This window comes from Mytilus galloprovincialis, chromosome 7 (genome assembly GCF_965363235.1).
Source record: "Mytilus galloprovincialis chromosome 7, xbMytGall1.hap1.1, whole genome shotgun sequence".
Classification (NCBI taxonomy): Eukaryota; Metazoa; Mollusca; class Bivalvia; order Mytilida; family Mytilidae; genus Mytilus; species Mytilus galloprovincialis.
The window spans coordinates 41,086,017-41,230,195 of NC_134844.1; the positions used below are offsets into that span (position 1 = coordinate 41,086,017).

Consider the following 144,179-nt stretch of genomic DNA (forward strand, 5'->3'; position numbering starts at 1 on the left):
GATCGAACCTTGCCAGACAGACATGTACACCTTACAATCATTACCTACTTTAAATATAGTTGACCTATTGCATATAGTATCTAAGAAACAAACATAAGCAGGACAACGTAAGACTGACAAATGAACCTTGAACATTAGGTCATGGTCAGATGATAATTACATGACAGACATATACACCTAACCGGGCTTACAATCATTCCATATATATATAGTTGACCTATTGCATTTAGTATCTAAGAAACAAAAATAACCAGGACAACGTAAGACTGGCAAATGAACCTTGAAAATTAGGTCATGGTCAGATGATAATTACCTGACAGACATATACACCTTACAATCATTCCACACACCAAATATATATTAGTTGACCTATTACTGTTGAAGTATTAGAAAAACAGACCTAAAACAGAAACTTAACATTGAGCTGTAAAAATGAGATCAATGTCAAATAGAACATGCCAGCTTGACATATACATCGTAAAATCTTTTAATACACAAAAGATAAATTTGGCATTGCATACAGTATTAGAAAAAAACAGACCAAAACATAAAACTTCATCTAAACCACTGAACATTGAAATTGAGGTCAAGGTCAGATACTGTATCCGAGATTTATGGACTTCACCACGAAAACTTAAAATAATCTTGTTCACTAATCCACGAAATTGTGTTTAGGTCAAGTGAAACCTTGCAAGGAACGCACCTACCAAATAAAGTTATCCTGTTAATCATAATAAGATTGAAATTAAGAATACCAAAAATCTTAACTTTTTTTCAAGTAGTCACTGAACCATGAACATGAGGTCAAGGACAATGGACATATGGCAGACGGAAACTTCATAACATAAGGCATCTAATGACAAAGAATGAAGCATCCAGTTCTCCCTTCTGCAGTATTAAGCGTTTAATAAGTATGTTAACGCCTTCGCTGCCCAGTCACTATCTCTATGTCGAGATTTCTGCGACAGACGACGCAGGTTCAACAAAAATGATATATCAGAAGCAGGAAGAAGTTGTTTTATTCTCAATTATCTAAGTCTAAGGGTTACAACGTATAAATATCAACATATTTTTAAGCTAGAAGTAGTTGGAGCTCACAACCCCAGAAACAGTTCTGATCAAAAAGTAAAAGAGGAAAGTCCACAATGCCATTATGTTTTGAAGAATCTGTGAAAGTTGATGTCCATTCACTGGTTGTAGATGAGGCGCGGGATTTTCACACATTTGATATAAAATGATAAACATAAACTAGTATGTAGATATTTTTAGCTAGACATAAATACTTACTACCTTATATCTTAAAATACTATTTCCATTCTGGGAGCTTTCTAAAAAAAAACTTTGTAAAAGTCTACGGTTTGAATTAAAATATATCATATTTTACACAACAATATACTAGGAAAGGCCAAACAAAAAAACCAACGAGATACAATTTTAACTGACAAAGCAAAACAAACAAGAAAATTTATGAAAATCAGTATTCCAATGAAGACATGATTGCCTGCCCCGCATTCAATATAATTATCTATGGTGCAAATGTTTGCACCTGTCCTAAGTCAGGAATCTGACGGTACAGTAGTTGTCGTTTGTTTATGTAATTTATACGTGTTTCTCGTTTCTCGTTTTTTATATAGATTAGACCGTTGGTTTTCCCGTTTGAATGGTTTTAAACTAGTAATTTTGGGGCCCTTTATAGCTTTTTGTTCGGTACGAGTCAAGGCTCCGTGTTGAAGGCCGTACATTGACCTATAATGGTTTACTTTTATAAATTGTTATTTGGATGGAGAGTTGTCTCATTGGCATTCACACCACATCTTCCTATATCCGTCTATGAATATTTCCCTGTGGAAATAAGATAGCTCTTTACTTCATGGCAATTCCACGTCGAACATGTTTGCTGAAAGAGCCGACATATTCCTTTTAGTTATCTAGATTCCAAAAATCGGTTATTTTCCCCCAATTGATTTAAAAAAAAACCTCTGCAATTGTATACAAAAAGGATCTTTGCCACCATCATCGAAACCAATGGTTACCAGTCAACAAACCGTGTATACTCAGCGTATTAAGTTTAAATCATTTAAAAAAACGTTCGTGTGTAACACAGGTGAATATGGAACATATTTCAATCCATATTTAGAGTCAATATTTGGAGTTGAACTTCCGTGTTTTTTCTTTGTTTGTTATATTATAGGTTCGACCCTCTAGATTTTTTTATGCCTGATTTGAGAACAAATCTGTAAGCATGTATACAGGTTCGAACTGTGTAAGCTAAAAGACATAGCCAGGTAAGGCCATTCACGTACTATTTATATTATTTATCCAATGTTTTGTGTGGCTAAATAATTTATGCAAGTATTTTATACAGATTCCGATATTTTAACGTATCATGTTTTATATTCAGTGGGTTCGGAGAAGCAATAATAGGCTCCGTCATGGTCGGTTTCGAGTGATATTAACTTCATTATCTGCTTATACAACAACGTAAAAGATCGATCATTTAAATCATTGTCGATGAGGAAAACGTTCGACTCAGGTACCTACAAAGAGATTCACAAGACAAGGAACTGGATCAACTAAATAGCGTTTAACTACACAAGCCCATGCACAACTTCACTGATGCTTGAAATTGCTTGAAACATCAAACGTATTTTTGTTGTTACAAATAGTCATTAAACTAAGCATAACCCACTGTAACATAATGCATTTCAAAATCTTTTCAGAAAACAAAAGCAGTCTGTCTGAAATGGCAACAAGCACCACTGCATGCGAGGAAGTTCTTACATCAATCAGCACAGCATGCGAGGAAGTACTAAGCAGTGATTTAAAAACAATTTCTATCGACCAAAAGGAAATACATCCAAAAAGTTCTGATATAAAAGAAACCTGTGATTGTTCCAATCATATGTGCAAGTATAAATCATTCTGTTTAAATCACGACTGTCCACTTTGCAAACAATGTATAAAGAAACATGCTGAGTGCTGTGATATCATCCCTTTAGAAGATGCTATTTCAAACGTGAAAGGATCCGATGGATTGCAGGTCATTATACAATCACTGCAAGAGTTGGAAGAAAACTTAAAGGCGATAAAGAGTGAAAAAGAAAAGAACATTCTAGAAATTGCAGAACAGAGAAGAAATTTTGCAGAAGATATTATTGCTATACGAAGAAAGATTTTTGATCATCTAGATGTTATAGAAAAACAGATGCTTGATGAACTAAAAGAAGCTGAAAGTAATGAAAGTAAAAGAATCAAACAACTTGTACAAAAAATTGGTCAAAATGTGGCAGACGTAAATGACATGTATACTACTCTTGTTTATATGAAAAAGAATGCCTCAGAATTGCAGACTTTCTTGAAAATGAAAAATGCACAAACTCAACTTGCTCAACATGAAGAATTTCTTCAGTCTTTTATTAATATCAACTTAAAGAAAACGTATATTGAATGTATTATTCAGCCAGAGTTTCTAAATATAAAAAGTTTAGGCTCGGTAACGGTGTTTTCGAAGTCAAGTAATGTGAAAATCGGTAGAAAGCAACAAAAACAAGCACAAGTGATGATGTCACCGTCTTTATTATCAATAAGAAATATACAACCAGAGTATGTTACCGCTTTAAATATGACCGGCATGCTATCGAGTATTTCTGGGGTGTGTGTAACTGTGCAAGATGAATACATCATCACTTGCCAGGAGACAAGTGAAATTATGTTACTTCTAAGTGATGGGTCAAAGAAATTTCTAATTTCACTGAAATCGTTCGGTGCGTTCGATGTAGTGCTTCTCAGTGATACAACTGTCGCTATAACGTCAGGGGGTAAAAAGAAACATGGTATTAGCATCGTAGATATCAGTTTAGGAAAATCTATCAAGTTTATTAAACTTCCAGGCCAATCATACGGAATAACATCAAATGAAGAATTCTTATTTGTTGCCGTCAAAGGAAAAGGTATTCAGATGTTGAATAAAGAAACACTTAAGACATTAGAAATCATCCGTTGTGAAATTACTGAGGGGGCATTTATAGATGAATACAAAGGTAACATTTACATCACAAACTCCTCGGAAAATAAAGTTGAATGGTGTTGTTAAATGGGTATTCAAAAATGAAGATATTTTGAAAGAACCGAACGGGATCGGAGTTGATGGAAGGGGAAATGTGTATGTTGCAGGTGGTCGTACCTTAAACGTGGTTGTTTTATCACCAGATGGCGCACAACATAGACAAATAATTACAGAAAAAAGACTTCAGATGACATTACCTAGAGCACTTTCGTTCGACAGAACAAGAAAACGACTTAATTTTGCAAACGAAAAAAGTTTATTGTATATTTATAAAATGGAATATTAAAATTCTGATAATTTTTCTGTTCAGTAGTCGGTGTCATCGGTGTTCAGTCTTTTTTATCCATCCATTCATGACTAAATTGAGTACAGAATTGTCAATCGAAATGTTTTCTAAATTGATTACAGATCTCAATTTATCCATTTAGAAAAAAGAGTTGAGTTTAATTAATCTTGTCGTGACTTTGAAGAAACCATTTTTACCAGAATATAAAGTTAAATTAAAATTTAACTGGTGCTTTTCTGACATCAGCTGTCAAATAATATACCTTGCGTTTTTAACTGTTTGTGTAGATTGTTATTTTTTTTTTAAATGATGACAGTATACTTTTTTTGGGGTGGGGGTTCCTTTGATTGTAGTACAAGATGTTTTTTAGGCTTTACAAGTCGTTAGTTTAAAAACACTGAAATTGTGCAATGTTATCATTAATTTTGTGGCAACATTGTGCTAATCAGTAAATAGTAAACATTTATCTTCCAGAGTTAATACTACTATCATCATCTGTGAGGGAAAAGCACCAGCAAAAGAATTCAGACCTGCTCAACAGCAACATATATACTGTAACTGCCGTATCTTCCGGTTCATGAGATCCAAATACCAAGTTCAATGAAGCTCCTGCCAGATTTCCCCTACCTTTGAAACAACACATTTGCTATAGTAAAATCTAAATCCAGTTGAATACAATCCGTCCCACATGAAATAGCATCTGCTATGGCATTCCTTTTTTTTACATTAGAATATAAACGACTTGCATGTGATTGTCCTCAGTCAGGAACCCATTGTTCAGTGGTTGTCGTTTGTACATGTGGTTCATAAATGTTTCACGTTTTTTTATAGATAAAAGCATTGGTTTTCCACAAAGTCATTTTTTGAGGCCCTCAATAGTTTGATGTTCAGTGTGAGCCTAGGGTCTGTGTTGAAGACCTTACTTTGACCTACAATGATTTACTTATACAACCAGGTGCTCTGCATTGCGCAGCTTTATACGACCCGTGGTTGAACCCTGAACAGTTGGGCAAATTTGGTCACAATATTCAAGCTTGATTCTGTCTGAATTTGGATTGTGATAAAATTTTTGACATAATATAGTTTTTTGTCACAAAATTAATGTGGTCAAAGATCTAACAAATCTATTGCACAATACTTTGCAATTGAAGATTTCTTCTTGGAAACTTTTCAAAATTCGAAATTTGAAAAATTTTGAAAAAAAAGAACCCCTTCAAAAAATGGTAAACAAAAAATCCCCCCCCCACTTTTTGAAACCCCTTTGAGCAATAACCCTTAAACTCAATCCCATGCAGTATTGAACCTTGTAGTACAATTTCAGAGAGATCCATACACTTAAACACAAGTTATTGTCATGATTGTTTGAAAACTAGAAACATGCTTCTTATTGGCCCTTAATAATTCCTACATATTTTGGGCAATTAACCCAAAACTTAATCCCAGCCTCCCCTTTGTTATATGGTACATTGTGGTACAATTGCAGAGAGATCCATACAATTACACATAAGTTATTGTCTTGAAACTAGAAAAATGCTTGTTTTGACCCCCTTTAGGCCCTCAATTCCTAAACTTTGGCCCCATAACCCCTAAAATGAATCCAAACCTTCTACTTGTGGTTTTAAACATTGCGGAATGATTTCAGAGCAATTGAAATACTTCTACACAAGTTATTACCCTGAAACTAGAAAAATGCTTGTTTTGGGCCCCTAATTCCTAATCGGTTGGGACCATCATCCCCAAAATCAATCCCAACCTTCCTTTTGTGGTCTTAAACCTTCTGAAAGAAGATCTATTTACTTAAACTGAATTTATTATCCGGAAACCAATGTGTCTTCAGACGACGACGACGCAGACGACAACATCATACCATTATACGATCCCCAAAAAATTTTGGGGTCGTATAACTAGAGGCTCTAAAGAGCCTGTGTCGCTCACCTTGGTCTATGTGAATATTAAACAAAGGAAGCAGATGGATTCATGACAAAATTGTGTTTTGGTGATGGTGATGTGTTTGTAAATCTTACTTTACTGAACATTCTTGCTGCTTACAATTATCTCTATCTATAATGAACTTAATTGGCCCAGTAGTTTCAGTGGAAAATGTTAGTAAAAATTTACAAATTTTATGAAAATTGTTAAAAATTGACTATAGAGGACAATAAATCCTTAGGGGGTCAATTGACCATTTCAGTCATGTTGACTTATTTGTAAATCTTACTTTGCTGAACATTATTGCTGTTAACAGTTTATCTCTATCTATAATAATATTCAAGATAATAACCAAAAACAGCAAAATTTCCTTAAAATTACCAATTCAGGGGCAGCAACCCAACAACAGATTGTCCGATTCATCTGAAAATTTCAGGGCAGATAGATTTTGACCTGATAAACAATTTTACCACATGTCAGATTTGCTCTAAATGCTTTGGTTTTTGAGTTATAAGCCAAAAACTGCATTTTACCCCTATGTTCTATTTTTAGCCATGGAGGCCATCTTGGTTGGATGGCCGGGTCACCGGACACATTTTTAAAACTTGATACCCCAAAGACGATTGTGGCCAAGTTTGGATTAATTTGGCCCAGTAGTTTCAGAGGAGAAGATTTTTGTAAAAGATTACTAAGATTTACGAAAAACGGTTAAAAATTGACTATTAAGGGCAATAACTCCTTAAGGGGTCAACTGACCATTTCAGTCATGTTGACTTATTTGTAAATCTTACTTTGCTGAACATTATTGCAGTTTACAGTTTATCTCTATCTATAATAATATTCAAGATAACCAAAAACAGCAAAATTTCCTTAAAATTACCAATTCAGGGGCAGCAAACCAACAATGGGTTGTCCGATTCATCTGAAAATTTCAGGGCAGATAGATCTTGACCTGATAAACAATTTTACCACATGTCAGATTTGCTCTAAATGCTTTGGTTTTTGAGTTATAGGCCAAAAACTGCATTTTACCCCTATGTTTTATTTTTAGCCATGGAGGCCATCTTGGTTGGATGGCCGGGTCACCGGACACATTTTTAAAACTAGATACCCCAAAGATGATTGTGGCTAAGTTTGGATTAATTTGGCCCAGTAGTTTCAGAGGAGAAGATTTTTGTAAAAGATTACTAAAATTTACGAAAAACGGTTAAAAATTGACTATTAAGGGCAATAACTCCTAAAGGGGTCAACTGACCATTTCAGTCATGTTGACTTATTTGTAAATCTTACTTTGCTGAACATTATTGCAGTTTACAGTTTATCTCTATCTATAATAATATTCAAGATAATAACCAAAAACAGCAAAATTTCCTTAAAATTATCAATTCAGGGGCAGCAACCCAACAATGGGTTGTCCGATTTATCTGAAAATTTCAGGGCAGATAGATCTTGACCTGATAAACAATTTTACCACATGTCAGATTTGCTCTAAATGCTTTGGTTTTTGAGTTATCAGCCAAAAACTGCATTTTACCCCTATGTTCTATTTTTAGCCATGGCGGCCATCTTGGTTAAATGGCCGGGTCACCGGACACATTTTTTAAACTAAATATCCCAAAGATGATTGTGGCCAAGTTTGGATTAATTTGGCCCAGTAGTTTCAAGGGAGAAGATTTTTCTACAAGATTACTAAGATTTACGAAAAATGGTTAACAATTGACTATAAAGGGCAATAACTCCTAAAGGGGTCAACTGACCATTTCAGTCATGTTGACTTATTTATAAATCTTACTTTGCTGAACATTATTGCTGTTTACAGTTTATCTCTATCTATAATAATATTCAAGATAATAACCAAAAACAGCAAAATTTCCTTAAAATTACCAATTCAGGGGCAGCAACCCAACAACAGGTTGTCCGATTCATCTGAAAACCTGATAAACAATTTTACCCCATGTCAGATTTGATCTAAATGCATTGGTTTTTGAGTTATCAGCCAAAAACTGCATTTTACCCCTATGTTCTATTTTTAGCCATGGCGGCCATCTTGGTTGGTTGGCCGGGTCACCATTTTTTAAACTAGTTTCCCAATGATGATTGTGGCCAAGTTTGGTTTAATTTGGCCCAGTAGTTTCAGAGGAGAAGATTTTTGTAAAAGTTAACGACGGACGACGGACGCCAAGTGATGGGAAAAGCTCACTTGGCCCTTCGGGCCAGGTGAGCTAAAAAGTGACTTGGATGGAGAGTTCTCATACCACATCTTTTTGTATCTATTATAAATGGGTGAATGTTAATCACAAGAACTATGCAATATGGGTTTTGCTCATTGTGGAGCGCTGTACAGTGACCAATAGCTGTAAACATCTACGTCATTGGGTAGATAAAGTATCTCATTTGCAATCATAGCACATCTCTCATTTATATAACATGTTTACTTCTCTTAGGGAAAACCAAGGCCTTAGATGGTTGAGCACTGCTCCTTAATGCTCTTCTGTTTGAGCTGCTGTTGAAATCCGACTATTCATGTTTAGGGGAAATGAAGTCATGCATAGAGCCGATTTCTTGTCCGGGATTAGTTTTACATTTGCATTAGGTTTTGGACTTGAAATTATTTTAGTCTCCAGCAGCACTGAAGCGTCTTGAATAGTTGAATTTAGAAATATGCATCAGGTGCAATAAAACTACATGTAGTACTGTTGAAGTTATTGCATGCCCAGTAAACCACAAAATCTAGGTCATAACCATTGTTTGGCACTTATCTTAAAAAGTTTATAACCTACGGGTAATGAATATCTGGACCAAATTGGTTTGACAACAGCATGGTAAAGTACCTTAAATCAAAACTTAACTTTATAGGGGCAGACTTAAAATGAAAAGATCAACATTTAGTGCTGCTGGAGACCAAAATACTTTTCCCATGTCAAAAACCTAATGCAAATATAAAACCATTCTGGGACAAGGAATCAGCTCTATGCATGACTTTATTTCCGCATAACAGGAAAACACATCATAAGCAGTAGGCATTGGGCAAGTGTAGAAAACTTTTTGGACATGGAGCTTTAGCTATCTTCATTTTGGGACTAATATTGTGGATTCATTATTATTCGTTGGATACCATTTTCATGGGTTTTGTGTAAACTGGTGAATTATGAATTCAAATGTTCATTGATTAACAAATTATCAATAGACTTTGAATGCAGAGATCGGCAAAACCATGAAATCAAAATGTACATGTAAAATGCTAGTATTCCTCAATCCAAGAAAATAAATAAATACTAGTAAACCCCCCAAAAAATGTTTGGTTTTAATGTTTCTCCACTCTGTAAATTATGTTGATGTTATGTCAGGCCTAAATTAAAATATTGTTTGTTTGCCCTTTTCCGACCCTATGTTTTGAAACAGGGTAGGTAGGTAGGTAAAATATTTTATTTTTTTCCCCAAAAAAATAACTTGGCTCGGTATATTATTCGTCATGGGTAGGCAGGTAGGTAAAATATTTTATTTTATAGATACAAAATCTGCATAATGTCATTTTTTTGTCCGATTTGTTTTTGCAAATAAGTTTTCCGCTGGGACTATTAGTTTTGAAAAAAAAAAATATAAGAGATAACTTTGCACTGGTAAGATAATGTCCTGGCAGACATATATTACTAGTAGAAAAAGTCCCTAGAGTGTTACAAATTTCGTGTGTGCCTTTTTTTTCAATAAAAATGCTATAAGACTTAAAACTCAATTGTCACGTATTTTGCATCACATTTATAAATGATCTGTATGGAAAACTTGGCGATTTTACTGCCAGATATTCTCCACTTTACAGGGTTTTGTCACTTTTGGTTCATGTCAGATATAAATAATTTAGCGGCATCGTTAACATAATCATTCTGATATGCGGATCACAAAAGGCCATCCCTACATAGAATACAACGTCTGTTTACAAATTAGTTTGTACACACGTTAATACTTTTGTATCAAACGAACTTTTTTGTAAATGAACCCTGCTCTTTAAGTTTAAAGGTACAGAGTAACGTACTTCATATCATGATTTCAGAAAGCGTTCAACATCGATTTCAAACAAATGCTTTGAAACTTCAAATGCAAGTGTTCATGTCAAACGCTCAGGTGATACCAAACGGACTGGACCATATACGTAAAGATAAGACCCGAGGATTCCGGTAAACAAGTTTTGAGCGGGAAATACAAATATAAGATTTTTGGTAGGAACGAAAAAAATAAAATAAAATAAAATCTTGCTGGTAAATACAAATAAAAGATTTTCAGGCGGAACGAATTGATAGGGTCGGTCGGTAAAGGGCAAACAAACAATATTTTAATTTAAGCCTCAATACAAATTTTATCACAATGTTATTGCAGAATCATGTAGTTTTGTGGAACATTCCAGAGTATTTTTCTTTAATTTTCACTTTCTCAAGTGAGATGGCAGTTTACATTAAAGACAATAATATAAATACATGTCCATTTTTTTATTTAGAATTTTCTGAATCCTTTTTTGGATGAACCTGTCTTCTTGATACCAATAACATTGAATCGTACAGTTTTACTCAGAGGTCTGCATTCTCCTACTGTGACAACATCTCCAACAATCAGATCTCTGCAAAATAAAAATAAATATTTATTTTTTTAACCAGTCATCATAGATTCATATTACTAGTTCAAAATAGTGTATAAAATGTTGCACCTCAATAGCCGATGTTTTTTTAATAAGCCTGTAAATTAACATCAAAGACATTTGAAATTCATTTATACCCAACTTGAAAACAAAAGAAAGGGGAGAACATTGAATGTTATAGCCAGTTGGTAGATGTTCATAATGAGGAAAATTTTAGAATTAAAATCTCTCCTTTTTCAGCTAAAATATGCCTCAGACTGACGTGCGTTTTCTTCACAGTTCTGAACAGAATTTTCCTCATTGGCACAGAAATTATATTTTATTCTTTAATCATTGATGGACAAAACCTTCTGTATAAATTAGGAAGGCATGGTTTATAACTTATATATATATAATTTTTTTTTAAATTCTGGACTTTTAATGACTGTCTTTACAGTTGGTTATAAATGTTTAGAATTAGTATATAATACAAGTGAACTAAAATATCTGCTTTTACAACTAAAATATGCCTCAGACTGACGTGCGTTTTCTTCACAGTTCTGAAAAGAATCTTCCTCATTGGCACACAAATATATTTATCTCTTTAAACATAGATGGATTTAGTCTACAGTTTGAATTACGAAGGCATGATTATATATGGATCTTTATTATAAATTCTGGACCTTAATGACTGTTTTCCTGTTACGCAAAAAGCCTGACAGCTCAGGCTTGTTAAATGTCTCTTGGGCCAGTATGAAATAGAAACTAGACAAATTTTCCAAAAAAAACGAAGAACTTTCAAACAATAAATATAAATCACTCTTAATTTCCTTTTACATGAAACAATTGTCTTTTTCATTGACCTATAAACACACTGACATAACCTGACCTGATACATCATCTCATGGGATACTTCAGCAGCATTGATTTGCAAAAGTAAATGTTAATATAACCATTTTTTTGGCATGATGTTCTCAGTGAGAAAAATAATAGAACTAGTAGTAGTATCATATACATGTATAATCCATTTGTATTTTAATGTCTACTTTTACAACTAAAATATGCCTCAGACTGACGTGCGTTTTCTTCACAGATCAGAAAAGAATTTTCCTCATTGGCACACAAGTTATAGTCAACTCTTTAATCAGAGATGGACAAAACCTACTGTTAAGTGTTTATGGTTATTTACATGTATGCATCTTTATTCTATATTTTGGACTTTTTAAAGACTGTCTTTACGCTTGGGCATAAGCCCAGGCAACTAAATAGCTAATGGTAGTAGCCTAAATAGGCCAGTATGACTTTTCAACTACATTCCGATAGAATCTAGACAAATTTCAAAAAATGAGCATCAGACAACAAACCATAGAAAATCATTGTCAAGACTGTTATGGTGCTCAACAATACTTATTCATAAAATGTGAATTAAGATAGAAAGGGAGGAAGGAAAAAGGGGTGAAAATTGAATGTTATAACCAGTTTTCTTTATGATGTTCATAGTGACAAATATAAAAGAACTAGTATCATAATACATTTGCATTTTAATGTCTACATTTACAACTAAAATATGCCTCAGACTGACATGCGTTTTCTTCATAGATCAGAAAAGAATTTTCCTCATTGGCACACAAGTTATAGTCAACTCTTTATACATGTATGGACAAAATACAATGTTTGAATTAATAAAGAATGTGTATACATGCATCTTAAATTCCAGAATTTTACAGTACCTAACCAAAAAGTCTTGACTTTATATTTGCAGGCATGGCCATGGGCCCCAAAACACAAGCTTGATAACTTTCCAATGCAGGCCAAATTTTCTAAAAATGAGGGTCAGACCTCTATCTGCAAAAGCTTATTGTCTGCTTTAATAACAATATTGGTCGATAAAATTTGTTGAATAAGCATGAAAATTTAAGATGCATATAAGAAGGGAGGAAAGAAAAAGAACTTAACTTTTAGCCTTATACACTTTTAAGTATTGTTTTTAAGAAAATATCCCACATGGTTTTTCACTTTAATATTAGCCAAGCCTGCAAATAAACATTAAAAACATTTGTAATTTATTCTATCATGCTTGTAAATTGAAATGTTATAACCAGTTTGGGTGATGTGCATAGTGAGAGAAATCATAGAACTGGTATCATGATACAATTAATTATTTACTGTATTTCAATGTCTACTTTTACAACAAATATATGCCTCAGACTGACGTGCGTTTTCTTCACAGTTCTGAACAGAATTTTCCTCATTGGCACACAAGTTAATAGTCATTGTATTAATCAAGATGACACAATAACTTCTGAATTAGGAAAAAAGGCAATATTTGTCACACGGTTAAAGTCTGTATAAAGGATGTATGTACATTGTATATCAAGTGTATTGACTGTATAGATAATGTTTACTGTAAGGGATAACTGCCTGCTCTCAAGGTCAGTCAAGGAAAAAGTGTACATAACAAAAAGATCCTGCAAGAAAAGCTCAGTATACCTGAAAGCTGGACTGCAATGGACAGACATGTTCTTGTGTCTCTTTTCGAATCTGTTGTACTTCTTGACGTAATGAAGATAATCTCTTCTGATAACGATGGTCCTCATCATCTTCATTTTTAGGACAACACCAGACAGGATTCTTCCTCTAATGTGAACATTACCAGTGAATGGACACTTCTTGTCAACGTAGGTTCCATTAATAGCCTGAAGTGAAGGTTTATACATTATAGGATTAAAAGGTTTTATTAATTTAATATTTTTAATATGACTGGTAAGCAATCAATTTAATAGCTGGATCAGAAAAAAGCCATAAGGCATCTCATCAATGATATCAGTAGACCATCGTGATAAAACATCATTTACAGCTAGACTAAATACACTGTAGACATATGAAATGACAGTCATTCTTTTAAAATTTGATTTCTTTTATTCACTCCTAAAAAACAGAAATGGGATATGTGATCCCACCCCCTTATTCTAAGTTCTAATTTCATAGGCTGCAACAATCAAATTTACCAGTGTACATTTAAAGTTCTAATTAAAATAGGAATGATTTTGTTGCTGTATCAGATAAAAGCCATAAGGCATCTCATCAATGATATCAGTAGACCATCGTGATAAAACATCATTTACAGCTAGACTAAATGCAATGTGGGCATTTAAAAATAAAAAAGTTATTTTTATTTTTATTTCTTTTATTCAGACTTCTTAACTATGACACGTAACGAGAAATGGGAAATCTGAACCAAACCCCTTTTTCCAAGTTCTAATTTTAAAGGCAGCAAGTTAAATTTACCAGTGCACAATTAGAGTTCTAATTAAAATCTGAATGATTTTGTTGCTGCATCAGAAAAAAGCCATAAGGCATCTCATCAGTGATATCAGTAGACCATCGTGATAAAACATCATTTACAGCTACACAAATCTCTTTGGTTAAGACTTCTCGTAATTGTCCGAAATGAAAAATAGGAAATCTTAAAATTAAAGAAGGGATAAAATATTGTAAATGGACGAGATGTATATTCATTGTGGCTAGGTCAGCTTAAAATGAATAAAACATTATAAGAATACTGTTTATTCATCAACGTATACATTTTGTACATTGAAAATCTAAATAGTTACATGTATCAAAGGTACCAGGATTATATGCCAGTTGCACATTTAGTCTACTTGTAAGACTCATCAGAAACATTGAGCACTCAGATAAAAAAGTGCAGTGAACATTGTGAATTTAATCAGAATGATTTAATAGCTGGATCAGAAAAAAGCCATAAGGCATCTCATCAATGATATCAGTAGACCATCGTGATAAAACATCATTTACAGCTAGACTTAATACACTGTAGACATATGAAACGACGGTAATTTTTTTAAATGCTTTTAATCAGACTTCTTGAATTGGACTGAAGTGAGAAATAGAAAATCTAAAAATTATTAAAAGGTTAAAATATTGAGAAGTATGTTTTTTTGAGCCAGGTGAGCTAAAGATTAAAAAAAAATAATGAAATATCGTTACAACATAAAATTTTGAGACTACATTCAGACAAGTTTCCAAGATGACACTAATTTTTTGGTTCGTTGAAGGTTAAAATATCAAACTTTTATACAGATATATTTGATAGGAAAATGAAAGATCATCGGAACACATGTACAAGTCCTTATTGGAAGTTCTCGGATTTTAAAGACTTCAATAAATCAATCTAACAATGCAAAGGAAAAGTTCTGATTATATTTAGAATAATTTAATAGCTGCATCAGAAAAAAGCCATAAGGCATCTCATCAATGATATCAGTAGACCATCGTGATAAAACATCATTTACAGCTAGACTTAATACACTGTAGACATATCTATGAAATGACGGTAATTTTTTATTGCTTTTACTAATTTATTCAAATTTATTGGATTGGTGAGAAACAGAAAATCTAAAAAATCAATGAAGGGGTAAAATATTGGAAAGTATGTGTTTATTTATGTGCATGTCATAACTATTTTACAGATAATATTTTGGAAAACAAGAAGAACATCACAAGAAATAAAAATACCACACAGTATAGCATAACCAAATGAATTTTACTGCCAAATCATATGAAGAATTTGTTATCACAGAAGTTGGCTTGTCAATATTAATTCTTTGATGTTTTGCTTGTTCATCACTGCAAATCAATATACTTGTCCCATGAAAACTTCAAATTTTGAATCCAAATAATCACAATTAAAGTACAATGTGTTACAGAAAAAACAAAGTCACTCAGTACAATATATACTTTTGGGGCCCTTTATAGCTTGCTCAATGTGAGCCATTTGCCAAGGCTCTGGGTTGAAGACTGTAATTTGACCTATAATGGTTTACTTTTACAAATTGTGACTTGGATGGATATTTCTACTTCTACTTCTACCGGTTAGTGACCACCGTCATCATGTTGACTATTCAGTCACTATTGGGTGTGCGCAAAAATAATTTTGATTAAAATATCAAACAAAAACAAAAAGGTGCTATACAAATATTTAACAGTGGGGATTAAAAATAAGGGCTTTTGATTGATTTGTTTGTCAGGAGCCTCTTGAACGATTCAAGGCTGCTGACAGATGTAACTGGGGAGGGTAAGTTATTCCAATCCCTGATGGTCCTCGGGTAGAATGACTCTTTCCTTGTTGTCATGTTAAATTGTGAAATCTGGAAAGAGTTTGTGCCCATATTTCTTGAGATCCTGTCTGGTGGAATGAGTTTGTGGCTTGCTGCAACATTGACCTTATACAGCATTGATAGTCGTGCGCTTCTACTTCTATCTTCAAGTGGTGTCCACTTTAGTTGTTCCAACATATCAGTAACAGATTTTTCTTATTGGCACTCATACCTCATCCTCTTATATCTATTATTAGCCCTTTGTTTTGAATAATGATGAAAAATAAACTGTTAAGTACATGTATATATGCATGGATGTCTAGCAATCTTTTGAATGAAGCTGTATCAGAAAAAAAGCCATAAGGCATCTCATCAATGATATCAGTAGACCATCGTGATAAAACATCATTTACAGCTTTATTCAAACTTTTCCATAGACATGATAAGTTGAAGACAGTTATTCTTTATTTCTTTTATTCCAACATTATAACCTTGAAGCCTTGTACTAGTGTATAGTACAAACAAAAACAATTGTGTTTGGAGTTCAGGTAGTCCCAATTGGTCAAGTTATTAACTTTAATAAAACACATTTACATTGGTCGAAGGACTAGGCTCGTGAGTACTTGTGATGACTGAATATATTTTTTGTAGTCCCAACAAGCTGGAACAATGTATATTTTCGGTTGCAATAAATGTACATGTAAACGTTCTTACCTCTCTGGGTGTTTTGAATCCCAGACCAACACTGAAATGATGTCTAAGAGCCTTCTTTTTTCCAGCACCTTGCTTCTTGTTCAGAAACACTGTGGGCTGCTTTTGAAACGACCTTTCTGTCTGTTAAATAGAAATTTGAATTACATTTAAATCAGTCCACTGTTATTCAGGGTTCGAAATAAGCGCTATCCCGCTTGCCCGAGGCAAGTAAAATCTGCAGCGGGCAAGTGAATCTCATCACATAGTTGTCCGCCGGGCAAGTTGAAATTTTGTGTTTGTGTTTCATTCTATCATGTCAATTAATATAATAATATATGCAATAGGTCTTAACCATTTATTGTTAAGGAATTTGTGCCAATAAAATATTTGTATAACTATGTCAGACGTAATTTTGTACGATGTACAACTGTGTATTATTGTATTACTATTTTCGCCGTCTTTATTTATTTCATATGCGCATGCCAGGAAAATCGTAAACATCGTAGTTTGTCCCGAATAATTCTATTGGTCAATTCCTATGCGTAAGCCAATGAGCGCCGTCGTTTTAGAATGTTCAGTCGCACCTGCTCGGGGATTTCCGCTACTAATCGTGAAAGGAAGTTCAAACAAAGTGGATGTAAGCACATTTTTTACAGGAAATTTGACAATTGGGTCAGTTTCTACATGTACATCTGAAATTTTTTTGTCACTTTTTTTTGTAAAAGTAAAAGTTTTTGTTTAAAAAAGGGTGTATAGAAACTTGAAATCATCTGCCAGGAGAGGTCTAGAATGCAGGATTTGGCACCATTTACCCCAGAGCTTCTGGGGGCCTTAAGCGGCCCCCAGACCCCTCGCCATAAGTGCGACGAGCTATGCTCGTTGGCGCGGACGGCTTCACCGTCCGCATTAGTCGGGCAAGTTAACAGATACAAGGGCAAGTTAATCTAGATATTGACTTGTCCAAAGGGCAAGTCAATGGTCTTTTCTTATTTCTACCCCTGTTATTTGTGTATGAATTGTTGTTAAAATATTAGGTACATGTTAGAATGCAGGGATTTCCCAACCCTCATATTTGGGTCTGAAAATTTAGGCACCTGTCTCAAGGGGCAATACGCTCTCTTTTCCCCCAATTTTCAGCGCTTAAATTCCCAATTGTAAATAGACGTCGTTTCGAGATTTTGTTGTTTTGATCAATTCAGCTGCATATTTTGAAAAAACAAGTTAGATGTTTGATAACTAAAATAAATAAAGTTTTGAAGGTCTCAAATTCTTAATTCTCACATTCATGATAACAGACCTTTTCTGGGGCCTTACTGCTGTTTATTGGGTTTTTCATTTTTCAATCTTTTTATAGATAATATACTACTGTGAGCCAATTTTAACTAGAACCATATGCATTAAATCAGAAATGGGATATTAAATAAGTTTTCAAGATGTTTCAGCAAAACATTTGTCCTTGGTTGTTTTTTTACGCCTTTTTATTTAAAAATGTGTCTTTCACTGTTTTGAATTCAAAAACAAGAGGCCTACATGTAGGGTAAGTAATAATTTCTTTATATAAGATTAAACTAAGAAAATGTCACAGTTGGCAGAGCTATGTAAAGATTACAAATTTCTTATGTCAAATGATTGATAGATCTATAAAAATTTGATTAAAAAAATGAAAATTAATGTATTGTTTGCTTGAAAAATATATATTATTTTAACAATTATATTATATAAAAGATTCCACTACAGATACCTACAGGTATGTATATCTAATTAGATAATTGGATTAGCCAAATGATAAAGTTAAGTGTCTAATTGATTGACAATAAACCAATCAACTTATTTAATGTAATCATTTGAAAACAAGACGGTCACCTTATTGTTTGCATTTTGGGAAGATTGGGGCCATTTATTATGGGGAGGCATGTAGGCAGTTGCCTCATATTGCAGACTGACCAAAGAAAAAGAAACAAAATAACATAATTAGTTAATGTTTCAAACTTGTTCTTATATCATTGATCATGAACATCTAATGTACTGTATATGTGATCTCTTAAAAGCATCAAATCTAAAATCTATTCATGAATTTATAGAGGTCCTATTCACGCTATTAATCAAAGGTACATGTACCAGGATTATTATTTATTACGCATAGACAACATGTAGCAAATAATTACATGTAAATACAAGTTTTATATAAAAGCAATAATATTTGCATTTTTCTTTGTATTATGTGCCAGATTATTTTAAAATCGTGTTTACGGCATAATTTCCTAGTAGGCTACAGGGGTGTACTCAACTAGTATAAAAGTTTGTAAAATGTAAGAGGAAGACTTATTGTTCTGTGAAATTTCAAGTTTCGGGAATACGATAAATTAGTTTCAGAAAATTAAGTTCTTAATAGTCTATTCCTTTTGATTGAAGAAAATGTCAACGCTATGCAGATTTATTGGACAAACTTGTGTACAGACCCGAATTTGTGCCCCAACAGCCCCCCCTTTTTTGTTTCCCTCATATTTTCATGCGTTACTTCTGTTATAGAATGTTTAAATTCATGTTTTATTAATTCATACTTTTTAATTGTAATTAAACTGTAAATAAAACACGAATAATATATAGAAAACGTGCAAATAGACACATTTGTTCGACGGCCATGTGGACTGTACCTGTTCTGCCATCTTGGCTTGATGAAAAAGGCCGGAAGAGGGCGCTTTTATTTATACTTCTGGTTCGTATTACCTCCCAATTAGGAGCACCATCGTCCAATAAGCTGCATTTATAATACTGACTTAGTTGAAGGGGGCTCGCGGGTATAAATCTCTTTTTTTAAATAAAGGATTTAGCTATATTTTTCTATAAATACTTTATCATATACTTAATAGAAAAATATAATAAAAATGTGGGATCATCGTTCATTTAAACTCACAATCTGCCTTCGAATGAAGCATACATTTTTGTAAAGGTACTTTTTTTCTGTTGAACTATTAAAGGGACGATATAAAAAAAAATCAATGAAGGAAAGACTTCATTCAAATAGTTTGGGGTGGACGTCAAAATTGCTGCAAGTTTTGTTTAATTGACATCAATTTTATATATATATCCTAATGGGTCAATCATTTCCCCCCAAATTAAGTTAAGAGAGGCCTGAGGGTGGGGTATAGCACGGGGGGGGGGGGGGGGGGACAGTGAAGAAACTTCATATGTATATAGTTTTTTTTTTGTATCCTACATTGAACTTTCATGCTAATAGGAGAAATAGATGTAATATTGAAATAAAATAAAGGTAATATCGAAATAAAAAAAAATAAAAAAATAAAACTAAATTGCAGAAATCGTCCAAATCAGTTTACAATAGTTTAGTTTGAGTACAGCTTATTTGAAAAAATAAATAAAAAGAATATAGGTCACCGATGAGTTAAAAAAAAAATTTCAATATTAATGCAACCCAAAATGGCATTTTTGTACCAAAGGGAGATAATTTGGAGCTTTTATAATGATATATACATTTTAAAAGTCATCTGGGGCCAAAACGAATAGTTTTTATGAATGATTTTTGTACCATATCATAAAGTAACAACTAGAAGGAAAAAGTAAAATTTGTAATGAAAAAAAAATGTTTAAATTTTTTTCTGAAATTTTAGTACCGGGAACAATATATATGATCCTTCCTCGAGCCTCCTTAAATGGTTATTTATTTGTTTTTTGTCGAGCTCTCGACTTTAGTCGAAAAAGAGAGACAAAGTGATCCTACATTCTGTCGTCGTCGTCGCCGGCGAAGGCATCCACAAATATCCACTCTGTGGTAAAAGTTTCAGTTTGAAATTTTGATAATTTTTTAAACTACCCTGGATTTATACCAAACTTAAACAGAAGATCAAACGCTAGTATCTTTAAAGAAGTTATTCAAATTTCACATCTCAAGTGAATGTTGTTTCCTGGCAGAAAAACAAAGTCCATTTATAAGTAAAATACGGAAAAAATGAATTAAATTGTTTTTTTTTTGAACAAATTTACTTCTGAATTCTACCTTATGATCATAAACAAGCTTCTGTCCAAGTTTGGTACAAATCCAGGATAGTTTATGAAAGTTATTAAAATTTTTAAAACTTTAACCACAGAGTGAATGTTATCTTTCTTTGCAGAAAAAGTAAGTCCATTTATAAGTAAAGTACTGAATAAATGGATTTTTTTTTTACAAAATTTCCTACTGGATACTATCTTATGATCATAAACAAGCTTCTGTCCAAGTTTGGTACAAATCCAGGACAGTTTAAGAAATTTATTAAAATTTCAAAAACTTTAACCACCTAGTGAATGTTATGTTTCCTTGCAGAAACACTAAGACCATTTATAAGTAAAAATACGGAAAAAATGGATTTTATTTTTACTTAATTTTCTTCTTGATATCATGATATTTTATGATCATAAACAAAGCTTCTGCCTAAGTTTGGTACACATCCAGGATAGTTTAAGAAAGGTATTAAAATTTTAAAAACTTTAACCACAGAGTGAACGTTATGTTTCTTTGCAGAAAAAGTAAGTCCATTTATAAGTAAAATACTGAATAAATGGATCTTTTTTACAAAATTTCCTTCTGGATACTATCTTATGATCATAAACAAGATTCTGTCCAAGTTTGGTACAAATCCAGGATAGTTTATGAAAGTTATTAAAATTGTAAAAACTTTAACCACCTAGTGAATGTTAGGTTTCTTTGCAGAAACACTAAGACCATTTATAAGTAAAATACTGAATAAATGGATTTTTTTTACAAAATTTCCTTCTGGATACTATCTAATGATCATAAACAAGATTCTGTCCAAGTTTGGTAAAAATCCAGGATAGTTTATGAAAGTTATTAAAATTGTAAAAACTTTAACCACCTAATGAATGTTATGTTTCCTTGCAGAAACTCTAAGACCATTTATAAGTAAAATACGGAAAAAATGGATTTTATTTTTACATTATTTTCTTCTGGATATCATGATATATCTTATGATCATAAACAAGCTTCTGCATAGGTTTGGTACACATCCAGGATAGTTTACGAAAGTTATTAAAATTTCAAAAACTTTAACCAGAGAGTGAATATTTGTGGACGCCGACAGGATTTAGGATCGCCATGTCTCGCTTATTTTCGACAAAATCGAATGCTCGACAAAAACGGTCAGCCTCTCTTTGGGCTCTCCGCCCAATGATGTCTATGCCTTGTATGTAAGGAGGGGGGGGGGGCAATAGGGCCGGGGTCCGTTAACATGTTAACAACACCTTCATTTTGGCAAAAACAGTTAACAACAAATTTTAACACCAACTTTAATCTACCCTTTTCTCCAAAATCAAACCAAAAGCTACGAAAAGAGGAAAATGCACACCTTCAATGTGTTCAGAACCCCTGTAGCAAGTCGCCGAAATGGCAAGCTCTAAGGAAAGGCTTGGATAAAGCTGATCAAGTTTCAGATTACAGCAAACTTGGGTAATCGTGCGATGTAGGAAAGTGTGACAAACAGATGGACAGAGTCTTTATAACCAATTTTAAAGCTTAAACATCTTTTAAATCCTGAATCTGAGCTTTTGACAGAAGTTGCTGACTTTACATGTATTAGCAATCTTTGGAATTTCGAAACTGAGGGTCATGTCCATCAAATGTTACATTTCCATCAGATGTTACATTTCCATTATAACTATGATTTTATGTTTATATTTGTAGTTCTTCCTTTCTGTATTATATATGTTTATATTTGTGTTTGCTTGCATGACCCATATGGTTGTATTTGCAAATAAAATTATCATTAACTATAGGGACAATATGGCATGGTGTAGTGATTAGTGCATCGGACTACTAGCACAAAGGTTCCTGGTTCGATTTCCGTTCCGGGATGAAAATTTCAGGGACCTAATTTTTCGGCTCTTCCTTGACACCATTTGCGAGCATGGTCTTGAGGAAATGATGATAGTCTGTCGGAAGGGGACGATAAATGGCTGACCTGTGTTAAGAGAGCTAGAGCTATATTTCTTGCACGTTAAAGACACCCTTGTATATTTCGAAAAAGAGCAGGCTGATGCCGCTACATGTCAGCACTCATTTAGCTTCTCTCTCTATATCTGTCATAGTCTTGTATTTTTAAAAAAAAAAAAATCTTGGATATTAATTTTGGTTCATTTATGTTTCAGAGTTTATTGTGACGTTCATTTTATAGGAACTAGTACACTTTTTTGTTCAGAAAAGACCATTGAACTTGGTCACTTTGGAGTCAGCTTCAACACACTTCCTGGTGCAGGATTTCTCGCTGTGACGGAGACTCATTTTATTTTGCCTTGTGCTGTTTTCTACTCTTTGGTCGGGTTGTTATTTCTTTAACACATGAATCCCTACTTCCATTCTCAATTTTCATCAAGGATGTACTATAGTCAAAGATCTCCAAAGACAACTACATATATGTTGTTTGTGTCACTCCTTTAAGGAAGCACCGTAAAGAAAGAGATGGACAGAAAATTAATGTGATATTAACGTGTGAATATTTAAAATTCTTGTAAATGACAGTTAAGATCAGTTCACAGAGACAAATTATGTCAAAAACAGGGAACACTTTGAGTGTCAAGTAACAGATACAGATAACAGGGATCCTATTTTCAAAAGAACAGTTTTATTAAAACAACATTGCAAATTTTAACTAAACAGATAACAGACAGTGGGTTGAAAACAGTTAAGTTATAACAGTAAAGGCACTGGCTACGGTTACATGGAAATGTAACAATAATAAAAATATTATTGTTACATTGGAGACTAATTACCGAAATGCAAAGTTGGGTGAGGAACCGATTAATTACGAATGTAACAATAATTACTGAGGTTACGGTTACATTACGTTATTGTTACATGAAAAACAGCAATGTACGCTAGATTTATTAAATTTAAATCTTCTATAGTTGTGTTGCTTAATTCTTTCATATGTACTAAACAATACTTGTAATACTGATAAATATTAAATATTATTATTCAACAATCAAATGGTGTTTAACTTGAATAGTTTTACGTATTAATGTTTTTGATGTTCTTAAAGATACTACTTAAGATTAGGAGTGTCAAAGGCGAAACATATAGTTCAATGGTTTTTCTTTTTTAAAGTATTTAACTGCACACCTACTCTTATTACTGTCATTATACTTTGAACCAATTTTGTTTAGGGTGAAAAACTTTGGGATGCGTTTTAAACCGGCGAAACTTAAACAAAATCAAGACATAAATTTCATACAGCTATACAACTTGACCCAAATTGATACATCAAAAGCAAAGTTTGCTAATTGTAACTTAAATACTAAGAACTTCTGTATGTACACGTAACCGTGGAGGACGCAATTTCGTTCATAAAAAATGTGTCGGACTTTAAAAACCACTTACTTGATTTGTAGAAATTGTCATTGTAAATAAAAAAATTACAGTAAATAAATTGTATGTAAATTGTATGTAATAAATGTATGTATTGCAAATATAAAATAAATGTCTTCATTTTTTATTATCTAGTACATATTACTAGTCCCATCGTACATTGCTGTTTTTCATGTAACAATAACGCTATGTAACCGTAGCCTTAATAATTATTGTTACATTCGTAATTAAACAGATCCTTACCCAACCATGCATTCCGGCATTTAGTCTCCAATGTAACAATAATATTTTTATTATTGTTACATTTCCATGTAACCGTAGCCAGTGTCAACAGTAAAATCTTATCTCAAATAACAGTTAACATGGCTGTGTAGGATATGATCCTTTTTGATTTGATTTCTTTTCTTGCTGATGGTCATAACATTGCATTTGATTTCACATATGGGCTCTAGAGAAAAGTAAAATAACAAAAATAGAGAACTGCAAGGAAAATTCAAATTGAATGTTTCTTGTCAAATGGCAGAATCAAAAGCTCATGAAAACACATCAAATTGATGGAAAACAATTACTCTCGATAATTACGACTTGGTTATTAAGTAGAAAATGGTTGATTTTAATGAAATATTAATGAATATGCGTAAACTATTCGTATCTGCACCTTTATTGTTTCTAAATTTATTTAATCCCTTTTGTAACTTCTTTGGATTTACCATAGTACACAGGTACCTACCCGACTTACCGAAAGTCATGGCTTCTTCTGCTTTAACAAGAAAATTGGCAAGCTATTCCTGTGTTTTACGAGTAGGTTTAAAAGATATTGATACATTATAGCATTCCATTTTATCTAGAGATTAACTAACACTGCGTTTTCTTCTTTTCCTGTTTGATAAACAGATAGATACATCATTTGACCTTTCCCATGGCCATGCATGTGTGGAATATGATATAAAGAGTCAACCTTGAATGTTTTTGTACCATAGGCGGATCCAGGGGGGGGCCCTGGGTAGTCTGTTTCCCGGCCGTTATTGAAATTCTTGACAAGATAATTTATATATGGCCGTTTACGGAACATATTGTGGTATACAGTTGCCTGTCTGTCCGTCCGTCAACATGTTGGACATTAACTTTAAAACCCATTTACCAATTTGCATAAAACTTTGTTTATTTCTATTGACGTGAGCTCCATTTTGTTTTATTTGATAAAGATTTTACGTTTCCGAGTTGAGTTTTTTTTTCATTAAAAAGAATGCTTTCACCAACATGCGAAATTTTGGTGAATTGTTTATATCTATTGACAAGAGCTCCCTTTTGATTTTTATAAATTTTAGATTTCACGTTTCTGAGTTACAGAGTCATATATTTGTCAGAAAAAGGAATTTCTCTAGAATTTGAGAAAAACAAAAAAATGCTTTCAGCCGTTCTCGTGAATCTTTGTAGTCCGAGATTACTCTGCAAGACGTGATCCCACAACCCAAGCTTGTCTGGCAAAACACGGTGGGATTTTCCAGTTTTCGGACAATAACTGAACAATGCGTCAGCAAATATTATGAAATTTTGGTGAATTGTTTATATCTATTAATGTACTCTCCTGTTTGATTTTCATAAATTTTAAATATGAGATTGAGAAGTAATTTATTCTGTGAAAATGTGACGGGCGTATCATGCGCTCGTGTCATTACTGTAAGTGTTTGTTGATTTATATTTATAGCATACAAAAAAATAAAGCACTTTAAAAAAAGTTCGGAAGTTGAAAGAATTGCATGTACTTAATAATTGTCCAGGTGGGATTCTTCAAAACAAGAATAAGCTTCATAATTAAAAAAATTTTGGAAAAAAAAAACTTCAATACACCAGAAGGAGGACATAGATTTTTTACTTATCTTATTACTAGGAACAGACATGGATCTATTTTGACATTTCACTTCTGTAAAAATATGAATAAAAAAAATAATCCCTAAAAGGCCATGGTCAGGGCATAATTATAACAATAAAATTGAGAATGGAAATGGGGAATGTGCCAAAGAGACAACAACCCGACCATAGAAAAAAACAACAGCAGAAGGTCACCAACAGGTAAGCTGTTTTTATGTTTACCGGACAGGGATAGATAAAAGTGGGGATGTGGGATTAAAAAAAAATGGAAATGGAAAGGGGGGGGGGCTTGGAATGTGTCGTTGCTTAAAGGGAGAGAGTTTTAAAATAACAGCGATTTAGCCCCCCACTCGTGTATACATATCAAACAACAGCCTGATGGTGTACCACCAATAAAGTTTTTATTCATCATTTATGAGATTTATGAGGAAGGGATAGGAGGCCTTATCGATCGTATTTTTTAAGCTCAGGATTTCGGGATACCCGGGGATTTCTTTCACCGAATTTCGGGATGTCGGGATTTTAATTTATTTAAATTCGGGACCTCCGGATTTCGTGTTTTTAAGCCCGGGTTTCGGGATCAGGACCCTTCTAAGTTATTTGTTGACCCCCCTCATTTGTTGACCTATAAATTATATCGTCGCTCTATCGGCTATCTATGATAAGCTCGTACATTTCACGAGAATTATTGAATGAGGAAAGCAGTCGACATGCAATCTATATTTCTTTGTTGTAAAATAAAAGGCAGTTATATATTGCCGGCACTGTGTGAAATATCTTAATTCAAACTGGCAAAATAGCCTATTTCTATAGAAAAATAGAATATAAGTTAGCAGATGGACATTTTATGTATACATGATAATAATAAAATTAATTAAAAATAATAGAGACAAGTCCCGTTAGAAAAGCAAGTCCCTGGTAAGCGGAAGCCAAGTTGAAACCTATTTTATTTAAAGATATGGTATGCAATTCAAATAACTAGCTATTATTTCAAAAGCAATCAAGTTTTTTTAGCTATGCGGTCGTCTATGTCATATTGTGTATATATCTTTTTTTATCAAATTTATAATGATGTAATTTAGATTTCTATAGAAATAGCTGAATTATATTAATCAGAGCTGATCAAATATCATATTTGCTATTTTGCCGATGCCCGATTAAAAGCCTTTGCTTTTATGATCTTTAATATAATTATGTTTCCCCCTATTATAAAATCAAGAATTAATGAGTTTGGGATGTTTCCACGAAATGATCAAGAAATTACTTCAGTCTGACGTTTAACGCCATTTCAACTGGTACCGTATGTGGACGTCGTCAAACCGGGAACCGAAACGTTCAAGTTCAAGGCCATCATTAGCTCATACCGACCGTTAATATTTGTATATTCCGAAGGCATACTGAATGTTTTACGGAGGGGACCAACCTAGGCCCTGGGGGGCCCGGGCCCCCCTTTCGTTGGAAAAATTTGGTTGATTATATAGGGAATCCTTGAAGCATGACTGGAGAGGGCCCCCCTTAGGTCAGTCAGCGGGCCCCCCCTTAGGAAAAGTTCTGGATCCGCCACTGTGTACACAGTACAGTATGTCGTTTGTATTTATCATTGATTGCTCTGGAGTCATATGGAATATCTCACATATGCATTAGTTTTTACTTGGATTGACAGGGATGCCAGACACGCTCAATTCTTCTCAAAACTTTAGTTTGCCTCAACCAAATGTTATGAAACTTATACACAATGCTTACTACCACAAAATACAGATCGGTTTTGAATAAATACTACATAATACAGATCAAAATCGAAATATGGCTCTTCACGGTTACAGGGCTGCCAAGTCTCACTCATTTAGCGTGAGACTCACACATTTTCATGTTTTTTTGCATCATTTTCCTTTCATCTATTATTTTTTCTCTTTGATCTTTTCAATTTTGGTCAAATCTTATGCATTTGCTTCACGAAATGTTTGCAGAACTGCAGTTAGTTCAGCCATATTAGATAGGGACAGATTTTCATAATAGAGGTAAAAATGGTGTGAAAAATACGGGAAAACATCATTAAAACAGAGCAGTTGCTTGGAAACATGCATAGGATTTCCCATACTTTCATACTATTTCCACCTCTTTCAAAAAATCTGCCCCCTATCCAATATGGCCGAACTAACCATGAAGAGCCCTATTGTGTGGCGTCACTTTTACCATTCTTGAGTTTTGCCCCTTTATAAACATGAGAATTGAACTAATTGAGCATTTCTGAGCAAGGACAAAAACTCCTAGGCTCAGTTAAATACTGTTTTTTGGTATGGTAATGATTTTATCAGTCTTTTTTCCATGCCTTTAACGCACTAGTACTGCTTACAGTCTTTGTGGTCAGTTCAAATTTCACATACATTAAATGATTATATTATAAATAAACAGTACGACAGAATCATAAAATCATATAAAAATTTACAAATTTTGCCAAGGTTGAACAACTTAAGACATTTTATTAGTTATGATAAGGGAAACAAAATGTTTCATCAAAATTTTTAAATTAAGTTTTTGGTAACTTGTCTTTTATAGTACAATGCAATAGATTTAAAAAAAACATTTAGAGAAAATGCATTTTTTTCATCAACAGACAAACATACATGTAACTTAAGACAAATAATGACTTAAACATTTTGATACCCTGTTCTATAGGGACTCTTACTTCTTTTCACCTTGTACTGAAGAAACTACTAAAAGTGGTTGAACATATTAATTCATCAAATAATAAATTGATACAATATTCTTGACCTAATATATGGCAAGAATGTGTAAGGATGAATGAATAAACATGTCTAAAAATGTTTCTAAAACAATATACCATTAGATGCAGAATAAGATGTTGACAACAAAAATATTTCATTTACCATGTTTACTGAATTCTTCCCCATCTTTTGACATGTTTTACATGAACCAAATAATTAGTGAAAATGGGACCAGCCTTTTTTTTTCCCACAGTTTGACTTCTGATGAAACTGTTTCAATATATAATCAAATCCATTTTAATTGGTAAATAGCAGTAAGACAGCAAGCTAACATCCTAAACTTTAAAAAAAATAGTTGTCTATGTCATGATCTAATAGCATGTTATTTACATACATTACAGGGATATTTACCACGGCTGTACAGTACAGGTGAAGATAAAGGTCCAGCAAAAGAAAAGAAACCTGCCAAGAAGGAAACTGTTGCCAAAGCTGAAGAACCTAAGACTGGTATTATTAAATTTTACCATATGAAAATTATAGTGCATACTTAAAATACAATACCCTGTGAATTTGTTCCTTTATAAATAGAAGTTGAAGTGTTTAAACAGACACAACAGAGTACAAACATAAATAATAGCTCACTAAAACTAAGCCTAATCATCAGTCAAATCAGTAAAATAAAAAAAATAAAGAAATCTTTTCTTCTAATGATGTTTTTTGTTAATGAAGCTTCTGAACCTTCAATGAAGGTAGACAGTTATGTATTGTCTACAGACTATATACAAATAACAGTTGCTATATACTACAATTTCCACAAAAATTTAATCATGGAAAAATTGCATTGAAGGGAAATAACTTCAACAAGGAGTCTACTGATGATTTCAGCTATGTTGTGATATTTGTAGATCTTATGATCTTATTTTGGTGACGATTTTTCTATCTAATTCAGTTTCTATCAATTTTCAATATTTTCCACAAAAATATCACAAAATTGAAAAATACAAAAAAATAGTTTTTCAAGGACAATAACTCCTTAAAGGAGTAGTCTGACAATTTATCAAGAACATAGTACATGTATTATATAGATCTTCACATTTCGAACAATTCTGGCACATTCACATTTTTTCACGAAATATATATTTTCATGGGATTTTAAATATATATATTATAGCATTTTATATCATATTTTTTCAGAGCCATTTGACAACTCCCAGTATAAATCAATAGAGTACTACCAGTATAATGATCTGTCTTATTATGATATAGAGAATGATATGTCTGAGTTTAGGCTACCACAACAGTCTAAATTTGTTCCAGCTTAAAAACAAGAATGTGTTGAGTGTTATAGAAGTGCTTATGGTCAATGAGACCTAATGCAACATGAACTGAAAGAGCTGATTTATTTGTTATGTTGATATTTATAGATTAAAGTATAAAATTTATTGTTTTTCTACTATTTATACTGTCATGTCAATGTCAGAAAGCTGTATACAATATTAAAGGAGATGTGGTATAATTGCAAATGCGACAACTATCAACCTGAGACCAAAATGGTGTAGATGTTAATAACTATAGTTCACTGTATTGACTTCAACAATGAGTAAGTCCCATATATATCAGGGGCGGATCCAGCCATTTTAAAAAGGGGGGTTCCTAACCCAGGACAAAGGCGGGGGGTTCCAACTACATGTCCACATTCAACTCCATTGATCGTCCCAAAAAAAGTATATACAGTCAAACCTGATTAAACCGGACCCTGAATAAACCGGCTTCCTGTCCATTCCGGCCGAAAATGAAAGTCCCATATTTTTCCATTCAAAGTCTTTGTTAAAATACCCTTTGTAAACCGGACCCTGTGTATTACGAATTCCGGTCTAATTATGAAGTCCCAATACTCTTAATTACATTAATTATTACCTGTCAAAACCGGTTTGTCTAATTAGTTTCAATGATCGATATGCAATCAAAAAATATTTTTTTTATACAATATGGCTTTTCGTGATAATCAATTAGGTGTCAAACTGTGAACCTACAATCGTACAGCAGTGAGCTGTATTATTTATTAAAACATTATAAACGTGTCAATTAAACGAAAAGACACACCGAATATATCTCGGATTGAACATACGTTTTAACTTGGATAAACAAATTTAAATCCCAGAGTAAGAAATTCGCATCGTGATTTCGAAATCCTGGGTTCCCTGTTATGAACCCCTAAACAAATGACCTTGATAATGAAAAACACCCGGATGACAACAATCAATGGATATTGTACACTGAACGACAACGTTTCGAAAGGGATGAAATTACGTTTGATAATACTCTGGCTTTTTAATCGGCCATTCCAACGTTTCAAATTATTGACCATGGGAGTACAATCCAAACAACGCGAGCATTATGATGCAAATGCAAACAATGAAAAACGAAGTGAAAGTATTTTAATTTATCAGATATAATTTACAATCAGAGAGAACTTTTACATGCAAAATGTCGGACGTCACAAGTCATTAACTTCCGGTCAAAACGGAAACCTGAATAAACCGGCTCACTGTCCAAACCGGCCCTTTTTCGTAGTCCCGAAGCCGGCCGGTTTATACAGGTTTTACTGTAGATGTCGTACTCATCAAATATTTAATACTTGATGATTTTCATGATTAACCTTTGAAACCAAATTAAAATCAGTGAAGCATTACTTAGGGTTAATGATCTACTTTGGTAGGAAAACTGACAGACTCTCAAATATGTTTGTCCATAAAGTACTTGACTGTTACACTGTATTAAAAAGACTGAACCTGAAACTTTTAATTTGCGAATTGAACATATAAAAACTTTTGTAGTGAGTCTCAGCTAGCAGATTATTCTTAATGCATTTCTTTGCTACTTTAATTTAATCTTGATTTAAGTCAGTTAATGAAGTATATAGAACAGGATGCCATACTTTCAGACTCTTTTAAGGAAGCTGGCTTGTCATGTTTTGGATTTTTTTGTCAGATTTTCAGAATCCTCTGGTTTTATCCATTTGAATGCGTTGAAAAAAAATGCCCGGTGACCCCCATTTTTCTTTTTGTAAATCTTTTACATGTATAATGATAAGACATCTGTAAAAGTCTTATAAAATTTTAATTACTTTTTAACAGTTTTTGAGAACTTCAACTTGTCAATGATAAAGCTATGAAAAGTCAAGAGAGAATATTTTCCCGCCAAAATTTCAATGGCTAATATCTCGAAAACAAGTACGGTGACCTATATATTTTTTTTGCTCTTTGGATTCCTTTATTAATCCCCTATCAATATAAACTAGTGTTTTGAAAAGTTAATTACTTTGAAACTGAGAAGCCAACTCCCTTAAGAAGCATTTCAACACTTATATACATAACTGGGTTACACAGCAACTAAGAATTGGTCTAGGAAACTGTTTTTATGTAACACAAGGTGTGTAAAGATGGAACAATCAATGGCTGCTTAATGTCAAATTGCAAATATTACATTGACCATTTATTTTGCCAGCTGACTTGGTATTAGATCATCTCTAAAAATACATGACATTATTCTGTTCAGATTTTGCTTACACTCTTAAATGTTATGCTTGGTGTAGAAGCAGCAAATGTATAATTTAAAGTCTTCTATATGTGTGATTATGTTTTTTGACAAGAATAAAATAAAACAGAGAGAATATTGGTCTTTAGGACAACAGACAATTAATCAAATAACATTAAAAACAAACCCAAATTATTGACACATTATTCAGATCCTGATACTCTGATGTACCACTCATACCATATTCTTAAATAATACCAAAGATGAAATTATTACTAGAAAATAATTTTGTTATGTGTATATAAAAAGAATTTATTTGTTTTGATAAATGGTAAATGAATATGTATATGAAATAAATTTAGCAAAAAGTATGTATGATGGTCAGTCCAAATTCAAATCAAATTGTTTGAAGTCCTCTTTAAACTTTGCCGCTAGCCGTGCTTCTTTATCTTTTGATATTTTACAGTTCCTCCAATCAACTCTCTCTGGCATGTTCAGAACTTGTACACTAGAAAGAACATCTCTGAAACAGAAAAGTTTTCATTTTATATATATCACCAATAATATGAAAATGGAATAGATATAAAATACGCGACAATTTTTCAAATATGTTGAGAGAGAATATACACAAAATTGATCTTAAGTGGATCAAAATGGTTACAATGGGAACTGTTTACCACCAAAACTGCAAAACAATCAAGGTAAAATAAGGAATGTTAGTAGAAGGTTGACTAATAATCCATCCTGTTAAGCTTGGTCCAGTAATTTTAGGAGAAAAATTTGGTAAAGTTAACTAACAACGAAGACGAACAACAGACATCAAGTGATGAGAAAAGCTTAACTTGGCCCACTGGAAATGAAAGTTTCTAAAATATTAAAACTATAATATCCTAAGAGAAGTTTGTCTTTGATTTACCTTCCAAACTGAATAGGAAACTGTTTCTTGATTCTGTGAAGTAACTTTTCTCCAGAAGGAATTTCAGCATAAAAATATGGTGTTCCTGATGGAACAATCTGGAAATACAAAAAGGAATATGTCATTCAATTAAATGATGTATAGTTAATATTTTAAGTCAGTTTTTCACTTATTAATCTGAAATATACAATTTGAACATTTTTCATTATAAATTTTTAAAGAAACATAGAATATTAAATAACAGATTATATTTTTCTTAAACATGCATGTTACTAGGATATGATTGAAAGCAGTCGTTAAATTATTACTACACTTTGAACCCATCAAAACAGTGGCAAAGAGTGCCTGTTTCAAGGAGATGGTTTAGAAAAAATTAGATAGCTTAAACCTCAATTTTTTCTGAACCAAGAATTCAGAAATTTAGCCCTGCCAGGTTAAAGTCATAAGAAACCTCAAATTAAAAACAAATATGTATTTTATAACTAAATGGATAGTTTTCATTATACAGCTTATGTACATATACTTTTTTCTGAGGAAAATTCTTTAATTTGTCCACATTTAGAAGAAGTTTAGTTATTTTTAATTGCTTGCTTCCAGGAAGCAATTCGCCGACATATTTTCCGTATGCATAGTGACCTGAGCGTGACCCTCCTCGTAAAAATCCAGTGATCGCAATACGCATGGATCTGTCATTAAAATAAACAATTATCTAATTATACATGTTAAACACGTGCTGAATACCCATGCTCTTTGTTATTTGTTTACTATAAGGTGTCAATCGGTAAACTTCGGCTTCAAAACACAGCATTTAATGAGTAACCATATTTGTTAACTCGTAACAGACAGAGAGGGAAAAAAATTACGATTAAACGATATATATTTGCGTAAACAATGATAATCAAAGCACCAAAGGGTGCTATAGGCAGTTAATCAAAAACCCAAAGTCAAACTTGGCCACGTTCAGATGAATAGTGTAAAGAATTAGTCAAAATATTTATCTCAGGCATTGTTCTCAGCTATTTCTAAAGTATCAAATAATGCTTGAACAGTAATGTTTATGTTATGCAATCCTACCACTTTCAAAAGTTATTTCCAATTTATATTTATAAAGATTCAATGTCTGAGATTATACACATACACTGTCCTATGTTAGGGGAGAGTTTTGTGCCAGTTAAGATGTTTAAGCCACCACATTCTGTATGCACCTGTCCATAGTGAGGACCCACTAATGCGGTGATTGTTGCTGTATATCATATTTATTTTTCATAATTGTTTTGTACATTTTTTAAAATTTTATTAATTTTTTTGTGTATATTTCTGATTTTAGTATGATGTCCAAGTTATTGTAAATGCTCTTTTGTTCCGACGTTGGAAAGTTCCAGGCGGAAAGGACTAACTAGCCGAAAAGTTCTCCAGAACTTATTAACTACATTGTAGTTACTTTGTTCTTCCTCTGGTCTAAAAGTTCCACCTGAACAAGTAGTTGAAATAGTTTACATTTTTGTTATCATGGTTATTGTGTTAAGGGGCCAGCAAAAGCAATCCTTTGGGTGTAGGAGTTTCTTCCTGCATTAAAGATCCATTGGTAACCTTCGACTGTTGTCTGCTCTAAGATCTGGTTATTGTCTCTATGACACATTCCCCATTTTCACTCTCAATTTTTTTTTACGTCTCAAATTATAACTGAATTAAAATATGTTGATTACGGTTTAACTGTCTTCCATTACTAATATCATAATAAAAAACATTTATTTAAACTTTCAATAACTGTAATAGTAAGACTTGTTGAACATATTAAACGTTTCTCGAGTCTCGTCAGTCGACTCGTTACCTTTTTATTGTATCATGCGATAACTTTTCATATTATTTTCATGGGGAAATTGTTTACCAGCATAAAGTTGCTGAAGGAACCGCACAGAATTGATTCAATAACACTTAACCAGTGTTTAAATGTGAAAAATTATGAAAAGAAACATATAAAAAAGTCGTATTTTTCTGTACCGGAAATCGAAAAGTCCTTGTAAATCAAAAACAATTACGGTGTGATACGCGTCACAGATTCGGACTTAATATTTTACAAAATATGCGACTTTGAAGTTAAATAATGCCGTCCTTTAGAAAACAGTTGTTAAAGTTTACATCACAGTATTTATTGAACCACATCGAGCTTAATCAAAGCACGTGTAGCATTATGTTACATTGTACACAATTGTGACAAAAGCGAAACAATCTTAAAATGACCTTGACATCGACCAATCAGAAAACTACAATAACAACAACTTAATTTGACAAGCATGAAGGTGATTTGCTAGAAATCGGAATAATATTAACAAGAAAACAAATGAGCATACATTAAAGATTACTGAATAAAGATGATTTAAATAATCTCAATCAGACAAAAAAACGAATAAAATGATTAATAATAAAGTACCTATGTATCATCAGAATTCTCCCAATTTAAAAGGTACGTAAATTTCGTCTTCTATGTAATTTGAAATTGCCGCCAACTTATATCAGCTTATTAATAGACTACTGATGTATGTAATACGTATCGATGACAAACAATATTCCTACGACTTTTGCCATCTGGTAAATGTAAACGACTCATCTTTATAGATTTTCAGCGATCAAATATTTCATACAATTGTTCTTTGACATCTTAGCCCACAGCACAGGGGGTAATAAACTATAAAAGGATTTCTATCGAGCACTACTTCCTATGTGCAACTTCAAAACTTTTGGGAAAATCGACGACCATTTAACGTTTTTATGGTAATATTTTTTATATTCCAAAATAAAAAGTATGAAAAAAGTGCCCAATTAGTTATAAATAACATGATGGCCAGCCAGATAATAAAAGTGGCACATATTTCAGCATTTATTGGGTAGAAAATAAATCTAGGGTGCTCGCATAAAGCAACTTAACTGCTTAAAAATCGTGCAGAGAGGACTAAGTTTATGGTATATACATGCATTGGTTCAAGAATTGGATAAACATTATTTTTCACCAATCACTCGTTTCATATGACTTTAACTGATATTCTAGATGGTCAAATTCAAAATAATAATTCACTCAAGCCTGGATAAGACTGTGATGGAAGCTGTGCTAGAGTTTATAATACCTGTTTTAAGTCAGAATGTTTTGGTATTTCATTGAGTTCAACATTTTCCTCCTCTGAACACTGCATAAAGGCATCTTTTAACTCCTGAACACAATCTATAGGCACAGGAACTACCTGTTAAATATACAATAGTTGTTATTACCCACATGACCAAAAACATTTATAGTCTATGAAAGTAGATTTGGAAAGCAAATTTTTTTAATTTGAAATTAAGAATAGTTGCTATATTGTAGGTTTTACCATCTTTAAAATCATGGTAACATTTTTTGAATAATATGAAGTCTTATGAAAATGGTTTGGTAAGTCACCATTAACCACTCTCATATTATAATGCCCAACCTTAAAATGTTGAAAGCAGTTTGTGATCATATCAATGTTTTTGATTGCAGTTGCTGTTGATCTTGCAATTTGCACAGTACATACCTGTCAACCTGTGACGATGAAAATGCAGGTCATGACCTGCATTGAAAAATCAAATCTCAGGTCATAACGCGTACGAACTTTTTCGAGCTGAATTTCAGTATTTATGGTACATTTTCTTGTAAAGTATATCAAAGATACCACAACATCAATGCATGTTCACTTGGTTAAGTCATTTTAAATCCTATTAATTATTACTTCATTGCACTTTTAAAGATTTTAATAATTCTGTGTAACAGTCTTATGTTCTTTACTATTTTTATTCATCCAAATAAAGATTTAATTGTTCAAAAGTCATTTTTAAATGTTTGAGATTGCTGGCTATTTGGCCTTAGAACATACCATGTTTGATTATGGAAGGAAATTAGACTGTGATAAAATATAGTAATATAGTTAAAGAAGGTATAAATGTAAAAAATAATTTTCAACTTTCCAAGGCCGTAACTAGGCATCTTATTTTAGTGAGGCAAAATAAGTGAGCCGAGCGAAGCGAGTCGATTTTTTTTTTGGAGGGTATGAAATGAATGGTACAAAATCCTGCATTCTAGGCATTTTTAGAGAGTTTGATAATGTTTTGAATTTGGACACTTTTTTTTATATATTTTTCATATTTTAAGACTTTTACTAACACCAAATTTTGAACAACTTTATTTAAATTTATAAGTAAGATAATAATCCAAATATCACTGATTTGAGTCTGCTGCCAGTACATAGAACAAACACCGATTCAGTAGAGTTTGCCAAATTTTTCTATTGCCGGTTCAGTCAAATCGTTTCAGAATCATAATTTGGTCTGCTGATATCCTTATCGCGATGAACATGGAGCATTGCAATGTATAATCTCTCGCCACTCATGCATGCTCTTTTCCAAGTTTTCAGTTGTTTCAGAGCAGTCTGTGTTTCTAAATGTAGCACATTATCATCAACACAATGATCAATGTCTTCTTCCAATTCATTCTCCATCAGCAATTCGGTAGCAGCATCGGTAGTAACAGTTTTGTTTGCAAAAGGGAATTTAGCTTTCCTGTAAGCCCCATATCGCATCATACAGTCGCAGTTTCAAAATATTAAACTCGCTTTTATGCTGACAAAGAGTAGACAAACTCGGGATAGAATGAGATAAGATACAGGTATATTATTCTATTTATAGAGTAAGTATATCTGGTATGGGTACAGGGGAAATTGGACTGGAGTTTTTGACGTTTACATGTAGGTCCGTAATTTCCAATTATTTCTGGAAATAGTTGGTGGTATTTTAGTTCCAGAATCTATAAATTTAGGGGTGAGGGGTTGGGGGTGTCCGATTCCGAAACCCCGAATATAAAGAAATGAAATTCCGTAGTCCCGAATAAGTAAAGACACAATCCTGTGTTAAAGGTTCTACCATTCGATCCTCGATAATATCAAATTGGAATATGGGATATTCTTTCATTTTTTAAGGTTAAAGAAACATGGATAAAAACTAATCCATGGATGTTTCATATTAAAGTTTATATTTTATTTATCTGTAAAGAGAAAGATTAAAGTTCGTGAAATGAATACGCAGACAGGACTGCCCCCTTGCGATGACCAGTACTTGATTTGTCAAAATTTGGCGAAACGGAGAAATGAATACGCAGACAGGACTGCCCCCTTACGAAAACCAGTACTTCATTTGTCAGTCTACTTATCGTTTCTGGATTGTACTAATGAAGTTATATGCATCACTCAGACTCTGTTCACAAAAAAACTAGTTTACTAGAATTATTCCTTATTTACCTTCAGTGTCGCTTTTCCTTTTTCTGCAAGAGCCTGTTTTTAACTAGAGATCCATTATGATTATCGTTACTAGGTTAATGTAATCGAGAAACATCACCCGTTGAGATGCTGAGTTATATCCAGGAAGAATAGTTTAAAAGGAATGATGACAAGTTATAGAAATCAAGGTTGAGACAGAACAACGAATGACTATTATATTTATATATATGTATAAAAAAAATCAGTGTCGAAATTTTAGTGAGGCAATTGCCTCACTTGCCTCAAGGGTAGTTACGGCCTTGCTTTCTTTTTTTTAAATTGTATAAAGGTATATAAATAATAAAAATTTAGTTTTTAATATGTATTTGAATTTTATATTTATTAATGATTTAATCTTTTTCACCCATAAAACGTAAATATAAGGAATAATTTTGAATGGTGACAAATAAGGGGAAGTAACTCTAGACGTCTATTTGAAATATGTTTACAATTTATTTACGACCTAAAGCTAAGGTAATTGGTGTTAATTAACAGTTTGTTTGACACCAAAGCTGTCAAGTGAAGCCATACACTTAATGGGTCACTTAATTTGACAGTTTGTATAGCTAAATGAACTTCCTGTTCATGGAAGAATTACGAATTTGCCGGTATTTCAAAGGAATATTACTTATGAAATCAATCTCAAAGCTAAAAAAAACGGGTGAAATCGGGTCATTTTCGGAATTCCCGGGTTATTTGAATGACCCGGCGGGTGTCCCGGGTGATCCCTCATAATTGTGAAAATCTCGGGTCACACCCGCAGAATACGGGTCAGTTGACAGGTATGACAGTAATGTCAAATAACAAGTATTACACAGAACAATGCAACGTCAACACAAATAAGCAATGGAATTCTAGGTGATATTTTGTTACTGCAACTTTACCTATACTTTCTATGTTGTGATGTTACACTATTGTTTCAGATGGGGTGAAGGTTGGTACCTTTTAAAATGTTTAATCCTGCTGCATTTGTTTGCACTGGTCCCAAGTCAGGAATCTGATGTTCAGTAGCTGTTGTTTGTTGATGTGGTTCATAAGTGTAATTCGTTTCTCATTTTTTATATAGATTAGACTGTTGGTTTTCCCATTTGAATGGATTTACACGAGTCATTGTTGGAGCCCTTTATAGCTTGCTGTTTTGTGTGAGCCAAGGCTCTGTGTTAAAGACAGTACTTTGACATATAATGGTTTAGTCTTACAAATTGTGACTTGGATGAGTTGTCTCATTGGCACTCATTACACATCTTCTTACATAAAAGCTATTTATACACACACATTAACATACCTGAATTTGTAAATGCTGAGTTTTATAATTCCTTTCAAAAAATACAACTGATTTCCCTATTTGTTTAAAGAATTTCTTCAAGGCGGTTTTATACCTGTTGTGTATAAAAATAAACAATTAGGAAAAACTGCATACACATTAAACAGTGGAATTTGATTTCAAGTTTCTACTTATTAAACATCATCATGTTTTACTATGCAAAACAGTTTTTCAGATAGAACATCATAAAATTGAGACTAGAAATAGAAATGTGTCAAAGAGTCAACAACCTGATCATGTCTGATTTGCATTTAAACAAATTCAACTTGGTATGTTTTATTTTGAAACTTTTTCCATTTTCCTACCCAAATGAATTGCTTGTATACTGCAGATTTCACAATTTTTATAACTACCAATTTTTGAGGAACAAGAACTGTATATTTGTGGCTACTTAATTGATTCTGGATACTTTGTCAGTTTGTTGTGTGGCGTTTGACATATTCTGCCTAGTAGACTTAAGGACATTTGCGTTTTTTCTGAACATTCAAGTTCATGGTTCATTTTTACTAATAACAAATTCCAGGTAACTAAATGAATAATAATGAATTTAAAATAAATGTTAAACAATAAAATAAGGTAAAAATAATTAATTACGAAAAATCAAAGCGCTGTAAGCGCTGAAGGCAGTTAACCAAAAACCAAGGCAACCGTAATTATGAAAACTGTGGCAATGTTGCCTCAACATTAAACATTCATATATAGTACATTCATGTTTATCTAATGATTTATTTATAAAGGCAAATAATTTATATGTCATCAAGGTTTCAAAAGCAATGCATATATCAATGTATATTTTTATATGGTGAGTCTGCAGTGGGACAAGTTCCCAATGATTGCAGTTGTTCTACTTGGTAGTTAACCTTGGTTTTATTTGACTGCTAGAAGTTCAATTTGACTTAGTATGAACATGTAATAGTATGAATGGACTGGTTTCCCTGGAAAGAAAACTGAGTTTGTGTTCTATAGTACAAAAGTTATGAGACACGAATCAGACAAATGTTCACTACAACAGGGATCAAAGGTGAGGTCTGACTGTCCCATACATATGAATATATATAATTTAAGGGTGGGGATCTCAACGGTTTTCAAGTTCTCAAACAGGTAGGGGTAGGCAGAGGATTTAGGGGGGCAGGGGGCCCAGCCCCCCCCCCCTTTTGGGAAAAAAATTGGTTGCTTATATAGGGAATCACTGAAGCGTGACTGGAGCGGGCCCCTCTTAGGTCAGTCAGTGGGCCCCACTTATGAAAATTTCTGAATCCGCCACTAGGGGTAGGGTGACCCTAGGGACTTCCCCTACATTTCATTTTATTTGTTATATTGTCCCATACATGAATATATATGGTTTAGGGGTGGGGATCTCATTGGTTTCCAAGTTCTCAAACAGGAGGGGTCGGGTGACCCCAGGGACTCCCCTATATTTCATTTAATTAGTTATATTGACCCATACATGAATATATATTGTTTTGGTGTGGGGATCTCGACCGTTTCCAAGTTCTCAAACAGGAGGGTTGGGATGACCACAGGGACTTCCCCTATATTTCATTTGATTTGTTATATTGTCCCATACATGAGTATATATGGTTTAGGGGTAAGGATCTTGACCATTTCCAAGTTCTCAAACAGGAGGGCGAACAGTGACCTCAGGGACTCCCCCTATCTTTCATTTGAATTGTTATATTGTCCCGTACATGAATATATATGGTTAAGGGGTGGCGATCTCAATGGGTTTCAAATTCTCAAACAGGAGGGGGTGGGGTGACCCAAGGGACTCCCCCTATATTTCATCTGATTTGTTATATTGTCCCATACATGAATATATATGGTTTAGGGGTGGGGAACTCGACCATTTTAAAATTCTAAAACAGGAAGGGTGGGCTGACCCCCAGCGACTCTTCCTATATTTCATTTGATTTTTCATATTGTCACAAACATGAATATATATGGTTAAGGGGTGTGGATCTCGACCGTTTCCAAGTTCTCAAACAGGAGGGGGTGGGGTAACTCCATGGACTCCCCCTATATTTCATTTTTTATTTATTATATTGTCCTAAACTTGAATATATGCAGGGGCAGATTCAGACGGGGGAGGGTTACGGGCTTGCACCCCCCTTAAATTTGCAAAGCATGGGTTGTTCTCAGCTTAATAAAGAATATTCCGATAATTTTACCTCAATTTTTTTTAGCCTCGCTCTGCTCGGCGAAAATTTAAGTTTGCGCCCCTCCTAACCTAAAATCCTGGATCTGCCCCTCATATGGTTTAGGGGTGGGGAGCTCGACCGTTTCCAAGTTATCAAACAGGAGGGGGTAGAGCAGGGCTTCCAAAAAACATTTGAGCCAGCCGGACATTTTATATCTGATCCCGATTTTAATCCCTTAAGACTAAGTCACAATTATGGTAATCAGATGGCCATTCCAATGATAATGACATTAGATTAAAAAACGATTTTAAACTTTACTTTGTTTTGGATGTTTGGATGTAAACTGTTAAATTGGCAGTGCATCATTCAAAGTGTGCACTTCAGCGTGCTCATATCTGCCATAGACTCTTTATTTGTGCAAAATGACATGTCAAAAACTTCATTTTCGAAAATCACGTTTTTCTAAAACCGGATGTTGACTTGACAATGGTAAAACATGGACTGTAAACGGATACGTAAAATCCGTGTACGTTTGCAAAGCATGACTGAGTGAAGAAGCTCTTCCCACGTTATTTCTTCAACAAAATGCTTGAAATGAACGTTAAGATACAGGTATCAATGATAATTTTAGCATTTTGAAGAAATAAAGGATGCATAATTAAATTTCCCACCTTTGCACATGCGCACACGTGTTCTAGTTCATTCGACGTAGTTCTGACGATTTTTCATTTAAACCTTTTAAAAAATTTTATCAAATCATGTAGATAAACTAATTTCTTATAGTTTTAATCTTTTGGACTAAATTAATGAGCTACAAACCGCTGAAATGTAAGAAAATAATTGTGAATAGACCGATCAATTTATACGATGTCCGGTACTGAACATAGTTTACCTGTCAACTGAACAGGTAGATATCACCTGTCCAACAACTAATTAGCCTTGATTAAAATTAGAAAGTATTGAAGTAGGGGTTGTTTTGATAGTAATTAATCATCATGTCACTTTTATGACCGGAAATGTGTAGATGTTAAAGGCAAAAGGTTGGGTCAAAAAGATCGTGACTTATGTTAAAATGACCGAAAAAGCCTTGAAAACTAAAATGTATATGATCGTTTCATGCTTTGCCCAGCCGGACTTTTACCGGACATTAATCAAATGTCCGGAATATATGACCGTTTTGGAAGCCCTGGGGTAGAGTGGCCCAAAGAATGCCACCTATATATCATATGATTTACTTACATTAAGGTATATATAATATAGTTGCATTATTTGTGAAAATAAAGAAAGAAACTTTCAGCTACTTTAATTGACCCTTCAAAATTGAGAAAAACAAATAACCCCTCGAAATTGCAGTAATATGTTTACACTTTAAAAGCATCTCACATGCATTATCATTATTTATCATTTATAAAGAAACTTTAGACTGTGACCATGAACATGTATATAATAATTGTTAGATATACTGTTCCCAGCTGTCACGTTGTATTGGATTTTTAAATTAAAATTTGTCAAAAAGTAATTTTGAGTTTCTGAATAAAATATTTTTCTGCTTTTTCTTTCTTTTACATATATCTTTTGGTTTAAAATACTAGTGTTTATATTCATTTACCATGCATAGATGTATTTTTTCACCTGCTTGGATTTATTTTGTAAATGATCGCCAAACCCGGAATTATCCTTATCCGCTTCCGGAATCGGATCCGATTTAGAATTCACGGCCGCCATTGTTATGTGTTTACAATGTTGTTTTTGTCAATCAGATACGATTTTACTCGAATTTATACAATATTTGTCGGCGATTTTCTGTATAAAGCTAGCGGTTGAACAAAATGAACATCGCCAACATGGATAATAATGATAAAAATAAGTTTTTAACTCGTTTAATTGGAGACTTTGGTGAACATGGTGAAAAGGTTTGCAAAGTAATTTCTTATTAAATTCTTTCAAGTGGAAGGTGACTACGTCGGGCGTAGCTAGAAACCAACTATCCTAGTCGAAATTCCGCTTTCAAAAGTGGAAGGTCGCGGACCTCGGACCACCGCTAATTTGCACACCTGCCTCCAAATTGAAAAGCTACGAAAATTTCTTTTTCTAATTTGAAATTGCCGCCAACAGCATGAACAGTTAAACTTATTATATAATAGACTACTGACGTAGTTGTACTACGTATTGATGACAAAAATATTCCTACCACTTTTGTCATTTGGGAAATCTAAACTGCTTGTCTTAAGAGATTTTCGGCGATTAAATATTTCATACAATTGTTCTTTGACATCTTAGCTAAAAGCACAAGTCATAATGAACAACACAAGGATTCTTAATAAGCACTACTTCCTATGTGTAACTTTAAAACTTTTGGATAAATCGACGATCATTTAAGGTTTTTCTGGTCATATTTTTTGTAATCCAGAATAAAAAGTATTAAAAAAGTGTTCAATTAGTTATATATAACATAGTAGCAAGCTAGATAATAACAATGGCAAGTATTTCAAGATTTATTGGGTAGAACACAAATCTAGGGTGCTCGCATAATGCAGCTTAACTGCATAAAAAATACAAAGATTACGTAGTCAATATACTGTAAATTCAGAAATTATTGAGGTTTTTATTATTGCGAAAAATGCGACAGAATTGTAAATACAATAATTAAAACTTGATTTTGAAATATTTTATATAAATTAAACAGGATTTTTCATTAAAATCCTAAAAATTAAAATCGCATTTACGTCTAAAATGACTAAATTGCAATAATAAATGCACGCAATAATTTCTGAATTTACAGAAAAAGATGAAAATACTTGTGTATACTGCAAAATTTACTAAAATCATGTATAGAGTATGATACACACCTGTTTATTTCATCAATAACTTCTGATGGCGCTGATGTTGTTGACTGGTGATGACCTATAGGTAATATGAGTATATGATCATCTACAAGACCTCCTTTTGCTAATGCTAAGTATGTCTAAAAATAAAATACAAGACACTTATCTCATAGTAATTTGCAACAGAAAAACCCACAATAAATTACCAGCAAAACATATTATGCTTTCCCCTTAGGGAAAATTTGTTCCTTCTGCTTTTAACAGATTATTTTATCAGCATCAATTCTTTTATCTCTTTCAATTTTGTTTTTTTAAGTTTTTAATGCTTTTGTTGCCAGTTTGATTTTCATCATTATGACTTTGATTGTCAGATTTTTTTATTTTACATTTTTCAGTCTTAATTTTATATAAATAAAATTGAGAAAGGAAATGGTGAATATGTCAAAGCGACAACCACCCGACCATAGAGCAAACAACAGCCGAAGGCAACCAATGGGTCTTCAATGCAGCGAGAATTCCCGCACCCGTAGGTGTCCTTCAGCTGGCCCCTAAAATATGCATAATAGTACAGTGATAATGGACGTCATACTAAACTCCGAATTATACACAAGAAACTAAAATTTTAAAATCATACAAGACTAACAAAGGCCAGAGGCTCCTGACTTGGGACAGGCGCAAAATTGCGGCGGGGTTAAACATGTTTATGAGATCTCAACCCTCCCCCTATACCTCTAGCCAATGTAGAAAAGTAAAAGAATAACAATACGCACATTAAAATTCAGTTCAAGAGAAGTCCGAGTCTGATGTCAAAAGATGTAACAAAAGAAAATAAATAAAATGACAATAATACATAAATAACAACAGACTACTAGCAGTTAACTGACATGCCAGTTCCAGACCTCAATTAAACTGATTGAAAGATTATGTCTTCATCATATGAATATCAGGTACAATCCCTCCCGTTAGGGGTTTAGTATCATACTATCATAAAATATATGAGAAGAACATAACCCGTGTCATGCCAACAACTGTTTTTTTTAGAAATAAATGTGTTTAGTTCCGATGCAAGTTTATTGTCTCGTTATTATTTGTAATTTATAATAAAACTTGACAAGTTATGTGTAGAGAAGGATACCATAGTCCAGGCAAAGGGTCTAAAATTAAAAAGGAACTAGAACAAATACAAAAACAAAACGAAGAACTGAAATTAACTGTGATAGATCTGCAATACGAATCCCTGAAACAAAACTTGGTGATCTACGGAGTCGTTGATCAACCGGGTGGAAACACCGACAGTATACCATGTTTGTAAAATACATGTGATATAAACGTTTAACCCATGTGATACACACATGTGAAAAACGTTGTTCTCACGTGATGAGCACAAACATGAAACACACGTTGGAAAAAATTGCCTGTGATATGATAGAGGACATTATGTCGCCTTTCTTTAAAACGATGCCTTATGCTAACAATAAGCCGTATAAACCAGATAATAATTTTGACAAACCTTGGTTCAACACACGATGCAAGGAACTTTATCGATGTCATATCGATTATCTGTGTGTTTTCAATTGTTCAAAATCAATTGTAAACCATACAAACTTAACATGTGCAAAGAGGGAATATAAAGTTGTGGAATTTCGACTAAAGCGAGAATACCAACGTATAGAGGGTAATGCAATGGACTTTTTGAAATATAGTAACCCAAAACTGTTTTATTCTAAATTTAGGAAAATAATATACCGTTACAGTCTTTCTTTGTGAACACTTTATAAAAATTGTCTTCTGTTAATATAGACAATACATGTGATGAAGATTTATTTAATAACACTGATGGTGATTGTGTATATTCTGAACTTGATGAAGAGATTACAGAGGAGGAGATTTTAAAAGCCATTCGCAATTTAAAGTGCAATAAAAGTCATGGAGTAGACGGTATATTGTATGAATATTTTATAGAGTATAAAGATGTGTTTATGCTCACATTAGTCAAAGTTTTCAATGGTATTTTACAGTCTGGTATATTTCCTACTAGCTGGGCCATTGCTATACTTGTGCCTATTTTCAAGAAAGGAAACGAAGACGATCCAAATAACTATAGAGGTATAAGTCTTGTAAGTAATTTCACAAAATTTTTTACTTCCGTATTAAATCAACGTTTGATGCACTAGTCCAATTCTTTTGATGTCATTACTGACGCCCAGTTTGGCTTTCGCCCAGGTTTTGGAACTGTAGATGCAATTTTTGTCCTAATTTCTGTAATTTTTAAGTCTCTATCAGCAAATAAATGTCTTTATTGTTGTTTTGTTGATAATACAAAAGCATTCAATACTGTTCAAAGGCTTATGCTATGGTATAAATTATCAACCAGATGCTCCGCAGGGTGCAGCTTTATACGACCGCAGAGGTTCAACCCTGAACGGTTGGGGCAAGTATGGACACAACATTCAAGCTGGATACAGCTCTAAATTTGGATTGTGATTAAATAGTTGACACAGCAAAGGTTTCTGACACAGAATGAATGTGGTCTAATGAACTTAAATTTTTTTTTTTGCCTTTGAGCAATTCACTATGCTGTTGAATATTAATCCTCTCAAAAAAATGTTTGAAGAAATTTTCTTTTTATTTATGAAATCTGAAATGAGAAAAATTTAACCCCCCCTTTTTTTTCACATCCCCCTTTTCCTTTTTCCAAAACTGATCTCAATTCAAATTTCTAATGGAGTTTGCAACAATAACCTCATTTAAATACATCATAAAATATTAAAATGTAACAAAAGGTGCTTGTTATCACTGAAAGGTAAAGATTGTTTTAATTTATCAGTTGGTAGTAAAAGTGAATATACATTGTATATTGTATAAAACAATGATTTAAGTTGACTCAACTACTATTCTGGACAAAGAAAGATAACTCCAATCAATTGAAAATTTCTTGCTATTGCACAATATTGTGCAATTAGATATTTCTGGCTATTGCGCAATATTGTGCAATTGAAAATATTTGCTATTGCACAATACTGTGCAATTGAAGATTTCTTGCTATTGCGCAATACTCTCAGAGCAATTGAAAATTTCTTGCTTTTGCACAATACTGTGCAATTGAAGATTTCTTGCTATTGCTGAATACTGTGCAATTGAAAATTTCTTGCTTTTGCACAATACTTAATATAATAATTTTGGATCCTGATTTGAACCAACTTGAAAACTGGGCCCATAAACAAAAATCTAAGTACATGTTTAGATTCAGCATATCAAAAAAGCCCAAGAATTCAATTTTTGTTAAAATCAAATTTAGTTTAATTTTGGACCCTTTGGACTTTAACGTAGACCAATTTGAAAACGGGAACAAAAATTAAGAATCTGCATACACAGTTAGATTTGGCATATCAAAGAACCCCAATTATTCAATTTTTGATGAAATCAAACAAAGTTCAATTTTGGACCCTTTGGGCCCCTTATTCCTAAACTGTTGGGACCAAAACTCCCAAAATCTAACCCAACCTTCCTTTTATGGTCATAAACCTTGTGTTTAAATTTCATAGATTTCTATTTACTTATACTTAAGTTATGGTGCGAAAACCAAGAATACTGCTTATTTGGGCCCCTTTTTGGCCCCTAATTCCTAAACTGTTGGGACCTCAACTCCTAAAATCAATCCCAACCTTCCTTTTGTGGTCATAAACCTTGTGTTTAAATTTCACTGATTTCTATTTACTTATACTACAGTTATTGTGCGAAAAACCAAGAATAATGCTTATTTGGGCCTTTTTTTGGCCCCTAATTCCTAAACTGTTGGAAGCAAAACTCCCAAAATCAATCCCAACCTTTCTTTTGTGGTCATAAACCTTGTGTCAAAATTTCATAGATTTCTATTCACTTAAACTAAAGTTATAGTGCGAAAACCAAGAAAATGCTTATTTGGGCCCTTTTTGGCCCCTAATTCCTAAAATGTTGGGACCAAAACTCCCAAAATCAATCCCAACCTTCCTTTTGTGGTCATAAACCTTGTGTCAAAATTTCATAGATTTCTATTAACTTTTACTAAAGTTAGAGTGCGAAAACTAAAAGTATTCGGACGACGACGACGACGCCTAAGTGATAGCAATATACGACGAAAAATTAAAATTTTTGCGGTCGTATAAAAATTAGTATTCAATGTAAACTTTTAACTGTAATTAAATCTATGTATACTAATGTGTGTACTTGTGTATCTGTTGATGGTTTTAATTCTGATTACTTTACCAATGAGTTGGGCTTGATGCAGGGAGAGGTGTTATCTCCCATACATTATATGTTAACAATTGTGAAATGGCTTTCATTACTAGTAATGCCATACCGTATGAAATGGAAGAATTAAAGTTATTTCTACTTATGTATGCTGATGATATGGTTATTTTCTCAGAATCTGTTTAAGGGTTACAAAATATGCTTGATACACTATATGAGTATACATCAAAATGGTTATTGAGTGTTAATACATGTATTGATAAAACTAAACTTGTAATATTTAGGAAAGGAGGTAGAGTTCATATTGATGAGAAATGGTATTATGATAATAAAGAAATTGAAGTTGTTGATAATTTTACCTACCTTTTTGTACTTTTAAATTTTAATGGCAAATATAATATGTTACAACAGAAATTGTCGAAATATGGTAGAAAAGCAATGTTTGCTTTAAGAAGAAATGTGAAAAGTATGTGTTTAAACTACGTCACTTTGTTATCACTGTTTGATACTTATATAAATTCTTTATTGAGTTATGCAAGCGAAATATGGGGTGCACATAAAGCCCCGGCAATGGGGAGAGTCCACATGAACTATTGTAAAAATATACTTGGTGTCTACTAACAATGTTATGATATATCAAGAACTAGATACATTGCCTCTTATTTTCGCAAGAAAATGTTTAAGATTTTCAAATATTGATTTAAATTGCTAAATACTTCAAACTGTATATTGAAAAATTGTTATAACTACTTATATTGTGAATTAGAGAGATGCCCAAATAATAAGTGTAACTGGTTGTATTTGATAAAGAATGAACTTTTTCTTATTGGTTTAGGTGATGTATGGTATAGCCAAAACCTTATTTGTGACTTGCCTGACGTATATTTTGCTGTCATAAAGCAACGTTTGAACGATTGTCTAAAACAAGAACTTGATGCTCAGTTGCATAATTCTCCAAATGTTCTAATTATGATAATTTTTGTCTGCAATTTTATTTATGCAAACCAATTCCAAATGTTTACAAAAAATGTATAACAAAAATAACATTAAGTAGCCACAACTTATAGCTATAGAAAATGGAAGATTTCATGGTATAACAAGAAATAATAGAACATGTACTTTTTGTAATCAAAGCGCTGTAAGCGCTGAAGGCAGTTAACCAAAAACCAAGGCAACCGTAATTATGAAAACTGTGGCAATGTTGCCTCAACATTAAACATTCATATATAGTACATTCATGTTTATCTAATGATTTATTTATTAAGGCAAATAATTTATATGTTATCAAGGTTTCAAAAGCAATGCATATATCAATGTATATTTTTTATGGTGAGTCTGCAGTGGTAAAAGTTCCCAATGATTGCAGTTGTTCTACTTGGTAGTTAACCTTGGTTTTATTTGACTGCTAGAAGTTCAATTTGACTTAGTATGAACATGTAATAGTATAAATGGACTGGTTTCCCTGGAAAGAAAACTGAGTTTGTGTTCTATAGTACAAAAGTTATGAGACACGAATCAGACAAATGTTCACTACAACAGGGATCAAAGGTGAGGTCTGACTGACCTGCCCATAGTAAATGTAAATGATTTGTTATTTTGTCCCATACATATGAATATATTTAATTTAGGGGTGGGGATCTCAACGGTTTTCAAGTTCTCAAACAGGTAGGGGTAGGCAGAGGATTTAGGGGGGCAGGGGGCCCGCCCCCCCCCCTTTTTGGGAAAAAAATTGGTTGCTTATATAAGGAATCACTGAAGCGTGACTGGAGCAGGCCCCACTTAGGTCGGTCAGTGGGCCCCACTTATGAAAATTTCTGGATCCGCCACTGGGGGTAGGGTGACCCTAGGGACTTCCCCTACATTTCATTTTATTTGTTATATTGTCCCATACATGAATATATATGGTTTAGGGGTGGGGATCTTATTGGTTTCCAAGTTCTCAAACAGGAGGGGTAGGGTGACCACAGGGACTCCCCCTATATTTCATTTAATTAGTTATATTGGCCCATACATGAATATATATTGTTTTGGTGTGGGGATCTCGACCGTTTCCAAGTTCTCAAACAGGAGGGTTGGGATGACCACAGGGACTTCCCCTATATTTCATTTGATTTGTTATATTGTCCCGTACATGAATATATATGGTTAGGGGTGGCGATCTCAATGGGTTTCAAATTCTCAAACAGGAGGGGGTTGGGTGACCCAAGGGACTCCCCCTATATTTCATCTGATTTGTTATATTGTCCCATACATGAATATATATGGTTAAGGAGTGGGGATCTCGACCATTTTTAAATTCTAAAACAGGAGGGGTGGGTGACCCCCAGCGACTCTTCCTATATTTCATTTGATTTTTCATATTGTCACAAACATGAATACTAGTATATATGGTTAAGGGGTGTGGATCTCGACCGTTTCCAAGTTCTCAAACAGGAGGGGGTGGGGTAACTCCAGGGACTCCCCCATATTTCATTTTTTATATATTATATTGTCCTAGTATACTTGAATATATGCAGGGGCTGATTCAGACGAGAGAGGGTTGCGGGCTTGCACACCCACTTAAATTTGCAAAGCATGGGTTGTTCTCAGCTTAATAAAGAATATTCAGATAATTTTACCTCAATTTTTTTTAGCCTCGCTCTGCTCGGCAAAAATTTAAGTTTGCGCCCCTCATATGGTTTAGGGGTGGGGAGCTCGACCGTTTCCAAGTTATCAAACAGGAGGGGGTAGAGTGGCCCAAAGAATGCCACCTATATATCATATGATTTACTTACATTAAGGTATATATAATATAGTTGCATTATTTGTGAAAATAAAGAAAGAAACTTTCAGCTACTTTAATTGACCCTTTAAAATTGAGAAAAACAAATAACCCTTCGAAATTGCAGTAATATGTTTACACTTTAAAAGCATCTCACATGCATTATCATCATTCATCATTTATAAAGAAAATTTAGACTGTGACCATGAACATGTATATTGTTAGATATACTGTTCCCAGCTGTCACCTTGTATTGGATTTTTAAATTAAAATTTGTCAAAAAGTAATTTTGAGTTTCTGAATAAAATATTTTTCTGCTTTTTCTTTCTTTTACATGTATCTTTTGGTTTACAATTCTAGTGTTTATATTCATTTACCATGCATAGATGTATTTTTTTCACCTGCTTGGATTTATTTTGTAAATGATCGCCAAACCCGGAATTACCCTTATCCGCTTCTGGAAGCGGATCCGATATTGTAAAATTTTGTCTTCACGGCCGCCATTGTTATGTGTTTACAATGTTGTTTTTGTCAATCAGATACGATTTTACTCAAATTTATACAATATTTGTCGGCGATTTTCTGTATAAAGCTAGCGGTTGAACAAAATGAACATCGCTGTCATGACTAATAATGATAAAAATAAGTTTTTAGCTCGTTTAATTGGAGACTTTGGTGAACATGGTGAAAAGGTTTGCAAAGTAATTTCTTATTTTCTTTCAAGTGGAAGGTGACTACGTCGGGCGTAGCTAGAAACCAACTATCCTATTCGAAATTCTGCTTGCAAAAGTAGAAGATCGCGGACCTCAGACCACCGCTAATTTGCACACCTGCCTCCAAATTGAAAAGCTACGAAAATTTCTTTTTCTAATTTGAAATTGCCGCCAACAGCATGAACAGTTGAACTTATTATATAATAGACTACTGACGTAGTTGTACTACGTATTGATGACAAACAATATTCCTACGACTTTTGTCATTTGGGAAATCTAAACTACTTGTCTTAAGAGATTTTCGGCGATTAAATATTTCATACAATTGTTCTTTGACATCTTAGCTAAAAGCACAAGTCATAATGAACTACACAAGGATTCTTAATAAGCACTACTTCCTATGTGTAACTTTAAAACTTTTGGATAAATCGACGATCATTTAAGGTTTTTCTGGTCATATTTTTTGTAATCCAGAATAAAAAGTATTAAAAAAGTGTTCAATTAGTTATATATAACATAGTAGCGAGCTAGATGATAACAATGGCAAGTATTTCAGCATTTATTGGGTAGAACACAAATCTAGGGTGCTCGCATAATGCAGCTTAACTGCATAAAAATGATATAGAGGATGAGTTTCATTTCATCCTCAAATGTCCATGTTTTCAAGGTTTTAAAACAATTTATATTAAGCCATTTTATTGGAAAAAACCATTAATGTACAAATTTATTAAACTGATGAGTACTAACAATGTTAAAGAGTTGTGTAATATAGGTAAATTTATATTTAGATCTTTTAAGCTTAGATCCGAACTGTTAAAATAATGTTTGTTTATCATTACAACACCTTCTGCTGTCACATAGTCTGTGTTTATGTATGTATTATATGTATTATTGATGTTGATATAATTGTATACCTATAGTTTATACAGACTTTGGTAATAAAGATATATTATTGTTTTATGCAATTTTCCAGGCTTGCCTATATTTTTAAAACTTTTATTAAAGAAAGATTGAACTTACATGTATGCCAACGCTGACCACAAGATGTTTTTCAACTTCTGGACTACCTAAACAAAACCAACATGGACCAGTGGGTTCCTCTGTAAATTGTAAAGTTGTGATACATTAAGCACCAGGATATAATGTTTAATATTAGTTTCTAAATTTAATGTTTTCTTGTGTAATTTTTATTACAACTGTATTTGTCAGATACCACAAGAGTTTGCTAAATAGAACTGAAGATTACCTAATTGATAATACTACTTGTGTAATAGCACCACCATCTGCTTAGTATTCAATTTGTCTACTACAGTACTGATGTTTCAGTCATTAAATGTACTCTGCAAATAAAATTACTTCATCTAAATTAGTTTAGCATCAATTGTTTTTAACTTACTGTGTTTAATTTGCTTTCTATCAGGTCCTCCATCTTTATCTCTTTGTCTCTTTTTACCCTTTTCTTCTCTTGGAGTCATGTCATAGAAAAACTGTGCATCAGACTCTTTCTGAAAAAATAATATTTAGCTTATTTCATATTACTAAACTATAAAAGAATTATACATTACAGAAATCTTGTGAAAAATTAGTGGATTATTTCATCATTGAACTTGCATATTCCCGGTTGTTTTTTTAGGATAATGAGGTATTCTAATAGTGTTAGATTTCAGTAAAGCCATTCAAGCACAAAGTATTAAAAGGCTTTAATCACAAAATAATGTTATTTGAAATATTATAACCTGATGCTTCAGGGTGCAGCTTTATACAACCACAGAGGTCGACCTCTGAACAGTTGGGGCAAGTATTGACACAACATTCAAGCTTGATACAGCTCTGAATTCGGATTGTGATTAAATATTTGAGACAGCAAAGGTTTCTGACACAAATGAATGTGGTCTAAGGACTTAAATTTAATTTATTATGCTTTTGAGGAATACACTTTGCTGTTTAATATTGATCCCCACAAAAAATAATATTTCAAGAAATTTTCATTTTATTTATTCTAATTGTTGAAATCTTAAATGAGAAAAATTGTACTCCCCCCCATTTTTGTTCACCTCCCCCTTTCCCTTATTCCAAAAATATTCTCAATTCAAATTTCTAATGGAGTTCAATAACTACTCATTTAAATACATCATAAAATATACCAGATGCTCCGCATGGTGCAGCTTTATACAACCGCAGAGGTTGAACCCTGAATTGTTGGGGCAAGTATGGACACAACATTCAAGCTGGATTCAGCTCTAAATTTGGATTGTGATAAAATAGTTGACACAGCATAGGTTTCTGACACAGAATGAATGTGGTCTAATGAACTTAAAATATTTTTTTTTGCCTTTGAGCAATTCACTATGGTGTTGAATATTAATCCTCTCAAATATCTTTTTAATTTGTGAAATCTGAAATGAGAAAAATTTAACCCCCCCCCCCCCCCCCCCCCCCCATTGTTTTTTCACATCCCCCTTTCCCTTTTTCCAAAACTGATCTCAATTCAAATTTCTAATGGAGTTTGCAACAATAACTACTCATTTAAATAAATCATAAAATATCAAAATGTAAAATAAAGTGCTTGTTATCACTGAATGGTAAAGATTGTTTTAATTTATCAGTTGGTAGTAAAAGTGAATATACATTGTATAAAACAATGATTTAAGTTGATCCAACTACTATTCTGGACAAAGAAAGATAACTCCAATTGAACATTTCTTGCTATTGCACAATATTGTGCAAATAGATATTTCTTGCTATTGCGCAATACTGTGCAATTAAAAATACTTGCTATTGCACAATACTGTGCAATTGAAAATTTCTTGCTATTGCACAATACTGTGCAATTGAAGATTTCTTGCTATTGCTGAATACTGTGCAATTGAAAATTTTTTGTTATTGCACAATATTTAATATAATAATTTTGGATCCTGATTTGAACTGACTTGAAAACTGGGCCCATAATCAAAAATCTAAGTACATGTTTAGATTCAGCATATCAAAAAAGCCCAAGAATTCAATTTTTGTTAAAATCAAACTAAGTTTAATTTTGGACCCTTTGGACTTTAATGTAGACCAATTTGAAAACGGGACCAAAAATTAAGAATCTACATACACAGTTAGATTTAGCATATCAAAGAACCCCAATTATTCAATTTTTGATGAAATCAAACAAAGTTTAATTTTAGACCCCGATTTGGACCAACTTGAAAACTGGGCCAATAATAAAAAATCTTAGTACATTTTTAGAATTCAACATATCAAAGAACTCCAAGGATTCATTTTTTGTTAAAATCAAACTAAGTTTAATTTTGGACCCCTTGGACCTTAATGTAGACCAATTTGAAAACGGAACCAAAAATTAAGAATCTACATACACAGTTAGATTTATTTTAGCATATCAAAGAACCCCAATTATTCAATTTTTGATGAAATCAAACAAAGTTCAATTTTGGACCCTTTGGGCCCCTTATTCCTAAACTGTTGGGACCAAAACTCCCAAAATCTAACCCAACCTTCCTTTTATGGTCATAAACCTTGTGTTTAAATTTCATAGATTTCTATTTACTTATACTAAAGTTATGGTGCGAAAACCAAGAATAATGCTTATTTGGGCCCCTTTTTGGCCCCTAATTCCTAAACTGTTGGGACCTCAACTCCCAAAATCAATCCCAACCTTCCTTTTGTGGTCATAAACCTTGTGTTTAAATTTCATTGATTTCTATTTACTTATACTACAGTTATTGTGCGAAAACCAAGAATAATGCTTATTTGGGCCCTTTTTTGGCCCCTAATTCCTGAACTGTTGAAAGCAAAACTCCTAAAATCAATCCCAACCTTTCTTTTGTGGTCATAAACCTTGTGTCAAAATTTCATAGATTTCTATTTACTTAAACTAATGTTATAGTGCGAAAACCAAGAAAATGCTTATTTGGGCTCTTTTTGGCCCCTCATTCCTAAACTGTTGGGACCAAAACTCACAAAATCAATCCCAACCTTCCTTTTGTGGTCATAAACCTTGTGTCAAAATTTCATAGATTTCTATTTACTTAAACTAATGTTATAGTGTGAAAACCAAGAAAATGCTTATTTGGGCCCTTTTTGGCCTCTAATTCCTAAAATTTTGGGACCAAAACTCCCAAAATCAATCCCAACCTTCCTTTTGTGGTCATAAACCTTGTGTGTTAAAATTTCATATATTTCTTTTTACTTTTACTAAAGTTAGAGTGCGAAAAGTAAAAGTATTCGGACGACGACGATGACGACGACGACGCAGACGACGACGCCAACGTGATACCAATATACGACCAAAAAATTTTCAATTTTTGCGGTTGTATAAAAATGACATACAGTCATGGGTAAAATAGTAACTTCTAAAAAATAAAGTTACAGCTAATCATCATTTCTTAATACATAATTTTCAAGCATTTTAAGGGAGTTTTAAAATCAAAAATATATGTAAGACTCAAATCTATGGTTGGTTCCAAATGTATGGCATATTCCTAATCTATGGCAAATGTAACGTCATGCCATCCCAAATGTATGGCAGATTTTTTACAATCCTAATCTATGGCAAGTTTTGTAATTTCCAAATGTATGGTGGAAAACAATGCAGTACATATACGACCATTCACTTGTCTTAAAGTAAAACAAGTGGACTTGTCATTTTTCAATTTGAAATAGATTAAACAGTTGGTTTTCCCGTTTGAATGGTTTTACACTAGTAATTTTTGGGGCCCTTTATAGCTTGATGTTTGCTGTGAGCAAACGCTCTGTGTTGAAAGCCACACCTTGACCTATAATGGTTTACTTTTATAAATTTTGACTCGGATGGATAGTTGTCTCATTGGCACTCATACCACATCTTCCTTTATCTATTTTGGACAACGGGGTCATGTCTATAAATATTTGTGAAATAAACATTTCATAATGGTCAACCAAAACATTTTGAAAATGCATTTCATAATGGTCAACCAAATCGTGATGGTAACCAAAATATTTGGTAAAAGATGAATTCATATACCTCAATACAGACTTCAGAATTCAAATAATGTGCGCCGTAAAAATTCAAAAAAATATAAATATGGTACCTATTTACCCATTTTATTAAACCAACTAGTAAGTCCCTTAACAATCAAGAAGGCAGTTTTTTTTCACAAAAAAAATAAATAGAAAAATATTAAAATATGAACAGTTTGAATTTTAAGATAATATTTATTTCATCGTTAATACATCATTTTTATTTGATGTCAATTTAAATCAAGTATCCGTTAATTTTATCTTTTACTTTAAAAACTTTGGCATCCGTAGACAGTAAAATATTTACTATAACTCCTTTTCTAAAATATTCAGTACTGAAAAAAGCGGTGCCCTAGTTTCAGCCGTCACAGCAAATATTGTCCCTCTTCTGAATATCTTCTTTTAAACCATCCGCAAATTGTTTTAGAGGGAAATACCTTCATCTAGAATAATGTTCAAATGTATGAGCTCCGCAATAGTTTGTGGCGGCGACGATGCAATATTGCGATATTCAATTGTGACTCAATTTAAAGATCAGCCACAGATTTGAAGAAAACAAAAATCTGCCATAGATTTGAGTTGTTTGGCGTTTGTAACGTAACATTTGCCATAGATTAGAAATCTGCCATAGATTTGGAACCCACCATAGATTTAAGTCCTACATATATATAACAGTATCTTTTAAATGGAATTGGATTACTTCCATTACACTGCTTTAAAATTGTCTAAAACGTCCTTGAACCAGAAAAACCCTTGTTTCCCCCTCCTTTTTTTGCCCCTAATTGCTAAATGTTTTGTGCCATAACCATCCATAACCATCCCTTTTTAGTATGGAAACTTGTGGTATAATTTCAGAGATTTATTCACTTAAATACAAGTTATTGACTGGAAACTACAAAAATGCTGATTTGGGCCCCTTTTTTGGCCCCTTATTCCTAAAAATTTGGGACCATAACCCCAAAAATCAACCCCAACCTTCCTTTTGCAGTTATAAACATTGTGTTGAAATTTTATTGATTTCTATTTACTTTTGCTAAAGTTATTGTGCGAAAACCAAGAATAATGCTTATTTGGGCCCTTTTTTGGCCCCTAATTCCTGAACTGTTGAAAGCAAAACTCCCAAAATCAATCCCAACCTTCCTTTTGTGGTCATAAACCTTGTGTCAAAATTTCATAGATTTCTATGGAAACCCTCTGTCTTCGGAACAACGCTGACGACGACGACATGATACCAATATACGATAAAAAATAGTTCTTTAATTTGAAACTACTATTGATGTGAAATACAACCAAAGTTAGACATGGTATGTAGGTTGGTGCCATAAATATCTTGGGAGTTGTTGCATACTATAGTGAAAAATTGTTGCAGTGAAATATCATCAATATGGAATTCTGAGATATGCTCTTGACATATTATGTAGACATTTGCATATTGTTGAAGGTTATATGTTGACCTCTTTTTTTGTGTCTGAACTGATTTTGCTGTGTGACGGATCTTTACTCCACATATTATTCTATTCTTATTCAGATTTAATTCATATTGATATTTTTACTTTTAAATTACCTCTTGTCTTGGTTTACTCTCTTCCATATTAAAAGGACATTCTGTCACATCTGGTGTTTGTTTGGTTAATTCTGATTGGTCAATTGAAGAGAGAGGTGTGATACTAAAGGCATACAAATACTAAAAGAAAAATATTAAATTAATGCAATTTACAAAACTTTTAAGTAATTTCTTAATCATAAATGAGGTTTATTCAATAATGTTGAGCTACAGAGTTAATAGAATAAATTAATACACAATCCAAAAAATTCTAAATACATAAGACTTTGAAATTTATTTATTATTAGTAGGTAAAAAAGTGGTTTCTGTGTTCAAATTATTCTCTTAAAGGAAACAACATTCTTGTTTTGACATTTTCTTCAAAGGAACATAAATTAGCTTAATAAACCAGAAAACGGAAAAATGTGCCCATGAAAGAGTAATGTCTATCTATGGACGTCACTTTACAAACTATAATGCTACTTTTAATCAAAATTTAAATATGGCATTCCTAAAATATGCAATTAAAACTTATAGTAGCTCTCAAATTAGATTCATTTAGACTTATTAAAAAAAAAATATCCCAAAAACTTATTATATCTGATGTATGTTTCAGTGTCTAAAATTACCTTTTTCTTTTGAGTATTACTGAGCTTAGCTAATCCAATAAATCTGGTAACATGTCTCTCTTTCTCTGCTAAAACTTTGTGGTTTCTGTGAAAAATAAAATAAGGATAAGTAACAAATAAAGTTTATTTTCTTTTACTAGTTTCTGAATTGATCTAGTATAAGTGTATCAGGGACAATTATCCTACAATGTAACCCAAGCAAACTGCTAAAAATATATACCTACCACAAACTGTATTTCAATAGTTTATACAAGACCGACTTTTCATTTTTATCATACTCCACTTTTATTAAAATATAATAAGCCAGAATATACAACCAAGCCTGCATAATCAAAAGTGACATATGAAAATTTAAACATGTTTCTTCTTATACTTAGTTATACTTAGACAGCACCAGTTTTCCTTCCTGTCAAGTTATTGTAGAAAATCTTTCTATTTTGAGAAATATTGAACAACATTTTATAAGTTGACATTTTGTCAAACTAACTACTGTATGGATATTCCTATCAGCTTAAAATTTGATAGATTGACCATAAGGAGTTATTTCAGAGTGACCATAAGGAGTTATTTCAGAGACATAAGTTATCCTTATGATAAATTTACCACTACAACAACTTTCATTGCAAAAATGATTCAGATAAATTGTTTGTTTTTTTATATATTCAAAATATTCTGATTCTTCATGCATGTAAAGAGAACTGATAAAATGAACCTGATATTTAGCTACCTATAAGGCTGTCTTTCATAAAACACATTTTCCATTCCACAAAAATGATACCTAGGCCTCAGATTGATGGCTAGCTGGGAAACTAGACTTGATCCTACATTTGTTGTAGCAAGCTCTCCCTGAAAAGAGATACATATTTTTAACAGAAAATGTTAATTTAATTTCTATTAAACATTGACAAACATTGCAACAAATTCATATGTAAAAAAAACAGAAATTATTGTGTGCATTTATTATTGCAAATTTTGAAGAATGGACAAAAATGCACAATATATTATGATGATATTGAGAAAACTGTATGCAGATATGTTTATCAAATATCAGAATGTGAGTTGTTATTATAATAATACTCATCCAGTTGCATTATTTTCATAAATAAACACCTTGATATATAATTTATGAATTTACAGTATGCCATTTTACTACTTGATAAAGTTGCAGCAAAACTGGAACTGTGAGTGAACACACAAACATTTATCACATATTGCAATATTTATTAAATACATTGATTATCTCCAATTTATCAAGTAGTATTTCTATAAGAGCATTCTAACTGTTTGCAGTTTCATAAATATCCATCAAGTTATTCAGAAGGGGTCACACTTACAAGACACATGGGCAGATGAACAGAGTGACAGACAGGCAGGCAAACATGGTGATTCATATCTATCTCCTGAAAGCTTGGATACGCCAAACACAATTTTATCTACACAAGACTTAAAAGCTTGTTCAACATTTTTAAGTTAAGAAATAGGATAGAGTAAAAGTATTTTGTCATTTTTTGATCATAGGGATGTTGTTTCATTAACATTACAAATGTATAACCCAAATTGCCTTGTCTATATTGTAAGTTTTCATTTTTCATGTGATCTTATTTGCTTTAAAATTTATATGATGATGGACATTATAGTATACAAACCACTGGAATTCCATATCTGTCTACTCCTTTAGGCCACTGTGATGTTATAAGGATATCAACCCCCTGGAACTTGGTATCTGTAGCAACAGGTAATAACAGTGATGTCACATCCTGTTGTGAGAAGTTTATTTCTCCAGATTTACCCTCGCTGCTCTCTGTTCCACTTAAGTAAGCAATGGTTAAACCAGAACTGCCATTGTATGTTCCTTTTTTCCCTGTTAATCAGAAAAATATTTTGATTATGAACTTTAATGTCCACATAAGAAATGAATCATTATATCTTTGAAAGAAATAAACATGAAAAGTTAAAAATATTTCAGTGACTTTTTTTATATCAATTTTTGTTGATTGAGAAAAATATATTTTGGGTCTGTTTTGTCAAACATAATTTAGAAACTTGTACTTTGTTGAACTTTTAAATTCCTGGTTAACCTTTACCACAAAATCCTAAAATCAAAGAGCTGATAGCTCTGAGGTGGAAGAAGGTGAATAAAAGGTAATTTGATTTACCATAAAAGCAGCCCCACTAACCCAGGCTGCTTTGTTCCATTTATTGTTTTTGAGATACAGAGGGACATATGAACCCCCCTCTTTTTTTCTCCCAAAAAACTAAATATCACTAAAATAAAATTTTGAATCAAAACCAAAAAGTATACAGATCTTTAGATTAATATAACAAAGAAGTGTGTAAAGTTTTAAGCAATAATCATACATTGTTTTTGAGATACGGCGTGTAAAAAAACCCTACCCCTTTTTTACAAAATGCTAAATAACTGAAAATTTATTAAAATAAATCAAATGTCCTGAAATATTTATGTGAATTATTATCTTCCATCCATAGTTTGTCTTTACTTGTTTAGTAAACAAATTAATATCCATTTAGACCATTATTTACATTTTCACACAGGTAAACTAATTTGGCTAAAATTTTTAAAATAGATCAAAGCATGTCTGTGTAGAATCTCTAATCTAAAATCGTAATTGTTATAATTTTATTTCTTTAAATAATCAAATTTAAATTCATGAAAATAATCATGATTGCTAAAATAGTATTGCATAAAGTTTACGTTTTCGGAAGACTATTTATGTTTAGGTCATGGTTCTAGAGGCTTCTTCACATATTTGTAAACAAACCAATATGGCTGTCACAGGTGATTACCTTTGCACATTTGAAAGAAATATTTCTGACAAAAGTCAGATTTCTTTTGTCAAAAGGGATTTATATTTATATTGCAATAAATTATTCAGAAGGAGGTACATTCAGTTTAGATTATATTTCTTATTCTATGAGCATTTAGAGTTTAATCAAAATTCTCCCAACAGCAACGTACTGCTCTTGTCAACTGAGTCTTGAATAATTTTATAAATAGATTCAAACCATTTGAAGTAGAATGGCATCTAATTCACATGACAAAGGAAAACAATAAATAAAGACAACAATTTAATAAGAAATAGATCCTTTCTATAAAACAAAATCTTTTTGTCTGCAAATTCGTAACTTCAAGGGCGAACATGTAAACAGGGCGAGTTGTCCCAATACCAAATTCACGCATGCATACTTCAAATATCTACAGTAAAAACATCCGGTTACAAGTAAACAAATAACGTTCATGTAGATGAGATGAAATCTAATAATTTACATAAATAAAAGGGTACATATTTACGATAGTGATTGTTTTTCAATCGTAATTTACAAATTAAAGGATTCAGATGCTTAATCATGTGTAAAAATCGGTGTCAGGAATCAGAAGTTGTTATGAAATTGTAATACACAGAAACGAATGCTGCATACGGAGAATTAAATGATTTTAAAGTCAGCACCATTGGCCTTCAAAAGACTTGAAGTCTTCTTCCACCAAAAATGGTATCCCATCAATAGTTATGAATCCAAAGTAATGCTGGCTATAAAGCTTGCTTTTTTTAGTTCACAAGATACTTTTTTTTACAGTATCTGAATATTTTAAATATCATACTTGTACTGTTCTACACTATGACAGACATATAGATTCCATAACTGCAACAAGTGTGTTACAATACTTTTCCACTTAAGGGGGTCTCATTGGGGGGTTCTGATCCTGGATCCCGCTTACACTATGTACGTAAGCAATGCTCATTTTTTTGTCATTTCCCGGGTCCCGCAAGACCTCATTTCCCGTTTTCACGACACAATAATTGACTTTCACATGTCACGCTTACAAAAAATCGACTATCCCACGTCATGCTTAGACCCCAATGAGACCCACACTTAAGACAGTTAAATTTTAATATTTGAATCATGAGGCTTGCCAAACTTAAAATTAAACTGTTTAGAGTGGAGAAATATCGTATTACACGAGTTCAAGTTGTGGAATCTGTTTCTCTAATCATTTTTATCCTTCCTTTTCAAGCATTTACAGAAAATTGTGCTCTTTATATGTGATGTCATCAGGCATGGTCGCCTTATATCATGACTTCACAACAGGAAATTCAGATGAAATCAATAAATCAATCATTTGCTGACAACAGATATTTCACTAGTGATGAGAAATATCTTTTTACTCAGGAAATGTGAAAATAACACAAAAATTAGAGAAATCATTTTACTTCAATCTTATAAGTTATACAAAACATTTGATTCTTTCAGCCACCATAGTCATACTGTACTAAATACTTGTATGGTTGGATGGTAGAATTTCAAAGACAAAATATTTTGATGCACAATGATTTTTAAGAAAAAATGTACTCTTTAAGGTCGATTGGGACTATTCGACTGCGCATAACTTCACGCATGATTTACCATGCACACCAAAAGTTTGTGTTGAAAATTCACTGTCACATTTAAAAAATATTTTGATTGATTAAAAATGTTAAATTATTGAAATTTTGTCACTAAAAAATTATTATAATTATTATGTGTATTTGTGAATGACTCAAAATGACATTTCACCATTATCCCGCAAAAATTTTGGGTTTTAAGACAAAATGTTTATTTTTCCTTATCGATTTTTTATTTGCTCATTCTTTGAAGCTATATTTCAGCTTTTTATATTACAGTTTTGGACCAAGTGTCATAGAATGTTTTTTTTATATTCCGATTAAAATATGTCAACACCTCTATTTTCCTTATCATTTCATGAAAAATGGTCCCTTTTACATACCTCTTTTAAAGTAATATTTAGACCTTAAATGGTTCGGGAAATCCTTTTTTCTCTCGACCAATTTGATTCACTCTCTGTAAAGATTAACATAACAAAAAAAATATGGCACTTCTGACAGAAACTTCGAATAGGCCCGAGCCACCTTAAACGATTTCATCTGTACTTTTACTCTGGAGATTTCACCTGTATCTGTGTTTCTACCTATAACATTATATATACCTAAGTATGTGACATTGTCACAAAGATCTCGACCATCTTTATTATCCTTGTAATAATCTGTATGCTCAAACTTGTTTGGTCCAAGAATTAATGTGGCTATTGGCACTAAAATAAAAGTAAAGTTCATTGATTATCATTCCATGGGTGGTATACTTTTTCTAGTCAGGAGCAATATGACAGATTTTACAATGACTTGATTAACCTTCTTGTGTTTTTCTGCATTGGTTCTTATATGAGCCAGTCCATGCGAAAAGGTACAAAAAGTCCTTTTGGTAAACTTTACAGGACACGTTATCAAAGTTTGTTATAGTATTTTTGAAAAACGATTTTATCCGAAAAAAAATTACATTAATGTAAACATTCATAAGATTGTCAATTCTATCCCGAATTTGTCAACTAAAACCGAAAAAGACGTAGAAATATCTGAATTTTTGGTATTTGAGCAAGTGTAAAATCATTTGTTCCCCGGACTAATGCTATACCGACCAGAAACTATAAAAAATTATGACACTACAGAGACAAAAGTCAATAATTTCCGTCAGTTCTACAGGTTTAAAGAAAGAAAGACAACATTAAAACATGAGGGAAAATGCAAAAACTATGACATCTTGTGTTTTAGAAATTGAAATTTAAGTTAAGTTAAGTTATTTAATATTATATAAATCAACCTTAGTTGCACGGGATTCGAACCGTTGCCCGGTTTCATTGCATTGATATCCGCATCGTAAGCGAGAGCCTTATCCCCACTCCTACCAGGTTTAACGTTATCAATTGGCAAATCAAGCCATTTAAACTGTACTTTGAAAATGATTGAAATATATGAAATAATTCACTAAAAATCTTGATAAAACTAGGGGGGGGGGGTCTCAACACTCGCAGGTGCGTGTAGCTCACAGCTTGATGATATGAGGGAAAGTAAATGTGTTTTATAAATCACAAGTCTACTACCAATAATTATGCACACTTTTTAGAATTTCGTAAATTTTTCGTTTTTGTACCTTTTCGCATGGACTAGCTCATATAGGTGATATCGGCGAAAGTACCAAGCAAAGCCTATGTATAGTAAAAGAGTGATTTCGCCCTAACTTTTTAAAAAATCAACATATTTTAGATGTGTTTTTTGCAAGCTAGATGTTTTGATAGATGCCGAATCCATTTGAAACTTCAAATCGTTGCTAAAATATTTGGAATATGGACTTTTTGCTGATTGGTGTACGGTTGCTAAGGGGAGAATTTTAGTTGCTAGGGATAATTATATGTCAATATTTGCATTAAATTATAACGTTAGATATGAAGTATTATAAGTATTTCGATATTTCATTGCTTTTTGGCAATTTCGATTTTTTTGTTTTTTTTGTGATTTTGAAAATGATATGAGCCAGTCCATGCGAAAAGGTACAAAAAGTCCTTTTGGTAAACTTTACAGGACACGTTATCAAAGTTTGTTATAGTATTTTTGAAAAACGATTTTATCCGAAAAAAAATTACATTAATGTAAACATTCATAAGATTGTCAATTCTATCCCGAATTTGTCAACTAAAACCGAAAAAGACGTAGAAATATCTGAATTTTTGGTATTTGAGCAAGTGTAAAATCATTTGTTCCCCGGACTAATGCTATACCGACCAGAAACTATAAAAAATTATGACACTACAGAGACAAAAGTCAATAATTTCCGTCAGTTCTACAGGTTTAAAGAAAGAAAGACAACATTAAAACATGAGGGAAAATGCAAAAACTATGACATCTTGTGTTTTAAAAATTGAAATTTAAGTTAAGTTAAGTTATTTAATATTATATAAATCAACCTTAGTTGCACGGGATTCGAACCGTTGCCCGGTTTCATTGCATTGATATCCGCATCGTAAGCGAGAGCCTTATCCCCACTCCTACCAGGTTTAACGTTATCAATTGGCAAATCAAGCCATTTAAACTGTACTTTGAAAATGATTGAAATATATGAAATAATTCACTAAAAATCTTGATAAAACTAGGGGGGGGGGGGTCTTAACACTCGCAGGTGCGTGTAGCTCACAGCTTGATGATATGAGGGAAAGTAAATGTGTTTTATAAATCACAAGTCTACTACCAATAATTATGCACACTTTTTAGAATTTCGTAAATTTTTCGTTTTTGTACCTTTTCGCATGGACTGGCTCATATCTAATCTGCCATTAAATAAGGCAATAAAGGAATTGAACATGCTTAACTGCCTGTCAAAAATCTTAGTCTTTTAAGACTGTGTAATGGGTTGCTTTTGTCAGTTATAAAGTCTTAAAATATTTTGAATGTACATCAAAAGACATTTACATGTATATATAATGTCATAAACATATATTTTTTAAATATTGTCTGTTCCTGAAATGTCTTTAAAAATCAGCTTGGAAGATGGAAGCCAACATATCTTGGGCATGTATATACATGTATGCTACATATAACCAATGTTTCATTGTAACTTTTTATACCTTTTCCAGAAGTGAACAGTATCATTCCAATTGATATTTTATAGTGTGTCTTTCTATGTTGTGATGTTACACTATTGTTTCAGATAAGGGAGAAGTTTTGGTACAATTAAAACATTTAATCCTGCTGCAATTGTTTGCACCTGTCCTAAGTCAGGGATCTGATGTTCAGTAGTTTTCGTTTGTTGATGTGGTTCACAAGTGTTTCTTGTTTTCTCTATATAGATTAGGCCTTTGGTTTTCCAGTTTGAATGGTTTTACACTAGTAATTTTGGGGGTCCTTTATAGCTTGGTGTTAAGTGTGAGCCAAGGCTACCTGTTGAAGACTGTACCTTGACCTATAATAGTTTACTTTTATAATTTGTTATTTGGATTGAGAGTTGTCTCATTGGTTCTCATACCACATCTTCCTATATCTAAGTAAAACTGAATATATCTTGTAGCTTATTAGATTTTTTTAGTATGTAACATTTTTTCAAACACACATTATGTTGTTTATAATGTAAATTGTATATCACATATTACTGGTATAGGATGCCTGTAGAATTGTCTTGAATCGATATTAATTTTCATGTCTATTGATAATGTGTATAATATCAAAATAAAAATATCCTCAATATACCTTTTTTCTCTCCTTTGACATAGCTTTCCCATGCCATAAAATTTGTACCAAAGAAGTCACCTACACATAAAAGAAGCTGAAATACAAAATTTCTTGTCATATAAACAACAAATATCTTTAAAACTGGTTAACATTTAATAAAACAGACAGTTTGTTGTTTTGGTTACTGTTTTAATGGTATTTTGAATATCAAAACTTGAGAAACTATTGATCAGTTGAGCTATTTAAAAAAGTAAAGGCTGGATTGAATAAAAAACATGTTGTCAATTTTTAAACAAAGTTTACCTTTTGTCTTGCTGCTACAATTTTACATGTATTTGGCTTTATATAGGTCTTTTTCATATGTTTGCATGTGCCTGTTTGTTGTAGTTTATACATTTATATGACAAAAGGTTAGAGCTTGTGTTTTGATGTTGTATAAACTGACTTTAGTTTTCTCGCTTGAATTGTTCTACATTGTCTTATCAGGGCCTTTTATAGCTGACTATGCGGAATGGGCTTTGTTCATTGTTGAAGGCTGTACGGTGACCTACAGTTGTTAATGTCTGTGTCATTTTGGTCTTTTGTGGATAGGTGTCTCATTGGCAATCATACCACATCTTCTTTTTTATATTTAAACCGAACTTTATCCTGAAACAAAGACAGTTCTTTTGATAACTTATACAATTCATGATAATTTAATTTTAGACAATGTTACAAATATTCACATCAAAGTTTCCACTCTTCTTCTGTATATTTTTTATCCTGGAGAATAGCTGATCAAAGTTTCCTTCAACATCACCAGCTACAAATCTATAATAAATAAAGCATAACTATACAGTATACATAATTCTAGCAGACATCATTTTCTTGCCAATATACATTAAAATTTAAAATTGTCATTTTGTGCATGTAGCTTTTAAATTCAAGTACAAATGTACTACCGGTAGCTATAGTCTTATTTATCTTTTGATTATACATTGTACACAAATCTGAATTTCAAAATTTTGCAGATTAATGTAGTTCCAAATTTTGCATCAACCTGATTATAACATGTGTAAGTTATTCCTGAACTTAGTGCAACTGTAATGTTTTATTCATTTTATTATGTTTATATATATTTCAAATCGTAAATTAGTCCATAAAGCAATTTTATTCATTAAAGGGTAACTCCACAAAAAAATCAAAAATTGATATTATGTCCATTGCGTTTAAAAATGTTCAAATTCATAGATATTTAAGTTTTATTCTGCTAGATAAGAGATCACCATCGATTTTAAATTTAGAGAATCAACTCTCTGTGTTCGACCATTTTGATACCTTCTCTGTTTAGAGACCATGATATGTCTATGAACCACAAAGGACCAAAACCACAGTAACCTAAGTAGTCGTAATTGCGTGTAGATATCTTGTCAATCGTACGGTTGTTTTATCAGACTAACTATCTTGATACAGAAAATGTTTTTTTTAAATAACCATGATCTGTCGATTTTAAGAGAGTTTATAAGGGAATCAGTTAAAAAGTTAAAGTTCTAAGTCATAAAAGATCATAAAAAAGTGTATGGTTAAAATTATTTTCGAAAATCTAATTTGTTCATAATTCTTTTATGTAATTAACTTATTTAAATAAATTCGGACCTTCCCTTATCTGATCACCAGCATGGCTTAAGGTATTACTCCCAAAGGTATTGTGACTGAGGTGACACGTCCAGGTATTCAAGCGATTTCCTGCCGGACTTACAAGTTCATGCATCGTTTCACTTCTGAGGGTATTGATCAGTGTACACGGCCGGTAACTTTCCATTTTGAACTATTATAGGTGTATAATATACTGACATGTCTGTCTTGTGTGTCAGATAGTGATATCCTAGTCATCATACAGATTGACAACTCATGGTCCGATATGCATGTAATATTTGCCACATGACCATTGATGACGCTCATAGTTTTTTCTACCATCATCACCACATTCTTTAATATTGCTGTAAACATCGATGGTGCACACCCAAACAAAATGGGAGTTATGTACCTTCAGAGCTTCTCCGTGATATATATTGTGAAATAATATAGACTAAATTCGGTATTGAAGTGAATCTACATCTCACAAACAGGATTTTTAAATAACGATTTTGAGTGAATACCTATCAAACCAATATAAACGTAGGGCATTTAGTTAGACAACTCTCCATCAAAACAACAATTTATAAAAGTAAACCATTATAGGTCAAGGTACAGACTTCAACACAGATACTTGTCTCACACAGCACAACAATCTATAAAGGGACCCAAAATTACTAGTGTAAAACCATTTAAACGGGAAAACCAACGGTTTAATCTATATTAAAAAAAATGAGAAACGAGAAACACGTATAAATTTCATAAACAAACAACAACTTCTATATATTTACATCAGATTCCTGACTTAGGACAGGTGCAAACATTTGCAGCGGGATCAAACGTTTTAATGTTCCGTTTACTAACTGTGCAGAGTCAGACATGCCACTTATTCATTCTTGGAAGCCTTCATATTCCCCGTATGAAGATGGGAACTCTTTCTGACAGTATAAAATACAAAAGCTTGTATGGTGATTCTGTTATTTATCTGTACAAGTGGTTGCATGTCCTCTTCTTATCCAACAAACAAACTAACAAAACGCTACTAATCTGCTTTCTCTGGAGCTCATCCTCAATGGCGCTTAAATGTCAGGAAACTTACATGTATACTAGTAAGACTGTTTCAAGAAGAATGATGTAGGGACGAACTATTCTAAAATCGTTAATATCAGTTAAACATGACTAAGATATACCTTTTATTACAACTACTGTATTACCAATTTGGATTAATGACGGCTATCCTGTTCAACATTGCACAAATATCATCATAGAATTTTAAAAAAAACCTTGTTAAAAAATCCTCAAACAACATAATGTATTAGCTTGCCTTATATTTATATTGTATGTATATCAATAAATAAACGATAATTGGTATTCTTTTCACAAATAATTCGTGTAAATAATTGTCAAATGAATTCAATTATATAAGAATGATACGTTAAAAAGAAACTAAAAAAAATCATGCATGTTGTATGTTGTATTTTTTTTAATTACATGTAAAAAACTTTAAAACTGAGATAGTTTATACGATTGTTAGCATTTAAACATCGCAAGATTTAAATACAAGTTAAAACTTATGGAATTCCAGTAAATTATATGGGGACGAAGTAGAAAAATCAATAATAAAAAAAAAAAAATTGGGAAAATTTCCGCAAATTATCATTGTACTAACGAACTCAAAATCGTTCAATTTTTTTGATGTCATGTTTTGAATTCACGCATCTGCGCAGAAATCTACAATGTACTTCCTTTTTTCGGTCTCGTTTGTATCAAACTTTGAGTAAAATATATATTTATCAGTCTAGTATAAAATAGGAAGGAACACAATACCAATTTCATGGAATCGCGTCCCCCCCCCTTAGGCAGTCAGTGGGCCCCCTCTTATGAAAATATCTAGATCCGCCACTGACGCCACTGATGCCTGCCTCATATTATTAAACAGATGTACAATGGTATCTCCCTATCAAATTGGGAAATATTACATTTTTTTAATTGAAAGATTTTTTAAATCATATTTTAATTTTATGTTAATTACCTCAAAGAAAGTCATCAAAAATTGTGTCATTTTAATTTTATTCACTTTCAGAATTACGAATCTGAATTTAATTATTGTATCTTTATTCTCATTGTGTATTAAATCTTAGTTTATTAAATATGGCGTACTCTTTCCGTTTATCCTTTCCAAATAACAACATTTATACCTGCTTGAACAGATTTTTTTTCATCAATTTGGGAATTGAATATTTTTATTATAAAAAAGAAAAATACCATACTCCCTCCTGCCTTTTGAAGTTCAATGATCGTTCCCTAAACATTTTCCATCAGAACTTATCATTTTATTCTAGACAAAAACTATATGTTAATGTACCCTAGGACATTCGTCCTGAACATGCATGAAATATTTGCCACTGAACATTAAGCAACCAACAACCAATCAATAAGACAATATATATATAGGACATTGTCTTGGTATAAAGCTGGCATTTAAGGTAGCACCTTCCTGATATTGTAATTCTAGGTTTCCGAATTTACTGTAACTAATGCCGAAATAACTTCATTAGGTGGCGATTTCCGCTTTTTTACAGGTGCCGATTTGACTTGTACAGTCTTTGACTTTGTCACAGTTCGTCGGTCTGACACTGCGCTGTTTTGTGTAATCAGGTAATCTGGTAATAGTATAGTAGTCTCAGTGTCTGAAGGGACGGCAAATTAAAGGGTTAAGCGAAATTCTTTCAAAATAGCATTTTAAACCAACACATTCAACAAAATATTTACATTTTTAGTTGTGTTGACATTTCTACTACTTTCACTGGGCGCAGACACATTGAAGGACCGCACTTAAAAATCATATAAAATGATCATTATAAACAATTTAAAGTTTGTTTGAACGAAAATGAATTTTCAACAAGTAAAGATACTAGAAAAAATCATAAGATTTAGATATTTATAAAAAATAAATAAATTATTTACTGCGAAACTTGTTTGTTTACAAATGGAGGACACCGAGGCGGCAAGATTTAACATGTCATAGAAAAAGACGATGATTTCATGCCATTCCATAACATTATAAGACAATGACGGATCAGTTTGGTACAATCACCTGGTGGGGGTTCACCCCGGCTCTGGATTTGCAAGATACAGGTGGATAACATTTGATTTTCGATAAAGATTAAAGACAGTGTGTTCCAAATACTAGAATGTTCTAAATCCTCTCAAAATTACTACCATAACTAAATGAGGCTGCATACCCAATTATTTTCTGTTCTCTTTAATTCTAGCAATACTTCATTAAATCTGTATATATCTTGGTATATTCTTTCAGCAATATAAAATTAGAAAATGTGTGATTGCCAATGACAAAGAGACAATTTTCTCTCCTCCTGAGAGACCAAATGACATAGAAATACACTACTAGAGATAACCTTCAACAATTAGCAAAACTTACACTGCATAGAAATCTTTGAAGGGACCTGAAATGACCAATGGTAAACAATTTCAACGAGAAAACTAATGGTCAGCTGTCAAGCTAGTTTACATAGATATAGGAAGATGTGGTGTGAGTGCCAATGAGACAACTCTCCATACAAATAACAATTTAAAAAGTAAACCATTATAGGTTAAAGTACGGCCTTCAACACAGAGCCTTGGCTCACACCGAACAACAAGCTATAAAGGGCCCCAAAATTACTAGTGTAAAACCATTCAAACGGGAAAACCAACGGTCTAATCTATATAAACAAAACGAGAAACGAGAAACATGTATATATTACATAAACAAACGACAACTACTGTACATCAGATTCCTGACTTAGGACAGGTGCAAACATTTGCAGCGGGATTAAACGTTTTAATGGATCCAAACCTTCTCCCTTTTTCTGAAACAATAGCATAACATCACAACAAAGAAAAACATACGATAAAATATCAATTGGCAGACTTAACTCAATAAAAAAACGTATGATTAAACAATGAACGAATAAATTTGATCTGCGATATCTGAATACAAATGCACAGTTAATTAAATATTAGAGACAAACATTCATGACCAAAAAGCTAACAAACAAATTCAAACACAGGACATGACTGAGAAATATTTAACCAATCAATGTTCACTTTAGAAAAAAACCGGTTTTTTTATAATCTTGAAGTTTATACAAATGTTGTAAGAATAAGTGAAAAATTAAAGATATTACAAATAATCAAAGCTGGTGTACAGACAAGATCCATATAAATAAAAAATAACAAAAAAGCATTATAAACAGTATCAACAGGTCGAATTAACAAGAAAATACGATTTGAGAGTACTCGCAGTTACTGACAGCTAGTTAAAAGCCAAAACCAATTAATAATAAAAAATCATGCATCAGAGACTAAAATCGACTAAAACACATCACAGGGATTTAGTATTTTAACGTCATTAATAGTCAAAGAAGACATGACTTGTGCAATGCCAAAAATAAATGTATCGACAGGTAGTAGTATAGTGAAGAGCGACTTCTATAGAAATAAAAGTTAACGTGTCTGTGTCTCTATACATCTCGCCTCAAAAGATAATGAAATTTAGTTATGTTTTAATTTGCTAATGACAATATCAATATTAGTGCCAATGTGAACTATATTCAGAGATCTTATTACAATATTGGTACGATAACCCTTACTTATAAGTTTGTTTAAAGGTTCGATGAGTTTACAAGGATCACATAGATTTCCTCGCTTTAAGTACAATATTACCATAAAATTTAGGATGTGAAATACCATTTTTAATAAGCTTTCTACAGGTATAGCCAAATTTACTAATCAAATCTTTGTATCTATGAAAGAATTTAGTAAAAGTTTTAAGTAATATGTTCAAAAAATAATAAAACAACATGTTATATACAACAACATATGAAAAACACAGAATGCAAACTCCAGTCTTTAAACAAGCACCTACAGAATATATCCGAGTTAAATGTGTTTATAGTGAGAGCCCAACCTTGGATCCACAAAACCTGGGACAGTGGTCATGGTGGTGCAACAGAACAATACAAGAACTAACTGTAAAAAAAAATTAACAAGAAAACACAAATATGTTAACACTTTCACTTCTGAATTTATTTTTTTCGCGGGATTCCCTGGCCGAAATTTATTTGCACAAGCTGTTTGCCTGACTGGGATTAATTTGACATGTGCTTCAGCAAAAACGACCTTGTAGTTATGGTCATTGAAAACTCGTCCACCGTAGCGAGTTGTGCGGTCAAATTTTGATAAAATGTAGATAAATATCATAGGTTGAGCGTCAGTAACATTTCTTAAGCACACGTGTGTTTTAAAATTCTATTTCTATGAGCTACTGAATTATTTTCTTTCAAAACCCGTTTTCGTTTTCTTGGCAAAAATACTTGTAAATCGAGACTGTCGTTCACGTAGATTTTGGCCGCCATTTGTTTACGGTTTCGAATGAAGAAAGATAACTCGGGCTCGATAACGGAAAATAACTCTTCCAGACGAGTTGTATAATAACCCCAGCGTTGATGTGCGATTACTGAACTAATTCAAAAAATTTTTTAACCGCAATAATAATCGATGGAACTTCTTTACTTTATGACTTAACCCCAGTAATGCCTTAATTCTTCCACATGTGAATGAGATAATTTAAAGCTTTCCAATAAATAAAAGTAAATGAACCCAAAAAGTGATTTTTTTTTTTAAAGTTCTAAATCCATGAAATTTCCAATAAATTTGATTTGGGTCATGGGGGTTGTATAATATAAAAAAATATTTAAGCATAAATAAATGTACTACAAATAAGAAAATATTCAGCTGTATCTCAAGATAAAGAGCCTAGTGATTTTTTTTTTTTTTTAGATTGTTGAAATTAAAATCTGAACTATGTATTCACAATTTAGGATGTATAAGAAAACATAAAATTGACAAATACATCAACTGTTGGTTGTTAAAGCAGCAAAAATAAATACCAAAAGCTGACAATAAATATTTTATAAATTTATTTTCATCATAGTTAAATTTATTAATCATATGCAGTAGAGGTAAAGAAGATAATATATGCAGACAACTACTGGGTACTGTTTTATTTAAACTCATGATACATGTATGTACACACAGATTCAAGTCGTTGAAAACTAGTGCTGAAAAGGATTTTAAATACATCATGTACATGTTTTACTGCAAAATGCAGTTTTAAAATTCACTGATGGAAAGCTACATCAGGGAGCTGATATAGTTTGTAATAACATTTGGAAGCTATGAAATTTATTTTAGTTTATAATGCTCCGTACTCGTTGAATAGGAGGATTCATATTATAATTTTTGATTTTGAAACTGAGTGGGGACAATGGAAACTATTTTTTTTATTTTCTGTTTATATTGTTGGGTTATTTAATAGAATGGTTTGTCAAAAAGTGAATAAAAATTACTTGAGTGAGGTTGTTATACTATAACCATTGTTACCAGTCTATTAATTAATCTATTACATCCATCAGCAAGTGGTTCTCACATATAAGCCTAATATATATTAATGTGGTATGAAGATACCTGCTTATGTGTCCTAGTCCCATAAACAGTGTTAATTTAAGAAGCTGACTTACAAGGTAACAGCTACAAGACCCTAATGTGGTCCCATTATCCCATTTCCAATTTGATCAGTTTTTTCTCTTACTCCTTACTACTACATGTATATGACTTGGCATCTGAGAGAAGAAGCAATTTATGGTACCATTTGAAGTCCCTTTTTGAACACAAAAAAGATGTTTCCTAGTGTTAAAAATGGTTGCTTATATTGGCATTACAAATTGTAATAAACTTTAGGCACTGCCGCACTGGTCATTCATCTTTTGTGTTTGTGTGCAACATGAGGGGGAAGTTCTTCCTCATAATTTCCAAAACAAAAAATTAAACCCCTATTAATTGTTTTCAGAAACATACAGGAACAGTATTATTTTACAATAGTAAATGATGCCATCTGAAGATTAATTAGAAGCAGCAGACAACACCTTATGTTATTTCACTTTTGGGAAAAAATTACTTCCCTTCAGCAATTTTTTTCTTTCTTTTATTCCCTTTCCAATCTGAAAAAAATAATTTTGCCTTCCCTTCTAAAACAAAATATATTTTTTTTTCACTTCTCTTCTTTGACAATGTTTTTTCTTTTTTTAAAATGAGAAAGAAAACAATTTGTTACATAAAAATAATCATCTTGGCAAACTTGCCAACAGTGTTTTTCAAAACAACTTTTAAAATTTTTGTATGCTGAACAAGACTTTTAAAAACCTCTGTCACAAGACGAGATACATCATGGAAAATAATTTATACTCGATTAAAATACGAATAAGATTGCAGAATATTGTCTCATCTTTCGAAACTACTTTTGTGTAAAATAATAAAGCTATGAGATGTAACAACACGTGTTTTTATGAACCGCACTATTTATAGACTCAGCTGTCAATTTTGTCAATATCCGGTTCTATTTTAAATGAAAGTGGACTTTCGTTTTGTCGACCTACATACTGCAGTACAGCCTTTCAATGAAAAGAAATAAAATCTGTAGCACTACAGACTCATGAGAGTGTCTAAAACGATGATAAAAGACTCTGACTCAATCGGTAATGAAAGGTTGACTGTCAAACGGCAACGAGAAATGATAATTTACAGTCGTGCACCTGATGGCGACAATCAAAGTCTCGATTTCAGGTTGTTTTACAAATATCCTTCTCACAACTCCAAAATATACGAACAATCATTACTTAATTTGTACAAGTTAAACGACTTTCATGACCGCAGGTTAAGTTTTCTAACTGTTTCAACTCGAAATGAAACTCCTGACCACGATTGTTTATGATTCCGCCATTTTGTTTTTCACGAGGTTTTTTTTCCTCAACAATCTTTGAAAAAACATATTTTAACAGTGTTTTTACGCCGGATACTAAAATATCGAATGCATTTGGTGCTTATCATAACATCCATGGAGCAACGGGGCCAAGAAACATGTTTAAACATTATTTTTACTGTTTGCACTGTGACCGTCTAAAAATAGAAATCTATGTATCCTTAAGGATACATTCGGCATCTACACCGGTGTGCCAAAAGGATACATTTGGCGTGGGTGTGCCAAAAGGATACATTCGGCATGAAAGGGTTAATTAAACAACAACCACTCAATTACAAACTACTGGCACAAAGTGTGTAGGGGTTATACATATTTGTTTTGGGGTCCTTTACAGCATGTGTTGAAGACCTACAATGTATTATGTTTCTGTTTTTTTTACAAATTGTGACTTGGATTTGAATGTTGTCTCATTAGCACTCATACCACATCTTATATCTATTGTCAGTTTGTGGGTGACCAACCCTCCCTTTCCTCCATTATGACGCTTTTTGACGCCACCCCCTTTCCTCCATAATGACGCCTTTTGCCGCCACCCCCTTTACTCCATAATGACGCCTTTTGACGCCTGTGTAGAACTTCAGTTGAAACGCTTTGACTACAAAATGTCTGCATCAAACTTTAAAAAAATTGTATCTAATATAAAAAGAAAATTCGTGAGAATATCTGACTTTTTTTTATTGAAAAAATCCTATGCGAATCAAGTATTTTAAAAAAAAATCTCCATGGAGTAAAGGGTTAATAAAGTGGATGAAAGCAATTTTAAGGCAACCACACATGTACAGCTTCCAACAATGAGAAATAACCATACTGTAGTTGGCTATGAAAGGCCCGACATACATGAAATGATTCAATGGAGAAAAGGAGAAGCCTTATTTATAACAAAACAATTTGCAAAAAAAAAAAAAAAAAAAAAAATGACACAGATGAACCAACAATAACCATGATAACTACTGAACTACAAGCTCTTGACTATGGACAGGTTCAGCTTAAACCATTCCAGATTCATTGTAAACTATTGCAATTACCTTCAGGTGAAAACATCTCTATGTCAACAGTCAATTTATTCTTTTTATATATTTACAGATACGATCTCAGCACTGAACAATTTGAAACTAGATACAGACGAAGGAAAAGGTAAAATAATTATATGTTTTACAGGCAATAGCAATGAAACTGCTGGTGCTATTTGCACAATCATCTAAATTTCAGGTTTAAACTGTATCTCTGGCCTTGATCAACATTTCTACTCCTTCACTTTTTTTTTATCAAAGAATCTAAAAAATCGGCCATTCTTTCAATATAATACTCATTTTATCTGAATGACTTTATTAAGTATATTAAAATGATTTTGGTTCAATTTTACATCAGATGTGACCTTGAGAGGTTATATCGTTGTTATGTTGATCCAGAAATTTCCTTGCGGTTTTGGCTGATAACTGAACATATTTGGTATAAACACACAGATTCATGTTCAAAATAACATTCCTTATCGCTTGTAATAAATTCATATCTTCAATGAATACTTATGAAAATATTTTTTAAGAAACATAGATAAATGATATGAAAATGTATAATTTGCACAAATGCAGTTACTGATACAAATTTGTACTTTTAATGCATTTACAATTTTCATTGTCACTTATATTAAATATGCTTTTGATTGTATTTCTACAATTACATTAAATATACTTTTGAGTGTATTTTTACGGATACATTACAGTTAATTTACTTTTGATTGTATTTTTACAGTAACATTAAATATACTTTTGATGGTATTTTTACAGATACATTGAATATACTTTTGATTGGAGCAGGTGATATTAGACATGTTTTACAAACCATCGCCAGATCATATAGACACAAAAAACGGAAATTACATGTAAGGTTCTGTGTGCGTTTAGTTAAATGAATTCAGCCAGACAAATAAATATATACTATTTCATTATGGGGATTGAACTCAAAAAAGGATTTAAGGATGTACTTAGGTGAGGGTTTGAAATAAGTGTCAAATGTTCGGACTCCTTGGTGTTTTTCCATGCGATACATGGTAAAATATTTTGCCCCATGACACTTATTTATCTTTTATCATAAGATTTAATAGCTTATAAAAGGTTATTTGGCAAAATTTAAGCAGATTCTTGATTTTCTGTCTTTCGGTTTGAGACCCAAAAAATACCAATGCAAATATAAGGTAAAAGTCAGTCATCCTTTTCCCACCATATTTTATAAATCAAATATCTCGAAAAGGAGCTCCATGATGTATCCATATTTTTAGGTTATATTGATCCTTAACCAATACTCTTCCAGCTTAAAGTATCAATTTTGAATTCTTGATTTATTTAATTTTACCTTTAATCACCTACATTTGTAAGTACATCCTTAACTCTTTGAAAATAATCTATTTCTTAATATAACAAACGACGAGTCTATATTAATGGAATTATCGCAAACTTAAAACGAAATGTAGGCGTTAAGAAATTGGTTGATATGACAAAAAACTTTTCTGTAGAAAAAATAAGACAACATTGGAGGCAAAAAAGTAGAAGCATTTTTAAAATGTTTCACTTGTTATACAGTCTATCATTTGGTCATATATAGAAAGTTGTCTCATTTGCGATCCTACCAGATCTCCTTTTTATTTTATAGACTAAAATATCAAGTGTTGTAACAAGGTGGCACTGTTGAATTTGTAACATGCGATGTTAAAAAAATAAAAATCTATTTTGTGTCAACCATTCTCATAGATATAATATGTAACACCGATCATACATCTGTTCTGTTATACATGAATGCTTAAACCAGGTCTACCTAAGTTAGTATAAATTTCTTGTCATATTGCGACAATGACACAAAGATAGCAAAGATTTTGACCGCAAAATGTGTACAATAAAAATGTTCGTCAGTTTTGCAGGAATTTTACTCAAGAAAAATAAGAAGATGATCTTTAAAACTACAAACATGAAAATTAAAAGTCTATAAGAGAAAATAGTAAAGGAAGAATTTGTTTGTTCATAATTTAAAAAAAAAAATGTTTTTTGTAAAAGCACTTGTGTCACTTACAGTACTGATTTTTTAAAAGACTTCTATTCAATATTAGCCTTTGTCTAATTAGATGTGTTTTGTAGTTTCTAGTCTTGTGATGAAGTTGTAATATATGATTAGAATAACAATTTTATCTTTATTTCAGTTCTACATCATTGAAACACAATGTGAACTTTACTGTAGAGACTTATTGTTTATGTCATTGTTTCTGGAACCACCAAACAGAATGGGTTTACAAGGTATGCCATTTTTCTGTCATAATTTTCTGCTTTTAATAAGGTATGCTTTCACACAAGACTTTTTAAAATTTATGAATGTAATTGAACCTTTACTGTATGAAATTTTATTTGTATGGAATGCTATTGTAAAAATCACCTTGTAAGACATGCATGTATCAGAAAAAATAGAGAAACCACTAGCAATGAGAAATCATATCAGAAGTTAAAACCTATGAAACAATAATTGGGCAACACAAACCAACAATGTATCTAAAGGTTATTATACAGTTTCAATGAATATAAAAAAGATGTATGATTGTTAATTTAGAGGACTCTAAATGACTTAAAAGTAGGTCACTCTGACATAATGCCTTTAATATTGAGATATACTGGAATTGCATACATGTAGCCAGCTATAAAATGCCTTGAAATGACAAATGTAAAACACTTAAACAAGAAAACTATAGTATTCATACCGTCATGTAATGTCTAAATTGCCTATGTCTAGTCATATCTGACGACACCAAGTTCATAAGGCCAGGATTTTTTAATTTGTTGGTTTACGGATCCGCCGACCTGATTTTGCCGATTTCCAGAATAAAAATAAAATTGACTTTTTATGCTTTTTTATTCCCGCCGAACCCAACAAATTCATTATCCCTGAAAAATAATTAAAAATATTCTTTTTTTTTATGAAATGAAATGCAATAATCACTAACAAAATTGATAACACTTTCTGTAGTGAAAAAATAAAACTTCCAGTTTACGTTACTAAAAATAGACAAATCAATTATAACTGACCTTGAAATGTCGTTTGCGCAAATAATTTTGCAAAACGAAACCTACGTTTAAAACCAGTTACACAATAAGTTTGTTTCCCGTATTTGTCATCAGTCCGTAAGATGCATCATTTGATAGAAATAGACGGACAGTTGGAAGACATGAAGTTGAAGGACTGAATATTAAATAATCATTTGGAATTTTCTTGTTTCATAGATAATAAAAAAATATCGTCCATTTGGATAAAAAGCGCGAATGCATGACAACAGATTAACCCGATATTCTTGTTTTTCCAGTGGACGAGTTTATTACGTTTTTGACATGTGTGTTGAAACCTATTTTTGTACGACGTTCTTTATCAGTTTTCGTGCTTGAAGATCATAATTTACCAAGTTTTCTGGAATTGATTAAGAGATATGCGAATCTGTTTTCTTGTCTGTGAAATGACGATTTAATGTTGTTTTTGTCCGTGCACCCCCTTTTTTACGGGAAATTATTAGAATGTCATGCAATGTTTATGACAGCTGAGTAATAAAATTTCATCGAACTAAAATCTAAGAAATGATGACAAAATAGCATAACAAACATATAATTAGAAAGGTGAAATTTATATTTATTTTGCCTATATTTCTGTCTTGAAAGATATTTTTTTTCTTTTTTTTCCCGACCGACCGACCTGACTTTTTCATGGGTAAAATCCGTAAACCAACAAATTAAAAAACCATGGCCTAAATGAACTCACTAAAACGATGGACATGGATTTAGTAAATTACAGATGAACAGCTTTTAATTAAAACTACTGACAAGGCAAGGTTCCTTACATCAGCAAGTGGCGGAGTTAAACAAGTTAAAGTGAATTCTTGACTCCCTATTGTAATAATAATTTGAATAACTAAAGCTACAAAGAAAATGCAGATTAAGAATAGGTTCTGAAAAAAAACCATTTACTAATACATGCATACCCGTAGCCAGGGGGTTCGGGGGGTTCGGACAAACCCCCCCTTGAAACCAAATAAGCACTGTTAAAGTCAACGTTCTGTTCAAATTGTGACTGTTAAAGTCAAGTTCATGAGTCCAAGTAACCCCCCCCCCCCCCCCCCCCCCAGATTCCTGGCTATGGGCCTGCCATGTAGTAGTTGGTATTCAATAGAATATAGAGTATCCAGTTTTAATAATCACAATTCTTGGTATTTTAATATAAAAGAATTCTCAGTTTCTAAAGCAAGCTCTAAATTATAAAGCTTGCCTTGGACCCCTGATAAGGAAATTGTAGCTAAAACTTATATGTGTTGTCCGTTGTTATAAGTATATCTTAATTTTATACAGCAACATCATAAATAGTGCATAAGAACATGGTATTGTACAGTGATTATAGTAAAGTTATATATATATATAAACTAGATTTGATTTTTTTTTGGTAGAGAAAACAGAACTATTTTTAGAACTATATGGGAATTTACTTGTAAGGCAGCAGTCCATGGAATATGTACAGAAGATGTCAAATGAAATGATTAAGTATGTAGATATGTCTCCTTTTTGTTCATTGGAAGGAGAAAATCTAGTACATGCATCTAATATTTCAGGTTATAGCAGTGGAATCTATATATATTTCTAACTTCTTATATGATTTGCATATCAACAAATACTTGAATGTGATTGGACTGTTACACTTTCTTTATTTGGTTTACACTTCAAAAGACCATTAAGCAGAAACTAGTTTTGTATACTATGCAATCACTGTGTTGATTTCTATGAGATATATTTAGCATGATACACACAAAAAAAAAATACAACCAAAAAAATCCATTAAAGCAACAATTTTTTTTTTTTAATTTAAGGATTAACATACCAAAAACTGAAAATATGAAGAAAAAAAAACTAAAACACACTTGTTTCCAATAACCGTAGATAGTTCAAAGGGAAGTTCCAGAAAAAGGCTTGACTGCAAATTGAATATGAACCTTACTTTGTGCTAGACTTGCACATGACAAAGATTACAGTACTAGTGTGCAGATAAATTTACCATCCCAACTTAGACATTTTAATAAGACATCAACATGACCAGTCTTTGTTCTTACTTGTACATTGTAAGTAACATGCACCTAAGCAGCAAATTTGAGTTCAGTATTTGTTTTGAACTCATGAGGATCAAACCTTTGACCATCAACTTTTTAAGACAAGCATGCAACTGTTATAAAAGAAAGTCAGTTGATTTATAGTATAAGACAGTGCCATATTGATTAATGTGTTCACATATACTTTTTTTATATAAGAGAGTTAATTATGCTCCTTAAAATTTGCTTTTGTTCATTTCAGGATGGTTACAGATTTTGATTATTTAGAGAAAAAATTACCATTTATAGATTTATCACAACTTAAGGTAATTGCAATACAGATCATTTAAGAATACAAATTTTCTTTAGTTTTGCTCTAAATTACAAAATACTATGATATTATTATGTAAGTATTTCTGTATTGGCCTTGTTATTGGTCCGAGGCTTGCTGTATTGGCCTGAGGCGAAGCCGAAGGACAATACAGCTGGCCGAGGACCAATAACAAGGCCAATACAGAAATACACGTAATAATATCTTTATTAATTACTACAGTGTTACAATATTTTTTTAATTTCATTTCAAAAGAGATAAATATTTTTACCTTGAAGTGGAACTATCCAAATCTCAGTTTGTTTCTTTTTATTAGATGCAGGTGTCTTCAGCATTTTCTCATCTGATGAATTTTTCTACCCTTTTCAGTCACTATAAAGTGTTACAACTTAAATTTAGACGCAACACATAAATAGTAATTGGAAAGGTACTGCCATTGCATGTGTTATGCAGAAACTAATTTAAAATCGATGTGTACAATCGTGAAATTATGAGGTCGTCAAGAAATGAACTTTGTGATAATCTACTCGTTCCCCAAACCTGAAATAGTTGTATCGTCTGCCTTCAAAATACCTTTTAAATGAATGTGACCGTCTTTCGCCTGAAATGTATGCCATACTGACATTTTCAGCATGTTTAAGATAACTAAATGACAACTGCGTCTTCAAAACAACTGTTTACTTTCAGTTTGAGTTTATCGTGACTTTCGATGTAAAATCTAGAGAAGTTCTGAAATCCTGCACTTGTGTCAACTCGGCCAATATAGAATAACTCGGCCTATACAGAAAAAAATCTATATTGGCCGAGTTATTCTGTATTGGCCCAATTTACACATTATATTGCATAGGCAGTTTTCATCATATTAAGTCCAATAACAGTGTAGTTAATTAATAAAAAGTATTAAAACCACAAGGGTTGGCTAAGATATAGCAATATGATAATCAGAACATCTCCAATTGAGAATAAAGCAATGCTGAAGAAGAGTGTCATTTAGGAGATAACTGTATTGTATTTTAAGCTCTGACGGAATCAATTGGAGATTTGATGGTTGCAAATTAAGTTTACTGGCGACGCGTTAGCGGAGGCAGTAAACAGGTATTTGCGACCATCAAATTGATGCCGTCAGAGCTTAAAATACAATATTGTTATCTCCATTCTAATGAAACTGACAGAAAACAACAATAAAACATGTAATGAAAATCTTTCATATGCCGTCTGCGCTTGCGCTTACATCCCATAGCATCAATTGTCAATTGATGCCATGTAAAAATGTGACGTTATCCACTGAAAATGAATGTTACAAACATTGTTGCATTAGAATTAGTTATGATATGTATAAAGACTCTGACTCATCTAGATGGAATAGGGACATTGACTCTGATGCCTCCTTTAGAGAGACTAGTGCTGACTCTCTGTACATTTTTAAAGGACCCTTTAAAAAGTTGGAGTTCTTTAATTGGCCTAATGAAAATTATTTTTTCTTACTCAACATACATTCCAGTTATCATTTCCTGCAGTTTATCACAGTCAACCCTCTTTACAGATTGTAATAATCCAAGTGTATTGAATGTTAATTTGTTCTGGTCCTGAGGATGTATGAAATATTTGCCACTATAGAATAGGCAAACAATAGTCAATTATCAAAGTTTAATGCTTTTTTCAAATATTTCAACAATATGAAAAATTGAAAAAAAACAATGGTTACTGTAAATCACTACTGAATTAATAAATTTTGTACTGTTATATTTTTTGCAATTGTAAAAACATTAAGATGTTGGGTTTCTAAATATTTAAAAAAAAAATTGTACACATTAATTCTTTATATTTATAGCATGACATTTTTAACTTATTTTCAGTTTAAAGAAAGAGATTTCATGGAAGGAATATTTAAATTTTGGAGAAATCCTGATCCAAAGCTTTTTGATGTAGAAAAAATGTGGTATGTTAAACTCAGGTCAATTATGTAAATTTGTTGATTGTACCTTTAGCCTTTCATTAAATAAATACTTGAAAGGAGTAAATAAAGCATTTGAGATGTTTCATATATTTTATATACACCTGGTTTTATGTTATTAATATGTTTTAAAAAGTAGATACAGTAGATACATGTTTATGAATATTACTTTAATGTTTTGAAAAAAGAAACTGAAGGAATTGCATACCTCACTCTTTAGTATAGTTTCAACAGACTTTCTACTTTCATATGCTTACTCTGATATAATTGCAACTGGTACCTGTTTGGTATATTTGTATGATGTATTGTGTCTGTTATTGTGGATTAAGACAGAAACTTCAAATACAAAATGAATTTATGTTTATAAGGTTTTTATATGACCGCAAAAAATTTGGGATCGTATTATGTTGTCGTCTGCGTCATCCAAAGACACATTTACTTTCCGGACAAAGCAATTAATTAAGGATTGGTCTATTGACCATGTAAGATTAAAATAGTGCTGTGAGTGGTGTTGAACACCAATCAATCAATCAATCAATCAATATTGACTTCTTTTACAGGGACTTACGATTACAGCGAGATTTAGGAGTACGATATGACACAAGAGATAATGTATTTGACTGGGACTATCACATGAGATTAATAGAAAGAGAGGTGAATATTTGGTGTTTATTTTTAATTTGAAAATTTAAGACTATTTGGGTAAAAAAAATTATCAAAAAGTTGTTTCAGTAAAAGGAGAAGACACTTAGGAGTCACCTTCGATAATAAGTAAAAAAAAAAAGACAACACCATGGCCCAAAATAAAAACTTAAGGCAAAAAATTCATGACGCTTTAGGCCAAATTATTTATTCGTCTTAATACTTTCATAAATTGTGAGATACTAATTTTTATTAAATTTATTGAAGTGACAAATGAGTAACTGGTTTATATTTTGAATTGAGTTAAAAGAGCGCAGTTGATGGAATTATTTACCATGTAAGCCCATTTTGAACCAGATTTGCTAATTAAAAATCAGTTATTGATTAGGGGATGTACGGCAAGCTGGTGGCTAACAAACAGTTTCCGTGCAATAACTCCTGAACCGTTCACCCAAAGCTTTTCGAATTTTAATATGTTGTTACCTTATGACCAGATGGAGATCAAGTTTGATATTGACAATTTTCACTTTCACCATTCTGGAGTGATATTAAAAAATGCCAGGACAAAGTTAAAAAATCTGGTTTGCTGTCTCGCTATGACAGCTTCTTGTTATTTTATGTATTGTGATATATGTTTACATTTTCAAGCATATCTGCGTTATAGGGAGACATCATACATGCACGAGAGTACAAGAATTGGAGGAAATATGGTATAGCTTATGAACCAAGAGATGGAAATTATGACGTACCTAACCGAACCCTGGCATCTGGTGTTCTTGTTAAACATGTATGTACCAAAAACAGTTTATATACCTGTTACTCTAGTCACAAAAAATCTGAAGATAACAATTGATCGTAAGTTATACTGAAATGTGTATGACTTACAAATTTTTGGCTCTTAAAATTTTCATGAAAAGAGCTTCTCAGTCTGTTCTACAATATTGAGATTACTTTGTCTTATCTGATTGGATAGCTTGATCTCCAAATTATAGGCAGTGAGCCAATTGTCATTCTGTTTTGGCCACATTTAAATGTAGTCCAGGTTTTAAAATCATATTTTTCAGTGGAATACCTATTTAAGGATTGATAGTCCTTTAAAAATGTATCCTTATCAACATATCTCTTGTTTGGGGAATAATCTGATCCTTGATTCTTATTAAATCTATCCCTATCATCATACAATTCATAACTTGGTCTCCTACTAAAATGTGGTTCTCGGCATCTTTTTGGAGTAAATTTTCTATCTACTTTATAATCTTGAGTTTTCAATATAGATTTATCCCTTACAGAATCAGCATAGGTTTCAGATAAAGTGACAAATGATTTTAATGGAGTACTAAAATTGAAATCTTTTTCATGTCTATACTTAACTTCATTTTTATATAAAAATCTGTCAGAATGCTAAATTTTTGCTTTTTTGATTCATAATTATTATGCCCCACCTACGATTTTATGCTCCACCTGCGATAGAAGAGGGGCATTATGTTTTCTGATTTGTGGGTCCATTCGTCCGTCTGTTTGTTCGTCTGTCCTGTTTCAGGTTAAAGATTTTGGTCAAGGTAGATTTTGATGAAGTTGAAGTCAGATCAACTTGACACTTAGTATACTTGTTCCCTATGATATGTTCTTTATAATTTAAATGCCAAATTATAATTTTGACCCCAATTTCACGGTCCACTGAACATAGAAAATGATAGTGCAAGTTTCAAGTTTTTGGTCAAGGTAGTTTTTGATGAAGTTGAAGTCCAATCAACTTGAAACTTAGTAAGCATGTACCATATGATATGATCTTTCTAATTTTAATGCCAATTATATTTTGACCCCAATTTCACACTCCACTGAACATAGAAAATGATAGTGCAAGTGTGGCATCCGTGTACTATGGACACATTCTTGTTCTACTTAATCTAAGAAAATGTTTAGAAATTGATAAAAAAAAAATACAAATATTTATTATTTACACAAATATATAAGAATTGTCAGAATATTCTGAAAAAAAATATGTAATAAGTTAAATAATAAATCTTCACAATAAAATAAGTTTTATTTAAAATTTCCTTCTCCCTATTTTTTTTTTTTAATACTTTGTTCGATATTTTATATAAAAATAAATGGCAATGTGTCTAACGTCACAGTACCAAAATTGCACCGAGTACCCAAATTGCACCTATTTAGCAAAAATAGCAGTTGAAATCTTACAAGATTTCCTAGAGACTAAACAATTTGTATTTTAAGTTTTGATACTATGCACGTCTTTCAACATAGGTAAACATATTTAGATATACACAAATTGTTCACAGTATTTAGCAACAGGTGAAGCGTTTACTGAAAAAAGCAAAATGTATGTAAAAGGTCGCCATGCGACGTCATCTTTTTAAAATTAGCAAATACTATATGTTACAAGTGTCCATTTCTTAAAAAATGAAGAGTAAGCATGGACTAATATCCAATTGTTCAAAATATTTGAAGAAATTAAAAAAAAAAAGCTCTGTTATTCGACTTTTGACAATGCGAATTTAAACATGGATGCAATTTAAGTACTCCTCATTACAGAATCGTTAATGGTTTAGAGGTTAGTTCAGACCAATTTTTCTATGATTCCATATGGATTAAAAATTAAATTGGTGAAACCATATAGAAAATAATGACACATCTACAAAATAAACACATAATGGGAACTTTTGTCTATAGCGTATATAAACGTAGGTTAAAAAAGTTTCAAAATAGGTGCAATTTGGGTAAGTTACGGGCCATAGATGCTCACACTTGTAAGTATACAAGAGTTGTCATCCACATACAGATTTTAAGACCGTTTTAAGATTATGAGCATTGTGTATAAGTTTTAGTATTTATAGTTTTATTGTTGAGCCTGAAACTTTTGTTGCAGAAAGCTCAACATAGGGATAGTGATCCGGCGGCGGCTACGGCGGCGGCGGCGGTGTTAGCTCACTTCTTAAAAGCTTTATATTTTAGAAGGTGGAAGACCTGGATGCTTCATTCTTTGTATATAGATGCTTCATGTTACGAAGTTTCCGTCAGTCACATGTCTAATGTCCTTGACCTCATTTTCATGGTTCAGTGACCACTTGAAAAAAAAGTTAAAATTTTTTGTAATGTTGAATTCTCTCTTATTATAAGTAATAGGATAACTATATTTGATATGTGCGTACCTTGCAAGGTCCTCATGTCTGTCATACAGTTTTCACTTGACCTCGACCTCATTTCATGGATCAGTGAACAAGGTTAAGTTTTGGTGGTCAAGTCCATATCTCAGATAGTATAAGCAATAGGGCTAATATATTCGGTGTATGGAAGGACTGTAAGGTGTACATTTCCAACTGGCAGGTGTCATCTGACCTTGACCTCATTTTGTTGGTTCAGTGGTTATAGTTAAATTTTTGTGTTTTGGTCTGTTTTTCTCATACTATATGCAATAGGTCTACTATATTTGTTGTATGGAATGATTGTAAGGTGTACATGTCTAGCGGGTAGATGTCATGTGACCCTGACCTCATTTTCATGGTTCAGTGGTCAAAGTTAAGTTTTTGAGTTTTGGGCTTTTTATCTAATACTATATGCCATAGGTCAACTATATTTGGTGTATGGAAATATTTTATGATCTTTATGTCAGTTGCGCAGGTTTTATTTGACCATGACCTCATTTTCACGGTTCATTGCACAGTGTTAAGTTTTTGTGTTTTGGTCTATTTTTCTTAAACTATAAGTAATGGGTCAACTATATATGTTGTATAGAAGCATTGTTAGCTGTACATGTCTGCCTGGCATGTTTCATCTGACCTTGACCTCATTTTCAAGACTCATTGGTCTTTGTTTAGTTATCTTGGTTAATGTTAAGTTTATGTGACAGTTGTAATAAAGCTTAGCTTTATACCTAGGACTATCAACATAATATCAATGATTAGTATAGAAGGCGAGACATTTCAGCCTGTGCACTCTTGTATTATATGAATCAACAGAAATGATTTTGAATTATCGAGAAGAAAAAGGATTTATTATTTATCTTTTATAATACATGTTGTAGTTCAAATAAAAATGGAACTGCAAAATGAAAAATACCTGAATATATTTAGATATCACAGATAAAATATATACCTTTAAAGTTGGAAAAGACGATACAATTGTATGCTCATTAAACTATTTGTCTTATTTGTTTTCTTTACTAATAGATAATTGCTATAATTAAATGTTCCATAATGTTACAATACTCATAAATATTTCAATTGATTCTTTTACTCATAAGAATTGTAACAATAAATTAAATATCTAGTGAAAGAAAATGTTATCAATCTGTTATATGCAAAGTTTGAAACATCAGAGAGACAATTATTAACTAATGATTCTTCATAAATTATTGTTTAAAAGTGACATATTTTTTAGTACAGCATACAGAGAGATTTTGAATTCACGAATTATTAAAAGAAATAATATATCCAATAAAAGGTCATCAGTAATAAGTACCTTTTTTGAGACAGTTCATTATTACTTTGATAAAATATTACACAAGAGTTGCCACAGAAACCTGAGGCATGAGGCATATATGAAAGGAATTTATTTTCATTTTGCTGCAACGGCATTGAAATTTGATCATGTGGTTGCGTATAAAAATTAGTAAACATCAACCTACAATTTTATGGTTACAAACATAAAGTTTAGGTGGCCAGATATATTTCTTCTATGTGATTGTATTTTATATGTTTACCTCTTGTTTTACATGTGAAAGGGACAGAGCGTTTTTGAATAAAGCATATATATTGTGAGTATAATAGTCTAGGCACAACAACAGTCTGTTGCACTGTGCAAATTGTTATAAAGTACAATTATTTTATTTCTTGACTTATTTTTGTATCACTACTAAGATTATGACTTATTTTACAGGAAGGAGAGAGGTTTGCCAAGAGAGGATTCTGGGGTGATATGTTAGTTAGTCCATATATTACCTTTGGTATACAGTCAGAGGATAAAACTTTGTTTAAAAAGAATAATAATATGTATGCTAAAGTAAGTTTATAAATTAGAGTTATCTCCCATATAATATTAAAAAAACAAAATGTGGTATGAGTGCCATTGAGACAACTGTCCACCAGAGACCAAATGATGTAAAAGTTAGAAACTATAGGTCACTGAAAAACCTTCAATAATGATCATCATAGTTATTTTTGCTTACAATTATATATTTATGATACTTATACTTTTTTATTAGGATGTTTGCAATATAGGGTTTAATTTGTATATATAAAAGAAACATTTGTTTACATATTTTTTATTAAAAATGGTGAACTCATCCTGTTAGTTTTCTTAACGATTTTTTTTTTAACTTATTCCTTCGTTTAAAGATATGAGGCAAACAAGAATGTAAGAGAAGTTAAGTATCTTGATGAAAGTTTTATGACTTATGTCAATGAAATCTAACATCTTTCTGCAAAATGGATGAAGCACAAAAATTAAAAGAAAATAGACAAACTTGCTTGCTAACATCTAATACTGGCTTATGACAATACAACGGTTTTGACACAATTTAAAATAATTCCTTCATTCAGTCAAAATGCTTTATTAAAAGTCTGATAACTTTACAATTACTTTTTTCAGTTGTCGTGGCATGTGTCAGAGTTCAATATTCTGTCTTTGTTACACGAAATAATTAACAAAGAGAAATATGTACCGCCACAAATTGAGGAAGCGAAAGAAAAAAAATCTGCCACTATAACAGGTATTTGTATATTTCCCCTAAAACATTGTTCTAAATTTTATATTTAATGATGTCAAACCGCCAGTCATAGTTTTAAAGTAAGGGATTTATTTCTATTAAAAAAGTAAGTAAGTAAATAAATTTGATTAAGAGTCGGACATAAATTATGTACAAATTTGCACAGTACCACAAACTGAGGAAACAAATGAAATTTAAAATAGAGATTTAAAAAAAAAAAAATTGTGATGTTTGTCCAAAAATATTAATTGCAAACACAAACATACAGGACAATTTTATTGTTGTTTGTTACATAGAAATTACTGAAGAAGAGGAAAATGAGGAAGACATTAAAGAAAAATCTGAAAGCACAGATACTGCATCACAATCTAATCCTGCTAAAGATGAATATGGTAAGTTATTGTAGAATTCATATATTTTTCCTTTTTTGTCATGTCCCCTTACAAGACTGGTACATTATTGTATTTTGCTATGTAGCCATCCGTCCATGTGTGTTCATGTCATTATAGACTTGCACAGAGATATTAAATTTGCATAAGGTCAAAGGTCAGCATAATTACATGTCATGTTACTTCTACAACAACTCAAATCCAACAATTCTTAACTCAATTCCTCATTGATTCTACAACAACTCAAATCCAAGCAATTCTTAACTCAATCCCTCATTGATTCTACAACAACTCAAATCCAACAATTCTTAACTCAATCCCTCATTGATTCTACAACAACTCAAATCCAACAATTCTTAACTCAATCCCTCATTGATTCTACAACAACTCAAATCCAACTATTCTTAACTCAATCCCTCATTGATTCTACAACAACTCAAATCCAACTATTCTTAACTCAATCCCTCATTGATTCTACAACAACTCAAATCCAACTATTCTTAACACAATCCCTCATTGATTCTGCAACAACTCAAATCCAACTATTCTTAACTCAATCCCTCATTGATGTATACTTTGTGCAGAAGCAATGAATATAAAGTTTAAAGTCTTTGGTTTTATTGACTTTGGCTCAGATAGCCAACTTAAAAAGATACATGATGGCCTTCTTAAAGGTTTTAGAACGTTTTGATTTTTTGCCTTCATTCTGGTTTGGTTGGACTCTTTATTATTTGTTTAACTCCATTGTTCAATTTACTGAAAGAGTTGTGTATTAGCTTTGTTGTCTCAAGAAATGTAGGGCAATCTGTACCATGTGTTTGTCTATCTTTGTATGTCTATGCTTTTCTTGGAGGGGGAGGGTAGGTTTTTGTGGTTGGTGTGTTCTGTCTTTTCTTTCCATTATTTTGTATATATCCTATGTAAAAATTTAAAATGTATGCATTTATTTTTGATTGTTGAATGATAGATATACAAATGTATAATGATAGTTTTGAATTAAAAAAAAATATACATGATTAAACCTGATTTAACTACAGGTTTTACTTTGCCAAATTATAGGCTAAGATATATTCCAAATGGAGAAATGCCCTCCTTCCATCTCATTCCCAAAACATCTGAAACAAAATATTGTGATTTCATGAATTTTGCTTGCAGTTCAGTGCAGAAAGGGCAATGTGCACTTTATATAGTATTCATAGATCAAATGACTTAATGGGTTCAAAGACCTGTTGCCACTTTAATGCCATAATAAGCATAAAATAATCCTAACCTATGTCATGACCTGCATTACCATATTATGATTGAATGGTTACTGTAACAATTGAAAGGCTTTGCAATACTAGGTCATCCAGTGAATCATATGAACATATGCATTTAATGAACGCCCACAAAAAAAATCTTCTGAGGACGTTAGCTTATTTGTACTGCTCATAATATGTTATAGTTCTTTTTTTTTTAATTTTGTATTTTTGACATAAAGACAGAATATTTCAAGCTTGATCTACAGTTTTAAGTATCACCTATAAGATATCTCCTTTCAAGTCTATTCTACTATAAATAGAAAACATGATAAATGATATAACTATAGTTTTTGTACCAGTTATGCATTATTTAAATAATGTTTACTGGTATGAAAGCCACTTCATTTTTATGCACCTGTCCTAAGTCAAGAGACTGTTGTTCAGTGGTTGTCGTTTGTTGGTGTGGGTCATAGGTGTTTCTAGTTTCACATTTTGGTCTTGCTTGACAGAGTCAAAAAAGGAGACATAGGTATGCTGTTTCTGGCAGTGGTGGCAGCGGCAGCGTCAACAATGTATAAGTTTGTGATAAGGTCTAGTTTATGGTGAACCACTAGTGGTAAGTCAAAGATATTTGGTTTGTAGTTGTATTATTATTGGCACATCTTATTACTATGGAAATTATTTCACCCTGCCCCCTCAGTTATGGCCTATTGACTTTTTAAACTTTTGCTTATTTTTCATGTACTAGTTTGTGATTAGGTCAGTTTATGAGGAACCACTAATTTTAATTGGTATGCAGTTGTATAAGCATTGTTATATCTCATTTCCATGGAGATTATTTGGCCCTGCCCCCTCAGTCATGGTCTATTGACTTTGAAACTTTTGCTTATTTTTCATGTACTAGTTTGTGATTAGGTCAGTTTATGAGGAACCACTAATTTTAATTGGTATGCAGTTGTATAAGCATTGTTATATCTCATTTCCATGGAGATTATTTGGCCCTGCCCCCTCAGTCATGGTCTATTGACTTTGAAACTTTTGCTTATTTTTCATGTACTAGTTTGTGATTAGGTCAGTTTATGAGGAACCACTAATTTTAATTGGTATGCAGTTGTATAAGCATTGTTATATCTCATTTCCATGGAGATTATTTGGCCCTGCCCCCTCAGTCATGGTCTATTGACTTTGAAACTTTTGCTTAGGCCAAAATAAAAAGATTGTATGTTTGTCCAAACGCGACCGACCTAAAATAAACCCGCCGACTCAAATTCTTTTTTTTACATTTTTTAGAAGAATTTTTTTTTGCGGATTTTTTTCGTGTCCGCTCCGTCATCGTATAAAACTTAAAGTTTGTCGTCTTTGCGTTTGAAAGTAACTATGAATAAGATTAAAAGAAAGCGCATAAGAGATGCAGTTAATCGATATTCGATGTTCTCTGTTTTTATCTTCTCACTTAACGAACGTAAAGAAGTGAAACAAAAAACTAGTACTAAACTACACTATAGATGAAAAATCAAGTATCAATCTGTCAGCGCATACCTCAGTCAGAGTCATTACAACAATAGACATACCAGCAAAAGTGAAATCTGCAAATAAAAACAGAAAAGCTAAGTATAAGTTACAATGGGACCAAATGGATACAAACCAATACAACAGGCTCATACAACAGGATATAACTGCAATAGTGGATGAAAATAACATTAACACACAGGTTGATATTCTAACAAATAGCCTTGTAAGAGCAGGAAATATTACAATTCCAACAAAACTCCTGCAACTTAAGGGTCCAAAATGGAAAGCATCCCCAGAAGTTCAAATACTTATAAAATCTTGCAGAAATATATACAAACAGTGGCAAGAAGCTGGTAAACAGAAAGAACATCCATTAGCTACAACACTTAAGCTGGAGAAGAGAAAATTGCGTAGCAAAGTAAGAATGGAACAAGCTGTCAGTAGACAAAGTTTATATCAACAGATAATGGACAACCCAAATACCCAACTTTTCTATAGACTAATCAATAGGAACCGTAGCAGCCAACAAACTTCTACAAACTGCTTAAAAATCAATGGGGAATTGAATTTCATACCAGAAGATCAAAGAAGAAGTTTTGCATCCTACTACGAGGACCTGAGTGTCCCAAAGGAAGAGTTATTTGACAATGACTATCTCAACCTATGTAAAATCAGACAGCAGCTATATGAACAAGCAATGGACCAAAGTACTGTGGAACCAGAACTCTTTACAGATACAGAAGTCATGAAAGCAATAGATGAGCTTAATACCAAAAAAAGTGCTGATGAATTTGGGATATCAGCTGAACATCTAAAGAACTCCAAAACTACTATTACCCCTGCATTAACATCAATTTTTAACAACATCCTACTGAATAAAGCAGTACCAACAGCATTTACTTTTGGCCTACTTACTCCAGTACTGAAAAAACAAAAAGATCCAACTATCATGGGGAACTATCGTGGTATAACAGTCACAGCTACTATTGGAAAAACCTTTGAATATGCTTTTATAGAAAAACTAAATCTAAAATCAAAAACATTGCTACAGTTCGGATTTACAGAAGGATTGTCACCAATAATGTCAAGTCTGCTTATATCTGAAGCCCGCTATGAAATCAAAAAGTCAACTGAAAAATTTTATATATCTGTTCTAGATGTTCAGTCAGCATTTGATGTTGTCCAGCATATAATTCTTATGGACAAGGCCATTGATCAGAATATTCATCCCACCTATTGGAAGATCCTAACAGAACTATATAATGGGCTTAGCTCCAAAGTAAAATGGCTAGATGGGGTAAGCGAATCCTTCACAATAAAACAAGGAGTTAGACAAGGTGGAATACTCTCTACTCATCTATATAAAATATTTGTGCAGGATTTGTTAGTTGAGCTAGAGCAGAATTCCCTGGGTTATCATCTAGGAGACATCTATATAGGAGCACCAACCTGTGCCGATGATATCGCCTTCATCTCAAATAATGAGCATGAGCTCCAAATAATGTTGAATGTTATAGACAGGTATGCAAAGGAACATCATTACAAAATACATCCTACAAAAACTGAAATAATCGATTGCTCAAAAATTAAAACTGATTACAACTGGACTATGGATGGTAAAAAAGTAAAAACCACTGATTGCAGTGAACATCTAGGAGTAAAAAGAACAGATGGTTCAGAAAATAACTTCAACGTAAAAGACAGAATTCAAACAGCAAGAAGAACAAGGTATGCTCTTATGGGATCTGGAGTACATGGCACCAATGGACTCAACCCAGAAATCTCCTACCAAATTTATAGAACATATGTTATACCAAGATTAATATATGGATTAGAGGTACTTCCATTAACAAAATCTAATCTTGAAGATCTAGAGAAATTTCACAGGAAGAATTTGAGACACCTACAGTCCTTACCAGAAAGGACATCAAATGCTGCTGTCCTACTGTTTTTGGGAGCCTTGCCGATAGAAGCTGAAATACACAAGAGACAACTATCACTACTATATTCCATTATAACATGTGACAATACCAAAATCAAAGATGTCATGAACAGACAGATAGCTACCAATTTCGATAACAAGAAAAGTTTCTTCAGCAAAATACTGAACATTTTAGAGTTATACAGTCTACCTTCAATCAACATACTTCAAAATAGCACACCCAAAAAAAATGCATGGAAGGAAGAAATCAATAGACAAATTCACAAATTTTGGAATGATAAATTAAAATCTGATGCTTTCAATAAAACCAGTCTTAAATATGTCTGCATAGATAATTTGGAAATAGGAAAAACAGCACATGTATGGAAGCTAAAAAATCAACCCAGAATTGAGATAAGAAAATCCATTGTGAAATCCAGAATGATGACTGGAACTTATATATTGCAATCAGACAAACATAAGTTCACACATTTCTCAACAGAAGCAACATGTCAACTGTGCCATACAGAAAGTGAAGACATAGTACACATGATAACCACCTGTCCTGTACTAAGCACTATAAGAGAGAAATATTTTATAGATATAAAAAAAGTCATTCTGGATAGCTGTGGTCCTGCAAAATGGAATACATACTGCAACAATAAGATGGAAATTACACGTCTGATATTAGACTGGAGCAATTTTAAAGAATCCCTTAGTATAGGAATGGAACTGGCAGAAAAGTTAGAGCAGAAAGCTAGAAACCTACTACTCCAACTACATATCAAGAGAATTGAAATATTAGATTCACGGAACATCAAATAATATTGTGTAAAACCAAAGTGTACAGGTATATGAACAATTATACTGTGTATTAATATTCAATATTCAGTGGATAGTGAAGAAGCAAAAACGGATAAATGTTTATACATATAAGAACTGTTTTATTAAAAAAATGTTAAACATGGAGAAACAAATATATTCAAATTCTCATTACATGGACTAGAGATAGACGATTCAAATAAATGTGTTAGTAAAGGAGACAAAAGGAGGATATTCATCAAGTTGAATTGATAATCACCCGAATGTGAGTTCAGCTCTAAATTATGAGTATAATTTAAATTTACAATCTCTATAAAATGAGAAATGTTATATAATTAAAATAATTAAAATTAATGACAAGCTCCTGTATTATAAATGATAATTTTATATGATGCCAAAATATTTTTAACCACATTTTCCACTTAAAACAAAGTAAATTTATTACATGATAATGAAACTAAGAATAAGAACTTTGTTTTTAATGACTGTCTTATTTTTATTTTATTTTTTAGCTTTTTAATTAGATAAAAGATTCTAGTTTTTATCAATGAAATTCCACATCGCCAGTCAAGAAAATTGATGTTCACTATTATGAGATATTTTATCATATTAAAATTGATGCAATATATATTTTTACTTTTTAAAATACATACTTGTTCCTTTTAAAATAATTAAGTAACCTCATTTTAGAAAATTAATCTATAACTCTATCCTTTTATAAAAAATATAATTATATATATATAACTACTATCACTATAGACACGTATTTTGTTTTTGTACAACTTTTAAATATTGTATGGTTAAGTTTTAAAACAAAAACATGTATATAAGACCCTCACATGTAAATACTGCTATGGTGCACGTTTCCTTTATTATAATAAAAACAAAATGAAAAGATACAAAATAAAACAGTCTGTATATATATATAAAAACAACCTATAAATGAAAGAAAACCTCCTACATAGTGTGCTGTACATAGTTATCTACATACAACCAGAAAAAAATCTTTCAAAATTTACCCCAAATACTCTAATAATATATATATTAGAGGTGTTCCTATTTAAAGGAAGCTAATACAGAGAAGAAGAAGAAGAAGAAACATGTGAAGTGACACAGTTTTTTTTACGCTCTAGTTCAGACTAGTTGTCTGTACTACCAAACCCTTACCTATATGCTCAATGTTAATTTCATCGTGTAAACGAATATCTGGTAAGAATATTCAGGTAGATTTGTTCAAAATCATGTGCAATCGAATATTTTCAATGTTATTCTGACAAGAAATGGATCCGGAAGTTGCGAATTTACAATCTTGCAAGAAGATTTTGTTTTTACTGAATAAAAAGGAATTATTTCTTGATAAATTGTTGTCTTTAATTATAATCTTCCTTTATCATGTGAATTAGATGCCTTTTTATTCAAATAGTTCAAATTTACAAGTCTTAGTTGACAAGATCAGTACGTTGCTGTTTGGGAGAATTTGATAAAACTATAATTGCTCACAGAATCAGAATATAATCTTAACTGAATGTAGCTCCTTCTGAATAATTTATTGCAATATAAATATAAATCCCCTTTGACAAGAGAAATCTGGCTTTTGTCAGAAATATTTTTTTCACATGTGCAAAAGTAAACACAAAGTCATGTTATGGTGGGATTTTTATACAAATTTGTGAGGAAGCCTCTGGAACCTGATGACCTAAAAATAAATTAATCTTCAGAAAACGTTAACTTTATGCAATTATACTTTATCAATAATAATTATTTTCAAAAATTTAAACTTGATTATTTAAAGAAATAAAATTACAACAAATATGTTTTTAGTTTGGAGATTCTACAGAACATGCTTTGATCTATTTATAGCCAAATTAGTTTACCTGTGTGATAATGTTAAGAATTGAATGCTTCTTTTTGTAAATTTATTTAAGCATTCAATACTTATAATTACATTTTTTAGCTAGAATAATGAAAACACGATTTTTATCATGTTTTATTTAATTCACCTGTGCACTTTATTGTCGGACCTCGTGTCATCATGAATGATAAATGTTATTGTCTAATACAATTGCTTACGGAATAACATGTGATGTGCAGTTAGCCAATCAGAATAACGTATTATAATGAAACATACATATAATGTAATTATTGGGGTGTAAAAGCGTTGACCGAAGCGCTTCATACAAAATGTACTTCGGTCAATGCTTTTACAACCCTATAAAGTTACAAAAAGAAGCATTCAATACTTATAATTACATTTTTTAGCTATGATCATGAAAACAGTAATTTTATATATTTTATTATTTCACCTGTGCACTTTATTGTTGGAGCACGTTTAATCATGAGTGAAAAGTTGTATTGAGCAATGCAACTGCTTACGGAATAACACGTGATGTGCACTGAGTTAAACAATCAGAATAAAGTATTATAATGAAACATACATCTAATGTAATTATTAAAATATAAATTTTCAAAACAAAAAAAAAGACAGAAACTATGGATGGTAGATAATAATTCATTTAAAATATTTTAGGACATTTAATCTATTTTAATAGATATAGGGTTTAAAAACTGCAAACAAATTAAATCAATACATAGTCAGCTGATATTTTTTTTACACAAACATCGTGTTGATGTAACTGTTGAAAATCACTTCATAAATGCAACAGCCCTTTCACACATGTAGCAATTGTCAGGGTTATAAACATCTCAGGATACAAATCATAAAGTAGAATAATTTATGTATAGCGGTTTTAAATTCATGGCTTTTGGTTGACTCTACAAAGGTTTGACGAAAAAAACAGATGTACTGTACGATCTTTTAATATTTTCATGCAAATTCTGAAGAAAAAAAAAAGAATTTGCCTACCTACCTACCCACACCCAGTCATCATGGGTCGGGTTTGGGCAAATTGAAATATTTTTAATTGTGGCCTTATTTTTCATGTATTTCTTTGTGATTAGGTAGGTTTATGGGGAATCACTAGTGGTAGGTCAATGATATTTGGTATGCAGTTGTATTACCATAGCCACATCTCATTTCCATGGAGATTTTTTTACCCCTCCCTCTCAGTTATGGTTTATTGACTGAAATTTTTCTTAGTTTACATGTTCATGCATTAGTTTTTGTTTAGGTTTGTTTAAAGAGAACTGCTTATGATAAGTCAATGGTATTTGGTATTCAGTTGTAATAGCATTGGCACATCTCATTTCCATGTTTTTGAATATTTACAAAACTTACATGTTAAAGTGTTGCTAGTTTGATTTCAACATTTGCATTATCGAAATAACAAAAAAGCCAGACATATATTTGTGAGAATAGTTTATATTGTAAGTATTAAATGAATTGTCTTGTAATTGATCTGTTCAGTTTGAATTTTACCTTAGAGCTACTTAAATGTGTTACATGTAGTTGAATTTAAAGGATTTTTTTTTCATTGAATCTAAAGTATTACATATTTTCACTTTCCAGAATCGTTGCCATTGGATGATGTGAAGATAACATTTTTACCTGTCATGTCAGTAGCAGATCTCTCCAGAAAAAGCAAATATCAAAAATTGTTTGACATCATTTATTTCTCCAACAGGTAAGAACATATATTTTTGTAAATAAAAAACCCTACTTATATTCAGTCAATTTTGTGCCTGTCCCAAGTCAGGAGCCTCTGACTTTTGTTATTGTATGTTTTTTAACTTTAGTTTATTTACAAATGTATATGTTTTTGAATTCACTCTGGGTGTGGGATTTTCCCACTGCATTGAAGACCCATTGGTGGCCTTTGGCTGTTGTCTGCACATTGGTCAAGTTGTTGTCTCTTTGACATATTTCTCAATTTCCATTCTTAATTTTATTATCACTGTTAACCAACTTATTTTCAAGTAAGAATAAAACTGTGTTGAGCTTTTTCTAGCAGAGGTTTCAGCAATTTATGTGTGTGGTTTTCTAACTCTGTTGACAAACTTTCTTAAAAAGAATATCCAAGTTTGTCATAATCCCTACAGTTTATTTTTACGTTATTTTTGTACGTGGAAAAGTAAATTCAATACTATAGTGATTTTGGCGATGTTATGATTAAAATGAAAATTGCAAATTGAAGGTTTTGTTCAAATGAATAACTTGCCTTGTAAATTTTGAAATCATTGTTTGTATGCACCAATATATATTACTGGAATCAAAAAAGCATCAGTGACAATATAATGGAATGTGATACGACTGTCATACAAGTGAGAGGTTTAGCTTGCTATAAAACCAGTTTCAATCCACCAGTTTCTACATTTGAAAATGCCTGTACCAAGTCAGGAATATGACAGTTCTTGTCCATTCGTTTTTGATGCGTTTTGTTATTTGATTTTGCCATGTGATTATGGACTTTCCGAATTGATTTTCCTCTGAGTTCAGTATTTTTGTGATTTTACTTTTTGTACATTTCTGTCCATGGTTCAACAATCATTATAAAAATGGCAAACAAAAACTATTGAATTTACAATAAGTATTTCAAAAAATTTGTTTGCTTACAGCATATCAGTACACTCTGCCTTAAGTTTAAGCTGTTGTCTTAAGATCTTAATAGGGATAAGGCATGTGACAGATTAAAACCTAAGTGAACCTCTTGGACAAGTCTTCTAGTTGTATCATTATCCTGTTTGGTAATTCCCTCATATTTGTTCTACTTTTCCCACAATAACGCTGATTAAACTCCATCTTCATAGGTCAACTTGCTGTTGGTGTGTAATCTATTTAATTGTTCTAAATCTATCATGTCTATAGGTTCTGACAGTTAGTCAATAAGTTTAAGCTGTTTTTAGTTCATATGTTTGAAAAACATTAAATATGCAGCTGATGTATTTTGATAACATGCCTAAAACCAAACTGATCATTTGATTAAATGCATATTGTCCTACTGGCATATATTTTTTTATGGAACTGTTTCAAAAGAGACATGCTTCATGGACCTGTGTTGGATGAAAGCCATATTGTCCTACAGGCAAACATTTATATGGTTCTGTTACAAAAGACATGCGTCATGAACAGTGAAAGCTGTATTGTCCTACTGTCACATATTTAAAAGGAACCATTACAAAATATATGCTTCATGGACAGGTGAATGCCATATTGTACTACTGACATATATTTATTTGGAACTCTTACAAGGGACATGCTATATAGACAGATGCACACCATACTGTCCTCCTGCTGACATATAAAATGTGTCAAATAGAAATCAACCTTTTTCAAATGAAATATCAGTACATCTGTTTACTTATTTAAGACGGGAAAAAAATTTATTCAAAGCCTGTTACTGTTTGAAAATTGAGTTCATATAAGAACCATACAAAACAGACCGAAATTTGTCTTTTATTTTGTATTTGAATTTTCCAAAATCAATAAAGTTTTATACATATATACATATATGCGAATTCATAAGGTCAATTTCTATCCCACTGAGTTAATATGTTTATCAATCTAATTAAAAAACGATCTCTCATCGCTCCTGTTTCTGATATGTCGCATGGGAGATCTAATGAAACCCGCTTTGGGGTCACATGTGAGTTACCTCGTAGATGTGTCTTTTTCGACCAATGAAATTGAGTCTTCCACAATCTTGAAAGTCTAAAGTAAGGTAAAGGGATGGTACTCATTTTATTTACGACAAAATCGTCAGTCAAAATAATTCATAAACTTTTTTGATTGGCTTATTAATAGGTTGTCAACTCATTTGCATATCATTATAAATTCATAACTTTTAGTTCACTCACATGTGACCTCAAAGCCGGTTTCGTTAGATCTCCCACGCGACATATCAGAAAACGGGAGCGTTAAGAGATCGGTTTTTAATTAGATTGTATGTTTATATGAAACTGTAACAAAAAATGTGCTTGATAGACAAATAAATGCCAAACTGTCCTACTGACTTATATAGGTAAAGAACAAACATTATAGTATTCATTTTGATACTGAAGATTAGAACTTTCGCTAATCAGTTTGGCTACCACCATTGAACTTTATGGGCAGTATTCTTATTGATATAAAATCTCTTGCATAAGTACATTTAGTCAAATGTTAGAACATTGTATATTCTTTTATCCAATAGGACATTGAACCGTAATTACCATTTTCCTCAAAGGGCATTGAACTCTTTTATATAACAAAAATCTTAGTGCATAAGCTATATAAAAATAAAAATCTTAGTGCATAAGCTATATAAAAATAAAAATCCTAGAAATTGTCTGCAGGCACATTAATAAAGGCACTCTAAATGATTATTCATTGACAGCATTATTTTTTTTTAGCTCACCTGGTCCATAGGACCATGGGTGAGTGAGCTATTGCCATCACTTGATGTCTGCTGTCATTGTTGTGTCAATCGCAACTTCAAAGATCATCTCCACTGACACTATTAAACCAATTTCAGCCAAATTTTGAATGAATTATCCTTAGAGTTTTAATTATAAATTTTGTGTTTTTCCCTCTGTAAGTCATCAAGTACGACTAAATAAGAATATACAGGTAAAATCCATGTATTATCTTATATCTTGAAAACAAAAGTAGAAAAAAATAATCTGAAGTGGCTTAGAATGTAAATATCTACCCACTGACTGTATGCATCAAAATTATTAGATGACTCATTCTCCTTTATGATGTTTTTTTTTACTAATTTTAAGTTTTGATATATTTTTTGAGAACATTACAATGCATTAGCAATACAAGATCTCCATAAATGTCATTATGTCTGAACTCAGTGGATGATTGCTATTGCCCTTAAATGACAATTTTATCTAATTTACAAGTTTTTGCCTATTTCGAAAAACTATTATAGATAAGAGGAAAGTGTAAACAGCAAAAATTATCACCTAAGTGGCATGAATATTGGATATCTCCTTACAGGAGTTATTCCCCTTCAAAGACTTTTTTTCTACTATCTTTTGAGTATTTGCCTCAAATCTTCATTCTTGACTAATTTTTTTATAGATAGTTTGAAACTGTTCACATAAAAAATTGGGGGTATCAAGATCTATAAGAATTGAAACATGACTGAAACCATGGGCTGGGGCCGGCTGGCCCTTGATAGTAGTACAATGTAATTGCATATAGAAAGACAATTTTAAGTTTTTGCCTTTAGTTTTTGACAGGTTAGCATTTCAGGCTTTTTCAATGGAAGGTTGCTATATATATTTAGGATTTCATTGTGAATTGTGAATATTTGTGATCACTACTTATATATGACCTCACAGTAAATCTGCCATGATTTCCGTCTGTTAAATTATTACAATAGTGTGATATGTGTTCTCTTTTTGAATTTTGAAACAAGAATATCATTAATCGGTAAAAAAAAAAGTCGCTTAGCATAGACAATTAATAGAGGATGTAAAGTGCCTAACAATGCTGATTTTATAACAAATTTGTACCAAGGTAAAGTCATCGACAAGTACATCTGTCCTTCCTCCTTATGTAAATAAAGTATTTATTTGTATACATTAATAAATACTTTATATCCATAAATTAAGGTGCTGCATTAATCTTTATGTAGGATATTAAAAACCAATTTTAAGTACTGGCTCATAAATCATATTGGCATATTAACCTGTTAACCAATATCAATAACAGGGGATCAGTCACCTGTAGTAATGAATTGATATTATATAAACCAAAAATGACATAGTGAAAATTATACATCAGTTTTAATAACAATTTTATATACTGAACAACAAAAGAAGTCTACTATATGGTATGGGTGTGTCTGTTATATTCAGACATATTGGTATACTCCCTGAATAAAATGATTTCTTTGTCAGTCTATGGGTCTGACACTAATACTTTCCAAATGGTACTTTGAGATACAAATAACAGAAGAGAATAAATCTGTAGATTTTGGGCAAAGAAGGTTAAAATTTTAAGGTTATGTTTAAGAAAAACAACATTTTCCAAATGATAGTTGGTGATTCCTTTATGAAACTAAGAAGATGTGGTATAATTGCCAATGAATGATCCAAATCTCCACTAGAGACCTAATGACATAGAAGTTAAAAACTATAGGTCATCATAGAATCTGCTACAATGAGCAACACATATACTGCGTATCTAGCTGTAAAAGGTGATGGTTATTATCTTATATGCAATGAAATGTTATATGAAATTTTCACTGCAGTATTCGACAGGTTAAAACTTTACTCATGCCAAGTATTTCTTTATTTGAAACAAAATATAAATTCTTCACAATTTTTTTTTTAAAGTCCCAATATAGACTATTACAATGAATTAGGGGGGTAAATGGTGGTACATGTAATACTCCTTTGAACTCACTGAAAAGAAGCCTGACGCCACAGGAGCATACAATTCTTGCTTAGACAAGTTGTTTTAGGATGGTCACTGCTTGATAGCACATGTTCAAATGTATTTGAAATAACTGGTCCAGACATTCAATTGATGGATTTGAGCTGTGACCTTGATATTCTAGTATGCAATTATGATTTGGAACACTTTTTCTATAAGTGAAAAATTTGCCCCCTTGAGGTACAAAATGGACCATAGATTGCAATCAGTTTCAGTGTTGATTTACCTTTCAAATTGTTTGATATAATTGAAGCATTGAAACACTTTCTTAAGGATGTTACTTCCAAGGGTGAAATTAAAAAAATCAAGAATTTAAAATTGATACTATAAGTTGGAAGAGCATTAGTTTATAACAAAATAAGCTAAAAATAATGATAGGTCATGGAGTTTTTTTTAAAAGATATTTGATTTTTGTCGCAGACAGCATGACATAGGGATAATGATCTGGCGATGGCGGCTTTAGCACACTTCTTAAAATCTTTATATTTTAGAAGGTGGAAGACCTAGATGCTTTATACTTTGCATATAGATGCCTTATGTAACAAAGTTCCTGACTGTCATATGTCCATTGTCCTAGACCTCATTTTCATGGTTCAGTGACTACTTGAAAAGTTCAGATTTTTTATAATGTTAATTATTAGTTAGTGGTAATCTTGTTGGTTCACAAATATTTTTTGTTTTGTTATAAATTAGGCTGTTAGTCATTGTTAAAAGACGGTACGATTACCTGTAATTGCTTACCTCCATTTTATTTGAATTTTCATAGATATATAGTTGTCTCATTGGCAATCATACCACTTCTCTTTCTTTTATTTTATACTTTTTATCAAAAATAACATTTTGTCTCCTGTCCTTATAGATATATTTTCTCTGATATTCAATATGTAATAATAGAACATCTTTATCAGAAAACCGGTAATTGTTAATATGAAACCTTATCATTATTATTTTTTATGACGTATTATCTCCAGTCATATGTCAATGAAATGAGAGATATGTGATATATTTGTCTATGGAACAGGTATAATCCTCATTATATATAATGTATTGTATTAACTTTATGTAAGCTTCTCAGCTTTGAACTTGGCATTGATCTTCTATCATTACCTTTGTTTTATTGTTTATCTTGTTGAAAGGGTCATTTACATCTTATATATCATGCTAAATTTTAATTATCAGGTAGCTAGATGATAGCTTTATTATTTTAAGTGAATCTGTTTTTTGCTAAAGATTTATTGATTGTTGGCTGCTGAATGTCCAGTGGCAAATATTTCATGTATGTTCAAGACAAGTTTTGGCTAAAGAGATAGAAAAATGAAATTTAAGTGAATGTTTAAATTAACCATCCCTAAATATTGCTGTAATAAAACAGTTATGTAATATTCAGTAGAGTTAATTGCGAAATTATCAGTTGATAGACGGTAAAATTTCCTGAGCCAATTATCTAAAATACGCCTACTAAACATGATATAGATGTTCATAGTCATGATTTCTTGATGATTTAGTTGGTAAATCTGTTGATCATCAATTAACTCCAATAATTTTCACCCTTTATTGGTCAGTGTCCTCTTCAGAAATGGATAGTGAGTGGGAATAGTCATCAGTCTGTTTTATAATTATGATAAAATTGAAAATGGAAATTGGGAATATGTCAAAGAGACAACAACCGACCAAAGAGCAGAAAACAGCCACATGCCACTAATGATATTCTGCTTTGAAACTTTGATGTTAAATGAAATCAATTTTGGCAGGAATTGTGTATTTCAAATTATTTGTTTTTCCTATAAAATCTTTTTTTCTGTGTAGGATCATATATTCTCTGAATCTCTGTTCCCCTACTTAAAAAAAGTGACTAGTAAGTTGTTTTTACATTTCAGTCTGGTTCATCTGCTGACAAGTGACTTGACACCAATATATGCTGATGCTGCTACAATTATTGCTGAGTCAGCACGGTAAGTGAAGTTTTATGTGCAAGTGAAACAGTACATCTTTTTTCTAATGATTAAAAAATTCCATGACATATTGTAAGTAGGATTTCATTTCCAATGGAATAGAAAGCACAACTGTGAAGAAGAGTTACAGTACAAAATTTTACAAGTGCTGCCAACCCAACACTGTATACTGTAATTGTGAATGTACTAAGAATTAGTTTCACAGTTATGTATTTCACAGCATGTTGGATTTGATTTTTCCTCATTACATTATATATATGACATGCACTCTACTGGAAAAATAACTACATTTATGATGAAGTATCAATGATATTTATATGCCCCATTTATTATGCCCCATTTATGGGCATTATGTTTTCGGGTCTGCGTCCTTTTGTTCGTCCGATCGTTCGTCTGTCTGTGCCGCTTCAAGTTAAAGTTTTTGGTCGAGGTAGTTTTTGATGAAGTTGAAGTCCAATCAACTTGAAACTTAGTAAACATGTTCCCTATGATATGATCTTTCTAATTTTAATGCCAGATAAGAGATTTTATTCTATTTTCACGGTCCACTGAACATAGAAAATGATGGTGCAGATGGGGCATCTGTGTACTTGGGACACATTCTTGTTTCATTTTTTTTCATAAATGCAAAGAACCTCATCAGTGGGAACAAAGTCTTAAAGTTGACAAATGATTTAATAAAGTTCAAATGCTTTAAACAAGTTTGCAAAATTACCAAACTGCTTGTTCAGTATTGTTATGATTGTATAAGAGATTTCTAATGTTTTAACAGATACATGCTTCAGTTAAAGGATGATAAAGTAGAAGATTTTTTCCAGAAAGTCAAAGGCATGGCAGAAAAGGCTGGTTGTCAGGTAATCAAAATGTTAATCCCTCATTTTGTCTTTGTTTGACATGAAGAAACAAATACATTAGCATGATTTGTTTTAGAAATTTTTGTACTTAATTGATATGTTTGTCTTTTAAGTTTCAATCATATACATTTGACATTTGTATACGTAACAGATACATTGTTTTTACAGATATTCTTCACATTTGGACTTTTTAGCTCACCTGGCCGAAAGGCGTTGTCGTTGTCCTGCGTTAACTTTTACAAAAATCTTCTCCTCTGAAACTACTGGGCCAAATTTAACCAAACTTAGCCGCAATCATCATTGGGGTATCTAGTTTAAAAAATGTGTCCGGTGACCCGGCCAACCAACCAAGATGGCCGCCATGGCTAAAAATAGAACAAAGGGGTAAAATGCAGTTTTTGGCTTATAACTCAAAAACCAAAGCATTTAGAGCAAATCTGACATGGGGGAAATATTGTTCATCAGGTCAAGATCTATCTGCTCTAAAATTTTCAGATGAATCGGACATTTCGTTGTTGGGTTGCTGCCCCTGAAATGGTAATTTTAAGGAAATTTTGCTGTTTTTGGTTATTATCTTGAATATTATTATAGATAGAGATAAACTGTAAACAGCAATAATGTTCAGCAAAGTAAGATCTACAAATAAGTCAACATGACCAAAATGGTCAGTTGACCACTTTAGGAGTTATTGCCCTTTATAGTCAATTTTTAACCATTTTTCGTAAATCTTAGTAATCTTTTAGAAAAATCTTCTCCTCTGAAACTACTGGGCCAAATTGAACCAAACTTAGCCATAATCATCATTGGGGTATCTAGTTAAAAAAATGTGTCCGGTAACTCGGCCAACAAACCAAGATGGCCGCCATGGCTAAAAATAGAACATGGGGGTAAAATGCAGTTTTTGGCTTATAACTCAAAAACCAACGCATTAAGAGCAAATCTGACAGGAAGTAAAATTGTTGATCAGGTCACGATCTATCTGCCCTGGAATTTTCAGATGAATCGGATAATCGGTTGTTAGGTTGCTGCCCCTGAATTGGTAATTTTGAGGAAATTTTGCTGTTTTTTTGTTATTATCTTGAATATTATTATAGATAGAGATAAACTGTAAACAGCAATAATGTACAGCAAAGTAAGAACTAAAAATAAGTCAGTATGACCAAAATAGTCAATTGACCCCCTAAGGAGTTATTGCCCTTCATAGTCAATTTTTAACAATTTTCTTAAAATTTGAAGATTTTCAATAACATTTTCCACAGAAAGTACTGTTATAGATAGAGATAATTGTAAGCAGCAAGAATGTTTAGTAAAGTAAGATCTACAAACACATCACCATCACCAAAACACAATTTTGTCATGAATCCATCTGTGTCCATTGTTTAATATTCACATAGACCAAGGTGAGCGACACAGGCTCTTTAGAGCCTCTAGTTTGATTCCGTTGAAGAGTTTTCATTCTGAATCAAATATTGATGTATTTTATAAAGTATTAGAGTAGTTTGACATGATCGTGGAACGCATTAATAATTCTTACAAATTAGTTGGTTTACAGTATTAGCAAAGAGATCAAGGATTTCTAAATGTCTCACATATGCTGCAATGATGTGTCAGCTTGACATGTCATTGTATAGAACATTGTAATAAAAGGTAAAAAGTTCTAATCTAAAACTTTGTATTTGACATTGTCAGTATGGCATATTTATACAGTACATCGTTAAAATAGCGAAAAGAAATAAGTCTAAAAGTTTTTATTTTTTTTTGTTGTCAAACAAATTTTGTACTTTGATAAAGGATATCCATTTTATCCATTTTACAATAAAATTTTAACTTGTGCCTTAAAGTACACTGACCTACTTTTGATTTCTCGACTAATAGTGCTAGACCTAAAAAAAAATTGTGTTGATATTTTTATGAATTGATATATTTTTATTCCACATTAAAGCTGGTGCACTTTTAAGACAATGAATAATTTCAATTTAAAAAGAACCTGTTCAGTGTTTGTTTTCGTTTTGTTTAAAATATTATTTTTGTTCTTTTGAAGTTGGTATTTTTAAAAGTTACATAACGATGGCAGACAGCATGGAAGCATCCCAATCGTTCAAAACTGATCAAACAAAATGATCAATTGAAAATTTAATAGTGTTATTCAAATCTCTATTTTTGATACAGATGTTTTTTTTTCAAATTAGAAAAGTATGTAAAACTTTTGTACATTTAGGAATAATTTTTTTATGTTTTTTTTTTAACCAGTCTCTTTCACTATAAGAAATTGATTTTCTAAACTAGATAACCATTATGTATTCTATAACAAATATTTATATTTTTGGTGTTAATTCACACATTTTTTGGGGACTTGAGCAATTTTGAGTTCACATATTGTATAGACAATGGTTTATGGTACAAGACTGCATGTTTCCCTCTAGATTTCGTTTTGGTAATTTTGATTGGTATGCTGCTTCAAAGATGAAAACTCTATATCTTCTTTTACATATACTAGTATTTACAGAAAAATCATCTATAGATTAATACTTTGTTCTTAAAAATGTTTACTTTTCTAAATTTGAAAATGTCTGTACCAAGTCAGGAATATGACAGTTTTGTCCATTCATTTGATGTGTTTTATCATTTGTTTTTGCCATTTGATTAGGGACTTTCAATTTTGAATTTTCCTCGGAGTTCATTATCTTTGTGATTTTACTTTTTTGTCAAAGTCATGGACCAAAAGAGAAATACATAACTTGACCTTATACAGTTCATGGCAACTTGAGGATACTTTGTTCACTAATGTCATTATAGAAATGGACAAAATTAACATCCATTTCTGACCATGCAGGACCCTCACAAGTAATCAAGGCTGTTAAAAATTCCCCGTTGCTCGATCCTTAACAAAGCTGTCAAAAAACTTTTAACAGGAAGGAAATTTATCAATCCTTAGTACAGCATTTTTCGCTTTAATTGCATTGGTTTTTGATTTAGTCTCTGAAAAAAGAGGGTTTCCTCACAAATTATAGACAATTTTTGTCGAGCCTGCAACTTTTGTTGCAGAAAGCTTGACATAGGGATAGTGATCCGGCGGCTACGGCGGCTACGGCGGCGGCGGTGTTAGCTAACTTTTTAAAAACTTTATATTTTAGAAGGTGGAAGAACTGGATGCTTCATACTTTGTATATGGATGCCTCATGTTACGAAGTTTCTGTCAGTCACATGTCAAATGTCCTTGACCTCATTTTCATGGTTCAGTGACCACTTGAAAAAAAAGTTAAGATTTTTTGTAATGTTGAATTCTCTCTTATTTTAAGTAATAGGATAATTATATTTGGTATGTGCGTACCTTGTAAGGTCCTCATGCCTGTCAGACAGTTTTCACTTAACCTCGACCTCATTTCATGGATCAGTGAACAAGGTTAAGTTTTGGTGGTCAAGTCCATATCTCAGATATTATAAGCAATAGGGCCAAAAATAAAATATTGTTTGTTTCCCCTCACACGACCGACCCGGTAAAATCACCGCAACCCGAAAACTTTTATTGGCCATTCTTGTCCACTATTTTTTTTTTTGCTATGTTGGTTATTGGTGTAATCTTTCCGATGCTGTAGTCAACGAGCGTTGGTTTTTGGTGATACCTTTCCGATGCTGTAGTCATTGAGGGTTTTAAATCAAGGCATTTTTGCAAGGAAGCATCTACATGATTCGGAATCAAGGAATCAAAGCCAAACGATTTGTGTGCAAGGGTGATCTTTTTTGAAAATAAAAAAAGCCTGAAGCATCTTTCAACCCCCTGAGTGCATCTTGATTTGTTTTGTATCTAACCTCTGTTCCTGAATCGTGCTTTAAAATCTATCTACTTACTTTGTCTTTGTACAGGTTGGGCACAAGTCAGGAAATGTGGGATACATGTATTCCCTGCTTTCAGGGAACGTCCCTGTTTTCTGGTGTAAAAAAAACCCAGTTTAAATGGGATTTCCTTTTTCAATTTATGGCATGAACATTACAAAAGGGCACGTTTTAACGTTATAACTGCATCCGTAGAATTGGTAAATACTTATTAAAAGTACTAGAACACACCCGTGATATCACGGGTCCGTGATTGAATTAAAGTATATAACTATGCGCAAGCTTTATTTTAGTATTAGTATTGTCATCTGTTAAAGTCATGCCGATTATAAGATATACAGTTTTTCTCTGCTTTCAAGTCTTTCTGTTTGAACCCGTCGAACTGGAACTTATCAATTATTGCTAATATTAATTATTTGGAAAACAAAAGGTCCTGGAATAGAGTATTTTTTAATCAACAGCATTGTCCTATATAAGTTATAAGTAAAGTTGAATTCTTTGCCTCGCTGTTTTACGTCATGCCCACTAACAAATTGAAAACTGTACCTATACGTCTTATTTTTAGACCAGATTTTTAGTATTCGTATTGTTATCTTAGAAAGTCCAACTGATTAAAATACTACAATAGGTAACAATTTGACAATTTAGTAGTGTCAACCCTGTGGTTATGACCCGTGTATATAGCATATTAATCCTGAATACAACGTTTGGTGGTGTGCCTGTCAGATGCGGAACGTCATATAAGGTAATAGGTAACAGGTGAATATACTATTGGTATCAGTAGCGGACTCGACCCGGAACTTCTTCATTATTGGCAATATTAATTACGTGGAAAACAAAAGGGCCTGGAGTGGTGTAATTTTTAATCTACACCTTTGTACTATATTAGTTATATATAAAGTTGAATTCTGCGATTCGTCGTTTTTACGTGATGACGGCTGACAAATTGGACCTCATAATTTTAGTATTATAGATTTTAGGAAATACAAAACATGAATATAAAGTGAAGCCGTGTTTCTTCTAGAACTCGAAAAAAACATACAAATCTTTGTTTAGGAATCAATTGACCAAGCTGCATGATCCAGGTGTAACTGAACATAACTAAGTTGATATGTTCACTTCTATTGAAAATTTTTATTCATTGAATTTTAATTCCCAAGTGATTAACATACTAGTACATGTATCTTTTTGTCATCTCATAATTGATGATCAAGGTATGAATTGGTGAACAAAGGAATTGTTTTGTTGTGAGTTATGCATCAAATTTGACTTGAAATAAACTTGATTTTTTAACTAAAAAAACACTTGCTATCATTAAGCATTGTTATCACAAGTAGAATATGTGCTTTTGTAGATTTCATTACATTAAATGAATAGGAAAAAAGGAGGTCCCTGTATACTGTTCTGTTTTAACACCAGAAAACTGGGGTGTACACTGAATTAGAATACAGGGAATACCCCACTTTTCTTGACTTGAGCCTTACCTGTTGAATTTTATACAAATTCAATATAGAAAACCATATCAAGGAATAAAATAAAATAATTTGCCTACCTACCTACCCATACCCTAACAACCTCAGCCGGGTGAGGGGAAACAAAGATATTTTAATGTTGGCCTAGGGCAAGTATATTCGGTGTATGGAAGGACTGTAAGGTGTCCATGTCCAACTGGCAGGTGTCATCTGACCTTGACCTTATTTTCATGGTTCAGTGGTTATAGTTAAGTTTTTGTGTTTTGGTCTCTTTTTCTCATACTTTATACAATAGATCTACTATATTTGTTGTATGGAATGATTGTAAGGTGTACATTTCTAGCGTGCAGATGTCATCTGACCTTGACCTCATTTTCATGGTTGAGTGGTCAAAGTTAAGTTTTTGAGTTTTGGTCTTTTTATCTAATACTATATGCTATAAGTCAACTATATTTGGTGTATGGAAATATTATATGATCTATATGTCAGTCTCGCAGGTTTTATTTGACCTCGACCTCATTTTCACGGTTCATTGCTCAGTGTTAAGTTTTTGTGTTTTGGTCTATTTTTCTTAAACTATAAGTAAGAGGTCAACTATATATGTTGTATGAAAGCATTGTTAGCTGTACATGTCTGTCTGGCATGTTTCATCTAACCTTGAGCTCATTTTCATGGTTCATTGGTCTTTGTTATCTTGGTTAATATTAAGTTATAAATAAATTTGGTGTTTTTACTGTCTTCTGATTGGTTAAATTACTAGTTTTATTTTCAATGTTGTCAATTTTGATGGCGACACGCCCACTCTGACTTTGTGTATTCATACGCTTACATGTGTGTACGTTGCCATTGTTAATATAAATAATATAAAAAGTTCTTTGAGCCTTATTTTTGATAGAAATTTATTTATAATGAATGGCAATAATTTATTTTGATGTTATTGAACCATAAAACTAATTTTTGACTCTTCACATTTTACATAATCCGCTTCGCGGATTATTCAATGTGAAGAGCCAAAAATTAGTTTTATGGTTCAATAAATTCAAAATAAATAATAGCCATTCACTAAATGTGACAGTTGTTATAAAGCTTTATACTTAAGACTATCAACATAATATCAAGGATTAGTAAAGAAGGCGAGACATTCCAGCGTGTGCACTCTTGTATAACCTTGCTGCAATGAATTTTGTTTAAATTGATCTGATAGTGTCTTTCAACAATGTATTAATAATTTTTACATTGAACAGGCTATTATTTAAAGTTGGAATTATTTTTAATTATGGAATTTGTTTAATTTTCTGTGCTGGAAATTTTTAATAAATTCCATGTTTATTTGGTATAATAATGTTTTGAGCGGTTCATAACACTTTCCATATAATGTATTTTGTATAGATAGTGTTGTGCGCGGCACAGTACATTCTATTGAAAATGTACTATCTTCTTTGTAAAAGAAAGTGTTGTGCGCAGCACAGACCATTGAAGTACAGAATAAGCATGGAATTTACTAGAAATTTCAAGCACAAGAAATTATAAAAATTCCATGATTAATAATAATTCCAAGTTTAAATAATAGCCTGTTATTGAAAGATTTCACTGTGAAGACTACAGTTTAACCAAACTTTTCTTATTTCCTGTAATTGCATTTATTGCAAAGGTACCTTTTATTAAACATAAACATTTGTTGCATAAAAGTACTCAGACTGCACGAAATATTTTGCACGAAATAAACTATATTATGCATTTTTTGTGCAATTTTATGGACGATTATAACAACTTTATTGAAAGCATAAGCAAGTTATACATCAATAAAGGAAATTTTTCAGTAATATGCAGTTTAAATTAATGATCAAATAATTGCAGCGTACTCCATATCTAATTCTCCATGCATTCTTAATGTATATTATAAGCATGCAACCACATGTTGAAAATTATTAAATAGAGTAAACTATTGAATCATTATGTCTGTATTGAAAAGTGTTTATAATGGTATAAAAAATGTGTCATTTAGTTCGGTAAATTGTATATGTCAAAACTGCTTTAAAGTTAGATAGGTTCAGACTGAATTGTGTATTTTATACCAATGAATGAGATAACATGTATACTTGAGATTGGGAAATTTTGAACATTTAAAGGCATGAATGTGAAGCCCTTTCAAAAGTTTAGAATGTAACTGTATGGTATCATATTGCATGAGATGCATGTAGCGGTACATATTTGATCTGTTTCTCTAATTACTAGAAAATATGTAAACTAATACTTAACATACTTTATTTTCTTTTTCAATGCAAAGATGGTGTTTTCTCTATTGAATGTCAATAAACACGGTCTTCTTTTTTAGCTGACTTCTTTTTTAGGTCTTAACAAAAATCTTATCTGAAATTACTGAGACAATTGAAATTAAAATTGGCCACAATTGTCCATGGGATATGTTTAATTTATGAATGTGTCCAATGTTTCTTGGTAAAATGCAAGTATAGTCATTTTAAAACCGGATAGATAGATATGCAAGACTTAAACATTTTTTTTAATCTTCACTCCAGATGGTTTTAGACCTTGACACTTATTTTACATATCTTGCAAACAGATGCCTTACACCCTTATGTTCTGATGATTTCTGTCTTGATCTTGTCCTTTGACTATGACCTCATTTTCATGGTTTTAGCTACTGCTTAAAAAAGGCTGTAAAAGAAAAACACATTTTCTTGCTTATGAGTAATTGTACCACCATATTTAGTGTCTAGCATCAATGCAAAGTTTACATGTTTATGACCTTACCTTGATAATATATCATTAATCATTGGTCAAAATTTATTTTTCGTTGTTAGGTCTCAAATACTACTAGCAATTGAAATATGTCAACTATGTATGTAGTATATGAGGATATTGAAGTGTACATGTTTGTCTGTCTGGGTCTATCTGGCCTTCTCTTGTGGAGAGTTGTCTCATTGGCAATCATACCACATCTTCTTTTTTTATATTGACCTGATTTTCATTGATCTTTGATAATGTTAAGTTTGGGAGATACTTGTAGTAAAACCTTATCTTACTATATTACCCTTTAACATAACATTATATTATGATGAGTAAGGCAGGAGAGACATGTGATTGTCAGGGTGTTCACTCTAGTTATTATACTCTCTGAGCATGTATGTCTTTGTCAGATTTCAAGCAAGAAGTGGGATATACTTTACACAACAGGGACTGAGATAGTCAATTGGGAAAATGTGGAATTTCTTCTTTTACTCTTTGCAAGAATGTTTAAAAACATCTATCCAGAATTCCTGATTTTAATTGTACATTCTATGAATTATCTTTTGTTTTGTTATTTCAGAGATCAAGAGTAAGATAAGAAAAGCTTTCCAAAGTCAGGATTTGAATCACTGATTGTACAGGTCTTTTGTTGTTTAGGAATTTCAGTTTTGATGATATTTGATGGTAGAATTCTTTATCTTAGTCTCATTGATGCATACTTAATTTCTCTCTCATATCTAAATCTAGTTTCATTCATTATTTTTTGTTTTTCTGCCTGTGACATAAGTTTCAGACAGAAAGCTAGACATATGGATTGCTTTGCCCTACCCACTAATTTGACAAGTCAAATACTTAGCAATGTTTCTGTCTTTTTCTTAATTTTATGCAGACAGACAAGACATATCTCCGTGTCAACAGTTTGTTTCACAGATTAAAAATGGTTTATTAGTTATGGTAAATTAGGTTTATTTAAACATGATTATCTAAAGCCCCCCCCCCCCCCAAAAAAAAAAAAATAAGGCTGAATAATAACCTTGTATGATAGTTTGAATTAAGTTGCTCTAGATGTGAAAATGTAGATTTCAATGTTTACCTAATAAACTATTTCATTCGGTTTGATGTTCACAGTTTTATAAAAAAAAAATCAGCTGTTGTTTGATGTTTAATGAAACATGAAATTTCCACCAGACATTTAGTTGATGAATGATTTAATCTCTAGTGCAGATACATTAGCGACCTTGAATCTTTAATATTATAACATTACAAAACTTAACTGTATCTTTATAAAAAGGGTGGAGTACAGTATGAATAATTTCTTGTGACAAGGCAAAATTTGAGAAAAAAACAAAAGTGAAGTGCGTGATTATATTTAGTTTGTTTTGAGAAATTTAACTTGATTAAGTTGTATGATTTAAATATTGTCACTGATTGTATAAATAAGTTGAAAATTTCTCTTTGCAGGTCTATGAAGTGGACGAACCAAAAAAGGAGAACTATCTTAAGTTCACATATAGGAGACAAGCAACACGTTAATATATATATAATGTCTGTATATTGGTACACTTCAGAGATATCTAGTTTATGTACTTTTTGGTATCTTCCACATTCCATAGTCAAGATAACATTTCATTGACTGAATTAAAATGTGACACCTTACATTTCAGAACAAATTTGTACTGGTTACAAAGACAGTGACTTTAAGTAATGCTATTTAATCTACCAGAAATGGGGCAGTGCAAGAAGGGTAATGAATTGTGTCTATTTTTAACATAAAAGAGTTATTATTGTTACATTTTGTAAACAATATTGAAGTGACCTTGCAAGAGGTCAAGGTGTATATAGGACCCACCTACTTAAGGATTTTTTATAATTTGTACTGTCTCTAATAACAACATCTTATTTGTAAAGATATTTTCTGCCAAAAATACTTTTCAGTGGTATTAATGGAACTTAAAAAGTCATATGACACTTCAAACTTAAAAATGAAGTTGAATATGTTTTATATTCTTGAATGGATAAGTTTCACTATAAAACAAGTGTAAGCATAATTCTTTTAAAAGAAAATCCTTTGTGTAATCCAAATCTTCATTATGGTCTTCCCATACACTTATTCCCCAATATTTTCCGATTGCAGTAGTGGGAACTGTGTGACCTCTCGTGAGAACTTCAGCCACCGCACAGCGCAAGTGCGAGGGGAAAACCCTGATGAAAGAATGTAAACACATTTTCCCTGGATAGTAAATAGTAATAACTGATTCTTTAAGAAAAAATTTAATACTACAAATCAGTTTACAACTGTTAAGGGAAAGTTTGAGTAACAAATGAGAACGAAAGGTAAATATAAAAAAAATTGTGACTATTAATTCTCTTATTTGCCATGTGCTTTGTGTTGATTGTTTTTCAATGTCCCTATCTTTCACAGTTCGGCAACTATGTTGAAAGTAAATAAGGTTTGTGATCAGCAAGCAACAACTGAATGAAATATTATCTGCTGATCTTAAATATAATATAGATTTTTAACACTTATAAATCACATGGATGCAGGACTTATTTTAGTATATATGCATTTGTTCAAAAATTTCAAATCACTGATTGTGAAGATCTTTTTTGTTAATGAAATTCAGTGTTGATGGCAGAATTTTGATGGTCTTCTATCAGTTACTGTTATTAGCTCCACACCTCAATTAAAGTGATCGAAAGAATATGTCTTCTTCATATGAAAATCAAGCACAATCCCTCCCTTTATCGATTAAGTATCATGCCATCATAAAGATATGAGAAGAACATCACCTGTATCATGCTAATAACTGGTTTTAGAATATATTTGTTCAGTTCCAATTTAAAGACCCTATGAGTGAATCAGTATTAAATTGAAAAAATGCCATCTTTAATAGATTGACAACAGTATCTTACTTATCTGTTATTGCAACACTATATCAAATTAATTATGATAGGAAATGCAAGCATTGGAATGTTAATTTGTGTCAATTTGGAGAAACATGCTTCAAATTCTGATATGTTGTTATAGAGAAATGGAAAGTCCACAATGGGAAAATGAAAACATCTCTTTTATAAAGTCACAATATACTCATCATTGTCAATTTATAGATATGGGATATAAAATAGACTTATTTGTATCTGTGTTATCTCTCAATTCAAGCTCATTGTTGTTGTCAGTTTCTATGTATCAGTAAAAAGTAAAATCTACAAAATGTTCTCCAAGCAAAATTCAAAACGGAAAGTTCTTTATCAAATGGCAAAATCAAAAGCATAAACATATCCGACTAATGGATTACAACTGTCATAGTCCTGACTTGGTACAGGCATTTTCTTATGTAGAAAATAATAGATTAAAACAGTTTTATAGTAAGCTAAACCTCTCACTTGTATGACAGTCGCATCAAATTCCATTACATTGAAAACAATGTGTGAACAAAACAAACAGACATAATAGATAAAAATGTCAAAAATTGGGGTACAGCAGTCAACATTGTGTAATAATCTTAATCACTATAAAAACAAACAAATATGTAATAAAGAAGCAGATTGTCAAAAATGAAAGACAAAAATACAAAAGTTTACATTACACAATAACGGAATGATAAAGCCAGAACCACGTCATATGTATGAAAGAAACACAAAAAGGCAGAAAGTACATAGGCAAAGTAAGTCATTTTTGAAGTTTATTTGTTTTATAGAATCTGAATCATGACATGGTGTTTAAGAAGAAAATATTGTGATAGTTTAGGACACAAATCCCATGCGGCATTACTTTGAAAATACCCCACAACAAAGTTCTTTCATTACTGTTCTTAATCTCAAAATCAGTGTTTGGCCTCCAATATGAGCAAGAGATTACACTGTAGCAAATTAATGATTGCCCCAAGCTCTTAGTTTCAGCTGGATTCTGTCTGAATTATCATTTATATGGTCATAACTATAAATTAACTGTTTACAAAACTGAATTTTTGAAATACTCAGGCTCTTTTTACCTCAGGAAAAGATTGCCTCAGCTGTATTTGGCAAAACCGTGTTGGTCCTCTATGCTCTTTAACTTCGTACTTGTTTAAATTCGAGCGTCACTTATGCGTCCTGTGTATACAAATACAAAATTCAATCCTGGTATCTATGATGTGTTTATTTACAGCTTACAGGATAAACGACCTTAAGTTCAATATTATTCACGGTTCAATGTTAAGTTGTTATCATGAATTTATCTTTAGTTTAACTTGAGTAATAGGTGAACTTTATTTGCTCTAAAGAAAAATTGAATGGTGAACATGTTCACAGTGAACATGTTATTTTAATTTGATTTTGACGTAATGTTTGATGTTTTTTCGTCAGTATTTGTGGTGTATTTCGTTTTTTAGTTTGGTCAATTATATTTGGTACCGATATGTATTTTACATGTTAAATCAGTGTCATAACCATATGATATTAGCCAATGATTCAGGTTGATTTAAGTTACAACTATCAATAATATACTTGGTAGTACAATAATCACAATTGTATAACACTAACCTGAGTTCACTAGCTTTTCTGCACTGAAATAAATTTGTTCATTCACCTTTATATTGCTGTTTAACAGTAAAAGGTATTTGTATACACTATTATTACATAACATTTACTTCTTCTCACTGACGAATAGCACCTATTGAAATAACAAATTAGTTATTCAATATTTTGATGTTAAAAAATGTTCATTTTCATCTCCTCTGTTTAAAAATTATTAAGTCAACTTGACGGTTTAAACATTTTTCTACATTCGTGTCAAGATCATTCAATTGAAAAATGTTGGGCTATAGATGCTTAAAAAATCATTTCACCTTCTGAAATTGAAATATCAAAATAATTTGCACCAATATTGATAAATTCTCCATATTTCACCAACAGAATACATTTTTTAAAGGAATCATGTAGAAATGAAAATTCTATAATCCATTCATCCTCAGTTCATATCTTTTTTTTTATCAAAAACTCAATTATTCCGTAAGCAAATTGCATTGCTCATTAAAACTTTTCAATCATGATAACACGTGGTCCCACAGTAAAGTGCACAGGTGAGTTAAATAAAACAATAATAAAATTCGTGTTTTCATGATCATTGCTAAAAAAAATGTAATTATAAGTATTGAATGCTTCTTTTTGTAACTTCATAGGGTTGTAAAAGCGTTGACCGGGCGCACATTTTTAGTATGAAGCGCTTCCGCACTTCATAGAAAATGTACTTCGGTCAACGCTTTTACACCTCAATGAAGTTACAAAAAGAAGCATTCAATTCTTAAATAAATGACCTGAAGATGAGTTATACTCACAAAAGCAACCATTTAGAAGAAAATTTAGGGAGAAAAGCATGTTTTATCAACGAAAAAAATAAGTCACGCATCTTTCTTAACAAAATGCAATAAGGATATATATCAAGTTCTATTGTTTTTTGTTAACCATAATAGACCACAATATCTGAGAATATGCACACAGCTCTTGCATGCCTTTTCATAAGTAATTTCAATCATTTTGAGTGTCTTAAGTACTCCAGAAGAATTAATTAATTATCTCAAAATTTCTTGAGCTGAAAGGAATGGTTCTAAAAAGGAAAAAAAAAAAATATAAAGAAAATGATGTTCAACATTTCAATTCCTGTTTTGTCTGTTTTTAATAGATTTATGATTTTAAATTTTAGTAACCAAATTAGTTTCCGTGAAATCTAAAATGTCTCCTCCTACACGAGCATTGTGAACCAGCTAGTTAATATACACACTGTAAGAAGAGACAAAAAGAACATTGTCATTAAAAAAAGGAAAATGAACAATAGGGAACGAAGAATCGTCTCTTTTGTCGTTTGTCTGATTTCTACATCAGTCAGTTTCTCAAACAATATAAAATAATTACTATCGCTTGTTTATAGAAACGTGTCAATGTGTTAGAAGTTCAGCCAACTTTACCTTATTTTCATGGTTCATTGTTTAACATTAGTCAAACGCTTTCTGGGTTACTCTTTCGTTTTGTATAGAGTTTTAATTTCAAAGATGCAATGTCCCGTTCAGAAATAGTTACATATATGTGTATGGCCTTCATGTCATAGATATTCAACATATTATTCGGTCATTATAAATAGCAAAGCTGATAAACAATATGCATACTCTTGTTTCATACAGGACCATACAACACTTAGTCTATTTATAAATACAACCTTCAGTTTGTACCGGAACAAGAAAGATGATACGTTTATAAATATATTAAAACCTATTTTGATTTATAGTAATCTAGTCTTTCATTTTTGCTAATGTGCTTTGTCTATATGCCTTTTATGTTTGTCTGATACATATTTGTTTGTTTTTATGGTGATTAAAGTTATAACACAATTTCGACTGCTGTACCCCTTTTTTGATATTTTTACCTATTATGTCTGTTTTTATGCCCCGTCTACGATAGTAGTAGGGGCATTATGTTTTCTGGTCTGTGCGTCCGTTCGTCTGTTCGTTCGTCTGTTCGTTCGTCCGTTCGTCCGTCTGTCCCATGTCAGGTTAAAGTTTTTGGTCGAGGTAGTTTATGATGAAGTTATAGTTGCATCCATTTGTAACTTTACATACATAGTCATTATGATAGGGAATTTCTAAAAAGTACCTCAAATTTAGGTTTTGGTCCTCATTTCATGGTTCATTGAACATGAAAATGAGATTGTGTGAAACAGCTCTTTGCCAGGTTAAAGTTTTTGGTCGAGGTAGTTTATGATGAAGTTATAGTTGCATCCATTTGTAACTTTACATACATAGTCATTATGATAGGGAATTTCTAAAAAGTACCTCAAATTTAGGTTTTGGTCCTCATTTCATGGTTCATTGAACATGAAAATGAGATTGTGTGAAACAGCTCTTTGCCAGGTTAAAGTTTTTGGTCGAGGTAGTTTATGATGAAGTTATAGTTGCATCCATTTGTAACTTTACATACATAGTCATTATGATAGGGAATTTCTAAAAAGTACCTCAAATTTAGGTTTTGGTCCTCATTTCATGGTTCATTGAACATGAAAATGAGATTGTGTGAAACAGCTCTTTGCCAGGTTAAAGTTTTTGGTCGAGGTAGTTTATGATGAAGTTATAGTTGCATCCATTTGTAACTTTACATACACAGTCATTATGATAGGGAATTTCTAAAAAGTGCCTCAAATTAAGGTTTTGGTCCTCATTTCATGGTTCATTGAACATGAAAATCCCAACAATTATGGTTTCCAGGGAATAAAGGATTAGAATTATTAGTGTTATTACATTGTTACATTGTATAATAATATATCAATTTTATTTAAAAAGATAACAGGTATGCTACACATGCTCTAAATTATAGTCGCATCAACTTGCAACTAATCAGAACAGTTCTTTGTTCAACACATTGTGTGTGCGTGTAGCTATGCAGTTTTGGGATTACTGGGTACAATAATGGCTGTGATGTTTTTGTAAGTTTTTTAAATTTTTTTTATAAAATTTATAATGTGTACTTATAAACTACTGTTTATATTAAAAATTGTAGAATGGAATTGTTATTATTACAGTTATCTGTGAGCATAAGTAAGTAAGTAATAAAATTATTTTTATGCCCCATTTATGGGCATTATGTTTTCTGGTCTGTGCGTCCGTTCGTCCGTCTGTTCGTTCGTCCGTTCGTTCGTCCGTTCGTCCGTTCGTCCGTCTGTCCCGCTTCAGGTTAAAGTTTTTGGTCGAGGTAGTTTTTGATGAAGTTGAAGTCCAATCAACTTGAAACTTAGTATACATGTGCCCTATGATATGATCTTTCTAATTTAAATGCCAAATTAGAGTTTTGACCCCAATTTTACGGTTCACTGAACATAGAAAATGATAGTGCAAATTTCAGGTTAAAGTTTTTGGCTTCAGGTTAAAGTTTTTGGTCAAGGTAGTTTTTGATGAAGTTGAAGTCCAATCAACTTGAAACTTAGTATACATGTGCCCTATGATATGATCTTTCTAATTTAAATGCCAAATTAGAGTTTTGACCCCAATTTTACGGTTCACTGAACATAGAAAATGATAGTGCAAATTTCAGGTTAATGTTTTTGGTCAAGGTAGTTTTTGATGAAGTTGAAGTCCAATCAACTTGAAACTTAGTATACATGTGCCCTATGATATGATCTTTCTAATTTAAATGCCAAATTAGAGTTTTGACCCCAATTTTACGGTTCACTGATAGAAAATGGTAGTGCAAATTTCAGGTTAAAGTTTTTGGCTTCAGGTTAAAGTTTTTGGTCAAGGTAGTTTTTGATGAAGTTGAAGTCCAATCAACTTGAAACTTAGTATACATGTGCCCTATGATATGATCTTTCTAATTTAAATGCCAAATTAGAGTTTTGACCCCAATTTTACGGTTCACTGAACATAGAAAATGATAGTGCAAATTTCAGGTTAAAGTTTTTGGCTTCAGGTTAAAGTTTTTGGTCAAGGTAGTTTTTGATGAAGTTGAAGTCCAATCAACTTGAAACTTAGTATACATGTGCCCTATGATATGATCTTTCTAATTTAAATGCCAAATTAGAGTTTTGACCCCAATTTTACGGTTCACTGAACATAGAAAATGATAGTGCAAATTTCAGGTTAAAGTTTTTGGCTTCAGGTTAAAGTTTTTGGTCAAGGTAGTTTTTGATGAAGTTGAAGTCCAATCAACTTGAAACTTAGTATACATGTGCCCTATGATATGATCTTTCTAATTTAAATGCCAAATTAGAGTTTTGACCCCAATTTTACGGTTCACTGAACATAGAAAATGATAGTGCAAATTTCAGGTTAAAGTTTTTGGTCAAGGTAGTTTTTGATAAAGTAGAAGTCCAATCAACTTGAAACTTAGTATACATGTTCCCTTTGATAAGATCATTCTAATTTTAATGCCAAATTAGAGAATTTATTCCAATTTCACAGTCCTTTAAACATAGAAAATGATAGTGTGAGTGGGGCATCCGTGTACTGTGGACACATTCTTGTTTAGTTCGCTAATCGTTGTCAATATAATGGAATTTTATGCGACTGTCATTCAAGTAAGAGGTCTAGCTAGCTATTAAACCAGGTGTAATCCACCATGTTCTACATAATAAAGTGCTTGTACAAAGTCAGGAATATTGTTATTCATTCGTTTGATGTGCTTGAGCTTTTGATTTTGTCATTTGACTATGGAGACTATGGACTTTCCGTTTTTAATTTTCTTCGGTGTTCGGTATTTTCGTGATTTTACTTTACTCAAATGAAAACCAAATCCCAAAGCATCTTAAGTTACAAATGACGAGTTTGATATTTCATGCAATGTTTTTTAAGTAACTAGTAGCAGAGATTCGTGTTGAGTATTGATCTTTTAAATACCGAGAAAGCCATATGTTTATTATGAAACGTCTTTGCATTAATGAAATTATCTAAACGTAGTGTAGCTATTTTACAGATCGGCATTTTAAAAGTTTCTGTTTTTGTTTTGCTTTAATAACTAAACATGATAGATACCAGTATTAAAATTTTGTATTAACCCCAGACGCGCGTGTCAGTCTACAAAAGACTCACCAGTGAAGCTCGAATCCAAAAAAGTTACAAAGGCCAAAAAGTACGAAGTTGAAGAACAATGAGGACCACAATTCCTAAAAGTTTTGCCAAATACAGCTAAGGTAATCTATTCCTGAGGTAGGAAAGCCTTAGTATGTCAGAAATCAAAGTTTTGTAAATTTAATTTATAATGATAACTCATGTCAGCACAATGGCTGACTACTGGGCTGGTGAAAACCTCGGGGAATACAAACTATAATAGAAATACAAAGATGTGGTATGAGTGCCAATGACACAAGTTGTCAAATCTCCTTCCAAGTCCCAATGTGTTAAAGGAAACAATCATAGGTCAGACTACGGCCTTCAACACGGAGCTTAGACTCACACCGAACAGTAAGCAATACAAGACCCATCATTTCTAGTGTTATACAATTCAAACAGGAACACCAACGGTCAAATATATATATAAGAAAACCAAACGAGAAACACTAATGAACCACATAAACAAACGACAACCACAATATCATTACTTTATCATAGATATACATGTATGTAACTAGCATAGAAAGCAAGTATAACCAAAGTCCATCTAGGGGTCATAGCTCTTTTTCAAAAACCAAATTCATCTAGGGTTCATAGCTCTTTTTCAAACCAATCATTAATAACAAATGTAAATGTGTTATCGTGTGACACTCCTTAAATATATCATATCCAACCTGTGTATACTAATATGCTAACATCTATTTAGATACTAGTGCACTTAACTAATATAAGTACATCTCAATTAAAACTATTTATATATATATGTAATAACTATAAAAACTATTTAATAAAAACATAGCTGTCACAGATAAATTTCTTTACATCCGTTTGTGACATACGCATTTTAGCAGGTGACCTTATTTATCAAAAGTCGGATTTGTTTGTTTATCTTCTGTGTGGTATTTTTAGCCAGGGAACAATAAGTACCATACATGGAAACCAAATAAACAATACCTGTGGTCAACTAGTCTTGAACTTTGAAAACAAATTGAAATAATGTTCTATTGACTTCCAGATAGCGTATCATGGTCCATCATAAGAAACAGTATTCATGTAAAAATTTGTAGTTGTATGTATAACCGCCAATAAAACAAGTATGAATTAAAAACCATAAAGAACACATATGTAAACAATCGCAGCTTCAACAATGAGTAATACGCAACTATGTAGCAACTTTTGAAAAGCCCAGAAAATATTCGATGTGAAACATTAGAAAATATATAAAAAAAAAAAAACAAAAAAAAAAAAAAACAATTGATAATGCCTGATTTATTCTACATTGATAAACGAACAATTGTGACAGAAAACCACAATCAAAGCAATAACTGGACTACAGGTTTCTTTCTGGCTTTGAACAGTTACAATAAAAAGGTTAACCACATTAGTGCGTGCTCTGTTCCCTCTTATAACATGTATACACATGTGGGACAGTGGTGTAACAATAAAAAGACATACATATCATTTATTCGGGCGTACTACATTTGCGCGCATTTGGGGATTAAAATGTGTTACGTTTGTGCGCAGCTTTTGATTACATTTGCGCGCATTCATTTTACAGGTAATTTCAGGTAAAAATATAAATAAAAAATATTTGAAATTATAAATGACTATAGTTTTTTTTGATTTTCATAACGGATATGACTATCAATTATTAATTATTAATTTTGAAAATAGATTGTTAATTCAAGTTATGTATTGTTCATATTGAATTCTAAAACCACGTATAAACTCCGTCATAACTTAATGTCAAGTTACAATAAATTGGTTATGTCACAGGCTTCTTGAAATTTTGCATACACCTTTTACTTGTTGGAATATATATATCTGAAAATCGAAAAAAATATGCATCTTTATCTCTTTTTCCCCTGTCTTAAGAGACTTATACTTACAGTATGCCTTCCGTAAGTGGGGCGCACTACATTTGCGCGCATTTGGGGATTAAAATGTGTTACGTTTGCGCACAGCGTTTGATTACATTTGCGCGCATTCATTTTACAGGTAATCTCAGGTAAAAATATAAATAAAAATTATTTTAAATTATAAATGACTATAGTTTTTTTGATTTTCATAACGGAGTTTACCTGTCAAAAAATGCGCGCAAATGTAAATCAAAAGCTGCGCGCAAATGTAATCAAAAGCTGCGCGCAAACGTAATGATTTTTGCGCGCAAATGTAATGGTAATACGCGCAAACGTAATGATTTTTGCGCGCAAATGTAATGGTAATACGCGCAAACGTAATGCACCGATTTATTCACAGGGTATCACCAGCCCAGTAGTCAACACTTTTGAGCCGACATGAATTATCATTGATATGGTTATATTTATAAATTAACTGTTTACAAAATTTAGAATTTCAGGCATAGATTTCCTTAGCTGCATTTGGCAAAACTTTTAGGAATTTTGGTCTTCAATGCTCTTAAACTTCGTACTTTATTTTGGCCTTTTTTTTTTTTTTTTTTGGATTCGAGCGTCACTGATGAGTGTTTTGTAGACGAAACGTGCGTGTGGCGTATATAAAAAATTTAGTCCTGGTATCTATGATGAGTTTATTCACAACAAGGGATTATACTCATATGATATATTATATACTGTGTTACAACTGTAGATTCTACCGACGGGTAAGGTAACACAAGGCCTCCAAAAGCTCAATTCTTAGTTCAATCAAGGTGGCCGAATAATCTATAGTGCTGGATTCACTGCAGGCGGTGTTGGCTCGATATCCCAATAGCATGAGTTCGAATCCTAGCGAGGGGTTAACAAAGATTTGCTTCCACAAAAATAGCATGGGTTCGAATCCTAGCGAGGGAGTAACAAAGATTTGCTTCCACAAAAACAGCATGAGTTCGAATCCTAGCGAGGGGTTAACAAAGATTTGCTTCCACAAAAATAGCATGAGTTCGAATCCTAGCGAGGGAGTAACAAAGATTGGCTTCCACAAAAATAGCATGAGTTCGAATCCTAGCGAGGGAGTAACAAAGATTTGCTTCCACAAAAATAGCATGAGTTCGAATCCTAGCGAGGGAGTAACAAAGATTTACTTCCACAAAAACAGCATGAGTTCGAATCCTAGCGAGGGAGTAACAAAGATTTGCTTCCACAAAAATAGCATGAGTTCGAATCCTAGCGAGGGAGTAACAAAGATTGGCTTCCACAAAAATAGCATGAGTTCGAATCCTAGCGAGGGAGTAACAAAGATTTGCTTCCACAAAAATAGCATGAGTTCGAATCCTAGCGAGGGAGTAACAAAGATTTTCTTCCACAAAAATAGTATGAGTTCGAATCCTAGCAAGGGGTTAACAAAGATTTGCTTCCACAAAAATAGCATGGGTTCGAATCCTAGCGAGGGAGTAACAAAGATTTGCTTCCACAAAAACAGCATGAGTTCGAATCCTAGCGAGGGGTTAACAAAGATTTGCTTCCACAAAAATAGCATGAGTTCGAATCCTAGCGAGGGAGTAACAAAGATTGGCTTCCACAAAAATAGCATGAGTTCGAATCCTAGCGAGGGAGTAACAAAGATTTGCTTCCACAAAAATAGCATGAGTTCGAATCCTAGCGAGGGAGTAACAAAGATTTACTTCCACAAAAACAGCATGAGTTCGAATCCTAGCGAGGGAGTAACAAAGATTTGCTTCCACAAAAATAGCATGAGTTCGAATCCTAGCGAGGGAGTAACAAAGATTGGCTTCCACAAAAATAGCATGAGTTCGAATCCTAGCGAGGGAGTAACAAAGATTTGCTTCCACAAAAATAGCATGAGTTCGAATCCTAGCGAGGGAATAACAAAGATTTTCTTCCACAAAAATAGTATGAGTTCGAATCCTAGCAAGGGAGTAACAAAGATTTGCTTCCACAAATTACAGATTAACATTGTTGTGCTGATATTTATTGTAATTATGAAAATAAGATGTGTTTCATCCGTGTATCACTAGTGATACATTGAATTGATACGTCGTAGGGTAAGCACTTGTTTTCACATATATGATAATATTCTATTTTAATCATATATAGATATAAGAAGATATATGTGTACATATACCATGACATTAAATTGATATGAACGTGACAGTAGAAATAACAAAAAATTACGATAAAGCCTTTCAAGATTAAAGACAAGGTCAGATTCTCAAGTGAGTCTGCAGTAATAAAAAGGGGTGACACAGTATAAATTTTAAACAAAAAGGTGAAATCATAGATGTATATACGTCTATGGTGAAAGTGTTTGTTCGTCATAAATAATTTTATGAATATCATGTTATCATATTCTTAAAGAGTTTTTGTCAATATAGACCATGGTTTAATTATCGTTGTGAGATTTTAACCCACGAACTTTTGATAGTATTGTTGTTTAAATTCTGCTCCATTTAACTTTCTACAACTTCATTCATTTTATGTAAATATGATCTAAATGATATTGCGGAAAAGTTTGAATCGGATTATTTCAATTAATACACAACCAAGGCCATAGTATTTATAAAAGTCATGTATTTACATTTGTTTTCTTTCACACATGTCTACATTTATTTTATATAAGCATGGAAATGCTTAATCATACTGAATGAATACTTCTGAGGCTCACAAAGGAAAATATGTATGAGCATGTCTTAAATTCATTTGTTTATGAAGATGACAATTATAATGGTAAAATTGAGAATTGATACGGGAAATAAGGCAAAGTGACAACAACATGAACAACCCGACCAGAGAGAAGAAAATAGAAATATGCCAACATGAGTTGTCAATACAACGAGAACATCACGGATGCGGCTTCAGCAGGCTCCTAATAAAACAATATGTATTAGTTAAGAGAAAATGGACATCACACTAAACTCCGAAACATATAGATGAATCAAAATTAAAAAAATACCAAATAAGACTAAGAAAAAGCCAGAGGTTCCTGATTGCGTACAGGCGCAAAAATGCCACTGGGTTATATGTATTTTATGATACCTCAACCCTCCCTTATATTTCTAGTCAATGTAGAATAATCAAACACATTCACAGTAAAACACAGTTTAAAACACTTCTAAGTCCGATGTCATAATAGGTAATAAAAGAAACTAAATAAATGACAACAATCACCATAGATGAACAAATAACTACTAACATGCCAGCCTCGGACCTCCATTAAACTGATTGAAAGATGATGTTTTCATCGTTTAAAATCAAACTGTTCAATCACTCCCGTTATGTGTTTCGTATCAAACCCTCATCACCAATACGAGAAGAACTTAAACCGTAACTTGTGTAAGAATGATTATTTTTATTTTCGATGCAAAGATTAATGTTACTTCCAAAAAAGCCATTTTTAATGACCTGACAACAGTATCGTTACTATATCCCTTGTGAATAGTATTCAAGTAGTAAATCTTTTGATAACACATTAGCATGAAAGAGTTTGTCAAGCCTTGAAATCTTCATATGCATTTTCAAAAAATGTCTCTTAAATATTTCTCAAAGTAAATCATTCAATGATTGTGTATCTGTTACATCAAAAAATGCATTGGCAACAGAAAAAAGTATACCAAATTGAATTTAAGGAATGACTGTAATATTTTTTCTGTCTATGAAGAAATAACATAAAAAATTTGGTGCACACTGAATAACGGGCGTAGCGGGTTATTTAACAGTTACCACCACATTTTTTATGTTATTTCGAATAGACAGAAAAAATATTACAGTCATTTCTTATAATTTAATTCTAAATTCCATTTTAAATCGTAGAAAACCATGAAAAAACGTTGATGACGTCACGGTCAAATGACTAAATTATGTCTATGGGCTCATAACAAAATAACGTCAGCCAATCAGAAGACGCGTTACATCCAAAATTAATTATTGGTATTTGCATTGGAATTTAAGTCTGTATATTAAGAAGAAACCAATGACTCTGACAATCAATTCTGTATTCGGCTGAAATGATCCTAAATAAAGCTAATGCAAACAAAGAATACTGCCCTTTACTGTATTTTGATATCTATATTTTAACGGGAAGCTCAATATCAAAATTCATGATAAAAGAGATGATTTTTCATTTCCTATTCGTATTGTTAGATATCTATTTTTAGATGGTTACGTTCCCTTGTCACCATCTAACGGTGTTTATATATTGTTTGACTTTATAACTATTTTGATATGAGCGTCACTGATGAGTCTTATGTAGACGAAACGCGCGTCTGGCGTACTAAATTATAATCCTGGTACTTTTGATAACTATTTACACCACTGGGTCGGTGCCACTGCTGGTGGACGTTTCGTCCCCGAGGGTATCACCAGCCCAGTAGTCAGCACTTCGGTGTTGACATGAATATCAATAATGTGATCATTTTTATAAATTTCCTGATACAAAACTTTGAATTTTTCGAAAAACTAAGGATTTTCTTGTCCCAGGAATAGATTACCTTAGCCGTATTTGGCACAACTTTTTGGAATTTTGGATCCTCTATGCTCTTCAACTTTGTATTGTTTGGCTTTATAACTATTTTGATATGAGCGTCACTGATGAGTCTTATGTAGACGAAACGCGCGTCTGGCGTACTAAATTATAATCCTGGTACTTTTGATAACTATATATATATATATATATATATATCAACTTGTTCGATTCGCCCGTGTAGGCAAGAACGTATTTGATTTCAACGAAAGAAATCTCAGTGTAACTGAAACATTATAACAACAGGGTTTTTGATATCACAAACTAGTCAAAACATTAACTAAATTTTATCACCAATACAGCACGACCGGCACTCGGCTAACCGAGAGATTGGTCGGTTAATTTATATTGAGTATGTGGCTATATCGGCGGTTGGTCTGTTAATCGGGTTGGCTAAAGTCTGTCAATCAGGTGTTATCGAGAAAATCATTTAGTTTGTTTCATTGTATAACTTTCTAATTATACTTTTATCATAAAAATTATTTATGTCTGACATAACAATTCAGTGTACTGAATCTAGTGGTGTAATATTTTTTTTTCTAGCTTCGATAAACGATCTATAAAATGAAAAAGGCGGGTTACTCATCAATAAATTTATACACATTTTACACACACAAAATGTACACAAAATGACACGTTGGTTGAATTTACTTGTATGCAATATTTTGAACGTCGAAAAAAGACAGGCATTATATGTGTTTACCATATCAATATCATTGTGTGAAAAATCTACACGAAAATCTGTATTTTGGTGACATTAATCGATTTTTATTTAAAACCTGGTCTGTTAATGGGTCGGATGTATAAAACCCGGTCTGTTAATTGGTCTGTTAAGAGTTATGAATGACAATAAAAGTATAATTTTATTGCTATATGGGATGTTATCGGACCAAAAAGGTAGGCTCAAGACGAGTGGCTAAAATATACGGAAACAACACATAAACAATGAAACATGAATAAACGGAAACAACACATGAACAATGAACAATTTAGACAATGGAAATTGAAAATTGATAAAAATGGTTTCAAAAAGTGTAATATTAAAGTTATATAAATTTCATCCAAGAATAGTCGCATATATCATGTGGATTCTGTTAAATTGTCATGAATGACACCAATTTGTCATCTACATTGGTAACCAGTATATAAATCAGAGATAAAATGTAACCAAACAACAGTAAGTAAAATATATTGAGATGCTAAAATATAAAGAATAGAGAAAGAATAATAAGTAAAATAAATAAAATCTAGGGAAAAGTAACATACAATTTTAAAGAATACAGAAATAAACAACACCCCAATCTAGACCCTCATGGTATACACGAGAATCTGGATGGAGACGCATTATATAGAATAATATATAAGGACAGTAGAGAGTTATGCATTGCTAAAAAAGGAGAGGAAAAATTATTATTGTTTAAGAAAAGAGACATGAAACATCCCATGGTGTTGAAACAGTAACGGATTGCGATGTTCTCAAATTGGTGATAAATGCTAGACGTTTTAACTTTACACGCGAACAACTGCAGTTCCTCTGTACTTATGTAGAAAGGAACTAAACGGAATAAAATGAATTAAAATTTAAGATAACCAAATATAGCTGTATTCGTTCCTTTCCATTTACTCCTTTAGAATGATATGTAAAAAAAAAACATGATGAAGTAATAGAAGAAAAGAATCAACTGGATGATGCTGACGAATTAGGGTTTAACGTCCAGTGACAAATAGCATGTGCATAGACACTTTCAGTCAGATCTTAGAACGTACTACTTTCAACAGACACATAAATTCATGCACATTCCAGTGGCCATATTCACGCTATATTGAAGTGATACACCCTTGACAACTGCGCAGACTATGATTTTTTTTTACCGGTGGAAAATGTTCTATGATATATATCATTTTGTCAAACGCTTTTCTTTTTTTGATTTGGTTCTTATAATTTGCCAAAAAAAACTGCATGTTTAACAGAGTTTAACATTAAATTGTGCATTTTACTCGTAGCAGACGTATAACCAACCCGATTAACAGACCAACCGCCAATATAGCCGCAGACTCAATATAGATTAACCGACCAAACTCTCGGTTAGTCGAGTGTCGACCGTGTACAAGGCCATCATTCGTAAATATAATTCAACATGAAGACACATCTTACGTTCAGATATTTCACATCTAAACTTTTATGGTTACATTCTTTATAAAGTACGAAAATGTCGACAGTCACATCAAAAACTAATCAAAACTTTAAACAGACTTATTCTTAAGGGACGAAATTACGATACTGTTGTCAGGCCAGTTTAGATGGCATATTTTGGTATTTATATTGATTCAACCATGGGGTCTTTCATTGGAAATAAACATATATATTCTAAAACAAGTTGTTGGCATGATACTGGTTATGTTCATCTGGTATATTTTATGATGACATGATAGTAAACCCCAAAACGAGGGATGTTGTACTTGATTTTTATATAAAGAAGACATAATCTTTCAAACATTTTTATTGAGGTCTAGAGCTGGCATGTTATTAACTGTTAGTCGTCTGTGTTAATTTATGTATCATTGTCATTTGCTTAGTTTCTTTTATTACCTATTCTGACATCGGACTCGGACTTGTTTTAAACTGCGTTTTACTGTGTGAAATGCTATGTGTATTTTTTTTTATACATTGTCTAGAGTTATAGAGGAGGGTTGAGATATCACTAAACATGTTTACCGCCTTTCTTCTACACACAAAAAAGATCATAACAGTTGTTCATAAAAATGAGCACAAATGATTTAAATGAATAAGCAAGTCAAATGTCATTTTTAAAAAGACGGGCCCATGAGCTCGTTTTCAAGTTAAATCAGTTTGTATGATAAAATCAGTCTTAAATGTATCATTCTCGATATTTCACAGTGTAATATAGTGAAACCATTTTACGTTAGCCACATCATCACCTCTCCAGTAACTATATAGTATGCCCTAAAATAATAAGTAATGTTTCTGTCTATAAATAGCTATCAACGTACCAGGCTAATAATCTAATACGCCAGAAGCGCATTTCGTCTGCATAAGACTCATCAGTGACGCTCATATCAAAATAGTTAAAGTGCCAAATAATTAAGCCGAACCGAACATAAGATTGTCTTTTTCTGAATTTAATATCGATAGGCGAGACATTTCTCTGTGTCAACAGTTTATTTGTACTAATAATCGGTCAATATCTGACAATAGTTATCAAAGGTACCAGGATTATAATTTAGTACGCCAGACGCGCGTTTCGTCTACATAAGACTCATCAGTGACGCTCATATCAAATTATTTATAAAGCCAAACAAGTACAAATTTGAAGAGCATTGAAATTCCAAAATTCCAAAAACTTGTGCCAAAAACAGCTAAGGTAATTTATGCCTGGGATAAGAAAATCCTAAGTTTTTCACCCTTGAAAACGGTCTTGCAAGAATGGTTTATCCACAGAACAAACAGAGCGATCTATTCGCCGACAAGTTTTCAAGATGTTTGTCATTTTATTGTGGTAAAGTACATTTAGCACTGAATGTGTTATTAACTAGATAATATCAAAAACACAATTCAGCGTAAAATCATCAATCAACGAGAACTTCAAAACTTTGCACTTTAAGTTAAAAAGAACGTTTCATCTCAAGACGTATTTAAATTAAATATAATTATAAAAAAGATATTGTACAGCGTAAAAGTGTATTTGTAAAATAAGTTCACCTTATTCAAAAACACAAATGACAAATATTGAAAATGATTTACATATATATATATATATATATATATATTATGCTGAAACTTAATGGTTCACATTTTCCTAGATTTATAGTATGTACTCAGAGCCATGCATGACAGAATCTAGCTAAGGTCATTGTTAGTACGCATATACCTTGTTTTTTTTTATCTCCTTCTTTAGAAGAGAGGCGGAAAATACAAAAAAATATATTCAAAGTCAGAATCAATCTTACAACTCCATGGTAAAAAGACGAGAGCAAACAAAAGACGAATAATAGCATACAAAACACAACACATAAAACTTAAATTACTTAAAAACAAATTTCATTTTTTTCAAATTTGATAAAAGGTGTTTTCGATTATTTCAAACGGCAATATATTTGTTATAGTTGTTTTAATATCGTTTCCAATTTACCTTAAAAAATCAAAAACTCACCAAGCCAAGAAATTACCATATATAGTACTGTTCTTGCTCGATAATATTCATAACAATAAACTAATAATCAAATTAATCGGCAATGATAAAAAAAAACAAAACAAAGCGAAGAAAGACAAACTACGCAATCACTAAACAAACCCAGATAAACACCAGCCAACACAACACTTCAAAGAAAACATATGATTATGTAACAATAACAACACACAATAGAAACCCAATAACTATACAAGCGAAGAAGCATTCCCTGCTTCATTAGTGGAATCTGTCGAGTAACTCATTTAAAATAAACAGTCAGTGATTAGTCGCATTTGATTATGTCTTAAGAAGAAAATTATCTCTTGCATTTTAAGTGTGGAATGTAACATGTATATTAATAAACAAAATTTAATGAAATTTAACAAAACAAATCCAGACTTTCCTTTTTAGTTGTCTTATTATTTTGTTTTTTATTGTATAGATATTGTATGATGTAAAATCAAGAATAAAAGCAAATTTGAATTGTATGGAAATTTCTAGAGAAGTTTCCGGATTGTTTATTGCTGTATCAAGTTTTATATACTAATACATTTAAAATTATCATTTTTTTTAAATATATGATTCGTCATATGAACACTGAATTAACTATGTATATGACCCAAATTTTTGATGTGAACAATGCTCTCATTTCTCTGCAATGTAACACACAAGAGATTAAGCATAAATAAGCAAAGTTGCGTCCATATTTTAAAGTTAAAATGAGTACACACAATCTGCCTCTAAATTTTGTGTTACTTTTATGTCACATTAATTGCAAAAATGTTCAATACATTAGTACATTGGTACTTTAATGAAAACATCCACACTCACCTATTTTACTTGAATTATCGATGGATGGGCGACTGGCACGACTAGCTTTACTTAATGGAGAAGGTTCTGTTAGAATTGTGACTTACAGAGGTTTTGGTGGTCGGCAGTGTCAATTGTGACCTATGTCGCTGAGTTGCAAACGACGACACTCTTGATAAGTATTTAATATTGTAGGACTATCGGAAAATCGGGCTTTGCAATTACAGGTGTGTGTTGTTTTCGCTCGCTAGGCAAATTGTGTAAATAGATGAATTTTGGTGTAGAAATATCCTTAGAATCTTTCGAAGCATGGACCGAACTGATAACGTCTTTTAGGTCGTAAAAAAACCTTTTTTTTTAAATTTTCAATAATGAATCAGAATTATTTTGTGTATACTTGTTTGGTGTCGAAGGTACATTCCTAGAAAAAATATGACGCACATCGCAGGTGAAATTTATGTGGCACTGTAAGGTGTATTTCAGTACTAAAGCACGGTCAGTTTAAATGCATCCGTGTCGCGACCAACTGTTGAACCAGTACTAACAGCATTCATGTGTTTAATGGTTTATTTTTAATGTTCGTGTTGTGTTTTGAATACTATTGTTGTTCTTTTGGTCTTTTTTTTTTTGCTAAGCTATCACAGGCACTTGTTTCTATCCATTGGAAGACCCACTATCAACGTATATTTACGAGAAGGTACCCAACTACTTTTTTCACCTCTCCGCTTAAAACCCTTATTTCTCTGTCAATTCAGTCTCATTTTTTTGGTTCCATACACCATTCGATTCATGAAAAGTTTATCTTTCAGATGATATGCATTGTATTTACCCTTAGAGTACCCCTTACCCCCAGTCCACAAGATTTGTCAATGAATTTTCATGTGATCGTTTTTAGTCCTCCTACAAAATACAACTACTTCCATTTTAGATAATTTGCATAAAACAGTGAAGGATAAGTCTAAAGAATCACAAATGATTAATGTAAAATCTAGAGAGTGAATGACCCTATGAACTATGAACCGACCAATCACAAGCGGTTTTGAATTTTTCTGCTTTAAACCGGTTGTTGTTGTATTTTGTAGGAGGACTAAAATGATAACATGAAAATTTATTTACAAATCTTGTGGACTAGGGGTAAGGGGTACTCTAAGGGTAAATACAATGCATATCATCTGAAAGATAAACTTTTCATGAATCGAATGGTGTATGGAACAAAAATATACGTTGATAGTGGGTCTTCCAATGGATAGAAACAAGTGCCTGTGTAAGCTATTATCACTTGCAATTGTGTTTGTCAAATTTTGAAAAATCTCTTTTCCCGGAAGTTTATTGCGTCTCGTCGATTTCATCAATGGAACAGTTGATGTTTGTTGGAAGAGCAAAACAATAAAATTGAGAATGGAAGTGGGGAATGTGCCAAAGAGACAACAACCCGACCATAGAAAAAAAACAACAGCAGAAGGTCACCAACAGGTCTTCAATGTAGCGAGAAACTCCCGCACCCGGAGGCGTCCTTCAACTGGCCCCCAAACAAATATATACTAGTTCAGTGATAATGAACGCCATATTAATTTCCAAATTGTACACAAGAAACTAAAATTAAAATAATACATGACTAACAAAGGCCAGAGGCTCCTGACTTGGGACAGGCGCAAGAATGCGGCGGGGTTAAACATGTTTGTGAGATCTCAACCCTCCCCCTATACCTCTAGCCAATGCAGAAAAGTAAACGCACAACAATACGCACATTAAAATTCAGTTCAAGAGAAGTCCGAGTCTGATGTCAGAAGATGTAACCAAAGAAAATAAACAAAATGACAATAATACATAAATAACAACAGACTACTAGCAGGTAACTGACATGCCAGCTCCAGACTTCAATTAAACTGACTGAAAGATTATGATTTCATCATATGAGCATTAGGCACAATCCTTCCCGTTAGGGGTTAAGTATCATACCATCATAACATATATGAGAAAAACATAACCTGTGTCATGCCAACAACTGGTTTTTGAATAAATGTGTTTAGTTCCGATGCAAAGACCCTATAAGTGAATCAATATTAACGCCAAAATATGCAATCTTTAATGACCTGACAACAGTATCGTAACTATATCCCTTCTTAATAAGTCTATTCAAAGGTTTTGTTAGTTTTTGAGGTGAATACTGACACCTTTGTGCTTTATAAAGAATATTTCCAAAAAAAATTGGATGTGAAATACCTGAACGTATAAGAAGTCTGCATGTTGAGCTATATTTACGAGTGATGTCCTTATAGCCTTGTTGCTGATAAAAAGCTTATAAGAAGAGTCTGTAATATAAGTACTTGTTCTCATTTTGACATGTCTACCTTATCAACTTTGGCGGGAATATAAAGTATGGTTAAAACTAGGATCGTGATATCTTTATTTTGGCAGGACAGGAATTGTATTTTTTTTTTATTTATTTCAGGTAGATGGATGACCTTGATCCCCACAAGGAAGCTCTGACATTCTTTTTTTATTTATTATTTTTTACTTGTGTTTAATGTAATATGTCAAATGTACCTATATCTACCATAGCGCAAATGCAACAGTAGTTTTTTTCTTCAAACCGAATGTTTCAGAATCTTACGCAGAATTGAATTTGAAGTTGAATTTCAGGATCAAAAATGTCCTGTGCAAGAACGACCCGAATGATTGTCACTGTATAGCTTACATATGTTTTATAGGTAGGATTTTGTATTAAGAATTTGGCCTGGTATCGCAAAAGTGCACAAAACTGCCTACTGGTGCATGACGGTCTTGACGTATGTTATGAAGTATGAGTCTGGCCCTCTCATGTACTCTGTGCGAACAACAAGTTTATTGATTGTGGGTCTTTCAGGTGTATAGGTTATGCTACTCCATGCTAAAGTTGCGTTAATTATTATTATGTGCATAGCAACTTTCGCTGTGGATCATCGTCATTCAAAATATGGTAATTTCTTACGATTTCCAGCTGTTAATCTAACATATTTTTTTTTCTTACTTTTTTCTTCTTGCACAATTGTATCTGGTCCCGAAGCAAGTGATGTTCTATGAGCGAGGATGAGTGCAGCAACAATAGGTACATCAATATCGTCAGTGACAATCGAATTCAGGTATATAATACTCGACTGCAGGCATTGTCGTTTGAGTGTCGCTCTCTAGACATCTTCAACGATCAATACGACAATGTCCATTTATTCAAATAAGTCTTTAATGTTGTACAATGATCCCTATTTAAAGGCACATTGATATATAAGCATTACATCATCCGTTCCAATTTGTAAATTATCAACCAATTCTTTATCATTTAAATGAATGATGACGTTAAATGGAAAACAAATTATAGTTAATAATTATAGAATGTGTGGGATAATCTCCTCGTACATGCAAATTAAAAGTTTAATTGCAAAGTGAAAACACGAAAAGAAATGAATTAAATGTTAAGTTAAGTTGATTTTCTATCTATGAGTTTGACTCTCCCCTGGCATTTTCGTCCCTCTTTTAAGAAACCCAGACAGAGCATTTGTTAATTCAGTAATTTCTATTTTTCTGTAAATCTTTGCATTTTTTGCATTTTACATTAATAGGTAGATAATTGAGTGAAGCTCTATTGATTCAATTTAACGGAACAAGATTGTAATAAAGGTCAAAGAAAGAAGCACAAGCAAGCAAAGATGTCCATGTAGTTTAAGAAAATAAGGTTGACCGGCATAATGAAAATAAAATAAAATTTGTGAACGGAAACGACAGATTAAGCAAATATTTTATGTTCAAAGGGGCATAGCTCATAAACGATTTGATAAACGCCACCCTTTTTTGATGTTGATCGGTGTTTTGTAGTAGATAACACTGTGTTCAAGGTCCATGTAGTTTAAGAAAATAATGTTGACCGGCATAACGAAAATAAAATAGAATTTGAGAACGGAAACGACAGATTAAGCAAATGTTTTATTTTCAAAGAGGTATAACTCATGAACGATATTATAAACGCCACCCAATTTCGATGTTGATCTGTGTTTTGTGGTAGTTAACATTGTGTTTACGTTTTACATCATTTGGTTGAGAAAAACTAAAGTTCAAGATGGAAACGAAAATTTCAGCAATTTTAATGTTTAGAAAGGGACATAATTCACGAACGGTAAAAGTGATGCTGTCCAATTACGAACTTAATCTGTGGTTTGTAGTAATAAGTATTGTTAATAAGTTTTATAACTATTGGTGAAAGCAAACTAAAACTAGAGAATGAAAACCATTTTTGGAACGTTCGGACATACGGAACGTGCGTACGAACGCATAGACGGACAAGGATAAAACTTAATACCCCTTCTGCTATGGCGGGGGCATACAAATGAAGAGATCACCAAAATGTAGATCTTTTGAGGGTAGTTTTGTCCAAGAGTGTATCACCAGCCTAGTAGTCAGCACTTCGGTGTTGACATAGATATCAACTATAGGGTCATTTTTATAAATTTTCTGTTTACAATAGTATGAACTTTTCGAAATAATTATTTTTATCTCAGGCATATATGATCTTAGCTGTATTTGGCACAATGTTTTGGAATTTGGTCTTCAAAGCTCTTCACCTTTGTACTTGTTTGATCTGAGCGTCACTGATGAGTCTTATGAAGACGAAACGCGCGTCTGGCGTATTAAATTATAAGCCTGGTACCTTTGATATTTATTTACCCCACTCGGTCGATGCCACTGCTGGTGGACGTTTCCTCCTCGAGGGTATCACCAGCCCAGTAGTCAGCACTTCGGTTTTGACATGCATATCTATTATAGGGTCATTTTTATAAATTTCCCGTTTACAAAAGTATGAATGTTTCTAAATAAATAAGGTTTTTCTTATCCCATATTACCTTAGCTGTATTAATATGTCTTCTTCCCAATATGCAGGTACATTAGTATGATGATCTGTTCCTTTAATATATGTTGCAATTTTATTCGACTGAAATTTACGTACGTTTATTTATTTATGTTATATGTTAAATGTACCTGCCAATTCTTTTTCATCTTTTTTTCTTATTATGCTTAGGTATGAAACTTTACAAAAAGGGTACATATGAAATATATTATTTATGTAGGTCATGATTATTTATGAGGCATTATGCCTAAATGGACTATGATTTTATAACTGTAATGAATTTTTACCCCCACTTAAAATGTTTTACTAGTCATTATGCTCTGTTTAATTTTTCTCAATTCTCTCGCTGTTTTTCTTGTTCGTTTTATGTAAATAGAACGATTAAGATTATTCGAACTATTAATGATAGAAAAGTAAGGCCTAGGCCGTAGTACGATTTTCATTCATCGTTACATCTCACGCTAACACGTAATTTTATATGATTTTTGATTTTTATCAGCGCATTATTTACGTGTAATGACTTTGTATCGGATAAGTAAACCAAAGGTTCGTTTTAATAATTTACTTTTAAATGCAGAATGCAGATTATAAAAAAAGACTTTCTATAGAACACAGTCAATTATATTACAACTTGTTGTCAGTAACGCACGACAAGATGATTCTAATACTTCATTAAAGTATTACCAATATATATATATTATAAATAAATACAGTTCTATTTACAGGGGATATTATATATACGATATATAAAACGTAAACAACTGTGCATGCATAAGCTACTCTATAATAAGATCTCAAAAGTTATGGGAAACTATTTAAAAGTACCCATGTACTATGTACTATAAAACCTACCCGATCGACGAATACGGTGTTGCTCCTTTTGATTAACTAGTCTTTTTTGTTGTTATCTTTATTTATTTCTTCTTTGTCCATTTATGAGGTTTTAATTTCCGTTTACTTACATTGCTTTAGTTAAGAAGATGAGCAAAGTTGCAAACTCCATCACCTAAAAAAACAGACTATCACATACGGATTCATTATTTATATTATTTTCATATCTGTTCAAATTTTATTTTAAACATAGTATAAGCAGTTCTTATTCCATTTACAAAGTAATAACTAGTTAGTTATTTCAAGAAATATACTATTTACTTGATTTCAACTCATTTTTTTTTCAGCCGTTTACTAAATTTGATTATATAAATATTTAGTAAAAGTATGATTCCATCGGCAAAAAAACTTAACAGTGGAAAATTTAGGATTTATTTTTATAAGTCTTAAGCTTACAAGATCTTTCAACTTGAGATAT

At 32.2% G+C, this 144,179-nt stretch overlaps 4 protein-coding genes, 1 long non-coding RNA gene and 1 other non-coding gene across 7 annotated transcripts; 3 read left to right on the forward strand and 3 right to left on the reverse strand.

Moving 5' to 3' along the window:
- Positions 1-2,053: 2,053 nt before the first annotated feature.
- On the forward strand, positions 2,054-4,371 carry LOC143082993 (uncharacterized). Its single transcript, XR_012980527.1, has 2 exons — positions 2,054-2,285; positions 2,721-4,371. It is a non-coding gene; the product is annotated as an uncharacterized LOC143082993 (long non-coding RNA).
- Positions 4,372-10,747: 6,376 nt separating this feature from the next.
- On the reverse strand, positions 10,748-19,390 carry LOC143083003 (small ribosomal subunit protein uS17-like). The gene is made up of 4 exons (XM_076259099.1): positions 19,352-19,390; positions 16,719-16,838; positions 13,378-13,583; positions 10,748-10,890 (listed from the first exon to the last, which is right to left on the reverse strand). The coding sequence occupies exons 1-4, from the start codon at positions 19,361-19,363 to the stop codon at positions 10,767-10,769; spliced, it is 462 nt and encodes a 153-aa protein (XP_076115214.1). The 5' UTR covers positions 19,364-19,390; the 3' UTR covers positions 10,748-10,766.
- Positions 13,937-14,013, reverse strand: LOC143084499 (small nucleolar RNA SNORD35). The gene has a single exon (XR_012981121.1). It is a non-coding gene; the product is annotated as a small nucleolar RNA SNORD35 (small nucleolar RNA).
- Positions 19,391-24,737: 5,347 nt separating the features above from the next.
- On the forward strand, positions 24,738-30,112 carry LOC143083004 (NADH dehydrogenase [ubiquinone] flavoprotein 3, mitochondrial-like). Its single transcript, XM_076259101.1, has 3 exons — positions 24,738-24,873; positions 29,072-29,177; positions 29,865-30,112. Exons 1-3 carry the CDS (start codon positions 24,820-24,822, stop codon positions 29,990-29,992), a joined length of 288 nt encoding a protein of 95 aa, XP_076115216.1. The 5' UTR covers positions 24,738-24,819; the 3' UTR covers positions 29,993-30,112.
- Positions 30,113-32,493: 2,381 nt separating this feature from the next.
- On the reverse strand, positions 32,494-72,126 carry LOC143082997 (CWF19-like protein 1). 2 transcript variants are annotated; one of them, XM_076259080.1, is made up of 15 exons: positions 72,064-72,126; positions 68,403-68,487; positions 67,696-67,771; positions 64,611-64,715; positions 61,255-61,469; positions 60,336-60,454; positions 59,609-59,693; positions 59,001-59,120; positions 53,829-53,937; positions 53,453-53,532; positions 44,753-44,868; positions 39,727-39,820; positions 36,246-36,359; positions 33,124-33,221; positions 32,494-32,730 (listed from the first exon to the last, which is right to left on the reverse strand). In XM_076259080.1, the coding sequence occupies exons 1-15, from the start codon at positions 72,111-72,113 to the stop codon at positions 32,589-32,591; spliced, it is 1,608 nt and encodes a 535-aa protein (XP_076115195.1). In that variant the 5' UTR covers positions 72,114-72,126; the 3' UTR covers positions 32,494-32,588. The 2 variants fall into 2 exon arrangements, with proteins under 2 accessions (XP_076115195.1, XP_076115196.1); XM_076259081.1 differs by lacking the exon at positions 33,124-33,221.
- A 129-nt stretch (positions 72,127-72,255) lies between these two features.
- On the forward strand, positions 72,256-118,777 carry LOC143082999 (dynein axonemal assembly factor 3-like). Its single transcript, XM_076259082.1, has 16 exons — positions 72,256-72,429; positions 78,257-78,307; positions 78,958-79,052; positions 80,361-80,454; positions 82,635-82,728; positions 83,530-83,593; positions 85,455-85,537; positions 86,113-86,206; positions 86,859-86,981; positions 91,091-91,213; positions 91,802-91,922; positions 92,216-92,311; positions 101,271-101,385; positions 108,008-108,082; positions 108,855-108,936; positions 118,452-118,777. Exons 1-16 carry the CDS (start codon positions 72,363-72,365, stop codon positions 118,521-118,523), a joined length of 1,449 nt encoding a protein of 482 aa, XP_076115197.1. The 5' UTR covers positions 72,256-72,362; the 3' UTR covers positions 118,524-118,777.
- Positions 118,778-144,179: the final 25,402 nt, after the last annotated feature.

What these genes read in the sequence shown, in the direction of transcription:
- LOC143083003 (XM_076259099.1), bottom strand. An exon ending in GATTCAAAACACCCAGAGAG is followed by an intron (nt 13,584 to 16,718) that starts GTAAGAACGTTT and finishes CCTTCACTTCAG; the next exon opens with GCTATTAATGGAACCTACGT. An exon ending in CATTGCAGTCCAGCTTTCAG is followed by an intron (nt 10,891 to 13,377) that starts GTATACTGAGCT and finishes TTTATTTTGCAG; the next exon opens with AGATCTGATTGTTGGAGATG.
- LOC143083004 (XM_076259101.1), top strand. Translation starts at nt 24,820, where the DNA reads ATGGCTTCTTCTGCTTTAACAAGAAAATTGGCAAGCTATTCCTGTGTT. An exon ending in GCTATTCCTGTGTTTTACGA is followed by an intron (nt 24,874 to 29,071) that starts GTAGGTTTAAAA and finishes CATACATTACAG; the next exon opens with GGATATTTACCACGGCTGTA. An exon ending in AGCTGAAGAACCTAAGACTG is followed by an intron (nt 29,178 to 29,864) that starts GTATTATTAAAT and finishes ATATTTTTTCAG; the next exon opens with AGCCATTTGACAACTCCCAG.
- LOC143082997 (XM_076259080.1), bottom strand. Translation starts at nt 72,113, where the DNA reads ATGTGTCTGCGCCCAGTGAAAGTAGTAGAAATGTCAACACAACTAAAA. An exon ending in TGTCAAAGGAGAGAAAAAAG is followed by an intron (nt 64,716 to 67,695) that starts GTATATTGAGGA and finishes CTTTTATTTTAG; the next exon opens with TGCCAATAGCCACATTAATT. An exon ending in TGGTCAGCGTTGGCATACAT is followed by an intron (nt 44,869 to 53,452) that starts GTAAGTTCAATC and finishes TTTTATTTTTAG; the next exon opens with ACATACTTAGCATTAGCAAA.
- LOC143082999 (XM_076259082.1), top strand. Translation starts at nt 72,363, where the DNA reads ATGACGGATCAGTTTGGTACAATCACCTGGTGGGGGTTCACCCCGGCT. An exon ending in ACAAAAAACGGAAATTACAT is followed by an intron (nt 79,053 to 80,360) that starts GTAAGGTTCTGT and finishes TCTTTATTTCAG; the next exon opens with TTCTACATCATTGAAACACA. An exon ending in ATTATTGCTGAGTCAGCACG is followed by an intron (nt 108,083 to 108,854) that starts GTAAGTGAAGTT and finishes ATGTTTTAACAG; the next exon opens with ATACATGCTTCAGTTAAAGG.